Below are 144179 nucleotides of genomic sequence, written 5' to 3'. Positions count from 1 at the left end.
GGACCTACTTACTTTATACACATCTCCTCTTCTTGCAGAGGTTCGCTAAAAGCCTCTTTACCCGAGTGCGCGTCATTTTAGCACAAATTAACCAATACATTAACTTAGCAGCTCTGCTAACTTAAAACAAGTCAGTTAATACCATAAATTGACATAACCAAAGAGGCGAAATATGAAATGTAAGGTTACTTGAGATAGGAAAGTTTTTATATGTTTTAGCACAATTGCTAGGTAATACGTAGGGAAGCAATCAAATCAAGGAATGTATACAGGAGACTCCCCACTATTCATTTCAAAAATCCCCTTTTGTCCTTGTCTTATTTAGAATGCTGCGATCAATTTAAATATATATATAAAAAGATAAAGTGTTTAGCAGCTCTATATTTATAAGAGCCGTGGTGGCACAGCGATTAGAATGCAGTATTGCAGGCCAGTACTGTTGAGTGCCGATTGCCAGCAGTTCAACATTTTGATCCTGACCTGCTCAAGGTTGACTCATACTTCCATCCTTCCAAGGTTGCTAAAATGAGGACCCAAATTGTTGGGGGCAATAGGCTGACTCTGTAAATCATTTAGAGAGGGCTGTAAAACACTGTGAAATGGTATAAAAGTCTAGGTCAGTGGTATCTAACCTTTTTCTTGTTGCGTGCTGGCACCCATAATGCAATGGGCGGCCCCCCTGCCCGTGCACACACGAGCTCCCATGCTCACCCACCCCCCATGCATGCACACGCAACCCTCCCCATGCTTCCCATGCCCCACCGTGCATGCGCAGCTGACTCCCGCCCCCCGTTTCAGGCCTAGCAGGCATCTCTCCAGTCTCCTGGGCCCAAAAATTGGCTGTGGGGGAGGCACGCTGCATCCCCCCCATGCTCCACCCCACCCCTGCGCATGTGTGTGTGACCCCAACCCACTCTGCACATGCACATGACCCCCCTGCACATGCACATGCATCTCCCACATGTGCCCTGCCTCCCGCACATCTCAAAAATCAGCTGGCCGGCGAGAGGTGCGCGCGCGCATGTGCAGTAGAACTAAGCTGGGAAACGGCATGCTCGCATGCCCGCAAGTCTAGGTGCTATATTTTATTTTAGTTTTTGTTCTTCCTCTTCCAAGAGAAACTAATTTTTGTTTGATAGATTGAATATGTAATTGACTTCTGAATCCAAGCTCTAGGTGACCTTAAATATATCATTGCATTCCATATGATTCTTCCTCTGAAATAATAATTGGATGGAGCCCCTAATAAATTTGAACTATGATGTGAAAATGGAAGTATTCAATACTTAAAAAAAAAAATCAGGGTTTTCCTTGTTAAAAAATGATCCTCCCAATGAAGTAGAGATTTTATCTTTCAAAGTGCCATTGTAAAAAATTGAAAGAATTTTTGTTGATAAAATCTAATTGGAAGTCTGCTAATCTGATAGTTTTCTCCGATAATACAGCCATGTATATAGCTTCTATATAGATAGAATAATGTAAGTAGAACAGCGTTATTCATTGCATGAAAGAAGGCACCAAGTTCAAATCCAACACAGTCAATTTAAAATGATCCAAGCAGAGGGTTGAACAATCACATTTCATAAGTTGATGTCCTACAAGTTTTTTGAACTTCTATTTTTATCATGCTGTGACATATAGCCAAGGGCACAAATGTGGGTGTTTGTGATGAAAGGAATCCACTTTCAGTTTATTTTACATTATCTTATAATTCCCAAGTATCACAGCTGAAACATCTTTAGAATCTATCTAGCAGCATACCATTTTGACCTCTTTTGAAGCCAGATCATAATTAAAATTACAATAATACTTACCTAACAGTAATCTCTTAGTTCAATGGACTCTACATCTCATTAACCTGACATACATTAAAACAGAGCTAAAAAGCACTGAAAGAGATACTGCTCATCACTCAACTGCCAACTAGAAGCAATGCCAAATTGGATATTCAGTGAATTAGCAATGGTTTTTTCTAGCACAGCCGTTAGTTAAATTACATTTATTCAACTGGCGTATAAACTATTAAGGATAAAATTAACAGGGCACAATAGGGAAACAAAATGCAAACTGAGCTCAAGTTTCCAAAATACTTCTAGCTCAATAGTTAGCCAAATATTAGAATTTACACACAAATGTATGAAATCCAATGTGTGATCGTAGTGCTTCCATAATTATATTATTATTATTATTATTATTATTATTATTATTATTATTATTATTATTATTATTATTATTATTATTATTATTATTTGTGATTGTACCAACCACAGCCAATATACACAGAAGGATTTACAGACATATGCCTCTCCAACTCTCCCCCTGCCCATTATGGTCCAGAAGAAAATAAAGAACTCAGTAATGCTACTTAAATTTTCATACTTCCATGGTTTAATTTAAACCCCTGACATTTCTGTTTACTCAGCTTCAAGTCAGTTAAATACAATAATTAATTCTCAAGGATCCACATTTTAGAACTTGCTTGCTTAATCTGGTGTCAATTCCTCCATGCATTGTGGATATTATAAGTTGTATTGGTTTGCCCATCTATGTTTTTTAAGAAAATCTCCCAACTTGGTACCCTACAAATAATGTAATTTATAATTACATAACTTGCAGAATTCTCAATGTAGTCAAAACAAGCGTCAACTCACGAAGCATCCCTGGCCTGCTCTTGAGTTGCCATAGACCAGGGGGGATGGGAAACCGGCGAAATGGCATGGCAGCTAAAGACAGATGCACATTCCATGCTTATCTCTCTCAAGGCTGTATCCCAGGATTACCCACAGCAACCGGAGGGGAGTGACCTCTACAACCCCTGAAATTGCTTTATTGGCAAATTTGATTGATGACACACCCTGGGTGGGAGGGCGGAAAGAGGGTCATAACTGGGGCATATATTACATAAGGTCAGAGGTGGCTTCACTTGGGAATGTGCCTACATGAAATTCCTAATAATTATGCTTTCCTCACCTGGAAAGCATAAGAATAGGAAAGCTGTTTCTAAACTATTATTTTCTTGCAATAATGGTCCCACTGGCTTCCTTCTGGTCATAACAATCCCTCTAGTATCCACTGTCAACCACAGGGGAGCAAGAAGGGACAAGTGGTGAATGATGCAAGGAATGCCATGCTGTATGTTTAAAGAGTTCGGGATAATCATGGAAGCATGGAAGTCTGTACTGTTGTCTTTTCTGATCTTATTCTTCATTCTGCCCTTCATCACATCCTGCTATGAAAGGAAGGGAGATCAGAGGAGAAATAACTCTGTCACATGAAGCGGAGAACTATTACCAGCCTTAAAGCAGGAATGGAGTAGCTACAAATCTCCAGACGCTGCTGAACTACATCATCCACGTTGCTGAGGCTGCTGAGAAAACCACCATCTCGCCCATTCCTCCCCTTGACTACAATTCCTCATAGGAGGGTCTTCTTACTGAATGTCAAAACAGATTGACTCTAGTATTTCATAAGGGATAGTTTTGCATACCAGGTGTTTCACTGAGACCTGCTTTGTCATGGATTAGCATATTCAGTGAACCCAGCTATTGAGGTAAGTCACGATCTATGATGTAGCTCAATATGTGAACCCAGCCAAAATCCAGGCATTACATCCACTGAATATGCAGGGCTTTGGAAGTATTTGGAATGCCTTTCAAGTACAACCTGAGCTAAAGCGTTAGAGAATGTGGTCTCTTTCCATAAAGGAATAATTACTATTGCAATTTGTACATTACGTTTAGACAGTTGAGTTCTGCCAGATGCAAATGTATAATATGATTATATTTTAAAATATATTTAATACCTTTTAGTCTCACTTTTCTTCTAGGAGAGAGAGAGATGCCACGGACTGTACGCAGCCCCCCAGATCATTTAGGACAGACAACACATCATTCACTTGGCATGAGAGCAATGGTCAAAAGTAGGGCAGCAGCTTGCCTGTACTTCCATAGGTTGAGAAGAAAGGAGGACAGGCACCTTCAACTTCTAGCTCCAAGCAGGTCCAGCCATGAAGAGGTTGCATCTCCTCCAGTTGCAGCTCCTCCTTGTTACAGTTTTAGAGAATACAGGTAGTCCTCAATTTACAAGAGTTCTTTTAGTGATCGTTTCAAGTTACAACGGCGTTGAAAAAAGTGACACAACCGTTTTCACACTTACAACTACTCTAGCATCTCTATGGTCATGCGGTCAAAATTCAGATGCTTGGCAACTGACTCATATTCGTGACAGTGTCCTGGGGTCACGTGATCACCTTTTGTGACCTTCTGACAAGCAAAGCCGATGGGGAAGCCAGATTCACTTCATAACTGTGTTACTAACTTAACAACTGTAGTGATTCACTTAACAACGATGGCGAGAAAGGTCGTACAATGGGGCAAAATTCACTTAACAATTGTCTCACTCAGCAACAGAAAATTTGGGCCAAATTGTAGTCCCAGCAGCTGTCTCTCCAGGCAGGTTTAGTCAAGGTGTTTTTGCACTGCTAACCCTGCATCCAAGTGTCGGATCCTGACAACTCACTATCAAGACATGGATTGTGCTTCTCATTATACAACTATAAAACGGAGAAGCTGCAGTAATGATGGTGATAGGAGGAACAGTCCCTAGCCCTGGCCCCTGGCTATGTTTATTTTGATCCTTCATACTCTTAAGAAAACCCAGATGGAGGGAAGGCCACACAATAGAAGAGAAGCAGTAGAAAAATCCACAAGCTCTGGGCATGATGGTGGTCTAAACCAGGGGTGAAATGCTCCTGGTTGGGACCAGCCCCCCTCCCCCGCCCATGCCCAGCTTAGCCACGCGATCATCAGGTTTATTTTTACTTTTAAAAGCATTTTTTCTTCTGCCGAAAAAAAGCTTTTAAGAGTAAAAAAAAAAAAGCCTCTGATGATTGCGCGGCTCAGCTGGGATCGTCAGAACCCTTTAAAAGCATTTTTTTCTTCTGGCAATCCCAGCTGAGTTGCCTGATCATCACAGGCTTTTAAAAGCATTTTTTTACAACCTCTTCAGCGGAAGAGGTTGTAAAAAAAATGCTTTTAAAAGTTAAAAAAAAAAAGTTGGCCACGCCCACCCAGTCACATTACTCCCCCCACCAAGCCACGCCCACAGAACCAATAGTAACAAATTTTACATTTCATCCCTGGTCTAAACCCAAATCTGGTAGGAATGGCATAGAAGGCATTTTGATTGATTTGCTTGTGAGGTCCACATACCACCTGACTACTTCTAATGCTTACTGGAAACCCCAATGGTCACTGTCCCAAATGTGCTTTTTTTTTTCTCTAAGAGGCAACTGGACTTCCTGGTTTTTCTTTGCAGATGTTTCGCTTCTCATCCAAGAAGCTTCTTCAGTTCTGGATGAGAAGCGAAACGTCTTCAAAGAAAAACCAGAAAGTCCAGTTGCCTCTTGGGACAACCTTGGGACAGCCATGACCTGGATGACTGAGAATCTCCATAGACACCCAATGATCACTGCACATTCTCAATGCATACTGCACTGCACAGCCATTTGTGTGCATTACTACCACCCACTGCATTGTGCCACGCCCTTCCCATCTTGTTGGACACCATGTCTACCAAGAGAACAAAGATATTCTGTTGGCACTGCATCCTTTACAAGCCTCAACAGACAACGGCATTATTCTCCAGAAAATTGCAGAAACCGTTTTGATACACAATTTGCTACGGGTTAGTGATATTAACAGCACTGAGAAACTAAATAAACAGAGATGCACTGTTATCAAATCCCATGCAGTGTTCTTTTGATGTGTATCAGAAGAAGTCAAGCCAAAAATAATCTCTGGACATCACACAGACAATTGGCTAGGTATTAATGACATCCATGTTGGGGTTAGCAACTTTAACGGTTTCAGGATCCAAAAATGATTTGTGGAAGAAATAAAGCATTTTCCAAGACAAATGGGAGAATCTTATTTATAAAAGAAAAACCCAGTCCTTAGTTAGCAAATTATTATTGTTCCCAAGAGTATGTTTATGGGTCTTGAAAAAATTGGTAGGGGAATGAAAGGAAAAAGTTCTGCAACTAGGCAACATTTTCCAAGCATCTAAAAATTTGAATCAAGGTAACTAAGCTTATTTTTTGTTGGTGTGAGACACTGTGTTGCTCATCCAACTACTGTAGCTTTTTCAGTCTGAGCATGTCAGTTCAGTCATTCAAATGTACTAACACTTCCACACCAACCTCAGGGCTTCTTCCCCAGAGTGTGCAGCAATATGTCGATGACGATTCTCAATCATTCAGGCAAAGTCGTCTAGAAAATTGAATCATTGCAACAATGACTCAAACAAACAAAGAATAAGTCCAGTTGCCATGATTCAATTTTCCAGACAACTACTTGGATGATTGAGAATCTTCATCGACGTATTTGCCAAGCATGTTTTTTTCTTTTTCCCAGTCTAATGAAAATTCAACAGCAGCAACTATTGTAATAAGTGAAATGATAGCTAAAGCATCAAAACCTTTCAGAAAAAGACTTAGCTGTAAAAGAACATGAAAACAAGGAGATTTTTATGTCCCTGCAAAAGTTTGTTTTTTTAAAGTTTTTTATTTTTTCTTTTCTTATATACATATTGTAAATGTACATTCTCTTGTCCATAAATAATCATACATATTTTTTCTGAAAAAAGCACAAAGATAAAACATTTTAATTACATTTGGGGTTGCACTTCTATCTTTGTTTCTCTTCATTTCACAACAAACCTTCTTCTCCTCTTTTCCCTCCATCCCTCGTCGCCTCTCCTACTTTCTTCCTCCTCCTCCTCTCCTTCCTCCTTCCCCTTCCACTCCCCCACTCCTCTCCTCTTTTCCTTCTTTCTCACCTTCTCCCCTACTCTTCTCCCCTATCCTGTCTTCTTCTCCTTCCCCTTTCTTCCATTCCTCTCTCTCCTTCACCTCCTCTAACCCTCTATTCCTCTATTCTTTCTTTCTTTGTTGTATAATATTTCCCTTATTTGATAATTGAGCAACTTCGATTTTCTAATTTATATACTTTCTTTTCAGTTTCTTTTCCATTTTACCCAATCTATCATTTCCTAACTGTACATTTCCCTGCAAAAGTTTGGAAGGCATAAGCTTGCCTATTAATTCAAACGCTTGAATTAATATTAATAATTAATTGAATGGCCTTTTAGGCTTCCTCTGCCTGAGTAGGGATTCGCTTTTTGAATAGTAAGAATTATATGTATGTGTTCTGTTTCCCTTTTCCAATACTCCCAACAAAGAGTCAGTCAAAGGCCTCCTTTTCAAATTTATTTACATAAATGGCTAGATTAGGCTGGATTCCTCTGGCACAGAGATGTTCTGGCCACATCTACCCACGCGCCTGCCAAGTCTCTGGAGATAACTAGGAAATTATAGATAAGGCAAGAGTCACTCACGAATATATTCTTCCCTCCATTGAAACAGTTTGCCCACGCAAATTCACTGCTTTGTCCAAGACAAAAAGCCAGGAAGTTCCGCCTCCTGCTTTATAGCCCCTGTGGGTGTCACTCCTTGACTCATCATTCTTTGACTTTGTCCCAACGCCTCCTCTGCTGCGCGCGCCGGTCACGTCTGCTCAGTCTTGCATCAAGCCAAGATTGTTCTTGGGGCATTGCCAAATCAGAAGAAGGCCCGGGGGAATCAGGCCTTGCCAGCCCCTCCTTCTCCTCCTGGGTGGGTGCCAAGGAGGGAGAGGGCCCAGGGGAAGCAGGCCTTACCAGTTCCTCCTCACTTTATGAATCATCCTCCTCCAGGAGTCCAAGTCCAGGAACCTGGGTCACAACAGTATGTATACCACCGGGGGAGGGGGGAATCAGGATTTTAGAGATGCTTAGATGGGGCAAAAAAAAGGTTGGGAACCACTGGATTAAAGTACAGACTTTGAGCGATTTTCAGTTTGGTTGTCAAAAGTACCAATGTTTTCTGGGTCACATATTGGCAAAGTTCATTAAATTGGAAAGTACCAGAATGGGGCGTTGGACTTACCTGACATGCCCTTTCTCACGACAGTGAAAACGGCAGTCAGGATGATGGGTTGACCTGTCCGTCAAGCTTGCAAGGACCGAGTCTGCAACAGTTTAAGCCCTGCCTCTTCCTCTTGGGCTCCAGTTTTTGGCGAAGGGACTATTGCAGACTGGCATGTCTTTCTGAAAGTAAAAACAGTTAGCCCTCCCTGTGGCTAGAGGCCAGCCCATGTAGGGAGGGGCTGACTGCCGTTTTCACTGTCGTGAGAAAGGGCGTGTCAGGTAAGTCCAATGCCCTATTCTCCACTTCGGTGAGAAACGGCAGTCAGGATGATGGGACATACCAGTCGGGTGGGAAAATGCCGGCCGTCGTCCTACTAAGCCTGCAGGACACTTTGTAACACCCTCCTGCCGAATGCTGCGTCTGATGAGGCATATGCATCTAGTTTGTAATGACGAATGAAGGGCGTAGGAGTGGTCCACGTTGCAGCCCTGCAGACCTCGTGTAACAGGGCTTGAGTAGACCAGGCTGCCGAAGTTGCAGCACTTCAAGTTGAGTATACAGTAATGTTGGAAGGCCGAGGCAGGAGTTGAGTATCATAGGCTGACGCGATAGTCGATTTGATCCATCTACCTATTGTAGGGCTGGAGACCCTGAGATCCAAGGATGCAGGAAGGAAAGATACGAAGAGAGCTTCTGTCTTTCTAATAGTTGAAGTGTGTTGTAGGTAAATCTTGATAGCCCGGCGGACATCCAATGTGTGCCATAGAGCTTCAAGATGATGAGATGGATTTGGACAAAAATTAGGAAGGACAAGTTCCTGGGATCGGTGGAAAAGGGTATTAATTTTGGGCATGAAAGTAGGATATAAGCGTAAGACGACCCTGTCTGGATGGAAAATGCAGAGGTCCTGGCGCATAGACAGAGCCGCTATCTCTGAAATACAACAAGTCGACATGATGGCTACCAGGAAACAGACCTTCAGGGTTAGGAATCTGAGGGAAACATCCCGAAGAGCTCAAATGGAGGTTTTGTCAAGGCCGAGAGAACCTTATTGAGATCCCAAGAAGGATATCTGTGGACCGTAGGAGGGTGAAGATTGGAAGCTCCCCTAAGAAATCTGCGAATGACTGGGTGAGAGGCCAAAGAATCGGATTTGGTGCAGGTAAGAACAGAAGATATGGCTGCCACCTGCCTTTGGAGAGTGTTGGACGATAAACCTGAAGTTAAGCCCTCCTGTAGGAACCCGATGATGTGAGGAATTTCTGCTTGCGTGGGAGTAATCTCTCTCCTACGACACTATCGAACAAAACTCCTCCAAGTAGTCTGGTAGATATGAATGGTTGAGGAACGACGAGATGCCTGGATAGTAGGAATAGCCTCGGAAGGAATGTTAAATTGAGTTAATATGTCCCGCTCAGCCTCCAAACGGTTAATTGAAACCATTGAGGTTCCGGATGAGACAGCATCCCCTGCAGCAGTTGAATCTTGTTGTCCGGAATTCTCCAGTGTTTGGCAACTGATAGAGCTAGAAGGTCCACAAACCATGGTCTCCGAGGCCAATGAGGAGCGGCGAGTATTAACTCCGCTTTTTCCTCTATCAATTTGCGAATCACCCTGTGGATAAGTGGAAGTGGAGGGAACGCATAAAGGAGACCCGGGGGCCAAGGAGAACGTAGAGCATTCACCCCCTCTGCTCTGGGGGAATGGAATCTGGTGAAGAACCGTGGAAGCTGGTGATTGGTCTCTGAAGCGAACAGATCTACTTCCGGAGTACTGAACCGATGAACTATCTCCATGAAAAGATCCTGAGGAAGACTCCATTCTGTTTGGTCTATCCTCTGCCTGCTGAGGGCATCCGCTTGGACATTGGCCTCTCCTGAGATATGATCTGCTCAAATGGAGAGGAAGTGACGTTCTGCCCATTGGCCTAACCTGAAGGTGTCTCTCATGAGTGATTTTGAGTGAGTCCCTCCCCACTTGTTTAAGTGGGCCTTCGCTGATACATTGTCTGTGAGAATCAGAATATCTTGTTCTGCCACTTGGTTGCTGAAGTGTAGTAGAGCTAGATAAATGGCTCTCAATTTTAACAGATTGATGGGGAGGGTCTGCTCGTGAAGGGACCAAGTGCCCTGAGCCATCTGATGTCCTAGATGTGCTCCCCATCCCGTGAGACTCGCGTCTGTGGTGAGGATGAGTCTGGTTGGTTCCCTGAACCTGGTACCTTTGGAGATGGCCTCGATGGTCCACCAGTGAAGAGATGCATGTACCGAGTGAGGAAGATGAACCAGTTGCAGTGAAGTGGCTAAGTGTCGTTTCTGGTACGGAAGGAACATCCATTGAAGATCCCTGCTGTGGAGGCGAGACCAAGGAACAATGCCAAAGGTAGACACCATTTTCCCCAATAGTTGAAAAAGGGATTTAAGAGATACTGAATGAGCCTGAATGGTTCTTTCTGCCAATTGTTTCAGACTGTCCTGACGCTCTTGGGATAGATAAACCATGGAGAGATGCATGTCAATCTCCGCCCCCAAATGAAGAATTCTTGTGGAGGGTGAGAGATGGCTTTTTTCCCAATTTATGGAGAACCCATGTGCTTGGAGAACTTCTATGGTATACAACAGATCAGAACGAGCTGTCAAGGCTGAATTAGAGAGGATGAGAATGTCATCGAGATAAAATTGAATGCGAGTGGGTCTAGAGCATATGTGGCCAATTAGTGCTCCTAGAACCTTGGAAAACACCCTAGGGGCCGATGACAACCCAAAGGGCAAGGCGATGTATTGGTAATGTTCTCCTTTGTAGTAGAACCTAACGAATTTCCTATGTTCTAGAGCTATAGGAATATGGAGGTAAGCCTCCATGAGGTCAATGGAAGATAGGAAATCCCCCGGTCTGATGGACTCCAGAATTGAATGAAGGGACTGCTTTTTAAATTTTCGATATAAAATATAACGATTTAGTGATTTTAAATCTAAGACTGCTCTCCAACCCCCGAGGATTTGCGTACCACAAACAGGCGAGAATAGAATCCCTGACCCTGTTGGGGAAGGGGAACCCGCTGAATGGCGTTTATTTGCAACAGATGAAGGATGGCTTCCTCTGTAACTGTTCGGTCATCCCTGTTGCAAGAAACCGGACACGGTAGGAAAAACCTCGGAGGGGAGGGGAGGAATTCTATGAAAAGGCCAAATCGAATTGTATGTCTAACCCAAACATCAGAAATAGAAAGATCCCATTGATCGCCGAAATGGATAAGCCTGCTGCCAATGGGAAGGGAGGAAAAGGATTTATCTGGATCTGTGAAATCCCCTACCCCTACCACCCCTGAAAGGTTTCTTGGAGGGGTATTTGGGATTGGATCTGACCTGGCCTTCCTGGGAGAAGTTCCCTCTGGACTGAAATGGTCTTTGATTTCTGGACTGATAGAAGGAAAAGTCTGCTTGACGAATGGACTGTTGGCGTGAGTATGATGAAGCTCGAGCGTCTGAGCGTCTTGAAAGAGAGGGAAGGATCTTCCGCTTGTCGCGGGTTTTGATAAGAATAGGATCCAATGAAGCTCCAAATAATTTTTCTCCTGAGAAGGTAGAAGAAGCTAGTCTCTATTTATTTCTGTTATCCGCTTGCCAATTCCGAAGCCATAATAGTCTGCGGGAAGTAATGAAGGACCCCACTGCCTTGGAGGCAAATTTAGTAGCATTGAGAGTAGCATCAGAAGAATACTCCAGTGCAGCTATAATCTTGTTGAGGTCTTGATGAGACCTAGTATCAGCAGGTGGGGTTCTAGCTTGCAATTGTTTGAGCCAGATGATGGTGGCTCTGTTGAAGAAAGAAGCAGAAGCTGCTGTCTTGACCGACCATGCCGCTGCTTGATGTCCTTTGATTAATATCTTTTCCGCCCATTTGTCTTCAGGGCAGAGGGATTCCTTGGGCCGTCCCGTGAGATGAGTAAATGAAGCCAGAGCTACTATGGGAGTGTCAACTGTGGGAACCTATAACAGGTTAGACATCTCTGGTGCCATATTGTAAAGACATTTGTCAATAGAGTTTGGATAAGGACCAGATCCTGGGGCTACCCATTGACACTGCACCACTTCAGTGAAAAGCTTAGGTGCTGGAACCATATCACTAAAAGTAGATGGTTCTGAAAAAAGTGAACCTGAAGAGCCTTCCCCTGTTGGATTACGGTTCTTAGAGGAGGAGGTATCTCCTAAGCCGGTAGAAACCTGTGCCTTGTATAGGAGGGATTTAAATAATTGAGGCTTAAACAGACCTACAAAGGGTGGCTGGTCAGAATCTAAGCCCTCATCCTCAGAAAGAGCATTGTCTGGAAGAATTCATGGTCCGAATGTTTTGGGGAATGATGACCACCTAGTTCAGAAACAGAAAGATCTGCCCTGTGAAAGGTTTGGTGAGGCTGGACCCCCACAGAGGAGAGAGCTACCAGTTGGGGAATACATTGGACTAAGCTAGACTTGATAGCCTCTGCAATGAGAGCTCCAAAGGTAGGTGGTAATTGCATATTGGAAAAATCTCCTGTACCCTGAGGAATAGGTTGAGGATCTGGATTAATGTTAATGCCAGAGACTGGAATAGGAGATGAGATAGCAGGTTGCTGGCTAGTTTGTTGAGACAAGTCTTGAAATAGAGGAGCAGGGTCAATTAGAGGAGTTGAGACTGAGCGGTTTGGAGACCAGTTGGGAGGATTATCTCTGGGAGGAGCGACCTCTTGGTCCCTATGGGTGGAAGAAGCAGGACTGCCAGGAATATCCTGGGCTTGCTGCTGTGCTTTAGAAACCACCCTTTCTAGGGCTCTATGCCTTCTGGCTTCTTCTCTTGTGGGGGCCTGAGATGGAAATTTGTCTGCTCTGCCCTTTTTGCTGGTTGTGGCCCCTGATGACCCTTCTAAAGGGTCCTCAATATGGCAGCGTTTAGAAGTAGCCTTTCTGGTTGCGGCTGTGCAACCACACAGCGGTTGTGGTTGCGCCATCTTGTCCAGGTAAAGAGAGAGACTCCTTGATGCGATTAAAGGAGTAAAATGGCCAACACAATCACTATTGAGAGGCTTGTCCTCTATTTAAGAGTATATCAGCTGGAAATGAGGCAGAAGAGATATGGGAATCACTCCATTTAGGAGAGAACGTCCCCAAAATGGCGCCCAAACTTTCGCGCCAAAATTAACGCTCCTGTGCCAATACGCTGCTCAAAGGGCTATGAAGGAGAAAGCCCAGGTAGCTGCCTCGCCCCCCGCACCAACAGCAACTTACAGGCTTCGCAGCAATCCCACGCCAGCTCAGATCGCTCCTCCGATGCAAAGCAAGCCGCGTGAAATCAAGCAGCAGAGGGGAAAAAGAGATCAGAAAAATAAGCGCTGCTCAGCTGTCTGCGCGCGCCTCCGATCTCAATTAAAGCTGCTGGAGAGAAGAGTGGAAACTTCCAGCGGCTGAGCCCTCCTTGAAAGAGCCGTTAGTGAGAGACAATGAGGCGCCAAAATCAGCCTTTAGAAAGGTCGCAGATTGCCCCAAGGCAAAGATCGCTGCTTTGTACTGCAAATTTGCAGCTCAAGCCTGTCCACGGCCTTCAGCGGAATCAGGCATAAGAAGCCCTCCACGCTGGAATGAATCCTCTGAACTTGATATTAGCTTGTAGAAGAGAAAAAAAATTTTAAGAACACAGGAAGACACGTTCGTCCAGCTTGGGACTGAGTCAAAAACTGGAGCCCAAGGGGAAGAGGCGGGCTTAATCAGTTGCAGACTCGGTCCTTGCAAGCTTGAGGGACAGGTCAACCCATCATCCTGACTGCCGTTTCTCACCAAAGTGGAGAAGTACTAGATTTAATGCCAGTGAAAGGTATTATAATGAATCACAAGAACTGGGAAAGGGCACTGAAAAGGAATGCCAACAATTCGTATCTTTGGGTACAATGGGGCACTTTCAATGCGTTTTGAAAACATCAATAAGGGTGGATGGATGTAAAATAAATTTATATCTTTTAATATGTTAGGAATTGATTTCTTAGCATAAACTGAAGTTTGCATCAAGAAACTGTAGGAAGCACAAATGAAAGGTGTATGGAGATAGTTATTTAGGCAATTAAATATTTATGGGCAAAAAGGATGAATTGTAGGCAGTGTATTACTTTTTCTAGCAAGTACCTGAACTTTCATATCACATTTAAGTTAGATGGCCGAGTCCCGAAATTATATTATTTCTCTTAGAGAAGAGATTGATTTCTTCATGAAAATGACAATCAAAGTGGTTCCTCGGCTGGCTGATCCTGCTTTTCTCTGCATTCTTGCTTTTCTATAGATGTAATTAAGTACTGGATTATTTTGCTACCAATAGGTTGCTTGCCTTCAAATTGCACTTTGATTTCCCTATACTTTTTTTGGGGTGCCAATGTAGCAGTTAAATTATTTCTCACTTAGGTAAAGGTTCCCCTTGCACAGATGTGCTAGTCATTCCCGACTCTAGGGGGTGGTGCTCATCTCCGTTTCAAAGCCGAAGAGCCAGCGCTGTCCGAAGAAGTCTCTGTGGTCATGTGGCAGGCAGGACTAAACAGCAAAGGTGCACGGAATACTGTTACCTTCCCACCAAACGTGGTCCCTATTTTTCTACTTGCATTTTTATGTGTTTTCGAACTGCTAGGTTGGCAGAAGCGGGGACAAGTAACAGGAGCGCACCCCGTTACATGGCACTAGGGATTTGAACCGCTGAATGAATGAATGAATAAATAAATAAATAATCTTTGGGGATAAAAATTATTTGCCTCATAAGGAACTGGTTTGATACCTTGAAGAAGCCCTTGGACTAATGAGCTTGTCCTCACATGTGACACACTTGATTAGTCAAGTTTTAGACCTCTGCTCTAGGATGGGTGACAATTTTAACATCAAGACCCCGATTTGTTAGTGGTCACAAGTAATACAGAATGGAAGCAGATGTAGCCACAGCTTTTCTATTCTCTCTTGTTTCCTTTCATATCATTCACTCCAGCCAGTTGTGGTAAAAAGGTATCTCCTTACCCCATTTCTGAACTGATCTCTGGAACAGACGCTTTGCAATTAGAGGAAAAGCCTTGTGCGCAAGATGTGCAGGTTCTCATCTCCACTCTTACCTAGCAATGTAAACATACTTTATTCTCCCCTCAACCAATGATGATTGGATCTGAGTAGTCTTGATTGGCCCCAAACACTATGGAGGTAATTATGGGCAAGTGGGGACTGGAACCTGTATCTCTCCTCCATTCTGTTTCAACATAATTATTACCACATAGTGGCTCATATTCCAAAATATACAGAGTAATGTATTAAAATGTGTAAGATGCTTCAATCTCAGGGGACTATTTTATTTTCAAATATTCATTCATGTGTTCATTGAATGTCAACACAGATCCTTGGGAGCAAATGCAGTAAATGGATTCCAGTCCCACCTGACGCTTTCAATCTATTTAAATGTTTGTAGTTTCGGATCCATCTTATTCTTACCATATCCAACACATCCCTTGTTTCTTATTTCAGCAATTTAAATTTAGCTGTGAAATCTGAACTGAGACTGGTTTCTGCCACCTTTCGGTATAGTTCCTTATATATGACTATACTGGTTTCAAAAAGCTTCTTTATAAACACAATTAACATTTACTGATCGTGTTTTCCCCAAGCAGTAAGTGGATTGTTTGTTTTTTTATGACTTATTTTCTACTTCATTAGAATCTGCAATTACAGAAAGACAAACAAAGACAGATATTCTAAGTTCCTATTTTATCTTGTCAATATTTCAGCAATATAACTATGACAAAAATACATTCTATTTTATAAGTATATCTTCTCTTGCTACTAAACTACCGAACAGAACCAAGGATAAATCTTTTAATAGAAAATTATAAAAGCCTAATTAGTAAAGGAAGTGTTTGGGAATTACGAGTCTGACAATTGGTTACCTAGAAAGTATATGAACTAGTATTTATGATTTTATGAAATTAATTAGAATGTTTATAACTTATAATTTGTACTATTTTTATGTGCTGTATGATTCATTGTATCTGTAAGCTGTTTAGATTTACTCAAATGAAGTGGCACAAAATTACTTGTAATCAGTGAATGAATGAACAATGTATGTATGTATTTTATTTCGAATCACAGCCTAGGAATCTCAATCTCTTTCTCTCACACACACATATACACACACACACATACATACATACACATGGAGTCCTTTCACAAATTTATCTTCACTAACAGAAAGGCACAAAATTTCTAGCTGTGTTTTTTCTTCCTGTAACTGAATTGGTGGAAAAGACAGAAAAGCGAATTAGGAGAATACAATTTGTGATCCCTAAAGAAGTGGTACTTAAAGATTCTCCAAGCCTATTACCAATTGACAACATTTGTGTGATGGAAGAGCAAAACATGAACAGAGCATACACAGAGCATAAGGGTATTGCCTGTATTTAGTTTTAATTAAGTTTAAATACGTTAAAATTCACTTTTGTCTTCAGCCTGCTTATTTGTTTGCCTTAACCCCCTAAAACGTACTACTCGAAGTTTAAATATGACTCTCAGCCTCAGAAAAGTAACAGCATAACCCAAGTTTTCACTTGGTCCTTATCATTACATAACCCACAAAAACAGAGGCTGGGAAATTATCTTATCTGCATGTCTAGCTTGGCTTTAGGATTAGATTACATCTAATTACATGAGATCTTGCAACCATTCACCTTCTAGTTCCCAGGGTCATTTTAAACCCAAGCTAAATTTAGAGGTCAGGATTTGTTCTTTAACTATACAAAGACAAGCAACACTCCCAAAATTCAACATCAACATAGCTTCTGTGTTGCCTGATGTTATGCCAAGAAAATAGATTCAATGAGGTGAAGTAATTTCGGCATGGCGTTTTCAAAGAACCAAGTAGCCTATGACATGTTGTTGTAAATTGTGACTAAAGCAGCTGTCTGAAGAATTTTTGAAAGGAATTTCCATAGAAGGCTTGAGCTAAATATATTTAAGTTTGTAAACCTTGTAGCTTTAAACAATTTAATTGCTTAGATGATGCTATGCATATAGAATAACTAGGCAAATCTGCATACTCTGAAGTTTATGCAATTACAATTAAAGGCAAATTGCTTTAATAAATAATACTTTCATAGAGTCTGTTAATCTAGAAGGCTCCTGCTTTAACAATCTAGCATGTGGCTTCTATTTACTTGGCAAGAAAATATTTCACAGCTCTAATTCTCAAAAGAAGCCTGGATATTTATGAGAACTTTTAATCATTACATTTCCAATCCTTCCAATTCTTACATTAATAAATATGCTCTAGTTAATTGGTGGATTAAACTTCTTTAAACAATATGTTTTATTTAGAACCAGAGATCACCATAATGTGAAATAATGCGCAAAATAATTTTCTAGCATGTCTCTGAGCAAACTCTAAACTGAATCACAATCCGTTTGAGCACAATTCTATTCATGTTTTTTCCTTACCAAAAAATATTAAATATCCTGGTTTCCATAAATTCTCTTAATTTCAGCTGCCTAATTTAGGGATTGGGAGAAAGGTTTGCTGTTGTTGTTATTATGAAATCAGCTCCAGATGAGAAACGCATACCCAGCATTAGAAATCTATCTCCTGCCTACAGGAAAACTAAAAGGCATCTCTTTCTCACTACGACAAAGGCTAATTGTTTTTTTTACATTTTCTTCAAGAAAACATCTCTCCCAAACTTAGCAAACTGATTATGGTAAGTAACAGATATGCTCTTTTTACAGATCACCATTGACTTTATTCTGTACCCACAACTTGGGATATTTCTAATGAGATAAACTTCTCAAAACAATTTTGTTTTTTAAGCAAAAAATTATTATTAAAATGCAACTTTTTACACCATAATTTGCTGTACTTATGTATCAGGTTTTTTAAAAAGTGTCTAATCCTAACCCTTAAAGGAACACATCAGTGCTAAAAGACCCCAAAGGAAATTTTGTTTCTTAAGCTTCTTAAATGTTACTTATGTACCCAACTGCTGCTTTGTTTTATCTATCAACCACAGTAGAAGGAACAGCATATTTATGTCATTTTCTGCTAGAAGGAATGAGTTTACTTATGCTAGTATTAAAAGCAGAAAATTCCAATGATTGGCATGAAAATGAATACAGGTAAGACACCTGTTGCCTAAACATTTCAATTAGAAATTAACAATTTATTGCTATCTGTTCTCCCTGGCAATCACTATTTACAAATCCATATTCGAAAGACATAGTATTCAGAAAAAACTACCTTTGTGGCAAAGCTTTACACAGTGAATAATAACTGAATGTAACATGCAGAATCCATGAAAAAGCTGGTTTTACTAAGTAAACAGCCCAATAACTAGATCTGTTTTACACCCGATACATGATCAACACAAGAGACAGAAATTGGGGAAGAACAACAACAAAGGGCTAATTGCATCACTTGGGCTGGAGAAAGAATACAAAAATTGAACCATTAATTTCACCTATAAAACCATTTCATATTTAATAAACACTGGGATTCTTTTGCAATGGCTTGTTTTTTCTATTATTTCCTATAATAAAAATATTTATCTGCGGTTTTCTGTCTTTGGAAATCTTTTGTTGCCATCTCATTCTTAGCCAATGAAAAAAGTCTGATAGTTTGCTTTCTGCAGAACTACCAATACTGAACTTTTAAGGGCCAAATGAATTAAGCTTTTTAACAAGCGTGTTTTCTATGAGTAAGACAGTATACCTCTTTACTGTATATTGGAACATTCAGCTAGACTCCAACCAAAGTAATAAAACATAAGCCGAGTTTGACAGCTTTCATGAGAACGAAACTGCAGGTCTTACACCTGTTACAGAAGGATCACAAGTACTATATAAGGTGAGAAAGAAATTCACACACTTAATAAATCTTTAGGTCCCTGAAATCAAATGTGCCCTTTTACTCTTAAGCCTACCAGAAAGTTAGATGCAAAAAGCACTCCTAACTAAGGAGAATGAAAACTAACTTTTCATTCTCATCTTTGCTTTAATTGCCCTCAACAAGATAATGACAAAGAGACAAAAAGGAAATCTCACTTAATTTTTGAGTCTTTTTTTGTCTAACTTTAATCACTGATCTCTCTTCTCCTTACCCCATTATCCATTTATTTTTTTTCTATTGCCCTTTTCAGACTATAAGAGTGTCTGTTGGGACCAGTAATGTCTTATTTGCTTATGCAAAGAAATAACATTTCAAATGCATTAACAGCAGAGCATATATCTATTAATTGATCATTGTGCTGTAGGGAAAAAAAAGTGAATCCAGCAGATTCATCATATGAAGGAGGGTCTGTGAAATATCATCTAATTGATGGTTATTTCAAATATTTCAAGCCAAAGAATAAACACTATTGGTATATCTGCCACTTTGGTGAAGTCGTTTATTTTCCCAATTCCCAATTTCATTTATCCCTTTATGCTTTCCCCCCCCCCTCCAGTACACATGCACACAAGCACACATACTGTGCATGTTTTTCTTCAGCTGCTTGTCTAAATCCACATAAAGGCACCGAGTCGCTTGTTGCTATGGGTAACTTGCCAGGAACCAATGTGCTAGCTTTTCCAATGTTACAGTGCAGGAAAAAAAATTGGCAAGCTCCATCTTTCTGCTCCTTTCCCAACTTTAAAACCCTGGCAGCACCTACACTTCCCATTTTACCTCCTCTCTGCCCGCTTGTCAGAATGAAGGATCGCCCTAACTCAAAACCTCATGGCTCTCACCCACACAACAAGTGGGTATATTCTGACCCACAGGCTAGCGCTTCCCACCTGAATGGCCAGATTAAACTATTTGGAATTGAGGGGCACAAGATGTGGCCTTATAATGCTGGACTGGAGCCACCTTAAATGGTGTCGTCCAATCTCCTAAATGGACAACCTCAGCACACTCAGAATTGTTCAATATTCTGCGTGGCAAGCATATGCTCTCTGGCTGGGCTGTAGGCAGTGGACAATCTGGCTGCCCCAAAGCAGCTGAAACTTGGCCAGCTCCACGCCGCCTCTTCTTTGATGGTTAGCACACATCCCACACGCGGATGCCCTCGCCCCCTTCCCCGGGCAGCGCGCGCGCGCGCGCGCTGAGGAAACGCATCTCCCGAGCACATGGTGCAGTGCCAGCCCATCCATCCGCTCTGCCCGTCGCATCGCAGGGGTCTTGCGCCCCTCGCGCCCCTCCAACCGTGGAAAGGGAAAGTAAAGCCGGCAGGAGGAGTGGAGAGAGGAAGGCAGAGAAGGCGGTAGGTTAGGTGGCAGAGCTCCGCAAACTTACGTCGTCCCACTTGACGAAGGTGGAGCCCTTCTTGAGGCTGGCCGAGACCCGGACCGGCTGGAGCTGGAGAGCGTGGACTCCTGGCTGTGCCCCAGCCATTGGCGGCAGCACATCGAGGCTTCCCACCGGAGAAGGGGAGGAAAAGGCAGACGGTAGCAGCAGCGGCGGCGGCGGCCGGGAAAATCGCGAGCCTTGTCGCAGGAGCCGCCTGGATCGCTTACACGCCGAGCGGAGGGAAAGAGAAGCGAAGCAGCGGCAGCTGCTACTCGTGCCAAGCGCTTCTCGCAAGGCAGGGCGAGCCAGACGCGTGCCTACAGCAAAGAGCCAACCGCTCGGCGGTACATCCTATGGAGAGAGAGAAAGGGAACGCACGCCTGCACGCATGCATCCATGCATGCACCCCCTACATGCACACGCCGAGGCGCTCCTCGCTGCTCTGGCAAATGCAAACCGCGCTGCCGCCCTCTTCCTCCTTCCCCGGTTCTCTCTCTCTCTCTCTCTCTCTCTCCCCCAACTTTTCTCCGCGCTCAGGGCGCAGGCGAGCGACTCGAGCGGGCAGCACCACCTGCCGGCCGAGGGCGCCGCCTCTGCAGAGCATGCGCCCTCCCTTCAAGCCCGCCGCCTTCAGTGGACAAGCCTTCCCTGACAGGAAGCAAGATCGCAGTGCCGGATCACCCCGTGCGCTCTTGGGGTGGCTAAGCTCCAGAGAGCGGCGGGCTCGCCTCGCCGCCTTATGGAAAGCCTGGCTTTTAAGGACGGAGAGAGAGCCCCGAAAACTCGTATAGCGAACGATTTCTTTTCGTTCAAGGAGATCGGTCCAGGTTGACCGAGAGGGAGGCGTTCAGGAAACCGTGTCCTGACTTCTCCGCAGAGTTCCTGTTGGCCCTGCCGATCTCGTTTGCAAGAGCCGCGCGATGCCAAAAAATTACTGTTGTTTTTGTTTTTAAAATTAGGCGGATTATGTGATCATTTCAAGTCACGAGTTGCTTCCCCCACCCCCGATTCTTTGCACTCTCTTTTATCCTATAAAGAGGAACGGGAGCTGAAGAAATTAGCGGTAGGGAATGCATATGTAAAGCAGGGCTTATCGACTGCCATCACTACTCCTTTTAATAAGGCAAGCCTATGTGTCTGTGGGAGCCAGTGTGCTACCCATGTGGAAAGGGGGGAAAAAAAACTCAGAGGAACTTGTCCATCTTTCCATGCAAAGTTTCTGCTCAATCATTGCACTGAGTCAGGGCTCATGGGATCAACAACCACAGTCAATTGGGTTGCGTCCATCTTTTGATCTGAGGCTAAACAAACTACATTAGCTGCGCTCCTTGGTGTGCTCATCTTTGAAAAGTCAATTCTACATACATCCTGTAACCAGCCCCCTCACACCCACAGCCTTTTCCCTAACTTGTCAAAGTATCTATGAGTCTTGCCTGCCACCACAGGATTCAACTATAAACTATAGATTTAACGGAAGGGTGGGGGGAAGAAGAGCTCTAACCCAAAACCAAAAGGCACAATTTAAGAGCATTTTTAGATGGGGGGATTCTCTCTTTGATGAAATAATTATTTATTTCAGCATGCCTTCAACAACACCTGTAGTTTTCCTTATGTGACATTCAATTTTGCCCCAGTGTGATAACATTCCAAACAACTGTTTAATGTCATCTGACGGAGGCCACAAGGATTTTTTTAACTCCTCTACAATATAATTACTACTCTACAATAATATGCTATAGTTACTGCTAGAACAAAAATGCTGCACAGATTTGTCCTTGTCTGTTTTACATATCCGATACCCCTCGCCCTGCAATTTTCAGTGGGGAAAGTGAGGTATTCTTATTAAAACTAATGGCTCCTTTTCCTTCTGGTTTGCCAATTTCTCAAAGGGGTTTGTTTATACAGCCATTGAGTTATCATTGTCAAGGTGTTCAGTTTCACCCCTTCATTGCATCCATAGTTCTACCTAATATTTTAATAGTTCATATTCTATCAGGGCAATTAATTCTGACCATTTTTATTCATAACTAAATGTAATATTTCTTAAGTCACTTTTTCAGTGCCATTGTAACTTTAAATGATCACTATACCTGCAATATATTATTAATGCTCACAAATGCTCTGCAAACTGTTGCCTTGGGGAAAAAATACTAATGCAACAAAATGTATAAACATTTGGTTGAATGTTATTACTGGAGATTGTATTTTTTTTAAAAAAATATTGCAAATGCAACACAAAGCAATAATATTTTTTATGCTTTTACATTTCAAGTTTATCTCAAATTGTCCTACCCTCCCCCAAGCTAAAATTATTTTAGTTTGCTATACTGAAGATGCTCTTGGAAAATGATATACACTTAATTTGCAATCTTCCTTTTATATTGTTTGTGAAATCAGTGACAAAACACAATAGGAGAGAAAAGATCAGAACAGCCTTTTCAGAATTGCCAGCTAGTGTGACCACTATAGAATCTGTAAATTATGGTCCAATACATGGAAGGCAATAATATTGTATCAACAACATTCAGGTAATTGACTGCAAGATGATTATGGGCAATAATGATAAACACATATGTCATGTAATTTTATCATCTCAGTAGACTAATTATTCCATTTGCTTGCAAATTAGTTACAGATGTGTCCTAGACCAGATTTGAGCCACCAGTGCACTTAACACAGAAGGGCTATTACTGGTTTATTACCAGCCATAAGTTTCTTTGCATATTACTTCATGGACTGATGAAATCCACCTAGTTTATTCCGTTGCTCCAGCATTCACATCGTGATTTATTCCTAACTAGCAAAATCCCTGTCGAATTATAAGGGTAAACAGAGGAAAGAATGACAGGTAATCTTTGTGATTTACATTCAAGGACATTATGTCCCCAATATATTAAAGAAAATAATTCTAGTGGAAAACAGGATAGCCTTTTAACTCAACTGCAACAGTTCAGTGTTTTGTTTTGACTAAATGGATTATGATATATATTGATATATTGATCATCAATTGTGTTGTAAATGTTGTACCTTGATGAACGTATCTCTTCTTTTATGTACACTGAGAGCATATGCACCAAGACAAATTCCTTGTGTGTCCAATCACACTTGGCCAATAAATTCTATTCTATTCTATTCTATTCTATTCTATTCTATTCTATTATGGACTAGAAATATCAGTTATCAACTTTGAAAATAATGTCATAGCCTTAATGTGATCATATGTTAAGATAAGAAAACTATTGTCCATGATCAATATTGCTAAATGCAATTTGCCCCAAAAACTCAGTGTTTTGTGTGTTTTTTTGTATAAAACTCAATGGTTAATGCACAATGGCAAAACTCAATAAATGAAATGAAGGAAAAACCATGTCATTGCTTCAAGACAATGGATCAATTTGAAACCACAATTTAATGCACATTTACTATGATATGATTTACATGTTGAAAATAGTTCTTAATTAGCAAGGGTATAAATTTTCTTTGGAGTAGAAATATAGATAGGCTATCATAACTCCTTAACACAGTATTTCTCAACCTTGACAACTTTCAGAGATGTGGACTTCGACTCCCAGAATTCCCCAGCCAGCAGCTGGCTGGCTGCTGGCTGGGGAATTCTAGGAGTTGAAGTCCACATCTCTGAAAGTTGCCATGATTGAGAAATACTCCCTTAAAGGATTAACACAGCATTTGCTGGTTTATCCTTACCCTTTCTACTAATGCTAAAGGGGAGAGGAAGCCATACCAAGGCTATATTCCACCCATAGTTCTATATAAGAATCTATGGGGATTAGATATCACATGGTTCCCTCAGATTAATCTTAAAGGAGTAACAGGAGCTGTTTGAGAAGAAACAGTTGAGGATGCCAGTCCTAAGAAGCTAAGGCCTAATTCTAAGGTTTTAGCAAAACTTTCCCCCTCCCAGGCATGCAAAGCAAATATTCACTAAATCCATCATACCATTTTCTTCCCCAAGTCAGAGAGCAAGGAGATGCCAGACTTCTAGGAATAGTTCTTTGGATTGTTGGTCTATTCAGATGTAGTCCAGCAAATATAATTTAATCCATCCAGCCCAAATGTGGCTGGCTGGAGACCAGGCGGTCTGGAATAAAAGCTTTTGTCCGGACTCATTCAAATGCTGAAATAACATCCCTACAGCCTGGCTAGACTTTTGTTCCTCACAATTAATTCTTCAATTGACCACTTGATAATATAACCAATGCCAGAACTATTCTGAACTTTACTACATACACTGGAAACCTTTGCCTAAACTCTGAACTAGACCTTGATCATGCTTGTTATTGATGGTTTGTGTGCTGATTTTTGACCCAAGCTTTTCTAGCTGTCCTTTTTATTGTTTCAGTACGTGAGATCTAGAACAAACCCAAGCAGATGTTCTTAACTGTCTATCAGAGCTAAAGACATGAGGTAGAAGCAAAAGAGAAAGAATTAACTGATCCAGAGGTGCAGAAGAACTTTCTTTCCAAATAATTTGTGGGAAGTATCAATTTTGGAAGCTTTCTTGGTAGAAAACAGGGGTGAAATCCAGCAGGTTCTGACAGGTTCTGGAGAACCGGTAGCAGAAATTTTGAGTAGTTCAGAGAACTGGCAAATACCACCTCTGGCTTGCCCCAGAGTGGGGTGGGAATGGAGATTTTGCAGTATCCTTCCACTGCCATGCTCACCAAGCCATGCCCACCAAGCCACGCTACGCTCACCAAGCCACGCCCACAGAACTGGTAGTAAAAAAAATTGGATTTCACCATTGGTAGAAAAATATAGTGTGCAATAAGTCTCTCCAAGTAACAGGGTAATCAGTGGCTCACAAGACAATAAAGGATTCTAGCTCAGGAAATGAAAGGTTTGTATTAAAAAAATATGCTTGTACCACTCAAGAGTTAACATGACTAAAATAACAATTGCATTAGTTTCTTAACCCAGTGTTGAGAAATGGTGAACTTGAAGGCAATCTGTTTAGCCATGGAAATAAAATCAAGATATCTGAAGGGTCACTGGTGAGAGTTAATTAGACCATATTTTTGAGTAGGTTTCTCTTGCTTTCAAGTACAATTTGTGAGATCAGTCATTCCCAAGAAACATAGGAAGTAGATTGAGTTTCTGCCTACATTTATAGGAAAGTGTACTTTGAAGGACAAGCTTTGCTTAGAATAAACTATTGCTCAGTTTGAGGTTTAGCTGTTATGTTTAGACATCCATACTAAGGTAACTTTATTTCCCATATCTATTGTAGAGTTAAAAGGGACATGGTGGCTCAGTGGCTAGGATGCTGAGCTTGTCTATCAAAAGGTTGGCAGTTCAGCGGTTCGAATCCCTAGTGCTGCGTAATGGGGTAGGCTCCCGTTACTTGTCCCAGCTTCTGCCAACCTAGCAAATCGAAAGCACGTAAAAAATGCAAGTACAAAAATAGGGACCACCTTTGGTGGGAAGGTAACAGTATCTGTGTGTCCTTGGTGTTTAGTCATGCTGGCCACATGACCATGGAGATGTCTTCAGACAGCGCTGGCTCTTCAGCTTTGAAACAGAGATGAGCACCCCACCCCACCCCGAGTCAGGAACAACTAGCACATATGTGTGAGGGAAACCTTTACCTTTTATTTATTTTTATTTTTATTTATTTTATTTTGTCACAACAATATATGTAGGTATCATACAAAAAGATTATATAGTAAATAAACACATATATGGGTAAATATAAGGAGGTATAAGCATATATATAGGAAGAAGAAAAGAAAAACAATAGGACAGGAACGGCAGGCACGTTTGTGCGCTTATGCACGCCCCTTATGGTCCTCTTAGGAATGGGGTGAGGTCAATAGTAGAAAGTTTTTGGATAAAACTTATTGTAGAGTTACATCTTGGGAAGCATTCATTTATTTTTCAGATAGCCCAGATTACACAAGGAGTAATTTATCTGCTACTACATTAATAGCATCTCTTTTTTCTGCATTTGTGATCAGCTGAAAAGCAGCATTTTAAAGTTGAGATGTCATCATTGGCTTCTGGCATACTTTGTAACGATGTCATATGTCATTTCCATTGTGACATATATGTCATCATTTGCCCATACCATAAACACCAAGAGCTATCATCTGTCTGACCAATAATCAAAATAATATTTATTCAGCAGACATCAAAGTCTTATCAACATTTATACATTTTCATTACAATAAAACTGGCTTCAGCCGGGAAGTAAATTTGAACAAGGAAGGCTAGAATGACACTTTCCTCCTCATCTGGAAGTTGATCTTTAGTTTTATAGATTAACACATATTGATTTTACTTCCAGATAGCCAATCAGTTTCTATTAGTGACTATTTAAATACTTTAGCCAAAAGCAATGTTCTTTTCTGAGCACCACTGCTTCAGCTATTAAGAACAAGAGCCATTAATCAGTCAGTCCTAATCACAGATGTGTATTATTGAGCACAGATTAATTTGGGGGATTTCATTTGCATTCAGAAATTAGGATCAGCTGGGTAGCCTTCGCAGTTTATGAATGTCTACGCAGACAGCCAAGCCAGCATGACTTGATCCTGGACCCCAAATAAATAAATACTCAAACAGATGAATTCAGATGAACATATCAACACTTCCATGCAAATAGCACTTCAAATTCATTTCTAATAGAACTTCTACAATCAGCTAAATAATTTAAAGGTGAAATATTTAGCTGCCAAAAAAGAATGAGAGAAAGGCTAGAATAAATGAAAGGTTTGAATTATGCCATAAGACATGCAAAACCTGAAGGAGACACAGGTAAACTAGTAAGGTGGCTCCTTTATTAATATTCTGCCTTTTTTCTTTTTTAGTTTTGCTTTCATACTTTTTAATGCTTAATAATTTTATAATGTCAAATACTTTGGCCACCTAATGAGAAGGAAGGACTCACTAGAGAAGAGCTTAATGCTGGGAAAGATTGAGGGCAAAAGAAGAAAGGGACGGCAGAGAACGAGGTGGCTGGATGGAGTCACTGAAGCAGTAGGCATGAGTTTAAATGGACTCCAGAGGATGGTAGAGGACAGGAAGTCCTGGAGGAATGCTGTCCATGGAATCGTGATAGGTTGGACACGACTTCACAACTAATAACAAAAATTGTATAATGGTTTTAGATAACTTCTATATTTTTACTGGATTGTTGTACACCACCAAAATCACTTCCTTGAGATGGGTAGCTGTATAAATTTGATAAAAATATTTGCTTGGTTTAGTGTAACTCATCTAAATTTGTTCATAGAATATGATTGGCTTAGTTTTCCATTACTATTAACAGATAAAGAAATATGAAACACTGTTGTTTATATCAAGGGTAGTGATGTTGGTTCATATCTTAGCTTCCTCTGCTCCAGATAGTTTTCTTCTGTTTCATAATCTTTTGAAAGAATATTTAAAAATTGAAAGAATATTTAGAAATTTGTTCCAAGAGTAGTGACTCTGGGATTACGGTTTAACCATGCTAGGTTCTTTAATCGGAGGGGTGAATTTTTTTTTCTTTTTAAAGAGGTGAAGTAATTGGAGCAGGCCTATTCTTGTAAAAGTATCCTAAACTCACTTTCAATGTCTTGGTATTGGTAAGATAATTAACATCTGTTTTAGGACAATGTATCCTGAATGCTATAATATTCAGCCCACATTGTTTTTGAATGTAATACAGTAGAACCTCTGGTCACAAATGCTTCTGACCATGACCAAATCGGGTTCTGACCAAAAAATTCAGGTTTTTTTCCACGTCTGATTTCCCCTTCCATGCCATTTTTTTTTTTTTTGTAAGCACCAAATTTCAAAAATTAGATTCGGGTCATGACCAAATTGGTTTGCGACCAAAGTTATGGAATGAATTGTGGTTGTGACCAGAGGTTCTACTGTATTCTAATTTGCACAACCTCTGGACCCTTAAATGTCTCACCTCAGCTTTTTGTGCAAATAGATTCACAACAATGTAACCGATCCACAAATCAAACAAATTAATTCGGTGAAACAAACTGAATCCAAATATAGTCTGAGATAAAGTTCAGAGACACTCTATGAGGTTTGGTAACGGGAATTCAAAACTAGAATAAACAGATAACCCAGCACCAAAAAAGGACAGTTTACAATTGTTTGTTTATTACATTTCTAGGCTACCCAACTCCAGTTGATTATGAGCAGTTCCCCAGTATTTAAAAACAGCAGCAATATACTGTATTTAAAAAATCAGAAAATAGCAACCATTAAGAAAATAAAACTAAGCCGTCATATCCCCAGTAACTCACAGTGCCATCTCAAACCAAGGTCTGAAGGAAAAGGCAGGTTTTTAATAGAATAGAATAGAATAGAATTTTTATTGGCCAAGTGTGATTGGACACACAATCTTGGCGCATACGCTCTCAGTGTACATTAAAGAAAAGATACATTCATCAAGGTAAAACATTTACAACACAAATGATGGTCAATATATCAATATAAATCATAAGGATTGCCAGCAACAAGTTATAGTCATACAGTCATAAATGGAAAGAGATTGGTGATGGGAACTATGAGAAGATTAATAGTAGTGCAGATTCAGTAAATAGTTTGACAGTGTTGATGGAATTATTTGTTTAGCAGAGTGATGGCCTTCGGGAAAAAACTGTTCTTGTGTCTAGTTGTTCTGGTGTGCAGTGCTCTATAGCGTCGTTTTGAGGGTAGGAGTTGAAACAGTTTATGTCCAGGATGCAAGGGGTCTGTAAATATTTTCACGGCCCTCTTCTTGATTCGTGCAGTATACAGGTCCTCAATGGAAGGCAGGTTGGTAGCAATTATTTTTTCTGCAGTTCTAATTATCCTCTGAAGTCTGTGTTTTTCTTGTTGGGTTGCAGAACCGAACCAGACAGTTATAGAGGTGCAAATGACAGACTCAATAATTCCTCTGTAGAACTGATCAGCAGCTCCTTGGGCAGTTTGAGCTTACTGAGTTGGCGCAGAAAGAACATTCTTTGTTGTCCTTTTTAATGATGTTTTGATATTAGTTGTCCATTTGAGATCTTGCGATTTGATAGAACCTAGAAATTTGAAGGTTTCTACTGTTGATACTGTGTTGTCAAGTATTGTGAGAGGTGGAAGTATGGAAGGGTTTCTCCTAAAGTCTACCACCATTTCTACGGTTTTGAGTGTGTTCAGTTCCAGATTGTTTTGGTTGCACCACAAGGCTAGTCGTTCGACCTCTCGTCTATATGCGGATTGTCATTGTCTCGTATGAGACCAATCACTGTTGTGTCATCTGCGAACTTCAGTAGCTTAACAGATGGATCATTGGAGATGCAGTCATTGGTATACAGAGAGAAGAGAAGTGAGGAGAGCACACAGCCTTGGGGGGGCCCTGTGCTAATTGTACAGGTATTTGATGTGATCTTGCTTAGCTTCATCTGCTGCTTCCTGTTTGTTAGGAAGCTTGTGATCCACTTACAAGTCTGTTACGGTACTTGTAGCTGGTTTAGCTTAGTTAGCAGAATGTCTGGAATGATGGTATTGAATGCTGAACTAAAGTCTACAAAGAGGACCCTTGGATAGGGCTTTGGAGATCCAAGATGTTGTAGGATGTAGTGCAGAGCCATATTAACAGCATCATCTGTTGATCTATTTGCTCAGTATGCAAATTGCAAGGGGTCTAATAGCGGATCCGTGATGGTTTTCAGGTAGGAAAGCACTAGCCTTTCAAAGATTTTCATGACTACAGATGTTAAAGCAACTGGTCTGTAGTCATTCAGTTCCTTGATGGTGGGCTTCTTCGGCACTGGGATGATGGTAGAGCGTTTGAAGCAAGAAGGAACATAGCACATCTCTAGTGATTTATTGAAAATATGGGTGAAGATGGGGGCCAATTGGTCAGCAAAGACTTTTAAGCAAGAAGGAGTTATCTTGTCTGGGCCTGGAGCTTTTCCTGGCTTTTGTCTGTGAAATAGGTCCTGCACTGCCTTTTCTGTGATCACTAGGGGTTGTGAACCCAATGAAATGGGGTCAGTTGTAGGAGGCTTGGCTGATGTTGGTGTGTCTGAGATGGGTGTTGTGGAGATAGGTGGCTGTAGTTTCCTTTCAAACCTGCAGTAAAACTCATTCAGATCATCTGCCAGTTGTTGATTACCTTCAGCCTGGGAAGGAGGTTTGCCATAGCCGGTGATATTTTTAAGAGTTTTCCACATGTTTGCTGGTTCATTTGCTGAAAACTGATTCTTTAGCTTTTCAGAGTAGCTTCTTTTTGCTGCTCTGATCTCCCTTGTTAGTGCATTTCTGGCCTGATTGTACAGCATTTTATCACCTTTTCTGTAGGCCTCCTCTTTGGAATGTCGTAGCTGCTTAAGTTTAGGTGTGAACCAAGGTTTGTTGTTACTGTATATTCGCAAGTTCCTTGTAGGTACACATAGTTCTTCACAGAAGCTGACATATGATGTTACAGTATCTGTGAGTTCATCCAGGTCTGCAGAGGTATCTTTAAAAATATTCCAATCAGTGCAGTTAAAACATGCCTGTAGCTTTAATTTTGATTCCTCTGTTCAGGTCTTCATTGATTTAATTATTGGTTTTGTGGCTTTAAGTCTTTGCCTGTAAGCAGGTACAAGGTGAATCATGCATTAAAAATGCTTTAAAACAGGTGAGATGGGAACTGAACAGATTTCTGGGGGCTGTTCTTAAAGAACATCCTGAAAAAGGAAAGAATGAAGATTAAAATTGTCCACTATGGTAGAATTCAGTAATAGTTTCTTTAGTCATCACCATCTTTTTTTAAGTAGTGGAACCACTAGATGGTCCCAGCCACTCATCACCTGTTTCTCCGCAAAGAGAAAAGAGAGAGGAACCCTACAATAATTAAACTTAACTTGGTCAAAGTCCTGACCATTTATAATCACCAACCTAGCCAACACTAGTTCATTTTTAATTGTTAACAATATGTGGGCATTCATAACAAATAGCCAGACTGGCTTTCTTAATCGACTGAATGCTTTTAATTAGAACCTATTAGAAGCTGCAAACTAAGATACAGGCAGTGAATCAGTTTATTTTGTTCCTGAATAATTTAGTGTGCCATGATTGTAAGAACATTTGGTATACAAAAATATCAACAAGGACACGTAGGGTTCTTCTTCCCCTGGAATGACTGAGCAAGTTTATGGATCCCAGTTGGGATAAAGGGTGTAAAAAAGTTTGTTACATTCTTATTGAATTGTAGTCCTTGATTACAATAGTGCAAGAATGGAATATACTATTATTCTGGATGCATAATGATATACATGGAAAGGCCAAAAAAAAAAACATTTTGAGTTAGGAATAACAATCAGTAAAGTGCATTAAAACATCAGACAGGCATGTAATCCTCTAGACTACAACAGTGTTCCCAGCCTTGTTCAACCTCCAGATGTGTAGACTTCAACACCAAAAATTGCTCTATACTCATGTGTTATTAGCCGAAGGACTTTACCCAGAGTATAAAGTTAGAAAAACAAGGCATGGTTCAGCTGTTTCTTTAGGTAGTGGAGATGTTTCTTTATGTAGTGGAGCCCACTGTAACAACATTGCCAAAAAGGCACTAAAAGTTGTTAACCTAATCTTGCGTAGCTTCTTCTCTGGTAATATTGTACTACTAACTAGAGCATACAAAACATTTGCTAGACCAATTCTTGAATACAGCTCATCTATCTGGAACCTGCACTGCATATCGGACATTAATACAATTGAGAGAGTCCAGAAATATTTTATGAGAAAAGTCCTCCATTCCTCTACCTGCAATAAAATATCTTAGGCCACTAGACTCCAAATTTTGGGCTTAGACAACTTAAAACTACACCGACTTCAGTCTAACCTAAACATGGAATGTAAAATTATCTACCACAATGTCCTACCTGTCAATGACTACTTCCGCTTCAACCACAACAATATACGAGCAAATAATAGATACAAACTCAAGGTAAACTGCTCCAAACTCGATTGCAGAAAATAGGACTTAGGTAACAGAGTGGTCAATGCCTGGAATGTACTACTTGAGTTTCTTCCCCAAACTCCCAAAACTTTAAGCTTAAATTGTGTACTGTTGACCTCACCCCATTCCTAAGAGGTCTGTAAGGGGCATGCATAAGTGCACCTGCGTGCCTACCATCCCTGTCCTAATATTCCATTTTACTTACTCTTTTCATATATCCAAATTATGTTTATACTTTTACCTGTTATCTTATATATGATTGACAAAAACAAAAACAAAAAATTCCTTCTGCATGTCCCATTGAATTTTTTCAGCTACTATGGATTACCCATGTATTTCTCTTAATTCAGAATTGACTCCAGCCCCATTCTATATAGTAAAATTACCAGCAGGTTCCGCTTTCTCTTGGGAGCAAAGGATAATTTAAAAGGAAGCAAGATGCTCAACCTCCCCCCCAAAAGGATTTCCTCTTCAAAATATCCGAGTGAATATGGACCCCGTCCTTAAAATTACCTTCTTTCTTCAGCAATGAATGCTCAAATTTTTCATTCATCGTTATTTAGATAATATACAGAAACAGTGTGCCATTCACAATTTAGCTGCATACAGATTGAGAAATTTCTGTTCTGAAGAAAATCTCTGTTCACAGGCCCTCTTTGAAAAGGTTCCTCACCAATCTTTCAGAAGCTTGTCTTGTCTTCCTGAACAGTCATGTAAACATTTACTTTTAATTAGTTTTTCTATGAAGTCTAAATGAGTCTCTAACTTATTCTGTGCGGGTAAGGGTTAGTTCTAGCCCCTTGGGTACAACCTCTGTATGCTTTTCTTCTGTTAGGCAGTCAGAATTTCAAGTTTGATATTTCTAGTTCAATCAGGATTTTAGAATATCAAAAACAATATTTTCTCCATTTCTATGAGCCAGAAGATTACAATCCAGATCCAATCAAGGCTGTTTTAAGCATTTTCTCGGCTTTTTACACTTGATAAATTAGTAAGCTACACTAAAAATACTCTAGGCACTGTAACAGATGTGTTAACACCAAATTAGTCTCAATGTCTAATTAATATGAAAGAAGTCTAACACAAGTCTATCAATCACTAAACTTCTTATAAACTCCAGTGCCACCTCTGCTTCACCTGACAGATATAACCAAAGCATGTTCAGAACTAAGACACAGAGCAGGCATCAGGCTGTGTCTCTTTCTCTCATTAGTTCTTTAAATCAATAGCACAGATGCCAAAGAAACATTATGAGAATAGTGTGCTTTGTTCTGGAATAAAGCAAAATGTGAATATTAAGTTTGCATAAACTTGCAGAGTACAAGTGAAAAGATAAGATGAAAAGAAACTGCAAGCTTCGGAATCCATATCAGTTCAAGAAACAGAGGTCAGCAATAGACCTTTTATGATATAACGTTGATGGGTAAAATATGTTACTATGTCAATTTAAGGTTAGCTAAGGAATATTTTTAGAAGCTAACTATAACTTTCATTATTATCTCCCTGTCACATACGGTTATATTTCTGGTCAAAGCTCTGGATATGTCCCCTGATTTTTGTGATAATAAATGTTTTGGTCCCTGAACCTAGCAAGTTTTACACTTGGGGTAATCAATCATGTTATTCCCATAAGACATTAATCTTGAGTGTTCAGCAAGTCCAAACAAAGAAATACTAGCTATCACTAAACCCCAAAATATAATTCTCTCATAGCAGTCCTTTGCCTTACAACAGTCTACTCTTCCATCGAATGTAATCTAATGGTCAATACTAAGGCAACTGTGTTTTTAGTGTTCTTTTTGGTATGAGTCATGCACACTCAAGAGCTGTTTACTTCTTTTATCGGTATATTAATAAGCTGAATTAGTTCAGAGAGAGGTTAGGTCCAGCTAGTGAAAAATCAGTTGTTTTGAGCATCCAGAAAGAGATCAAGGCTTTTAGCATTTCAAGCCTCCCTACTTAAGATCACTTTGTCCTTCCGAAATAGCAATTGCTGATATCATAAAATACTTTTGGTTTTTACATTCTAGATAAAATCAGCGTAACAATTTAGAGACTGAGTAATGCCTGTCTATTCTGGTTAAACATCTGAACAGCACATAAAAACCATAACAAATGAATGCCTGTTTTGACTTGCTTGTACTGAGTATATAGCAGCCTGTTATTTATTTATTTTATTTTTTAAAAAGCAAGTGGTTATGGAAGGGTGAAACCGATGAGCTCACACATATCTTAGCAAGCACTAGTTTAATCTCCCCTCTCTCAATATTTTCCATTATTCTATTTGAACCATTCTGAGTACAAAATGTATTGGTTTACCCTGATCTCTGGTTTTAATAGGCTAAAAATATAAAAAATATGTTTGGTCTGCCAGCAGCCTGCGGAGCTGGCAACGGAGTTGGACAGCGATCAGACTGAGGAAGAACATGGGCCAGTCCTGGAGCTGGGGAAGGCCCGGATGATGGCTCTGTGTCGGAGGCAGAAGTGGGGCCAGGGCCATCTGGGAGTGATGTGCGGACTCCGGAGCCTCCAGAGGCTGACAGTAGCGAGGCAGAGGAACAGCAAGAGCCTGTTCCTAATGCATGCATGAGAAGAGCTGCCAGAAGGCAAGATCAGCTAAAGACTTGGGAGTAGGGCTAAGAGATGATTGGCTTCTCCCATAAGGCTTAAAAAACCAGCAATGGCGTTTGGGCTCTTTGTCGGAAAACAACGTTTATAGACATGCTCCTTGTCTTGCTGCACTTATTTTTTGTTGGCGTCTTCTGCTTTTGAACTTTTCCCAAGAAAAGCCTTTGGCAGTTTGCCTAATTAGACCAAGGTTGGTGATAAGACTGAAGATATGAGTTATGAAGAATTCGTTTTGATTTAATTTGGACGATGCTGAAAATGAGTTAATTCTCAATTGTTCTAATAAAGTCTGTTTGTTTTTGAATTGATTGCGTTTACTACTACCTACTTGGGCCTGGGTTACAACAAAATATTTCAGAAAGACCAAATGTAGATTAAAGAACAATCAAAAGGTAGAACTAATGTTCCCAAGTTTATAACTCCTTAAGTTTACACTAGGAAAGATGACCCAAAATGCTACTACATTTGGAGCTGCAGGCTAAGCAGTACTTTTAAATATATCGGCATTATAATTCTAAAGAATTACAAAGTAAACTAGTGGATACTCCCAGTGGAGAGGGAAAAAAAATATCATCTGATGAGGGTGGTTTCTTTTCTCATAAGTCGAAGTTACATGTGCTGCTGGTTAGATCAACTGACTGGGTAATGTTATTGGGCTTTAATTGCATGTAAGGCTCCGTCATTTCAAATTAATATCACGTATCACTTATATAAGGGTCACAAGCTGTTTTCCTCTTCTTTTCTCTGTCTGTGATATACTTATCTTATGCCTTGTGCTGGAAATAGATTTGAATAGGTCTTCTTGATGGCTGCAGCCTTCACTATGTAACAGCAGCTCAAAATTTTTGTAAACTGACCAGACAAATGGACAAAACACACATGGAAAACTCAAGAGGGTCCCTAACAATTTATTGTTTTCTCTTTCATTCTGGAATGCTTTGTATTACTCCAATAACTAACATTACTCAGGGGGCAATAACAATTGGTGTCCTCAACTTATGACCACAACTGGGATTGAAAAATTCATTGCTAAGTGGTATAGCTGTGTAGGAAGTTAAAACCCACCTCTCTCCTAGAAAAATGAAATATTTTAGGAAATATTAAAAGGACAGAATATTTCTCCTTAAAGGGAGGCAGAAACTCAGCCCCCCACCTTTGTTAATGGGCCATTAAGGCCTGAGCCAGTCCATTCTACATAACAAAGATAGTATTAGCCCTCTACCCATCTCACCACATGGCATCTGGGAAGATTACATCAGCCAGCAAGGCTCATCCCCCTGGGACAACCAATGTGATAAATTTCTTGTACAGGAACAGGAAACTCTAAGGCAGGGCCCAAAAGTGGGCATAAAACCAAGGCACTCTCAGCATCTCAGCCCTTTTCTGCTCAGGAACTCAGGAGCTCAGGAATCCATGTGATCCTGTCTACCATTAAATCCATCTTTCCAAACAGTCTCCATGTTTCCAGTGTATTTTTCCCCACTTGGAACTGAACCCAGAAGGATATTTCTTCCAACAGTTAAGTAAGGCATCATGTGGGAGCACACGATTTTACAATCTTTTTTGGCCATAGTTATTAAGTGAATCACCAGAGTTGTTAAACTATGATTTCGATCTTTCCTGCCAGCTCCCCCATTGACTTTGCTTGGGGGAAGCCAATCGAGAAGGTTGCGAATGGTGATCACATGATTGCAGGGATGGTGTGACTGTCATGAGTGCAAGGACCAATCATAAATCATTTGTTTTCAATGCCCTTGTAACTTTGGCCATGAAATAATGGTCATAAGTTGAGGACTGATTGACTCATGGCATTTGTTTTTCTTCTAGGTTGGCAGGAGTACAATAAAGATAATTTCACAGCCAGCTTTAAAATGCTTTTGTGATGGTCTTCACAGATTCTTCTTCAGAGGATGAGGAGTTATTACTGACTATTAGGGCCAGGATCCAGGAGCAAAAACAAAGGAAGAACCAGCGGACCTGCCATCCAAAATTCCAGTCAGGATTTCCCTGAGTTCTCAAGGTTTATGAGGGTGCTAGAAGACTGACAATGAAACGAATGAAAGCATGAGAAGCATGAGAATGCAGGGCAAAATTTCTTGGAAGTAACTGTCTACTCAGGAGTTGTTATTGTCCAAACTAAGCTTTGGAGAACTGGAGAGGACTCAGTGTTGGAAACAACACCTTTACTTTTTGTGTACCTGTGATTACCTGCACAAATCTTTGTCTTATCCTCTAGAAATGTCTACTTTGACTATGGCCCAATTTGTACCCTGAGCTTACTATACTCTTCAATCCTCTGGTGTGGAAAGGGAACTCCTTTGCTACCTCAGCTGACTTCTGGATCATTGCTAGACTCTGTCTCTGATTCATTCTCTGGCTGGTGGTTATTTGGTTAACAGAAAAGTTTAGCAAGTTCTATCTGCAAGCACAGTGTCTCCTCAGCAGGAACAGGAAGAGCTTTTAAGGCTATACAACTTTCCATAAATAAACAAGCAAACAGAAATATTAAAAGAGTAAAGATAGGGATGGTTCATTGCACGGGGGAGGAGGAACCAAGGTTATACAGAATGGTTGATAAACTGTGGATATTTTAAGAAAATTAGAATTGCACATTGCTGAATGTACAATGGATGAGTCATGTGGGGCACAATGAAAGCAGCTATACAGAGCTCTCGAGAGCCGTTACATTAGTGGAGAAGCTGTGGTAGGCAGTAATTTGGCAAAAAACTAAATTGAACACCCCAGAATGTATTCCAGGGCAGCCCACATTACTTGGGCTGAAATTGGAAACAAACATTCTTAAATTCTAATTGCATTGTTTTCTTTTTATTAAAACGAAAACCTTCAGGAATGAACATAAACAGAATTGAGACGATTGCTTGAGGCTAAAAATAAAAATCGCTGAAGACAGTCGGCTGTACAAAGCTTTCCGAAGACTGGAATGTTTGTGGACAGTGAGGAAGGCCTGATTCAAGCAACAGATATTTAGGGCAACTTTTTGTACCTTTGCAGACTTTTCTTTTTGAGTTGAGCAGCACATCTTGGGCGTCCTCCTGGATGGACGGCTGTCCTTTGATGAACATCTGGCGGCCGTCTCCAGGAGGGCCTTTTACCAAGTTCGCTTGGTCCGCCAGTTGCGTCCCTTCCTTGACCGGGATGCCCTATGCACGGTCACTCATGCTCTGGTTACGTCTCGGCTGGATTACTGCAATGCTCTCTACATGGGGCTGCCCTTGAGGTGCACCCGGAGGCTGCAGTTAGTCCAGAATGCAGCTGCGCGAGTAGTAATGGGAGCCGCTCGAGGCTCCCACGTAACACCACTGCTCCGTAGTCTGCACTGGCTTCCTGTGGTCTTTCGGGTGCGCTTCAAGATTCTGGTTACCACCTTTAAAGCGCTCCATGGCTTAGGACCCGGGTACTTATGAGACCGCCTGTTGTTACCGTATGCCTCCCACCGACCCGTACGCTCTCACAGAGAGGGTCTCCTCAGGGTGCCGTCCGCCAAACAATGTCGGCTGGCGGCCCCCAGGAGTAGGGCCTTCTCTGTGGGAGCATCGACGCTCTGGAATGAACTCCCCCCTGGCCTACGTCAAGTGCCTGATCTTCGGACCTTCCATCGTGAGCTAAAAACATATTTATTTACTCAAGCGGGACTGGCATAATAGTTTGATTTTATATTGGGGTTTTATTAATATTTTAAATTTTAAATTCATTTTTAACTATCAGCCATTTAGTAATTGCTATATTTTAATTCCTTTTAATTGTATATATCTTGTATTTTATTTCTGGCTGTACACCGCCCTGAGTCCTTCGGGAGAAGGGCGGTATAAAAATTTAATAAAATAAAATAAATAAAAATAAATAATCTATGAAGAAAATGCCAGCTTCCTCTTAAACTAATCCTGTTTCACAAGGGACAACATTCTAGATCTGGTGCTTCCTTGTTGTCTAGAGAAGAAAGAAGAGGTTTGCTCTGCAGTGGATGTTGACAACACATCAGAGAGAGAAGGCCTCTTTCTAAATCAGGGGTCTCCAACCTTGGTTACTTTAAGCCTGGCGGACTTCAACTCCCAGAATTCCCCAGCTGGCTGGGGAATTCTGGGAGTTGAAGTCCGCCAGGCTTAAAGTTGCCAAGGTTGGAGACCCCTGTTCTAAATGTCTTTCCCTAAGCTGCCCAGAGAAGACTTCTTCTTTCACTAAACTACAAATCAACAATGTCTTAGCCTGGTGTGTTGTGTGGGCCTAGCCTATGTGTTTACTGAACTCAAAACATTGATATTAATTACATAAATCCTAGTTGGGTTAATCCTGGCTACCCTTGTATGAACACAGCAGTAGCCTTTCAGACATAAACCCTAGTAATTAATTAAAAAACAGTATATTCATAAATATTCTTCTTTCAGTAAATCAGAAGAAAATAGAAGAAACCTCAGAGATTTTGCACCTGTATGTGTATGAGGAAGGTGGTTCTCCCAAGTAGTAGCTGTTAAATTCATTTCATCTATTTTGCTTTAAAAAAATAATCCTGGCAGCTTGAATAGAACAGACAAGACAAAATCAATAAGCTGGTGAATTGGCACAGAGCAAGAAGACAAGACATAGCATCTACTGATCATTATATATTAATGCCTCCATACTCTGATTCCTTGTTTTGTTTAGTAAATCCTGATATAATAAGCTAGCCTGCATATGTTGTAGATGCGGGGATGTGAGGGGAATCAATAAAGATTTGAATGCCTGTGGGAAAGGCCTCACTCTGTAGCCATCTTACAACAGCAGATGGCTTAATGTTATTAAAAGCTAGCAGAAGTGATAAATGTCATTACAAAGAACTGACAGAAGGACAGAGAAAAGAAGACACAATTTCCATACAGTGGAAATTCCCATGCTTTCTAAAGTACTTTTAAAGGCTGGCTTATTTTACTGTTGAAAAAAAACCAATGCAATACAATTTTGATTCAGAGGGCAGCCACAGTTGTAGTTTTCAGGTAATTAGCAGGCTTAAGATGTATTTCCAGAGTTGCCAGAACCTGTTAAACCTTGCTACTTTTCTTTTTTATAATCTTACTCAAAAAGGAACTTTTATGGCAAGAGTGATCCTTGATTGCATAATAAGCCCCATAGTGTGGTTTCTCATGACACAAAATATATTTTATTACCGTATTTTTTGGTGTATAAGATGCTTCAGAGTATAAGACGCACCTTATTTTGGGGGGAGGAAAATAAGAAAAAAAAATATACTACTTGAGAGGCTCTCTGTTTGAGAGGCTGCATCTGCAGCCTCCAAAAGCTCCATTTGCAAAAGAGCTTCTCTTTGCAAAGGCAGCCTCTCAAATGGACCTTTTGGAGGTTGTTTGAGAGGCTCTCTGTTACAGCTCCATTTGAGAGGATATACGGAGGCTGAAGAGTGGGGGCCGGTGAGTGGGTGGGGCTACATTCAATGTATAAGACACACTCAAATTTTCACCCTCTTTTAGGGGGGAAATAGTGCATCTTATACTCTAAAAAATACATTAGTAAATTCAAGGAAATAGCAATAGCACTTAGACGTATATACCGCTTCATAGAATAGAATAAAATAGAATTTTTTATTGGCCAAGTGTGATTGGACACACAAGGAATTTGTCTTGGTGCATATGCTCTCAGTGTACATAAAAGAAAAGATGCGTTCATCAAGGTACAACATTTACAACACAATTGATGGTCCGTATATCAATATAAATCATAAGGATTGCCAGCAACAAGCCCTCTCTAAGCGGGTTTGCAGAGTCAGCCTATTTCCCCCCAAAATCTGGGTCCTCATTTTACCAACCTCACAAGGATGGAAGACTGAGTCAACTTTGAGGCAGTCAGGATTGAACCCCTGGTGTATATTCCTTGTTGAAAAAAATTGGACAATGGTATTGTATGGAAGGCTGTGAATAGATTCCAGATATTTCAATGATTGCTGAAATTACTTCGTACATCCTCCATACAATTACACAGCAAAGAGCAAATGTTTTCCTTTAGGTCAGGGGTCTCCAACCTTGGAAACTTTAAGACATGCAGACTTCAACTCCCAGAATCCCTCAGCCAGCAAAGCTGGCTGAGGAATTCTGGGAGTTGAAGTCCACAAGTCTTAAAATTACTAAGGTTGGAGACCCCTGCTTTAGGTAGATACTAACCTTCCTGAATAAAACATAATATACTAATTTCAATTTTTATAACATACCGTGCACTCTGACTCATGGTGGGAAAACAACCCAAATCCTGGCAGGCATGAAGGAAAAACTTATTCCTTTTGGCTAGTGGAGTGATGTTTCATCACATTAGTATTAAGCGGTCATGTAATATTAGCATACAGTATTTAGGTTTTTGTATGAAAAGATCAGTTCTAATAATCATAATGGGCTGTCGGAATAACCCTGGGAGACAAGAAGAGGAGCCGCAGCCTAAACCTTCTTGTTTAAGAAAGAATGGGGGTGGAGAAAGCAGCTCAGAAGGGACCCTCCCTAGTTCTCTGGGAAGTAAAGCTAGAAGAGGGGAAAAGTACTTTCAGGCTAGCCAGATTCTGTTACTAAAATTTTACAATAAGAACGCATGGCTCCGTTTCCTGCCTGAACTACCTTGAAGGGCTGACAGTAACCAATACAGTAAATATAATTGTTACCTTACATAACTGGCAATATAAACTGAAGACTCTGTATATGCAAAACATGTTCAGCCAATGAGCTATGACCATTCATACTAAAAACTTTTAAGTGATGCTACATAGGTAAAGGGTTAACTACAGATATTGTGTGGCAAAGGTTTACTCTGGGGTAGGAGACAGCATTAGCCCCCAGTATCTGAGGAATGCTGAATTCACTGAAACATTTGCACAGCAAAAAGTTTGTTGAAATATTTTGGGTTTTACCTTACAAAAAAATTAAATATCAACCCAATAGCATTACAGGAAACAAAGCAAGACTATTTCAGAGGGAGTCACTGTAAGAACATGATGGATTCATACATTACATTCAGCCATTATTTTTGAAAACATATTGAGTAAACGATAATTGGTTAGTTTTGCCCAGCGTTGCCATAAACTGTGATCATAAATCTCGAAGTCTGCTTTCATACAATGCACTAAGCTGAAATTAAACAAGCCATATTATAGCCAAGGATAGTGTACGCATCCAGTAAACAACTCAGTAGCATAAAAATTAACATTGTAACTCATCTACAAGTAGAAGGTAAGAGATTTTTAGACTTATACTAGGTAGTCTTGTCACCGCATAGATGCAATTTAAGTTCTCCAGAGCTGAAATAATTTTGAGAGCCCTACAAAAATCTGAGGTCACTAATGTAAAGACTGAACTCTTTGGTTAAACTTTGGGACGCAAATGAGCAAATTATGATGTCGAACCAAATGCTGTTCAGCTCTTAGGCTCACCAGTCTTAGCAAGCATGGCTGATAGTTATAGGAGTGAGAGTGAAAAATTCAGGACTTTATCCCATTTGAATTATTGCTTATGCAATAAAGATAATAAAGATAAATAGATGCATACACACACAAACACATATAAAGATATGCTGGAATCTGATTCATATACATAGCCTTTCCAGAGTTATTTATGAGTTCAACTTAAATGAGGCTCGTTAGTGCATAAGCCATTGTAAGAGCTGATGCATGATATAAGAAGATCTACAGTAGGATTCCATCTCTACAGAGTGATGACAAGGATATGGCTTCTGCTGTGTGACCATGCTCAAATTGCTTTCTGTCTCATTTTCAGGAAATATGTACCATTAGGGTGATTTAGATTCTGTATGTGACTTGGATGTATGTCTCCTATTTTTAAATGAGCAAAAAAAAACCACACACACACACACAAAAAACAACAACCCCTGAGCATCTTGCTCTAATAATATGGCGAGGATTAATGACATTGCCAAGAAAATGACAACGTGAAAATAGGATTGGAGCTGGATGGTGCTGTTGCTGGGAGAGTTTTAAATCAGTCAAAAAACCACCGCTTAGCGAAATCTGGGGGAGCCAGAGCTTTGAACAGCCCAACAAAAACATCCTTATATTTAGCATGTTGTGATAGGCGTGTGCATGTTTGCATTTAGAAGTGATGGAGAGAGTCCGCTGGTTGTCAGTGCTTTTCTTGAGAATCCTTTTACTGGGAACGTCTTTCCCACCAAAACCAACAAGAATTTGATAAATATAATATGGTATATGGCTAAATGTTATAATTCCAAATTATATTTGACGAATGGCTTCGTTTTGGAGTATCTTTAGAAGATCAAAACAAGCAGTGCTGAAATACAATCTATTTACATTACTTGAATTTAAAATATTTGAATCTTATTTAAAATGCCATTTTTAAAAAAATTGTAAAGAGACTTGCTGGCTCCTTGGTTGACATTATACAATGTCATTCTGCATTGTGACTTTTCTCTGTTCAGATGGGAAGCTGTTAAGAAGCCTGCATAAAGCTTATAAGGGCTTAGAGCAAATTGTAGCTGATAGATCAATCCTGGAGAACATATTTATTTATTTATTTATTTATTCATATTTTTATACCACCCTTCTCCGAAGACTCAGGGATAGGAGGGATGTAAGTTGTGCCATAGTTGCCTACTCCTTTTCTTGCACAACTTTAATTTAATTAAAAAATAAATAAATTTAAAGTTAGAACATTGCTAGAAAATTATCATGTTATAAACACCCACCTCTTGCATCATGTTTATTTTTAAGATTGGTAGCTTCAATCAACACCCACTTGCCTTCCTCTCCTCCCAGACCTTAAAAGTAATGGTAAAGGTTTCCCGTCCAGCCGTGTCCAGCTTTAGAGGCAGTGCTCATCTCTGTTTCTTAGCTGAGGGAGCCAGCGTTGTCCAAAAACAATTCTGTCGTCATGTGGCTAGCATGACTATATGCCGAGACCAGTGGTGGGTTTCAAAATTTTTTACTACCGGTTTCGTGGGTGTGGCTTAGTGGGTGTGGCTTAGTGGGCATGGCAGGGGAAAGATACTGTAAAATCTCCATTCCCACCCCACTCCAGGGGAAGGTTACTGCAAAATCCACATTTCCTCCCAATCAGCTGGGACTTGGGAGGCAGAGAATAGATGGGGGTGAGGCCAGTCAGAATTTTTATTACCGGTTCTCCAAACTACTCAAAATTTCCACTACCGGTTCTTCAGAACTGGTCAGAACCTGCTGAAACCCACCTCTGGCCGAGACGCACATTACCTTCCCACTGAAGTTGTACCTATTTATCTACTCACATTTGCATGCTTTCAAACTGCTAGGTGGGCAGGAGCTAGAGCAAGCAACAGGAGCTCACACCATCACGTGGCACTTGGGTCTTAAACCCAGGCTGTCAGCTGGAAAGTTGACAAGCTCAGGGTCTTTAACCGCTGAGTCATCATGCCTCTTCTCCCAAAACCTTAGGATGCTAGAATATGGGAAACAGAGGGGATGGCACAAAGGTACTTCATGAACTGGGGAGGTTAACAGAGGTTTATGACCAGTCACACATAAACACGATATGCATTTAAGTAATAAAATAAGCAAACCTCCCCAAAGCAGTATTTTTGTGAAGATAAGGCTGTGTATACCATCAGCCCTGCCCCATTCAACTGGGTCAGCTCAGGATGATGCAGCAGTGATTTCTTTCAGCCAGTATTTCCTGTTACGGTCTTCTTCTCTGCCCTTTATGGGCTCAAGGGCAAAAAAAAGGCAACAGCTTCTCCTTTTTTAGCTAGCTGAGAAATGCAAAGGCAGCTTTAGCCCAATACAGTAGGTCAGCCTGGGGAAGTCTAGGCCTACTGAAGCATGTGATCAGGTTATAAATCCACCTCCAACACAATGTGGCAGTGACACAGTCTATTTGGAACACACAAAACACTATAGGAAAAAAAAAAACCATAATCAGAGGTAGGTTTCAGCAGGTTCTGACCAGTTCTGAAGAACCGGTAGCGGACATTTTGAGTAGTTTGGAGAACCGGTAGTAAAAATTCTGACTGGCCCCACCCCCATCTATTTTCTGCCTCCCAAGTCCCAGCTGATTGGGAAGAAATGGGGATTTTGCAGTATCCTTTCCCTGCCACACCCACCAAGCCGCGCCCACCAAGCCATGCTACACCCACCAAGCCAAACCCACAGAACCGGTAGTAAAAAAATTTTGAAATTGGATATCAGGCACATAGAAATAATGGATAGGCCCATCTTAAGACGGCAATTAGGCCTCAAAGAAAATTGGAACTTGGAAAGAAGCCAGGTGTTTGCAGGTGTTATATAGTACATACTGTATATATAAAGTACACCAATCCTTGCTTAGTGACACTTTGCTCAGTGACCATTCAAAGTTACGATGATGATGAACAAGATGACTTATGACTGGCCTTTACAGTTGGGGACATCACAGTGTACTGCAGTCATGTGATTGCCATTTGCAACCTTCACATCCTGCGTCTGACAAAGTCAAAGAGAAAGCCATTTGGAAGTTGCAAGTCATGGTCACATGATGAAACGCTTAACAACTGGGAATGGTAAGTCAGCATGGTCATGTGATGTCACCCTTTACGACTGCATCACTGAGCGACAAAATTGCCGATCCCAATTACGGTCGCTAACTGAGGACTAGCTCTAAAGCCAAACCTTAGTCTCCCGCTGTCTGTTATTCACTAGAGTTCCCAGTGAGTTAGGTCCTTTCCTGCGTTCTTAAAAGATCATGTCTGACAACTTGGGAATGAGGTTATGATCCCTTTCTTTCGTTCTCTACAACCAGCTGCTGCTTTTGGAGAAATTCAAAAGAGCATAGGTCTCTAGCAATTTCCTCCCCTGCTGCTTAACTACAAGAGGAGAGGAAATGAATTTAATCATGAATTTAGCCAACTAGTCCCCGGAGGCTCACTTGCCTAGAAGCATTCATCTGCAGGTGAATTGGAAGTACTTTCTTATCTAATGGAAATCTCTAGACTTTTTGTTCACCGAGGTGCCTCTTACAGTGGGAATACTTACTGAAAAATGGGCGAGGTGGGTTCTTTTTGTGCTAAGGTCTGCTTTTACTCCATCCAACAGTTAATGAGAGAATACGGAGGGACCAAAATAATACACATTCTACTGAAATGTGAATCCAGCCAGTTCAACCAGTTCTGGCTCCTACCTCTTTCATTCATCACAGAAATAAACGACAGAGCTATTCCTTTTCAGCTTAGCCATCCTGTGTGATTAACCCTTTAGAGATACAAGGGAACATCTTTTAAACAGCAGTGTGGGACTAATATCTGTCTCTGGCAGCAGAGGCTTGCTGGTTTCGAGGAGGGGCACTGAAAACAGCCCTCTGGTTGGTGGAAAATGGGGCAACTTGTTCCAGGCTGCCTGCCCTGGGCCTCTTCAGCCAACCTGCTCCCCGGCTGATCTGTTGAAAGAAGCTAGCCGATCACCTGATTCCAAGTGAAGGGTACCTACCAACCAATCTAAGGGTACCTATTCACTAAGGCTGCATTACTATTACTATTAGTCTTCTCACCATTCCTATCACCCATCTCCTCCCACTATGATTGCATGACTGTAACTTTGTTGCTTGTATCCTTACCATTTATATTGATATTGTTTCCTGATTGCTTATTTGTACTCTATGACCAGTGGTGAAATCCAATTTTTTTTTACTACTGATTCTGTGTGTGTGACTTAGTGGGCGTGGCTTGATGAGCATGGCAGGGGAAGGATACTGTAAAATCTCCATTCCCACCCCACTCCAGAGGAAGGATACTGCAAAATCCCCATTCCATCCCCACTGTAGGGCCAGCCAGAGGTGGTACTTGCTGGTTTTCCGAACTACTCAAAATTTCTGCTACCGGTTCTCCAGAGCCTGTCAGAACCTGCTGGATTTCACCCCTGTCTATGGCTATCATTAAGTGTTGTACCTTATGATTCTTGACGAATGTATCTTTTCCTTTTATGTACACTGAGAGCATATGCACCAAAGACAAATTCCTTGTGTGTCCAATCACACTTGGCCAATAAAAGAATTCTATTCTATTCTATTCTATTCTATTCTATTCTATTCTATTCTATTCTATTCTATTCTATTCTATTCTATTCTATTCTATTCTATTCTATTCATCCTATCCTATCCTATTCTATCCTATTCTATCCCATCCCATCCCATCCCATCCTATCCTATTCAAACCGGAAGCGGGGAGATGTGACGTCACTGTGTCCTTCCTTTTCCCCTGAAAGAAAACGAAGCATGGCTGGCCTCTGTCTGCCATCTTTCTTTTTTAAAAACATTCTCTTTTTCTCTGGAAGGAGGAATCTGTGATGAGGGTCCAAAGGAATTTGAAGTTTGACCTGAACTTTTGACTTCCACAAGGCATACACTTGAGTCCTGTTAGTTATGAGTCTATCTTTGCATACTTTTGTTGACAAAAATGCAGCAGTGTTTCATTGCTACCTTCTCCTGGATGAGATATGGATTCACACCATTGGAGTGAATTGATCAGCTGGAGAATTAATCTCTTTTGGTCTCAGTGCAGTCTGAATCCAACACTTGTCACTGCTTGAACAACAGTCTAGATTCCTAGTCTAGCGCACAACTGTGTTTTTTCCCCCTTTAAGGTCTCCTATCCAAGTATTGACCCAAATTTGAATTTAAACCTTACTGTTATGAATGGCTTCCTAGTCTCCAGAATCATTTTAGCCACCACTGCTATTCTTTGCAGCCAACTGGGTTGCAACCTTTATTTTTCTGTCCTTTCCAGATGTAGTATTGGGCTAACATGCAAGCCGAACACTAAGTAAATGCTGAAATCATTCAGCAGAACTTTGACTCTATGGGGGATGACTGCAGGGTATAAAAACATTTTTCTGTGGTTAGACATTATTCCATAATTGCTTCTTGGATGCTCTAACTGTATATTTTACGTCTGGCTTCAAAGCAGCAAAAGTTCACCCACTACCTTTCTTCTTAATGTTACTAGTTTCAACAGAACCCGAGATGAAGTCTGGAATGCATTTGCAATTGATGTAACATCCAGTCCAGCAGTGATTGTCAATACAAAATTCAATGCATATGTATTCAAAGGCTCCTTTTTCTTTCAAGGGCTTTCCAAATCCCCTGGGCCTTTTACCCTGGCTGCCCTTTGGAGATTTCCCCCCCCCCAACATGCTAGACCCAAATAGAGTGGGTTAGTTGAACCTAAGCTGAGAAAGACGGGCTTTTGTTCGTACTTGCATGCACAAATCCCACGGAAAATTGATAGATCAGAAAAATCAAACATAAATCTTGAAAGAAGGGGGTGGAAAATCAAGGAAAAGGTGTGGACATATCCATGAAAACATCAGAGACTTCAGCAGTGGTGAATCTAAATTTCTTTCCTACTGGTTCTGTGGGCATGGCTTGGTGGGGGGGGGTGTCATGTGACTGGGTGGGCGTGGCTATGTGACTGGGGATCAAAAGACAGAAGCTCACTAATACTGTTTTTCCAACTGGTCCAGAATGTGGCCGCGCGGGTTATAGAGGGAGCACCTCGTCGCTCCCATATAACACCTATTCTGCGCGGGCAGCACTGGCTCCCGGTGGTCTTTCGGGTGCAATTCAAGGTGTTGATTACCATCTTTAAAGTGCTCCATGGCTTAGGACCGGGCTATTTACGGGACCGCCTACTGCCACAAACAGCCTCCCACCGACCTGTGCGCTCCCACAGGGAGGGCCTCCTTGGGGTACCATCGGTGAAACAATGTCATCTGGCGACCCCCAGGGGTAGGGCCTTCTCTGTGGGAGCTCCTGCCCTCTGGAACGAGCTGCCTCTGGGGCTTCGCCAACTCCCCGACCTTCGGACTTTCCGCCGTGAATTGAAGACTCTTTTATTCCGCCGAGCTGGGCTAGCCTGATTAAGTAATTTTAAATGGGGTTTTAGTTTTTATATTACTTAGTTTTTAATTTTGGCCACTATTTATATAAATTTTAGGGTTTTTTTTATTGTATATTTATTGTATCTTTTAAATTGGCTGTTAACCGCCCTGAGTCCTTCGGGAGAAGGGCGGTATACAAATGCAATAAATAAATAAATAAATAAATAAATAAATAAATAAATAAATAAATAAATAAATAAATAAATAAATAAATAAATAAATAAATAAATAAATAATGTCCTGCTGGAGTAGGGTTGGACTAGAGCAGGGGTCTCCATCCTGGCAACTTTAAGACTTTGCTGGCTAAGGAATTCTGGGAGTTGAAGTCCACAAGTCTTAAAGTTGCCAAGGTTGGAGACCCCTGGACTAGATGACCTCCAGGTCCCTTCCAGCCCTGGATTATCTTCTGAAGCTGCATCTATTGCCAGGTTTGTATTCCTTCCTTCCTCTCCTTTTTCCTCCCCCCTCCCTCCCCCCCTCTCTCAAACAAACCCCCCACCCCCTATTTTTTGCCTACACCCCCCCATTTTTTGCCTAGCAGGCTTCAGCTTTTTTACCTTTTAAAAAATGCTTTTAAAAGTAAAAAAAAAAAAGGCTCTGATGATCACGTGGCTCAGCTGGGCATGGGGGGGGGCAGGGATTTTTGCTACTGGTTTTCCAAACCACCCACCGCCATTGCTACCGGATTGGCCGATCCGGTCCAAACCGGGAGCATTTCACCCCTGGATTCCAGTTTAGGCCAATCTGGTTGAAAGAATACAGGCCAACCTCCCCTCACCCCAAAAAAGCCCCAGTGTGGCTGTGCTTTCAAAAATATGTGACAAACAGAAATCCAAATATGCTTCCTGTCAACTGAATTTCTATCTGATGGACTGTTGTAAGGGCCCTAAGAGGATTCTCTAATTGAAACCCAGTCTCAATACCAAAGTAACTTGACAGATTCATGCATCATGCAGAATTGAAACACCGCTTGCTTCCTTTTAGTTTAATATGGTGCTTAAACCTAGCCATTGTTGCATCACACTTGTGCCAGAAGCACAGAGGCACTCCCAGGTTGAAAGGATTAGCCAGTGACATCACCGTTGCCCAGGGGATGCCCAGTTGGGGGCTCCTTTCATGTCCCCAGCATGAAAGCCGGAACAATGGACGAGAGCTCACCCGCCTTACGGCAGCACTCAATATGTCAAATGTGGGCTTGCTTAACCTCCAACCCTATGTCCTAAGTACGCAGGCCACCACCCTCCTCTCCAGTCATTGTGGCTTGTAAGCTATGGTTTATAATTCAGAATATGCAACCACAGCAAACTGATTCTTTCAGCAAACCAAGACAGAGCAAGCCATGGGTTAACATGCTATGTGAATGCAAAGTTGGAATTAACCTTGCAGTTCTGAGTTATCCTAGATATGTGGGGCTCATTCCCATTAAAAGGTTTGTAAGGGAAGGCTGCAGTTTTACTAAGCAACCCCCTTACTTTACTAGCATGAAGGTAAGAAGCTGGTAACTGCATCTTGATCTCTGTTACTTGTAGGGGTTGAACTTTTTCAAATTCAGTAAACTTCATGTGTGAGCAGACATGCTCAGATTACGTTGATTATTGCTAAGGTTACCAGATAGCTAAGGAGGATACAGAAATTGAAAAGAAGGCCAAATGAAGGCAAAGGGGAAGGAAGACACACTAGCTCTTTCTTGGCTTCTACAACAAAAATTACAATGAAAAGCTACCAAAAAAACAAAACAAAAAAAAACCCTAAGGTCCACATATATAAAATTATCTTTTCCAGCATCAGAAAGACTGGTTTTTAATCACAATATTTTTTCCAAAATATAAGTATAAGACACATCTTTTTGGGGGCATCTTATACTCCGAATGTAGCTTTTTCAAAGTTTTTTTTCAGCCCTCACAAGGCGCTAACGAGGCACTAGCAAGTGAAGTGATCTTCCCAGCTTTGCCTGCTCCCTTGACTCTCAGCTGTGCTTTAACAAGGCGCTAGTGAGTGAAGCGATCTCCATGCTTTGCTCGACTCTCAGCTGTTCTTTAGAAGCTTTTTTTTTAGCCCTAACTAGGTGCTAGCCGAGTGAAGTGATCTCCTGTACTTTGCCTGCTTTTCTCATTGCTGCTTCCTCTCAGCTGTGCCTTAGAAGCTGTTTTTTATCTCAGAGTAGGGGATAAAAAACCAGCTAACTAATGTGCTGAAGCTGACCGACTAAGGATGCTAGCCAGATGAATACCTGGTAGGCAGATTTTCCCCCCCCTATTTTCCTCCCCATAAACTAAGCTGTATCTTATGCTCTGAAAAATACTGTATCTTTATTTTCAAGAACATATGCTAGTGATAATACAGAATTGACAGCACACTCTCCCAATTTCACTGAAGAAATGACAAATCATTGATCTACAGATTACAGGAATCATAGATTTGAAGGCGTGGATTGAGATTAATTACTGGGATCAAGAAATAAATATAGATAGTCCTCACTGACTGACCGCAATTTGGGACCAGCAACTCTGTTTTTATACAATGAAATTATAAAGTGAAATGTCACATGGCTGTGTGCTTGAATTTGGTAGTTCAAACCCAGCAGTGAATCTTGCAAATGGCAATCTTGTGACTGTGGGACACTGTGACCATGTTAAATACACACTGATTGCCAAGCATCTGCATCACAATTATGTGACCACAGGGATACTACAAGGATAGTAAAGTGCAAGCACCAGTCTCCTTTCTCAGTGCCATCATAACTTTAAATGGTCACTGAATGAATGGTCTGTAAGCAAGGACTACCTGGAATATAAATTTAGGCAGTCAAGTCAGTTGACAGGCAAGGAAAAGAAAGAAGCAGACAATTTACAAGGTTGGTTCATGTACAAGGTACATGAAAGTTGGAATGACTATTGTGAAAACAATCCATATTTTTAAAGAAAACCATTTAAAAAGCTGGACAATATTTGATTTTAAGATTATGCCTGCTAGACAGAGGACAAAAATGAGGACACACCACTCTTTTGGTGGTCATGTAACGTTATGTCGTGTAACATAATATAATCATAACAATTGCTCTTCTTTCATTCTCAGCGCATTCTGGCTTCTTCTCATTAGTCATCTCTAATGTTTGGTTTCCATAACATTTCCATAAATGTTCCATAATTTCCATTATGCTTTGTTTGCAGGAGGTTTCCTAAAAAAAACCCAACTTTTTTTGAATTTGGCTGGCTAACTGCATGAGTCCAGCTGCTGTGGTTTAATATATGACTCAGTTCAGAGTGTGAACCCAAACGTCAAGCCTTGATTAAGCAACCCATGACTTAGCAAGACATCCAACCAAGGTCTTTCATTATAACTCATCAAAATAGTTGTGTGCTTATCCCAAAGATGTTTTTTCGGGAGGCAACTGGACTTTCTTGCTTTTTGTTTTGAAGACATTTTGCTTCTCATCCAAGAAGCTTCTTCAGCGCTGACAGACAGTGGGGAATGGAAGAATTTATATTCCTTGCAGACAGCTGGTCATTTGCATCCTTTTAGAGGGTTATTGAAGCACTTGGGAGGTTTTATCTGTGTTCTCAGGGTCACCAGAATAGTGCTCCTGGCTCCTGAAGTCTCAACTTTTCCTCTGGAAAAATGTTACGTGCCTATGTTTCATCTCTTTGATAGGTCTCGATTCAGAAGGATTCACTTCCAGGAACCCAGATTATTGGGGGCAATAAGCTGACTTTGTATATAATATATAAATGGATGAAGACTATTGCTTGACATAGTGTAAGCCGCCCTGAGTCTTCGGAGAAGGGCGGGATATAAATGCAAATAAAAAAAAAATCCAAGCAGATCTTCCCACTCATCTTTTTCTCATTTCACTCTCAACATTTACCCAGCTACTACTTAACCAATTCAGGTGTATAAATTAATCCATGGGGTTGGGCCCAGAAGCAAATCAATCCGATTTTAATCGAGGGTCTTCCCGTTTGCATCAGGTTATCAGTCATAATTATTTTTTGCTTTATATTACTTTAAAAAAATATATATTTCAGAAGTTTTTTAAAAAATTATTGGTCCCAAGAAAAGTGTTTTGTATTTTAAAGTAGGCATAGTACTAACATATAGCCAGAACCAAAGGCGATTACACCACCCTCCCGAAACCTCCCCCCAAATTAATATAGTTATTGCATACTTTTGCTCATATATATGCTTATATGATATGTAGTTATTTTATGTTGATGCTTGTGTATATTGTTGTGACAAAATAAATAAATAAAAATAAATAAACTCTAGTTTGAAAAAAAAATTGCGCTGAGACGGGATCGTCTTGCGATGCGTTCCTGATCCTCACTCCCATCGCGCTTCTTCTACCCCGCACATGGTGGAAAGGCGTCGCATCGAACCGGAAGCAAAGGTGCCCGTCAGGCCGTCCCGTCCCTCTCGGTTCCTTAACTCGGCTTGGCGGCGGTAGTTTAATTTCCTAGTTGCTCAAGATGGCGGCGGCCGTCGTTTCAAGGCGCTGCTGCAGCCGCTGGAGAAAAGAGAGGATAACTCCGCTGCCGGTGATGCTGTTGGGAGCTGCCGGGCTGGCATCCCTCCTTATGGTTGCAGCTTCCATGGAGCAGAAACCGGAGGCGGTGGGGAGCCACGTGGTAGAGCTGAGCGGGTCCAACTGGAGCCTCCTGCTGCAGGGCCAGTGGATGGTGGAATTGTGAGTAAGCCAAGGCGTGTCGGGAAGGGCGCGGGCAAACTTGGAAAGGGAATGCAGGCAGAAGAGCCCTGCCAGCCTTCTCTCTCTCTCTCTTAGAGCGCCAGTGGGAGGGTGGACTACAGCCACCATCATCCTCAGCCAGTTTCCCTAACACATTGCAACGCAAGGCAGTGTACAGGGCTTCGGCTGCAAGTCCGGATTATCTGGCTTGACACTTATTTGCGGGGCATTGACTTCGGTCCACAAACGCGGGGAACTCTTTCTAGCGCGATTGGCGTTCCCTGCGCTTAAGACAGATGCAGTTCATAAACCTCGTTCACCCGTCTTAATTTTGGAGACTTAGCTTTTTATTAATGCAAGTAAATAATTAAGGTGATATGGGGTTTGTTTGTTTGTTTGTTTTACAGAGCTTTTATGGTTTAAGTCTTTTCCGACGGGCTTTAATTAAATCCAATTTTCCCCAAACCAGTGCCTGCTCAATATATTAGTGTTACTAATAATATATACTCAATAAGTCAGGTTAAACAATTCCCCTCTTCTGGCCATAATGTTTGGTTGTTCAGTTGTAGTTTATTGAAAGAACTTGAGTTACGCTACATTGCAAGGTGTTATTTGGTATTTGATGCTAAACAACACCTGCTGCAACATGCTAAACGTTGCTAATGAATTGCTACATATATGTAAAGTGCTGTGGCCAAACAAGCAATATTATGGCATAATGCAATGGCCTAGTTCTCAAAATGCTTGAAGGCAATAGCTGAATTTGCACAACGAACTGAACTCACAAACCAATTAAGTGATTGTCTAGTAGTGTATTGCATGAATGTATCTATCATAGATATGCTTGGGAAGGACATAGTGCAAAAAACAATAACATGCAGTTCAGGATAAGGAATTAGCTCTACAATCCATGAATAGCTGTTAGTCACTTCTGATAAGGATGACCAAATTTTGCACATGAAGTAGGTTAAACATGCTGTTGTGGCAGCCCACAAATTGCATTAAGTATGTGATACAGGTATTCTGATACAGAATTATGTGATACATAATTCTGAAACAGCAAAATATAGTATCCTAGTACTTCGGTTGCTTTTTTTGTAACTGTTTTTCTGTGGGTTTCTTGAAAAGTGGCAGTATGCATGAAACATTTCCTTTTTAATCATTCAAGTAGACATGTATTATTTCCAGGCTTACAAGTCTGCTTCAAAGGGCATACATAGCTATCTACAGGCATGTACATGATCCACAGCCATTCTACTTCCTTGGAAAATACAGAATGGCTGCCCATGCATGAACATGAAATGACAGCCAAGGGCATTTTCCATATTAGATCCATGAATTTGGACAAGAAATAGCTTCTTTTACATGTTGGAAAACAAATTGATTCCTACCCACTCACTCATATATTGAACACTCATTTTGAAAATTGTACAGACTGTTAAGTAGCAATTGTCAGCCTTTTTTATATTTGGTACAGTTATTTTTATTTGTGTACACAAATTATATGCTTTGTCAGATGTGCATATAAAATAATAGCTCTTATTTTAGATTTGTAATGTAAAAGACACACCCTGATCAAACAACAATCAGATTCTGCTCAGGCTAATTCACCGGTGATCCATTGCCAAACAAATGAAGAAACCAAGAGATGCTTTGGTTCACAATTTGAATACCATGGATATAAAGCAAAAGAGAAATACCATTGAAAGTGAAAGTATGTTCACCTCAGTTTAGCCCTCTCTTGGACATGAATGAAATCTTAGGTTGTCACACAATGTAGTTTTTTTCCCTTAACACAAATGTATAGACTACTGCAAGGTTTCATTGATCTGGTCCAGGGTATTATATGGATGAGAAATAGATCTGTGAAGTAAAATTTACTGTTTCCCCAAAAATAAGACCCTGTCTTATATTTTTTTGAACCATGAAATAAGTGCTTGGCCTTATTGCCATGCGCTCAAAAGCCCGATTGGGCTTATTATCAGGGAATGTCTTATTTTGTGGGAAACAGGTTAGAACTAACAAATGCAGTACAATGTATCATGAATAGGTGATCTTTTGATGGTTTCTGGCGTTAACATTTTTGTGTAACTGCAGCATGCTGGAAATCAAGTAAGTTGGGGACTTGAAGATACTGCTAAAATATTATAAAACTAGCTGTCAGAATTACATTATAATTTAGGAAGCCCTATGTATTTTAGCAGAAAACTAACAGTTAAACATCTCCAGAAGGGGTTTGCAAAATGTTCTGTCACAGGATGTTCTGTGAAACCTTAAATACACTAAAAGGCTTGTTTTGGGACTGGAACATTGCATGATGTCCTTGCTTGATAGGCAATAGTATAAACTCCTTACATACGAAACACTGTATCGATTGTGAAGGTGGTTATCTTTCCTTCAGATATATTTCTTGCAGAATAACTGTAAGTGTGCATCTTCTGTGGCATACTTTCCCCTTTGATTGGGCCCTTCTTGGTGAGAATAAATTTTTTATGAAGTAATATATTAAAAATGTTTGCTGCCTAGAAAGTTTGTCTTTATTCCTGAAAAATTACATTATGGAAGGTGACTGCAGCAGATTGGCTGGTGTTAGATACTGATTTCTTTGGTAAGAATTTTAAGAGTATTTGCTATACTAATTATTTGGATGTTATGTTGTGATGCTGTTGAGTTGTTCAGTTTTTTTAATTGTATTTCAACTTTGCAGTTAAAGAGCATAGCTGTGCTCTCAGGGCTATCATGTACACTAAGTTTTTCAGTCAGCATGCCTGCAAACGTATCCTGCAGAAAGTGTATCTCCTTCAAATGGCTATATAAAATCACCGTTGAATACTGTGATCATATATACTGGATAAATGAAATATACGGTCCAGAATGTAGCTCTACATCAAAATGTTTAGAACTTCAAACATCCTATTAGGCCGCAATTCAAAGCAGCAGTACTGGTTTTGTTAGAGGTTCCAAGAAGCAAACTCAGTAGGGGATACCAGATTCATTTAATGGCCATGATGAGCTTAGCAATGAAAGTTTTGGTCCCAATAGTGATTGTAAATCAAGAACTGCCTGTATATAATTTGGCCTATAGCAGTGCATGCCCTGGATTAACCTGTTGTAGCGGTTGGACAAAATTTACATTAGTTTTACATCTGCCACTGCTGTGTCATTGATCTGTGAAATTGAGTCAATTGAATTTTTGGCATTGACTGAATGTTGAAAAAAATAATATTGTTTGGCATGTCTATTAGGTGAATTTGGAGAATAGAATGATTGTGGAAGTGTAACATTGGCGTTCCCACTGCTTTTTGGTGCAGTATTATGGTAGAAAAAGATCAAATCCAGGTTGCATTGCAGAATTCTTGCAATGAAAAATACTAAGGGTTGAAAATATCTTGTAAATTCAAAACTATTGTTTCAACTTTCTCTGAACTTGAAAGTGTTCCAAGATAATAAAAGGTATGTTTTGTGCTCAGATTCCTTAGAAATACGTAGAAAAGTTATGGTGCAGTCAGTACAGCCTGTTTGGAATTCAAAGCAAAATACTGGATGATTTTGAATTCAAAATGTTTTGCCCTTGTCTTTTTTCTGTTAACTGTTCTCAAAAGCCTATAGATTTTGATAAATTGGAAACCACCTAAGCAGATAATGAAGTAAGCTCATGCTTATATCGTACTGTCACTTTCTTTAGCTATGCTCCTTGGTGTCCTGTCTGTCAGCAAATGGAATTGGCATGGGAAGCTTTTGCAAGAAATAGTAAGGAACTCGAACTCAGTGTGGGCAAGGTTGATGTCACTCAAGAACCAGGTAAGTAATAAATAATCACTAAGAACAAAAATCAATGTAAGTAATTTAATTGCTTTTTTATGTAAGTAATTTAATTGCTTTTTTAAAAAATGGAAACAGGATATTAAGTCTTAATGTTATTAGCCCAAATTTAGATTATTTCCCCCAAACTCTGGTAGACATCTGATATGATCCCAGATCAGTGTGATCAACACCCTTGCTCAATGGGGATAATCTGCATTGTAGACATATAGTCCAGTGAATCTAGATGGTGACATAGTGGCTAAAGCTGCTTTGGAAATTAGCACTATTGTGTAAGATAGTCCTCAACTCACTGTAATGAGCCCAATCATTATGGTTGCAAGTCATGATGTCATTAAGTTATGTGTTCACAACATTGCTTCACTTAACAACCCTTACCCCTCCTCTCCCATTAAATGGAGCATGGGATGCTTCAGGTGAGCGAGGCCTAGTGCAGGCCTTCAGGCTTCCCAAGGTCTCCTCCTCTCCCTGAGGCACCTTGTGCTCTGCTCAACAGAGAGCAGGGCTTTGGGTCATTAAGTGAGGGTTAACCTTGGGTTCCCGTAGGCTTTTGGTCTGCTTCTCACCCCACTTTTTGTCGATATGCAGAGTTTGAGCTCACATTGGGAAAGGGATGGCCAGGCCTCTCTGGCCCTCAGCATTCCTAAGCTGTGTGGCTCCATCCCGGAAGCAAACACCATTTTCAGAAAGACCTCAATGTTTTTTTAAAAAAATATCTAAACATGTACTTAGAACTTCTTTTGTAATAAATAGAAGCAGCTCACAAGTCCTTAAAAACTTGCTGTTCCAGAGGGTTGTAATGTACAAAAAGAATTTAAAAATCAATTCCAAGGTGATTAAGAAACAAGGAATGGTTGAATTTTGAGTCCTTAAAGGCTATATTACAATTATGAGTGTAGTTGTAATCGGTCAACTTCTAGTCACTCAGCTCACAAGCAAACCTCAAAAATATTGGTTCCTGCCATCTACTCAGAGGGACATAGTATAGAGTCCATGTGGATTATCTCGAGACTCTCCTTTCTCTAGAGTGATTTTTTCCAGCTTGGGTCCTGCATCTGGCCAAGGATATCGGCTATAATGTCCTGTTTCTTCAGGAACATCTTCAGTTTGATATGGCCTTGCTATGGCCTTGGAACCTTTTTAAAATGGTATTAACCCTATTGTAGGGTTTATGCTAATTTATGCATTACCTGTTTCAAAACAATTTTTGAGAGGAAGGAATTGCCGGTTAAAAAATAGGTTTCTATTTGACGTGACTTAAGTCAGAAAATATATTCTTTTTCCAAGATACTTCTGGACTGTCTGTGAACTAACAGCTTGTGTGCTTGGAAAATGTTTTCTCATGGATATTTTAAAATTGCCCTTGAATATTTCTGAAATGTGCTAAGACAAATTCTTTTCTGCTAGTACTTGGAATTCCTCTCTCTTTCCCTTGTTTTCTTTCAGTGTCTGACCTCTTTAATTATAATTCACATTTTTACCAGTGGTGGTTAAGGGGATCCAAAGGAGACCAAATGGGTTCTTGTTATTTATGTGAAGCCATGGGAGTGTAGGTTGCCAATTCCCACAAAATGTGTAGAATATGAAAATGAGCTCTTAATTGTAAAGTGTTTTTCAGATGATGATTATATATGTAAGAAGCAAGATAAGTGCTATTTAAAACAAGTATCTATTCTCCTCAGGTGTAAGTGGCCGTTTCTTAATCACTACTCTTCCGACTATTTACCAGTAAGTATGTATTTTAATTACTCTGAAAATGGTTGCTATTTACAATTGTAATTGAAAATGTTTCCTTTTGTGTATGTGTGTGTGTGTGTGTGTGTGTGTGTGTGTGTGTGTCAGAATAAAATATGTGATGAAGCTAAGGAAAAATCACCCATATATGTCAATTACTGTGGAAAACAATGCAAACTTAAAAAAAAAATCATTGCAGAGAGCCCCAGTCTTTTTAGTTTGATGAGTGAAGTGTTTGGAATGTAAGATTTGGGGGGGGGAGGGGAAATAGTTGAATAGAATAGTTCTTTTGGCAGATCTAAGCAATTATAAAATATATTGTGCTTGGATAACAAACTTCATACAGGCCGTACAGTTCAAACAGGCCATTTAATACCCAACTGCATTCTAAGAAGTGAAGATGATGCTAGAGACTAATGCTTTGGAGTATGCTAGCTTCCCATTTTTTAAAAAAATTGAGATACCTTTATATTTTGCAATTTAAAAACTCAAATGGATAGCGACACTAATAGGCGATGAGGAAGTTTTCCATAGGTGGCAATTTGGACACCTGATTTTATGGAAAAATAGGTAGGATTAGCTTCAGTAGAAAGCAAGATTTTTCAGAAGAAAATTATGATCTAAACAGGGAGCTTCCTGCTGTCCTCCTTAACATGGATAATGCGAGCCTGCTGTGACTGGAAAATGATGTGAGGCACTAGCACCGTGATGGCGAACCTATGGCATGCATGCCACAGGTGGCACACGGAGCCATATCTGTGGGCACACAAGTGTTGCCCCTAGCTTAGCTCCAGCGTGCATGTGCATGCTGGCCAGCTGATTTTCGGGCCTTCCAAGCCCATTGGAAGTTGGGAAAGGGCTGTTTCCAGTCTCCGGAGGGTCTCAGGGGGATGGAAAAGGCTGTTTTTGCCCTCCTCAGACTCCTAGAAAGCCTCTGGAACCTGAGAAGAGTGAAAAATGGGCCTACTGGGCTCACCGTGCCATCGTGCCAAAAGCGGTGGAAGCGCGGGGTGTGTTTGTGTCACACGGATAGGCGCGGGGGGCAGAGTGCATTGAATTACGGGTGTGGGCACACACGTGACCCCCCTCCCCCATGCTCCCCCCCGCTTTTGGCACTTGACGGCAAAAAGATTAGTCATTGCTGCACTAGCAATTTGTCATAAATTAAATTGTCATGAATTAAATTCACTGTGCATTGCTTCAATATCTCTCCCTGCAATCAGATCCAGTGGGTTTTATTAATCAGATTACTTTGATTAATTATAAAAATAATGGCATCACTCTGCTAAACAAATATTTCCTTCAACACTGTCAAACTGTCTACTAAGCCTGCACTACTGTTAATCTTCTCATCGTTCCTATCACCCACCTCCTCCCGCTTATGATTGTATGACTGTAACCTTGTTGCTTGTATCCTTACGATTTATATTGACTGTTTCCTGATACGATTTGATTGCTAATTTGTACCCTGTGACTATCACTAAGTGTTGTACCTTGTGATTCTTGATAAATGTATCTTTTCTTTTATATACACTGATAGCGTATGCACCGAGACAAATTCCTTGTATGTCCAATCACACTTGGACAATAAAAATTCTATTCTATTCTATTCTATTCTATTCTATTCTATTCTATTCTATTCTATTCTATTCTATTCTATTCTATTCGTAAATTAAGGTTGTTCCTGGGTTTATATACTCCATTATCCTTTGGAAAACACAAGCTAGTTTTTTGGCCCAGAGGAAACATGCTATATGATAAGTACCCAAAACAAGTAATTAGGTGATTGACTTGTAATAAGAATAAAAGGAACTACTTTTCATTTTTCCCTGAATACATCTCCTTATTCCTTTCTTCTCTGGCTTATTTTCATCTCCTTTTCCCCCCTGCTTTCCAATTCCCCAAGTGGAATAATACTTTTAAGGATGTGGAGAAAAATAGTACAAAAAGAATCTGGTTCTCTGTAAAACTTGTTAATTTGCATGCTTGCTGCTGTTCTCTCCTGGAGAGTAACAAGGTTTTAGATTCAGTAGGGTAACTATACTTTAATCTGTTTTCAGTGCAAAGGATGGAGTTTTTCGCAGATATCGTGGCTCGAAGACATTGGAGGATCTAGAGAGTTATATCCTGGAGAGGAAATGGGAAAGTATAGAACCTGTGGCAGGATGGAAGTCTCCCTCATCTCTAATGTAATTATAATGCTATAGCGTGTCCCAGTTTGGAATTTCATCCTAGGTTAAATGCAGCCTTGGCTGAAAATAGCAATTCCCAATTGAATATTGTTTGCACTTTTTAACAGGGTGACTTATTGTGGTAGTCTATGTTTCATTTTGCTCTACCATCTACTGGTAGAGACTGTCCAGTGCTTTCAGGATTATAGGAAGGTATTTACTTTGCATTTAATTTGAGCTGTAAGTCCATGTTTTTAAGGAATAAAAATCACAGCAGGTAGTAATTGGTTGTGGTGATGTCATATGAAATATATGTAATTAGAGGGTTACCTGTATAATACAGCTTTGTGAAGATCGCTATTATATCTTGTGTGAAGTGTATTTATTATGAAGATTTTCTGTATAAATGTAGATGAAGCAGTATGATAAAATCTGATCATTTGGTTTTACTAATACATTCTGTAAGTATTGTAAAGGTTGGTTAGAGAAACACCACCACTTTTCTTTAATTTCCATAGTTAAATTATTGTGTCTCTCTTGATCAAGTAACATGAGAAATAATAGCATAGTAGTCCCAGAACAAATGGGAACACACTTTTTCAATCTTTAATTATTTTTAGTGATCATGTTTATATTGATTCTTATTAGGATGTATGGAATGGCAGGACTCTTCCATTTATCTGGATGGATCAGAGTAAGTAAGCAATATGTGTCTTATTGTAATCTCTACTGTAATGCAGAAAAACATTATACCTGATCTATGGTTTTAAAAGGTCTGTCATGTTCCCCAATGATCATACAGCTTGTGCTCCTTTATACAGCATGGAAAGACTATAGATCAATATTAATGCTGATCAAACCTTCTAAAACTTTGGTTCAAATTGTGACAAATAATTGAATTTTGTAAATTTTATGATGGGATGCAAGATTTCAACATGGTTGCATATCAAACTGTATTCTGCCATATAGTACAAGCTCCAACAGATTTATAAACTCTTCAGAACAGTGTTTTAAATTAAGCATATAATTCATAAATGTCCATTTAGAAAGTGCTAAATAACAATAGCATTTAGACTTATATACTGCTTCACAGTGCTCTCTTAAGAGGGTTACAGAGTCACAGCATATTGCCCCCAACAATCTGGGTCCCTCATTTTTCTGACTTTGGAAGGATGGAAGGCTGAGCCAACCTTGAGCCTGTGAGAATCGAACTGCCAAACTGCTGGCAGCAGTTATTAGGATTATTAGGAGTCTGAAACAGTGGCCCCCAACCTTTTGGGCACCAGAGAAAAGTTTTTCCGCAGACTGGAGTGGGCACGGATTTGCATGCTACCTACATCCTACGGATGGGACTTCGCTTGTTGCATGGCCCTGTTGCTGGCATGCTGTGGACCGGTGCTGATCCACAATCTAGGGATTGGGGACCCCTGGTCTAAAACATGCAGAAGAAAATACACAGTTGCCGTTTACCTGTACTTATTTAGACAATGGTATCAGTTGTTTTCAGAAATAAAAGTTCTAATATTAATGCTACTTATAAGCCTGGAAACCTACAGTTGGAATGTTAATCAGAACAACAAACAAGCACAGCAAGGCTCTCAGTTTCTCTGAGTAGGCTCCCAATATCCACTGGCTTTATGTATGCACAGCTCCTGTGTTTTTCCTGTAGGGTACCTAAGCTTTAAAATGAGGATAATCTCGTTCTGTATTAATGAGTGTGAATTGTGAGAATTAGAGTAGACATGAAAATGCATTGTTCAATAAATTGAATTGCTTCCGTCAACAGTTGTTGGTAACTTAAAACCTGTGGGATGTACCTCGTCTGAAAATTAATGTTAAAAAAATTGAAAAACATAGTAATCTGTAGTAAAAAAAACACAACTCAAATGCTGAGCGTAGGTACATATCCCACTATCTAATACCCACAGGAGATACAGCCAATGATAGTTTTATAAAGGATGTTGTAAATGATTTATGTGAAATTGATTCAAACCTCTTAAAGTCAAAACAAAACACAACTGTATTCTTCTGTAATTACATTTTCAGAATGCGTGAAGATTTGAAGATATATTGTACAAATGTCATTCCAAACAATAACTGATAGATAATGGAACAGCAGTTTCAATTCAGGTTATGTTTCTGTTGCAGCAAATCCACAACTATTTTACTGGCACTCTTGGGATTCATACTTGGGTTTCTTATGCCATCTTCATATTAGCCACCCTTTTGATTGGTCTTATCGTGGCTTTGGTAAGAAAACAGTTTTATACTCTTAAACCAAGGAGTAGAAAAATGGGAATAATAATGTTAATAATAAGCACAGCAAATGATATCATCAGAAGACTTCACAATAGATCAAGAAGACATTGGTATTCTGACTGTATTGGGCAATTGTGAAAAAAATTAATGGTAGATCAAATCTTTCTCTGACAAATCTGCCAGAGAAAATAGCAATCAAGAACCTGTATTTTTTCTGGTGCTCTTGATCTCAAGAGAATGGTAGACAATTATCTCTCAAACTCTTGGTCTATATTCTTTTGAGCTTTATTTTTTATCAACTAAGTGATCCTGGTCTATGAATTATAAAACTCAAGAAAAATTAGTATTTCATATGTTAATAAATATTTAAAAGAAACGTTACTGCCAAAGATGTAATGTTTAATCTTTAATTTTAATTTTATGATGAATTTTGGCTCATTAAACTTATATCAAAGGGGATAATCTTATCTTTATCTTCCTGATATCAAGGAATAGATTTATTATAAATTATTTAATCTATTTTTGAAATGTCCTTATGTTCCCAAAGCGAAAAGATGGCGCAGCATATTTTTGTGGCCTTAACTATAAGCAGACATTGAGGCTTAGATTAACCTATATTGATATCATATATGTTTTTGGATTAGTTTTATCTTTTAAGTTTGTTTTATTTTAATTGGTACAGTATATGTAGCTTCTTTTGTATTATATAATCACTGGTGTATTTTGCTGTAGTTATACACCACTTAATTAAAACACAAAACAAAAATATCACTAGAGAAATTATAGTCTAGAACTTCTATATTGTTAGAGCAGGATCTCATTAAGGATTTTGAAAAGTCCTGGTTTATCTGGTTTAGAAATAGCTGTATGAAGATTTGAAAAAGAAAAAGCATTTAGAGTGGGTTTTGATCTATGGCTTTCTTTAGCACAGCTCATGACTTTTATTGGCATAAAAATATGGGTATTTGGCATTGAAGTGCAACATAATTACAAACCACTCAGATATAATAGTGTTGGGCTATTTGAACAGATTCCCTAGGTTAGTTTTATAGTACTTTTTTCTTTCTTTCAGATATTTGTTTTGCTTATAGACTGCATGTGTCCAGCTAAGTCCAAAGAAGAAAGTTTTGGTATGTAAACATAATGAAGAGTAATGCTAGTGCTTATAATGTTTGTATATAGTTTCCCAGAAAGAACTCGACAGCAAACAGAATAAAAATATAGTACACTGGAAGAGTCCCTTTAAAACAAACAATAAACTACACTGTTGTTGTTGTTAGTTGTGAAGTCGTGTCCGACCCATCGCGACACCATGGACAACATTCCTCCAGGCCTTCCTGTCCTCTACTATCTTCTGGAGTCCATTTAAACTCATGCCTACTGCTTCAGTGACTCCATCGAGCCACTTTGTTCTCTGTCGTCCCCTTCTTCTTTTGCCCTCAATCTTTCCCAGCATTAGGCTCTTCTCCAGTGAGTCCTTCTTTCCCATTAGGTGGCCAAAGTATTTCAGTTTCATCTTCAGGATCTGGCCTTCTAAAGAGCAGTCAGGGTTGATCTCCTCTAGAACTGACTTGTTTGTTCGCCTTGCAGTCCAAGGGACTCGCAGGAGTCTTCTCCAACACCAGAGTTCAAAGGCCTCAATTCTTTGGCGCTCAGCCTTTCTTATGGTCCAACCTTCACAGCCATACATTGCAACTGGGAAAACCATAGCCTTGACTATACGCACTTTTGTTGGCAGGGTGATGTCTCTGCTTTTTAGTACGCTGTCTAGATTTGCCATAGCTTTCCTCCCCAGGAAACTACCTGATAAAATGTGCATGCATCTACTCACCACACAGTGCCAGGTTCGTCAACATCTTGGCCACGGTGCCCTGGGGGTAAAGCCAAGTCTTCACTGTTTTCCTGCAAGCCAACAGGGCCAGGCCTATCTATGTCTCCATGGATAGATACCATGACAGAGAAGACATGCTTCCAAGTTCCCACCAGGTAACACTGCTTCACTGAGAGGACATGGAGCATGCCCACCTTGTCAATTTAGTAGGAGGGTGGAAATGATTAGGAATAGACGGTACCACAATTAATCTGGCCCCATGCAACATAGGACTTTAAGATGACAACCAGTATCTTGAATTGCACCTGGAAGCCTACTAGGAGCCGAGGGCCAAGGCAGCTCATGCAGCAGTGGTATTGCATGGGCATACCAGGATGCACCAACTAGTGCTCATGCTACTAAGGTCTGGACCCACCTGCAGCTTACCAACAAGGGCAGCCACATACAGAGTGCTTTGCAATCGTCCAGTGAGTTCTACATGGAAGTAGAACACATTTTCAAATAGTATGGAAATTTGCCACTGTGAATAATAACCTATTTTGAGTATTCCCTTAATTTCACCTTTGATAAATAACCTTATCACTGGATTCAAACATCATGCTGAATCATAATGATATTGTTTTGGCCTGACTTGTATATATCCAGACATTTTATATATATATATATATATATATATATACGTCTGGTAAACTTGCAAGATTTGTTTGTCTTGCCATGTACATGTATGCATCCAAACTAGATTGTTGTTTCTCTGTGTCATATAATATGTGGATATATGCATAAGTATGTATGTATGCATGCATGTATGCATGTATGTATGTATGTATGTTGTGGCTCCAGCCCCCCCACCCCCCCGGGCCTGGCCCCCTGCCAGAGAGTGACTCAGAGAGTGAGAGGGAAGGCCATCAGGGCTTCCTTCTGCAGGGCCAGCTTCCCTGGCTCAGCTCCAGGAGCCAGAGGCAGGCCAGGTGGAAGAGGTGACGAGGCCTGTCTCCTGTATCTCCCCTGGCCCAGGAAATGCTTCCAGACCCAGCTGAGGACAATCAGTCCTGGTTAGATCCCAGGTTTCGTAGACAAGACAGGCAGGAACAACAGAAGCAGGGGTGGGGCAGGCCTAGAAAGTGCTGAGTCACGGAGCTACACCCCACAGGGTATAAAAGCAGGAGGGGCTGCTATACTGCTTCGTGACGAACAAATCAAACTGCCTAGAGAGAACTTGAGCTGAAGTGCTGTTTATTCCTGACTTCCTGGTTGACACGCCAGCATCAAGAAAGATAACAGAAAGACCTTGGCAGACGCTGGCTGGGTTGCTGCCAGAGCTGATAGCTGCCATGGACTCAATTGCCGGCTAATTGAGTCATTTCTCATGCCTCCCGGACTGAGGTGGGGGGAAAGAACAATGTATGTGTGGATGCATTTATTTATCTTGTCATGTTTATGTTCATATTAGAGGTGGAGACCCTTTGAGAGCTGTAAACAATGTAATTTCATTTTAATGTATGCCGATTAGTGTACATTCAAAGTGACAATAAAATTATTCTATCCTATTCCTATTCCTATTCCTATTCCTATTCCTATCCTATCCTATCCTATCCTATCCTATCCTATCCTATCCTATCCTATCCTATCCTATCCTATATAATCTGTAAATAGTTCAACACAGAGGTAAAGAAGTTTGGGGAAATGAATCACAAGAGCTAGATCTGAAAGCTGGCACTTTGCAGCTTAACAAAATATTCCATTTGTACAAAAATGCTAGCTCTTGTTTCCTCAATTCTTTTATCTCAGATTCCGTAGATCCTGATGAGAATGAGATAGAAGATCAACAGCAAACGTCGGAGGTTTCAGCAGGGGACGAAATTCCTGAAAAGGGTTTGTCTGTTGGAGAAAACGAAGAAGACGGAGAAGATGAGTCTCAGCCCAATTCCTCAGATGACTCAGCAGTTGAAGGATGTGAGGGAGAAAATGATTTAGAGCCTTTTGAATCTGACAAGTTAGAGGATACCTCATTAAGACAACGTAAAAATCAGATGGAGCCTGAACTATAGTGAAAGTAATTGAGTGTATACTTTTAAATGGACCAAAGAAGATTGGGACCTTTGTTTTGCAGCTGAAGCCAAATATTTGATTTATAAGCTGTTGCAGCTAAATATAGGCTGACTGCCAGGAAGCATCTGTTTTTATATTTAAGGTTAATATTTTGAATGTAAAATATGACTGATAATGTTGAAATCAGAGACACGACAATCAAAAAACCACACTGAGTTCAGGGATAGGTAAGAGGTTTTATTGTATCAGCTGTACCAGAAACTGTATGAAGTGGTCATTCTGTACAACTGCAAATTGTCTGTGTTGCAGAATTAAGCATAAAACAAGAAAAGTATTTTTGGGGGGGCTTGCTGGTACAAGTTAATTCCAAAATGTACAGTTGAAGACAAAAATCTAGAGGACCGAAGGCATCTTAAGGCAGTAATAAGGTTTTACTGTTTGATAGGCTTGAACAGATAATTGTTTATTACTCTCCAAGTTTTTGACTCCAGATACCTAAGGCACTTCCTACAGGCTTCAGAGCTGTGATGTGTATTTCAGGGGAGATCATAGTATAACAAGAACTATGTTTACAATATAGTTTACAAGCTGCAAGGTTTTGCTTTCAGCATGCTTTCTTGAAAGCCTGGAAGAGATTTTTAAATATGGACGTGGCTTTCTTACAACAATCAGTTTCATATCTATTGTCCCAATATTATAATCTGTCAAGTCAATATCTCAGTATCTGATTTGTTGGCCATATTTAGGTTCCTTTGGATTTATTCAATACTGCTTTGATATAACATTGATTCCTTTATGTATTCCAATTCAACCCACAATACAGGAGAAGCCTGAACAAGTATCACTGCAAATTTCTTAATGCAAACAGAATGTCTGGATGCATACATTAATTTTTAGTTTGTCCTCAATATTATCAAAGTATTTATTCCGTCCCATAGTTGTCAAAAGTTCTGTATAGTGTAAATCTGTGAAGTAATCATATAAGTATCAGCATTTCCTTGTAAGGTTATGCAAGTGTTGAATGTGTTATGATGAATTAAGTTTATCAAAGAAGCAATTCAGAACAATATTATTTCCCTTTGTTTTAGAGACAATTATTTTCAGTGGTATCCAGCGAATTAAAATAAATGTCCGGATCATTGTTAAACATGCTATTCCAGGTTGAGAGATTTTTTAAGCCTAAGAAATTATAGGCTCAGATGAAAGTAGTAAAAATAAAGCACTATATTTGTTTTATGTGCATGCTGTCATAATATTTGTCAGTTGCATTCTCTGTTGATTAGAACCATTTTCAAATTTTTGTTAACCTTTTGTTGCACTAAAATGAGTCTTAACATCTATACCAATTGCTTAGTAAAAGACCTTTTTAAACAAGTTTTAGTAAAACTCCATTGCACTTTGTTAATATTACAGAATATAGAGCAAATAGATTTAAGTGCTGGGGATGAGGGAAGCATTTAACGGAAATAAATGTTTAAATGTATATACTTAACCTGCTGTGACAATACTTACTTAAAAATATAATTTTGAGAATCTTAACACAAAGAAACTACCGTATATACTCGAGTATAAGCCGAGTTTTTCAGCACGTTTTTTGTGCTGAAAAACGTCCCCTCGGCTTATACTCGAGTATATACGGCTTATACTCGAGTTTTTTTTTTTTTCTTTTTTTCACATTTTACCGGACGGCGCGGGGAAGCCCTGCCGATGCAGTGAGAGGGCGGGGCGGGGGAGCCGCCAGCCTTCTCAGCTGAGGGAGGGAGGGTTTCCCCAACCGGTAGGTGCCTCATTTCCCACCCTCGGCTTATACTCGAGTCCCCAGTTTACCCCAGTTTTTGGGGTAAAATTGGGGACCTCGGCTTATACTCGGATCGGCTTATATTCGAGTATATACGGTAATAGTTCAGCATCTGCATTTACTAGCATTTTTTTATTGCTGTTAAAAGCATGAAAAAGATAAGTTATTTGATTTGATTCTTAAACCTCTGACCTTTAGTAATATGACCAAGCATGTTTTTTTGATAACATAAAAGATTCAGGTTGAGTATTGGTTTGAGAAGCTGGTTCATGGTAGTTGTATCCTAAACATGTGTCCATGGAATTAAATCCAAAGTTTACTTTTAAGTAAAAAGAATTTAAGAGTTAAAGGCTCTGGGCTCAGTATGACAGTACTTGGTATATGTTTTACAGTCTTCCTTATTTGTCTTCCAATTTTTTACAAGGTAAAGTATTAGAACTTAGTTCATAAGATTCTTGCTTAGAGAGTTGATGTCTTTATGTCTATGTGGATATATAAACCACTGCTTTAAGTTGGCTTATAATAAAGATGACTGCAAAACATTCCAAAGGAATTATTACATTTGGGGTGTTTTTTAACAGAAAAAAAATGAAATGATTTTGAAACGGTGATCACTGACCTCTGTTCATAAGTTTGAATGTATAGGTGCTTTTAAAAGCAGCAAATAGAGTGAACTAATTCATTTGAAGATTCTTAAGAGTTAATATTTGGCAAGTGAACTTCTTTGGCCAGAGGTCGCTATTTTGCATCCAATTTTAAAAAGCAACATTACCATTTGTGTTTCTAATTGTTACTTTAAATGAACACTTGCTCAGTTTTTAGTTTAGTTTGACATGATTTCTATGTAAAACATTTATATTAAAATGCTGCTGCTTTATTAACTATAAACTTTATTATATATCTCTGTGTTCACTTAATGTTTGTTTATTTAAGGTGTTTATAGTTTATAATCACATTCACTCCTCATCTTCCTCTCCTGGTACTCTGTCTCAACTGTTGCTTCAGTTTCCAGAAATCCTCTGAAAGCCGGGGGGCTTTCTGGGCATTGAACGGAGACCTTAGTCATCATGTACCAGAGCCTCAGGATTAACCCTGAATTTCCTTTGAAACCAAATAGGGTCCATTCAGCCCTCATGGCTGACTGATTTAATAGGGACACTCAACCTGGTTATACATGCCAAGTCATCCCCCTTGCACACATGAACCCATAAACAAGAGAAGCTTAATTATTAGTCAACGTGGCATTTAATAGCAGTATTTGGAAGCCAAGGTCTGGTAACGAGACATAAGGAAATACCCTTGGGATCAACCGGAGACATTGAAATATCTTCCCCAGGACCAGCCAGCCCTGCCCTATCTCCTGTCCAAGATTCTGTTTTCTGCTCCCTCCAGTCCCAAAAGGCCAAATCTCCCTGACCTGACCTCCCATTGATCATAAAGGCCTCCATCCAGTTCTAAACTAACAATCTTTCTCCCTCTCTGGTTAACTAGTTCCTGTGAATTGCTTCTGATCCAGCATGCAGTGATCTGCCAGTCAGTTGCATTCTTATCACACATCCACACCACATTCCTAAATCCCCTCCCCCACTCTCATAGGGGGGTTATGAGGGGCAAAATAGGTGCTCACCACTAACTGGACCAACCCAGAAAATTATAGCCCCTCCACATAACATTCAGAGGAAATCTAGGCAATCTCATCAGCTGGCTCCAAATACTGATTGAAAGTTCTTTCACTTCTCATTCCAAGTCCGTTATAGCTGTGCAGAAGAATCCTTGGGCGCACACTGCTGAAAGATGGCACAAGGAGATACATTTCTCTCGTCTGCAATCTCTGCCATTTTTAAAAGAGAAAATGGCCACTGCCCAGAATGACAGGCTGTATGGCAGATGGAGGACAAAAGCCGAATCCAGCTCTGCTACTGGACCAGTTTTGCTCCTTGGTACTCACCCATAACAACCGGAAGTTCTGAATCTCTGAATTCAAGTTTCTCTGGGTTGTCACCATTGCTATCCACCAGCTGATTGACAGTATCTCCAACACTAATTGGCAGCACCTCTAGATCATCTGATTGAATATATTAGCTGTAAGGGGAAGTGGATGCATACAGAAAGGTAGAAGCTTATGTAATGATGTGTCATGTTTTTACATTGGAGTACACTAGAAGAAATGTTAGTGGTAGTTCAGCTATACAGTAGAACCATTGTGTCTATATTAATTTATATATTAGAGAATCTGGAATATAATTTCCTATGTTACTATTTTTTTTTCTTTTTAAAAATGAAGCTCTAGATAGAATCATAGATAAATTACATGAGTAAAGAGATGGCATGAGATTGGAATGAGATATTGTAATTTGCCTTTCTAAATGTAGAGAGTGGACTATGACACTATTTTTTTTATTATTTATTTATTTATTTTATTCAAAAAGTTTTTCAGAAAATTTCCCCCCCTTTCCCCCCACCTCCCCTCCCCCCTCCCTTCACAACCCCCCTCCCCCCCGACTTCCCGGAACGAGCACAAGGTATAGTTAAAAATAAGACAAACATGCTAAAAAATTTTCATCCCAACTTAATTATACTCCTACAATTCTCATCAGTTCCTAACTTCCCCCGAAAACAATCAAGAATAATACATCATAATCATTCAAAAGCAGTCTGACTATGACACTATTGAATATTCACTAGACACTGTAGATATATTATTTTGTTCCGTATTTCCTTCTCTGATACACAGAGGAGACATCTTAATTTAGTGAATGTCAAAGTCCAAAAGAATAGTCCAGAAATGTCAATTTATTATTTGGGTTACTTAAAAAAATGTTTTCTGAACTTTACTTTAGTTTAATTATTAACAAGTTGAAAACTACCAGAACTAAATGATTTAAAAGACAAAACAAAGTAATCTACACCATGTCTGAAAGACCAGTTTGCATTGCTGATTTTGAAGAATATGCTAAGAAATTTCTTCAAAAATCTGTGTACGATTACTATAAGTCTGGGGCTGATGATCAACAAACATTAGCTGAAAATGTAGCTGCATTTTCAAGGTAATTAATTCAAATATTGTATTTAATAGCTTTTAATTTAAAGTAGAATTGAAAAACAGTACATTATTTGAAGTGCATTCATATTTGGAATAGGTTGTACTAAAAGTAAATTGGTCATGTCCAATTTGAATGAGCATTCATTTGCTTCTTTCAACTCTGGATATCAGGGGATACCATGAAACAGAATTCAATTTTCATATGAAATATTATAGTTTCGCAAGGCATTACCCTGAAATTGAATGAGCCTTTGATCTTGGAGCAAAAAATTGTGTTGTGATCAAAAAGCGGCCCTGTGACTAATAAATTGCCGTTCTATCTACCAAAATAACTTAATGCCTGTTCAAATGCTTGCCTAGTATATCACATTTGGCAATATGAAAGTCTGCTAATCATAAATCTCTGATAATTATCCAATGCATAAATCAAATGTCCAATTATTATTTTAGGAAAAATATCTTAAGATTTGTGCTTGGAAAGTGCCTTTTTTTTTCAATGGAGGGGGAACTGAGAAATTATAGAATATTTTTTGACTTGTGCTGTTGATAAAATAGGTAAGGGTAATGGAAATTATTGGTAAAACAAGGATGAGAATTTGAAGGTGAGTAAAGTTGTGCAATATGTGAATGATCCTGGGTTAGTTGGAAATGTTTTACTTATTGCAATGCCTAATTTAGTCAAATGGGGTCTCCGAAGAGGTCTATTCTGACTGATGGTAACAATTCCTGTCAACAATTGTTAGTGCTCCATTAGAAAATTCAGTTTGTATCTCAGTTCAATATTCAGAAAATTACTGGTAATTAAGTAGTTCTGTGCAAATCCTTAGATAAAGACACAGCATTCCAGCTTATTATTTTCATTCTCATTTCAGTGATTAGGTTGAAACTGGGAGAGTTACAGTGCACATATAATCTTAACTGATAATACCCTCTTCAAACATTGCCCAAAATTTCTATCAGACATGCACTAGGATGGCCTTTCTTGACTATTTAGTTGAAAGCTCTAAAATGAATAAGTGGGCCAAAATAATAGCACCTACCCTATATCCAACTTCTATTTCATAAACAAATATGAATGAGATATTATGTGAGCTACCACAAATAAAATAGGTTACTGGCATAATTAATGCATGTTGTTTTATATCCCTTTCACATATAGAGATCAATATTTATGCTTAATTAATAGAAATAATGATGCTGAGCACAGATTATGTATGTAGTTAAACTGTTTCATAACGATTTTGTCTTGAATGAAATAAGCTGAATACAGAATATGAGAGCTTTCCTTTATTCTCTGTTGAAGTTGTATATATCAATCATTAGTTTTGCTTCTTGAAAAGTCTAAAAAAGGTCAAAGACAAAACTTGCAGTTTGTCTGTAACTAGGCAAAAACAATTTTTTCGTTTGAATCTTTTTTATGATAACTTTATTACATTTTAAGCATGAAAGATAAAACTGATACTAATAAGATGAGAAAAAGAGAAAAAATAATGAAGCCAAAGGTGTAGAAAAAAGGGAAAGAAATATAAAGAAATGAATTCTGATTTTCTTTTACATCAATTATAAATTTAAAATGAACTTTATGGTTGCAACATAACTTTATTTTTCTATCTATTATTTTTTCGGATCATCAAACCCATATAGCATAATTTCATTTTTCCCTCAGTTTCACACCAAAAGTCCAAAAGGGTTTCCAATCAGAATTAATCAGTATCATTTTATCTAATCAAGGCTTTCAACTTAGCCATCTGAGCAAGTTCATCATTTTCATCATTTCTTTTCCATTTGGACAAATGTCAGATCTTTTCACTGTTGTGTATGTAAAAGTCTTGCTTCTGTTTTCATATATAACAATAAGTTCCACATGTTTTTTACAACTTTTCTGTTAATATAAAAAGAAGCATCTCTGGCTTCAGATGTATATTAATATTTAAAATTTTCTGAGTTAATGTACACATTTGAGTGTAATTTTTAATTTTTTTATGTCACTAAGCATAAAAAATCCTCCCTTGTTCAACATACATTTGTCTTGAATTGTCTTTATCATTTTTTCAAAGTGGAATAACCTTGATGAATGTGAGGTAGACCAGTGAACCAATACTAGTCAAAGCAAAATTTTAGGGAGAGATGCTCTCATGTTTTAAATTCAAGAACCGTACACTAGACTGGCAAATCAAATTCCAGAAAAAAACGAGGACAAACCACTTTGTATTGTTCCCGAAGAAGTGAAATATACAATGGATTGACCCTCCTAGATTGGTTTCTAATTAATAAAGCATTGAGTAGTGGGAACTTTAGGACGAAGTAACCCCATTATCTTGAAGTTCAGGATTCTACTGAAAAATAAATTAGGATAGTTCTACTATCTACTCTATCTATTCTACATTAGATTTCCAAACAGCCAACTTGAACTAGAGAAATGTTAGGCAGGATCTCAGAAGAAATCCTCAGGTCAAAGAGAGCTCAGTGGGATTGGGGATTTCTGAAAAATAAGACCCTAGAAGTACAATCACAATCTATACCAGTGAGAAAGAAACAACTCTTTATACCCCAGGAGCTTTTGACTAATCTAAGAATTAAAAGAAATATATATAGGAAATTGGAAGATGAATGTAATAACTAAGGAGATTTATTCCACAAGAGAAGACAAGGTAGAAAGTAAGCAAATTTCAATTGGACAGGAGGAAAAAAATCTTAACAGTAAGTTATTCCACAAAGGAGCAAAATTACCTTGGGAAGTTTTGGTCTCACTTGGTTGACAATACTGGACAGCCATTTTAAGGAGAGATTGGACAGCCATTTGCCTGGAATGGCATAGGGTTCTTGCTTGAGCAGGGGTTTAGACTAGAAGTTCTCCAAGGTCCCTTCCAACTGTCTTATTCTTTTATTTAAACAGAAACTGAATTTCCTTCTGATAGGGATTAGATTTCTGAACTGCGCAATGAGTCAGATTTAATGATCTCCAAGTCCCTCAAACTTTCCATTCTGTAATTCTGCTTCCAGGAAGTTATCAGAAATTGGGTTCGATCTTTAAGGAGAATTCATCTTTACTTTTTTAAAGATACTGGTCAAAAAGAAGAAAAGGATAATGAACACTTTTCTATACTGATTGAGAGAAAGAGTACAAACCAAGAAGGTTCTTTAGTACAGAAATATCATACAACTTAAATTTAGTCACTGAGACACAAAATTTCTTAGTGATTTCCATATATCAAGATTTTACTGTGATGGGCAGATTTGGGGACATCGACAGGTTGATCTTGAATTTTGGAATGATGGGTCATTCCGTTGTTTATAGTATATTTTATATTTTTCTATCTATTATTTTTTCGGATCATCAAACCCATATAGCATAATTTCATTTTTCCCTCAGTTTCACACCAAAAGTCCAAAAGGGTTTCCAATCAGAATTAATCAGTATCATTTTATCTAATCAAGGCTTTCAACTTAGCCATCTGAGCAAGTTCATCATTTTCATCATTTCTTTTCCATTTGGACAAATGTCAGATCTTTTCACTGTTGTGTATGTAAAAGTCTTGCTTCTGTTTTCATATATAACAATAAGTTCCACATGTTTTTTACAACTTTTCTGTTAATATAAAAAGAAGCATCTCTGGCTTCAGATGTATATTAATATTTAAAATTTTCTGAGTTAATGTACACATTTGAGTGTAATTTTTAATTTTTTTATGTCACTAAGCATAAAAAATCCTCCCTTGTTCAACATACATTTGTCTTGAATTGTCTCTATCATTTTTTCAAAGTGGAATAACCTTGATGAATGTGAGGTAGACCAGTGAACCAATACTAGTCAAAGCAAAATTTTAGGGAGAGATGCTCTCATGCTTTAAATTCAAGAACCGTACACTAGACTGGCAAATCAAATTCCAGAAAAAAACGAGGACAAACCACTTTGTATTGTTCCCGAAGAAGTGAAATATACAATGGATTGACCCTCCTAGATTGGTTTCTAATTAATAAAGCATTGAGTAGTGGGAACTTTAGGACGAAGTAACCCCATTATCTTGAAGTTCAGGATTCTTCTGAAAAATAAATTAGGATAGTTCTACTATCTACTCTATCTATTCTACATTAGATTTCCAAACAGCCAACTTGAACTAGAGAAATGTTAGGCAGGATCTCAGAAGAAATCCTCAGGTCAAAGAAAGCTCAGTGGGATTGGGGATTTCTGAAAAATAAGACCCTAGAAGTACAATCACAATCTATACCAGTGAGAAAGAAACAACTCTTTATACCCCAGGAGCTTTTGACTAATCTAAGAATTAAAAGAAATATATATAGGAAATTGGAAGATGAATGTAATAACTAAGGAGATTTATTCAACAAGAGAAGACAAGGTAGAAAGTAAGCAAATTTCAATTGGACAGGAGGAAAAAAATCTTAACAGTAAGTTATTCCACAAAGGAGCAAAATTACCTTGGGAAGTTTTGGTCTCACTTGGTTGACAATACTGGACAGCCATTTTAAGGAGAGATTGGACAGCCATTTGCCTGGAATGGCATAGGGTTCTTGCTTGAGCAGGGGTTTAGACTAGAAGTTCTCCAAGGTCCCTTCCAACTGTCTTATTCTTTTATTTAAACAGAAACTGAATTTCCTTCTGATAGGGATTAGATTTCTGAACTGCGCAATGAGTCAGATTTAATGATCTCCAAATCCCTCAAACTTTCCATTCTGTAATTCTGCTTCCAGGAAGTTATCAGAAATTGGGTTCGATCTTTAAGGAGAATTCATCTTTACTTTTTTAAAGATACTGGTCAAAAAGAAGAAAAGGATAATGAACACTTTTCTATACTGATTGAGAGAAAGAGTACAAACCAAGAAGGTTCTTTAGTACAGAAATATCATACAACTTAAATTTAGTCACTGAGACACAAAATTTCTTAGTGATTTCTATATACCAAGATTTTACTGTGATGGACAGATTTGGGGACATCGACAGGTTGATCTTGAATTTTGGAATGGTGGGTCATTCCGTTGTTTATAGTATATTTTATATTTTTCTATTCAAGTTCAAGAAAAAAAATTATAGAAGTTGCAGCTGGGTGCATATTATGGAGATAAAATTGACTTACAGTTATATTTATCTTTCAGTTCAGACATAAAGATTAAAAGGATTATTATGTCTGTGGTTTTTACAATCAAGCAATGTCTACAATTTTAAAAGGTGTTAATAGAGAGGGAGGAAGTATTAGAATAAAATAAATGAACTCTTTAATAATGCAAGGAAAAGCTTGTGTACTAAATTTTGAAAAGCAAGTGTTTATTGCCGAATTGCAATAAACCTCTTCTTACAATTGCATATTATCTCTAACAACAAAAACAAAATACATGGGAGTTTGCTCAATGTGAGTATTTACCGTAATTATGCAGTGTTTTGAAGTCTCCTAAACAAGTGATTTGAGAATTTCAGGATCTTTAAAAGTCTAAAGTAGTTTGGGGGAACTGAAAGAAGATGTCATCTTCTATTTTTGATAGGTTCCAAGTTTCTTTCAGCCAGCTCACTTATTAGAACATTGATTTTTTTTTAACAAGGTCATGGTGCTGATGGCATTTTGACATACAAGGAAATCAATTTAAAATATCTTATTTCAGCATATTAAATTGGGATTGAGAGAAAATGATCAGATTGCAGATAATGAATTCTGACAGATTGTATCTTTGACTTTCTAAAGGTCTTTAGAAAATAAGATGCTCTTTGCTGACAAAAAGGAAGCCCAAAAGCAGCTTGTTTAACAAAGTTAATCATGCTAAACATGTTATTGCTTCCTGGAGCTGAGTCCTACTGAGATTTGTTAAAATGTGGGAGAGGATGATGATAGATGCTGAAAACATATCATAACGAATTATTAGGTTTAAAAGATACTTTCCCCCCCTGTTGATTAGAATGATTGGGAAACAAATATTAGTGATGGCTCATGGTGCTAGAGATAAATTAGTTAAATCCTGGTGCTTTGATGTACCGTATTGTGGTTCCAATATTACTTTGTATATGTGGGTTCAAGTAAGTGTTGACTTCTGGTGACCTCTTGGATTAGTCTCTGCAGTTTTCATGGCAAATTTTAAAAGTGGCTTGCCGTGATCTTCCTTCTAGGACTGAGACTGGCCTGACTAGGTGGCTCAATGGCTAAGACACTGAGCTTGTTGATCAGAAAGGTTTGACAGTTCAAATCCCTAGTACATGTCTCCTGCGTGAGCAGGGGGTTGGACTAGATGACCTCCAAGGTCGCTTCCAACTCTGTTACTTAGATCTCTCTGTGGGCATCATGCCTAAGGAGGCTTAGGTCTCCCAGTTTATAGCTTGGTGTCTTAACCACTACCCCTTTAAGGTTTGGGTGCAGAGAGAAGCCAGCATTGGGGGGGGGGAGCAGCAGAATATAATGCTTTTAAAGCAAGCTAAAAGAAACACAAATAATTTTATAGATGCTATGGTAGTATTGGGATTAGACCAGGTGGCTAAATACTTATATTTTTCAATATGATTGTCTTTATCCTGGGATTTGCCAATGATATCTTGGATCTGAAAGGGTTTTCGCATAACCCAAGTCAGTTCCTGGAACTCATATGGCTGTCCAGATAGCATCTCTTGGTCACATTTGGTTTTCATATGTTTTCATGGTGATGAAAAAAGGGATACACAATTATTTGGACTGTAATTGGTACATGGCACTGGTGGGTTTCAAATTTTTTTACTGTCGGTTCTGTGGGTGTGGCTTGGTGAGCATGGCTTGGTGGGCGTGGCAGGGGAGGATACTGTAAAATCTCCATTTCCTCCCAATCAGCTGGGACTCAGGAGGCAGAGAATAGATGGGGGAGGGGCCACTCAGAAGTTTTACTACCGGTTCTCCAAATCAGGGGTGAAATACTCCCGGTTCGGACCGGCTCGTCCGATCCGATAGCTATGGCGGCGGGTGGTTTGGAGGACCGGTAGCAAAAATCCCTGGCCTCGCCACCTGCCTCTGCTGAGCCGCACCATCAGCAGAGGTTTTTTTTTTTTTTGCTTTTAAAAGCAGTTTTTCTTCAGCCAAAAACATGCCTTTAAAAGTAAAAAAAAAAAAGGCTTTGAGGATCCCGTGGCTCAGCTGAGATCGGCAGAGCCTTTAAACTCTTTTTTTAACAACCTCTTCGGCCAAAGAGTTTGAAAAAAAAAAGGCTTTAAAAGGCTCCTCTGGCGATCACCAAAACCTTTAAAAACATGTTTTCTACAAGCTCTTCGGCTTATTTTAAGAGGTTCTGGGCTGCTATGAGGGAACTTCAGCTGAGATCGTCACAGGAGCTTTTAAAATCTTTTTTTCCTTTGGCGATCCCAGGTGAGTTTCTTGATCCTCACAGGCTTTTAAAATCATTTTTTAACAGCCCCCATTTACAAGAGCCCCCACCCATATCCATCCAATGCCCCCTCCTCACTTACCTATAATTACTGCTCCTTTCGGGTTGTTTTACTTTACATGCTTTACTTCAGCTACTGTAATCAGTTGCATCAGCTAGCAATTGACTCTGCCTGCTTTGCTGGCTGAGGAACTCTGGGAGTTGACGTCCACAAAACTTAACGTTACTAAGGTTGGAGACCCCCGATCTAAAAATATAAATAAAATAAAATATTTGTGCAGCTTTCTGAGATTTTGTGTGTTTCTGTAGTGTTTCACTCTAACTACACAAACACACAAAATCTCACAAAGCTGTATGTGGCATTTTGTATGTGTGTATGTCATTTGTGGTGTGTGTGTGTAAAGTGTGAAAGTGTGAGGTTTCTGCTTGTTGCAGAAGCCATTTTGGGTGAAGTGCAGCTGCTTTTACATTGTGTGTGAGTCAGTTGTGTTGTGTTGTGTGTGTGTAAAGTGTGAAAGTTGGCTTTTGGTACCTCTTATTGTTTTGTATACTTTGTTTATTATTTTTATTATTTATTGTTATTGGCCATGCCCACCCAGTCATCTGACCACCAAGCCACACCCACAAATTAAGCCACGCCCACATAATCGGTAGGGAAAATTTTTAGATTTCACCCCTACTCCAAACTAATCAAAATTTCCACTAGTGGTTTTCCAGAACTGGTCAGATCCTGCTGAAACCCACCTCTGGTACATGGGCTGTATCCTGGAGAGGCATGGTTCCTCCTCTTCCTTTTCTTCTTCTTTGTCATTTTCATATCATTTATAAAATTTATATCATAAATTGTATTAAGGCTTTTGGTTACAATAGTAAAAAACTAATGAAAACTAAACTTGAAGAAAGAAAAGGAGACAAACAATTACAGTGAAGAAAAGAAATATGTAAAAAAGTTATTTCAACCTTCATTTACAACAAATGTAAACAAATTTATTTATTTTATTTATTTATTTTGTCATAACAATATACATAAGCATCACACAAAAAGATTATATAATATATAAACATATATATGAGGAAATATAAGGAAGTATAAGCATATATATATATAAGAAAAAAACAATAGGACAGGAACGGTAGGCACGTTTGTGCTCTTATTAGTAACTCTTCACCCCTGTAAACTTACAAACAGATATCTCTTCATCCCATGGTCTCCTTTAAAGGGTTCTGCTGTGGTTGTGAGCAAGATGGTTAATCCTAATCTCCTAGTGCTCAAACCATGGAGGACCCCTATCTTGTAGTCTCCTCACAAGGAGCAGCCACTCAGAGGACATGTGGGCAATCTCCCCTCCTCTCCTTGTCCAGGGAGTTTCCAAAGAACCAGTTTAATCATCAGTTATTTGTTTTTTGTTGTGGTTTCCACTTTCACAGAGACTTCTTCAGTTCACCATGCTTCCCCTGAAAGTCCCTGGAAAACCATGCTTCAAAAAGAAGGAAAACTAGACTTGATTTCATTGCCATCCAATATTATGCAATTACTTTCCAGTTCTGTAACTTGTGACACGAAAACTACAATTGGATAACTAGTCTTTCACAGGCTGTACATCTTGGCATGAGACCTTGGGTATTGAAATTCTAGCTCAAACTCGTTGACATTTGACAATTTATCATGCTGCTTTTTATTTACTTGCTCTTCATTCCCGGCCATCTATAACTAACAAAAGCTGACGTCAGTGCCTTGGTCATTTCCAGATTTCAGCATCTGATGAGTCATTTTAAAAACCAAACTTGCTGTCAGCTAATATCGGAGGCAGCAATTGATTGTGTCGGCATCACACATCTTGTTTTCTAAATAAACCCTTGCTGTGAATTATTTACTATCAGACCTTTTCCATCCATGCAGATTAAGACTATACCCCCGGATGTTGAAAAATGTGTCAACCCTGGAACTGTCAACTTGTGTCTTGGGAGAGAAAATCAGTATGCCAATATGCATTGCAGCCACTGCTATGCAATGCATGGCTCATGCAGATGGGGAAATTGCAACTGCTAGAGGTATGTTCCGGGTATGGAAATTCCTTGTAAAGAAATTCAGCAGGGAAGATGGTTCAGTTAAGGGAAGAATGCAGAAATGTCTTCTTTCAGATTAAATAAATCTTATTGTCTCCAGTCTGTTTTGCCTATTTAATTATCGTATTTTGCTTAGGGAACAACAAATTAATGCTTTATCCTGTGTTTTAACTTCCAAGCAAAATATTGTGCAACAAGGCAAGTAAAGTTATAGGGATGCAATATTTAGAGTCGACTAATCAGGAAATGCTTTTACAAACTACCACTGCTATCAGGGGGTGAAATGCTCCCAGTTTAGGCCGGATTGGCCAATCCAGTAGTGATGGTGGCGGCCGGTTCAGAGAACCGGTAGCAAAAATCCCTGCCCCCGTCCATACTCCCCCAGTTGCCTGGTTGCCTGTTTGCCCACTTGCCTGCTTGCTGCTTCTTTTAAAAAATGCTTTTAAAAGTTAGAAAAAAGAAGCTCTGACGATCGCACAGCTCAACTGTGATCGTCAGAGCCTTTTTTTTTTTACTTTTTTACTAAAAGCATTTTTTACAACTTATTCGGCTGAATAGGTTCTAAAAAAATGCTTTTAAAAGTAAAAAAAAAAAGATCGCGCACCACAGCTGATCATCTCCTCCATGCACTGTTCTACTTACCCCATGCCTCCTTTTGGCCGAAAGGAGGCATGGGGTAAGCAGAACAGTGCCATCATTTTTTTTCTTTTAATGACTCTGTAATCCAGGGATCCTCAAACTTTTTAAATAGGGGGTCAATTCACCTTCCCTCAGACTGTTGGGGCCCCCAGACCAGCTGGGGGGTGTGGCTAGATGGGCATGTGACTGGGTGGGCATGGCCAATTTAGCAATCCATTAAACAATACACACAGATTAAACATTAATTTGTTTATTACATCCTGGGGGTGTTTTAGTTGCTTTTGTTTCCATGTTGCTCTTTTGGTTGACTTTTCTTTTTACTAGATCATTTTTTAAGTTGTTTTGGAGTCTAGTGGTCCACTTCAGGAAACTCAGTTTTGCAGCAATTCTTCACGGGCAAGTGGGCAGGATGATGTGGGCGGGGCAGCCTCTTGGTCCCACATCGGCCAGATTAATGGCTTCGGCGGGCCATATCTGACCTATGGGCCATAGTTTGAGGACCCCTGCTGTAATCCCTTACATCAGGGTGGAGTCGGGGTTACTGAATGGAGCTGAGCATTTACTGGCCAGATACCCTTCCTGACACCTACACAGAGCTCACAGCAGATATTTTTTCTTCGCACCCAGAGATAGAAATATCTGCTGCTACCTAGGATCAAACTCATTGCCTCCTGATTGTGAGGTGAAAGTGCCACCTCTAGGCCCACCACGCCACTCACCCTGCCATCAATTGATCTCTGAATATTTGCCATTATGTCCTAATTTAATAGCCAGGATTCTCTCTGAGATGACATTAAAGGCTGAATCCCTTATCTTCCTACTGCCACCGTGTAATAAAATCTTTTGAACTGAATTCTTCAGGCAAGAAAGAGACACCAATTTCTAATGCAGTTTTAATTATTTTCACTAAGCGCCTCCATGGCTTGCAGATTCCTAATCACCAACAGATTGAAAAGCCCTGGGCAGAATCTCGTGTATGGTAGAAACTCTCTTTCTGGACTGCGGACAGCTGTTTGCTTCTTGGAGGCTGCAGCTGTTTCTTTGGTGACCTTTATTGTTATTATTTTACAATATTGTTTCAGTTTTGTTATGCTGCTGTTGTATCCTTCAGCCTTTTATTGAAAGTAAGGAATGGAGGTCTCACAGAGTCTTCTTGGATTGGAGCAATATGTAACCCCCACATATAAAATAATATTTAGTTTGAAAGATTAATGTATGAATAGGCATTTCAGACTGTTTTTTTTACTAGCAATCACACTCTCCAGTACCTCATTGAGATTTCTGTAACAGGAATCCCCTGTTTATACGCTCTAAAAGCTTCATTGCTTTAATAAGCCATGGCAATGTATTTGCTTTGTTCTCCTAGTGAGAGTTTTATCTCCTGGTGAAGCATTTACTAACTTTTCCTAGGTCAAAACCTGCTAGGTGGTTTGCAAGATGTTATGTATCAGTATCACAAAACCTGATCACTGTTTTCAGACATATTTGCATGTTTTGGGCACACCTTTGCCCTGCTGTTTCTTCAGTTCATCTGCCAAACATTAATTGACCTGTTGCATATGCGATGGGTATTGCTGTTAGTTGAGAAGTCGTGACCGACCCATCGCGACCCCATGGACAACATTCTGCCAGGCCTTCCTGTCCTCTATCATCCTCTGGAGTCCATTTAAGCTCATGCCTACTGCTTCAGGGATTCCATCCAGCCACCTCGTTCTCTGTCGTCCCCTTCTTCTTTTGACCTCAATCTTTCCCAGCATTAAGCTCTTCTCCAGTGAGTCTTTCCTTCTCACTAAGTGGCCAAAGTAGTTGAGTTTCATCTTCAGGATCTGGCCTTCTAAAGAGCAGTCAGGGTTGATCTCCTCTAGGACTGACCGGTTTTATCGCCTTGCAGTCCAAGGGACTTGCAGGCGTCTTCTCCAGCACCATAGTTCAAAGGCTTCAGTTCTTTGGCGCTCAGCCTTTCTTATGGTCCAACTTTCACAGCCATACATTGCAACTGGGAAAACTATGGCCTTGACTATACGCACTTTTGTTGGCAGGATGATGTCTCTGCTTTTTAGTGAGCTATCTAGATTTGCCATAGCTTTCCTCCCCAGGAGCAAGCATCTTCTAATTTCTTGGCTGCAGTCCCCATCTGCGGTGATCTTGGAGCTCAGGAAAATAAAATCTGTCACTACCTCCGTTTCTTCCCCATCTATTTGCCAGGAATTGAGAGGGCTGATCTTAGTTTTCTTAATGTTGAGTTTCAAGCCAACTTTTGCACTCTCCTTCTTCACTTAAAGGAATAATGACATATAATTAGGCAGTCCATGTCAAGACTATGAGAGGAAGACAGAGGTATACGCTATAGTATAATAAGGACCAAACCTGGACAGTGGGGGAAATAACAATATTCAAATCTTGATGCCAAGAATCTCACACATCACTAGTGATGACCAAGCCCACAAATTAAGGGCTTCATGCAAGAGACACTGAAAACACAACAGAACTAGCTTTCCATATTTTGAAATGAAGTAATTGTCAGAGTTCCAAGTAACATACCCATAGCAAACAAAACTCTGAAGCAGGCAATTTCCTCCAAGAATAGGTTTACTGGATATGTCATATTGGCACAGGCAGGTGAAAACCGACTCTGACTATTCCCATGGTTTTCATCTGATTAAAAGTAAAAGTTTGTCACTTTCTCAAAACAATCAGTCACATGGTTCAATCAGGATACTGTCCACTTGGTAGGTGACTCCAGTCTCCTCCTTCCAAGCATCTGCAGGAATGTCCTTGGCTCCCATGAAAAAGAATTTTGTTTTGGCTACAACACCCTAACTATCTCTACTCCCCTCCTCCCTGTCCCTCTTCTCCAGTGTATCAGCCCTGAAGTCTCAAAATGGTCTCAGCCAACCCAGCTTAAGGTTTGATAGTAATATCAAATTGCAGTCCTAAATATAGCCATTTTATTTCTCAACAAAATCTCACGAAAGTGTTCTGTTTTATGTATACAGATGTCCCTCAAAATGCAGTTGCAAATTGCATCATTCATACCGACCAGGATATCCTTGGTATAAATTCTTAGAGCATTTGATTGATGGATTATGTGCCATTGCGTCATTCTCAACTCTAGACAGATTTTTTCCATGATAACCAGTCCTTAATTTGATCCTTCAACTCTTCCAGTGGCAACCACGTTGTCATTGTAGCTGAATCTTTCCACCTTGGTGTTGGCCCCTCTCTTCTTCTCTTTCCTTCCACTTTCCCCAGCATTAGAACTTTCTCCAGAGAGCTAGGTCTTTGCATAATGAGTCTGACATAAAATATTTTACAGATTATGAGAACAAGTCACATGTAACTTAACTTGTTAGGCTGGTAGGGAGGATTGCATTTGGTGGGTCTAAAATATAAACCTTGGAGGATAAGTGGAAAGCAAAGTAAGTATTTTACATATCTAGAAATCAAGTTACTAAATACCACCAACAAAAGTATGGGGAGAGATCCCCCCCCCCGATATAGTTGTTGGTTTCCAAGCCAGATTTTTTTGTTCCTGCTTCCAAACTGAAAAACAGAAATAAGGTTAGTGTAGTCTTCTGTATTATTTATATACATACATACATACATACATACATACATACATACATACATATATATGTCAATCAATCATATGTAATACAACATTTTAAAAAATAAAACTTTTTTCACATATGCTCCCTCTGAATAGCTTAGCTTTGCATATTCTTGCTTTTCAGGCCCAAAGGCCATAATAAAGGTTTATTTGATTTGTCTATTTTTCCTGAGAGAATAAGAATAAAGGGGTTCTTTAAAAGGGTTAATAAAATAATTCAATTCAGTTATCCAGTGAAGGACTATAGCAATTAAAATATTTTAAGCTAAAGTATTTCTATTCAATGTACATTTTATTTAATCCATAAAATGGCCTATGAACTTCATGGCTGAACTACAAAAATTGGCTAGTTGTGAAGAATGGGTGTGGGTCTTAAAACTTTGTGTGTCTTAAAAAAACACATAAAGTTGGCAAAGAAAGAAAAGGGCCTTAGGTACCCCAGTTAGACTCTGGGGTCTGGCAAAACTTCACACAGTATTGACTGATTCTTGTATATGGGGAGATGAAAAAAAGGGGCCCGGGGAGGGGGGGGGTTCACCACAGGAGATGGTGGATGAGGAAGATCTGATCCCCTTGCCATCCCTCTCCTTGTTTCTAGGTGTGTTTTTTTAGTAGCGTTTTAAAATTGTGATTGTTTTTATATTTATCTTTTTAATCTTTGTAAGCTGAGGAGATGGGAAGCATATAAATTTAGATAGGATAGACAGACAGACAGACAGACAGATAGACAGATAGATAGATAGATAGATAGATAGATAGATAGATAGAGAGATGGTAGAGAGACAGATAATACAGTAATATTTGCACTGTTCCTTGCCTCTACAGCATTCATCACAGGAATCTCAAAATTTCCATCTCCTCTTATACTTTCTGATAACAGGAGAAAAGTGTCAAATGTCTAATAAGCTAGCTCCCTCTAGTGAATCATTGAAGGTGCAGAATCAGAGTTTAACACTTTGCTCCAAAGTTGCTCCTGTAACAAATTACAAGGATTTTTGGATTTTTTTTCTTTTAAAAACAACTCCTTAAATTTGTAGGGGTAAACACAAAGAATTCAGCCAGTGGTAATGTTAAATTAAGAATACAAGAATTGGGATTTGATGTAATCTAGTATGTTTGAGGTGGGACGCGGTGGCTCAGGGGTTAGGACGTTGAGTTTGTCGATCAAAAGGTCGGCAGCTCTGCAGTTCAAATCCCTAGTGCTGCCGTGTAACGGGGTGAGCTCCAGTTACTTGTCCCAGCTTCTGTCAACCTAGCAGTTTTGAAAGCACATAAAAATGCAAGTAGAAAAAATAGGAACCACCTTTGGTGGGAAGGTAACAGCGTTCCATGCGCCTTTGGTGTTGAGTCATGCCGGCCACATGATCATGGAGACGTCTTCGGAAAAGTGCTGGCTCTTCGGTTTTGAAACGGAGATGAGCACTGCCCCCTAGAGTCGGCAACGACTAGCACATATGTGTGAGGGGAACCTTTACCTTTAGTATGTTTTGATTAGCTATTGGAGAATGGAAAACATTCCCTTCTTAATAGAAGGATAGAGATGTCAGACTCTTTCACACAGTAAAAGAATTAATGAGGGGCAGAAGTAAGGTGCAAGCTATTTTCCACACACTTCAAGTTACATGTCTATTGTTCATCCTGAAGTACATTCTAGTTCACTTATTGAGCATGTTTCTGCAGTCATTTTTTTCTGAGGTAATCAACTTTAGATGAACTAGTGCCAAACAAGTCAGAGCAAACTGGCATCTTCAAAGCAAGTTGGTAACCACTTAGGTAAAGATTTTTAATTAGAAAAAAAGTATGTTAATTTGCACAAGTGAAATTAAAGCTTCCCATGCATCTTTACAAAGAACAGCTCACCTGCATACCCATAGAATACTGAAACATGTCCTCTCCCCCCACCCCCAATACTTCCCCTAAGTGCAGGGTTCCCCAACTTTGGCAACTTTAAGACATGTGGATTTCAAGTTCCAAAATTTTCCAGCCAACATGACTGGCTGAGGAATTATGGGAGTTGAAGTCCACATGTCTTAAAGTTGCTAAGGTTGGGAAACCCTACCTTAATGGCTTCTCTGTTCACATGTCTTTCGTGGTATCTGCTTCCCACTAATAAACCCTCCACTGTTGTTATCCTTCTGAGACACAGAAGAAGAGTGGCTCTAAATAAAGTCATATTGCCAAATATTCATCATTTACAACTTGATGAGTTGCAGGTTGTCCTAATCAGGTTTCATCCTTCTCTCTATGGTCTCCTAAGCAACTTCACTTCCTAAACTAGCAGCTTATAATATCCAATAATGTAGCTTTCAGACAACAGAAGACTGACTATTCATGCCTACTATTTATCAGAGCCAGAAGCTGTACTCTGTATCTGTTTCTAGGTTTCCAGTAATATAATTCATGAACAGGAATTACAAAACTCTAAGCTACTTTAGGAATGATAATTAATTGAAGAGTAAATGTTAGTAGATGCTCCTACAAAAAATAGTAGGCTATTACATGTAAATCAAAGACATAATTAAACAGTATAGTATGCACATCAAAATATTTAGTTATTGTTTAGAAAGAAAGCAGTTCACTTAAAAGGTTTAGAAATGACATTCTTCTGATTATTGCCATAGATTACCTTCCCCATGTCCACCAGCCCTTTTTTAAACTGATTCCTCCACATTGTCTTTCTCTAACTTGATGCCTCTGGATTTTTTCAGATAGAACCCCCTTAATCCTTAGTCAGTATGGGTAAATCTATTGTTTAACCTCTTTCTGGTCCACATTTTGGCCCAGCAGAGGAGAGAAAACCATTTAAAACCACAGGGCCATTATGAGAGGCAACAAAGCTTTAAAGAAAGAGGGTTAGAGGTTTGTGGATTGCATCCATTTCATGCTAAATAAAATATGCTCTCTGCCCCTGGCCACAAAGCTAGAGATTGCTGTATTTCAATCTTGGGTGAAGGAGGAGAGAAATAGTTCTAACTGAGAGCCCAGCAACACTGCAGATCAATACTTGATTCTTATAGTAAATGCAAGAATGCTGATAGGTAATGAGTAATACTCCCCATACATTCATGTAACATGGATATAGAAACAACTCCTTTCACTGCATCAGGAACATACATGAAGGCTTTTCTTCCATACTTTTTTAGAGTACACCCACAAACTTTCTGCCTTATGGAGATATTAAGACATGCAGGCTGAAGGCTAGAAACCAGGAAACTGAGTTCTAGTCTCACCTCAGACGTGAATGCTGGCTGGGTGACTTTGGGCCAGTGCCTCCCTCTTAACCCAATCTACCTCATACTATTGTTGTGGAGAAAATAGGAGGAGAAATGAGCATTAGTCCTGAGTTATTTATAAAAACAATAAAGACAAGTTTGAAACAAAAATCTAAATCTAAATTAGCCAAGAAACAGCTGATGACATTTAAGTCTATGACCACTGGATGGTGCACTAATACTTCTAAAAGCAAATACTGTACTCCTTAACTCCAAGGTTGTTAATATTGTGACAATTTCTTCAGATAGATTGATAAATATTAATCAATGTAGCTCTTAATAGGAAGTAATATATACAAAAAGAGTATTTCAGAAGGATAATTGAATTTGAGATAAAAAAGCTGGAACTAAATGTGTTTTTTAATTGTCCCTTTTCTAATTCAAATCTTGTTTTTTGATATAGATTGTTTATACACCCCCCCTCTCTCTTCTCTCTCTCTCTCTCTCTCTCTCACACACACACACTTACATACACACAGTTACACAGACACAGTCAGATGCATGAAACCAAGTGGACATTAAGGTTGAATTTGAATGTAGATATGTAATATGGAGATGCTTCTACCTTCTATTTTTTTAAAAAAGCTTACTGAAGTATTGTTTTGGAATTACTTGCAATATAGCGCCAGTGACACGAATGGTTCAAATATACCAAATACACTGTCCCAGATTTAGCCATTAATTTGCTAATAGGAATGTACAAACCCTAATCTTCTGTTTTCATATTTTGATTGTATGGTTAGTAGGACGTGAGTTCATGATTCATGACAGACAACTAAATCTTTAAAAAGTATTTCTTAATTAGCGAGCATTCAGAAGAAATTATGGTCACAAAAAGTAGGGCCCTTGGAATTGCTGTGGCCTCTTCTTTTCCTGCTAAATGGCTAATCGTCTCACCATTAAAATCATGGTTTTCTGCTGTTAGGAAGAGTTGGGAATCTTTTCCACTGGCTACTTAGTCACTTGGATTAACTGGACTGTGACTGACAACGAGGCTGACAAGGCTCCTTTGAAAACCAGTGGGAAATGACTCGCTGGCTTGGGCTGGGAAGCAATGATCTGCAAGCAATCACTAGGAAGCAGAGGTCGGTTTCAGCAGGTTCTGACCAGTTCTGGAGAACCAGCAGCGGCAATTTTGAGTAGTTTTGAGAACTGGTAGAAAAAATTCTGACTGGCTCTGCCTGCATCTATTCTCTGTCTCCCAAATCCCTGCTGATTGAGAGGAAATGGGGATTTTGCAGTATCCTTCCCCTGGAGTGGGGTGGGAATGGAGATTTTACAGCATCCTTCCTCTGGAGTGGGGTGGGAATGGAGATTTTACAGTATCCTTCCTTTGCTATGCCCACCAAGCTACACCCACCAAACCAAGCCACGCTTACCAAGCCACGCCCACAGAACTGGTGGTAAAAATTTTTTTGAAATCCACCATTGCTAGGGAGGAAGGTACATCAACTGCTTCACTTTCCTCTTAGCATCCTTGCTCAGGATTGGTGGGAGAGAAATGCTCTCAGCTGCAGGCAAGAGATCCTATACATGTGTGTTCATCTCACAGAAGTATTTGGAGATCAGGGAAATGCCAGGCTAGCTTAACATCCAGACAAACTGGCCTGGATGTTATACAATATACTCATTCTATCAAGAAAGTGAGGAATGAAGTTTATAAGTCCCTTGGTATTTGATGCTGCACAAAATAGTCGGTTTGAAACGAAGGAGCATAAATATTTTTAAAAAGGCTTTTCCACAGAATGTCTATTATTACAATAATAATAAAAAAAAACAGGCTTCCTTTATTCCTCCATAGAAGCTGTATGTTAGTAGTAGCAGCTAATCCGATCTATTTACAAGGAAATGATAAATGCTGTAATCAAGTCAGAGATAACAAACAGGCCACCATCCAACTGTGAAATCATCTGGCATCCATCGTGCCATAAAACAAACTGAATTCCATGCTGCCAATACAGATATTTTTGTCTTTGCGTGAAAGTGATGAGGCAATTAAAATGTGGCATAATTTTTTTCCCCAAAAATTTGAAAAAAGGAATTTTAATTTCTGTGCTATGGTCCTCCTGTGACTAACATTCCTGCTTTTCAGCTTGTAGATCAGCAGGAACAGGAATGATGCTGAGTTCCTGGTCCACAACATCTATAGAAGAAGTTGCTCAGGCAGCTCCAAAGACAATTCTCTGGTTGCAGCTCTATATTTATAAGGACCGTGAGGTGACCAGGTCTTTAGTGCATCGGGCCGAACAAGCTGGCTACAAAGGCATTTTTGTGACTGTGGACACCCCATATCTCGGAAAGCGCTTAGATGATGTACGCAACAGGTTTCGCCTGTCTCCGCATCTCAGGTACTTAGGGTAGGAAGTATCAACTTTCCATCTTTTTCTCTAGGTTCAAATCCTACATCCAAATACCATGCTATTATTGTAACAATAAGCTACTAAACATGCCTTCCACATCTAGTATGGCAAATATGGAAAGAAAAATATTTCATGCAGGTTGATAATTTTACATCGAACCATGTCCATACATTTATAAAAACAGTTTTATTGGTGTTTTACTGAAACCCTAAAAGCCATCCTTAATTAAAAGAAAAATGTGCTGAAAAGCAAATGTTGGTCTTGCAGTTGAGATGGAAAATGCCTTGTTCTTTCAGATATATGCATTTTAGTCATGGCACTTTGAAGGATTATTTTCCCCTAGACTAACAGAATGAAATTGAAAGAGGCGGTGGTGAGGCCCCTCCTCAAGAAGCCTTCCCTGGACCCAGCTGTTTTGGGTAATTACCGTCCAGTCTCCAACCTTCGCTTTGTTGCGAAGGTTGTTGAGAGTGTGGTGGCGCGTCAACTACCCCAATACCTGGATGAAGCTGTCTATCTAGACCCGTTCCAGTCCAGCTTCCGACCCGGATATAGCATGGAGACGGCTTTGGTCGCGTTGGTGGATGATCTCTGGAGGGCCAGGGACAGGGGTTGTTCCTCTGCCCTGGTCCTATTAGACCTCTCACCGGCTTTTGATACCATCGACCATGGTATCTTGCTGCACCGGTTGGAGGGTTTGGGAGTGGGAGGCACCGTTTATCGGTGGTTCTCCTCCTATCTCTCTGACCAGTCGCAGACGGTGTTGACAGGGGGGCGGAGATCGACCGCGAGGCGCCTCACTTGTGGGGTGCCGCAGGGGTCGATTCTCTCGCCTCTCCTGTTCAACATCTACATGAAGCCGCTGGGTGAGATCATCAGTGGTTTCGGTGTGAGGTACCAACTGTACGCTGACGACACGCAGCTGTACTTTTCCATCCCAGGCCAACCCAATGAAGCTATCGAAGTGCTGTCCCGGTGCCTGGAAGCCGTACGGGTCTGGATGGGGAGAAACAGGCTCAAGCTCAATCCCTCCAAGACAGAGTGGCTGTGGATGCTGGCACCCCGGAACAGGCAGCTGCAGTTGCAGCCGACTGTTGGGGGCGAAACATTGGCCCCAGCGGAAAGGGTGCGCAACTTGGGCGTTCTCCTGGATGAACGGCTGTCGTTTGAAGATCACTTGATGGCCGTCTCCAGGAGAGCTTTTCATCAGGTTCACCTGATTCGCCAGTTGCGCCCCTTCCTTGACCGGGATGCCCTATGCACGATCACTCACGCTCTTGTTACCTCCCGCCTGGATTATTGCAATGCTCTCTACCTGGGGCTCCCCTTGAAGAGCACCTGGAGGCTGCAGTTAGTTCAGAATGTGGCTGCGCGGGTGATAGAAGGAGCCACACGTGGCTCCCATGTAACACCACTCCTGCGCAGACTGCACTGGCTACCTGTGGTCTTCCGGGTGCACTTCAAGGTGTTGGTCACTACCTTTAAAGCGCTCCATGGCTTAGGGCCAGGGTACTTATGGGACTGCCTTCTGCTACCGAATACCTTCTACCGACCCGTACGCTCACACAGAGGGGCTTTTCAGGGTGCCGTCCGTCAGGCAATGTCGGCTGGCGGCCCCCAGGGGAAGGTCCTTCTCTGAGGGGGCTCCTACCCTCTGGAACGAACTTCCCCCTGGATTACGCCAACTGCCTGACCTTCGGACCTTCAGCCGCGAGCTGAAGACCTATTTATTCATCCGTGCGGGACTGGCTTCGTGATTTTAAATTTTATAATTTTATAATTTTTAGAGAGTTTAATTTTAATAGGATGTTGTTTTATATCTCAGCCTCTTTATAATAAGTTTTTTAATCTTTGTTTTATTTTATTTATTTATTTATTTATTTATTATTTAAATTTGTATACCGCCCTTCTCCCGAAGGACTCAGGGCGGTTCACAGCCAAGTAAAAAATGCACAATACATTATAAATACAATTAAAATACTAGTAAAAAACTTATTTAAATTGGCCACAATTAAAATTTGGAGATAAAACCCATTAAAAAATCCATAACTTAAAAAACTAATCCAGTCCAGCGCAGATAAATAAGTAAGTTTTGAGCTCGCGGCGAAAGGTTCGGAGGTCCGGAAGTTGACGAAGTCCTGGGGGGAGTTCGTTCCAGAGGCGGAGCCCCACAGAGAAGCCCCTTCCCCTGGGTGTCGCCAGACGACACTGTCGCCCCGACGGCACCCTGAGGAGTCCCTCTCTGTGAGAGCGCACGGGTCGGTGAGAGGTATTCGGTAGCAGCAGGCGGCCCCGTAAGTAACCCGGCCCTATGCCATGGAGCGCTTTAAAGACGCTCACCAACACCTTGAAGCGCACCCGAAGGCCACAGGTAGCCAGTGCAGCCTGCGCAGGATAGGTGTCACTCGGGAGCCACGAGGGCTCCTCTATCACCAGCGCAGCTGCATTCTGGACCAACTGCAGCCTCCGGATGCCCTTCAAGGGAGCCCCATGTAGAGAGCATTGCAGTAGTCCAGACGAGACGTCACAAGGGCGTGAGTGACTGTGCACAAGGCATCCCGGTCTAGAAAGGCGCAACTGGCGCACCAGGCGAACCTGGTGGAAAGCTCTCCTGGAGACGGCCGTCAAATGATCTTCAAAAGACAGCCGCATCCAGGAGAACGCCCAAATTGCGCACCCTCTCCATCGGGGCCAATGACTCGCTCCCGACAGTCAGCCGCGGACTCAGCTGACTGTACCGGGATGCCGCATCCACAGCCACTCCGCCTTGGAGGGATTGAGCTTGAGCCTGTTTCTCCCCATCCAGACCCGTCGGCTTCCAAACACCGGGACAGCACTTCGATAGCTTCATTGGGGTGGCCCGTGTGAAAAGTACAGCTGGGTGTCATCAGCGACAGCTGGTACCTCACACCGAAGCCACTGATGATCTCACCCAGCGGCTTCATATAGATGTTGAACAGAAGGGCGAGAGAATCGACCCCGCGGCACCCCACAAGTGAGGCGCCGCGGGTCGACCTCTGCCCCCGTCAACACCGTCTGCGACGGTCGGAGAGATAGGAGGAGAACCACCGATAAACGGTGCCTCCCACTCCCAATCCTCCAACCGGCGCAGCAGGATACCATGGTCGATGGTATCAAAAGCCGCTGAGAGGTCTAATAGGACCAGGGCAGAGGAATAACCCCTATCCCTGGCCCTCCAGAGATCATCCACCAACGCGACCAAAGCCGCCTCAGTGCTGTAACCGGTCGGAAGCCGGACTGAACGGGTCCAGATAGACAGTTTCCTCCAGGTGCAGGGGAAACTGATATGCCACCATATTTCTACAACCTTCGCCGCTGGGCGAAGGTTGAGACCGGACGATAATTACCTAAAACAGCCGGGTCCAGGAAGGCTTCTTGAGGAGGGCCTCACCACCGCCTCTTTCAAGGCGGCCGGAAAGACTCCTCCAACAAGGAAGCACTCGTAATCCCTGGAGCCAGCCTCGTGTCACCTCCTGAGTGGCCAGCACCAGCCAGGAGGGGCACGGGTCCAGTAAACACGTGGTGGCATTCAATCTACCCAGCAACCTGTCCATGTCCTCGGAGTCACAGGGTCAAACTCATCCCAAACAACATCACCAAGACCGCCTCAGATACCCCGTCTGAATCGCCACAATTTTGGTCCAGACCGTCCCTAAGCTGAACGATTTTATCGTATAGATAACCGTTAAACTCCTCAGCACGTCCCGCAGCGGGTCATCCCGCTCCCCTGGTGAAGGAGGGAGCGGGTCACCAAACAGGGCAGCTGGGCGGTTATCTGCCGGCGCAATGCCATGGAGCGCTTTAAAGACGCTCACCAACACCTTGAAGCGCACCCGAAGGCCACAGGTAGCCAGTGCAGCCTGCGCAGGATAGGTGTCACTCGGGAGCCACGAGGGCTCCTCTATCACCCGCAGCTGCATTCTGACCAACTGCAGCCTCCGGATGCCCTTCAAGGGGAGCCCCATGTAGAGAGCATTGCAGTAGTCCAGACGAGACGTCACAAGGGCGTGAGTGACTGTGCACAAGGCATCCCGGTTCAGAAAGGGCGAACTGGCGCACCAGGCGAACCTGGTGGAAAGCTCTCCTGGAGACGGCCGTCAAATGATCTTCAAAAGACAGCCGTGCATCCAGGAGAACGCCCAAATTGCGCACCCTCTCCATCGGGGCCAATGACTCGCTCCCGACAGTCAGCCGCGGACTCAGCTGACTGTACCGGGATGCCGGCATCCACAGCCACTCCGTCTTGGAGGGATTGGGCTTGGGCCTGTTTCTCCCCATCCAGACCCGTACCGCTTCCAAACACCGGGACAGCACTTCGATAGCTTCATTGGGGTGGCCGGGTGTGGAAAAGTACAGCTGGGTGTCATCAGCGTACAGCTGGTACCTCACACCGAAGCCACTGATGATCTCACCCAGCGGCTTCATATAGATGTTGAACAGAAGGGGCGAGAGAATCGACCCCTGCGGCACCCCACAAGTGAGGCGCCGCGGGGTCGACCTCTGCCCCCCCGTCAACACCGTCTGCGACCGGTCGGAGAGATAGGAGGAGAACCACCGATAAACGGTGCCTCCCACTCCCAATCCCTCCAACCGGCGCAGCAGGATACCATGGTCGATGGTATCAAAAGCCGCTGAGAGGTCTAATAGGACCAGGGCAGAGGAATAACCCCTATCCCTGGCCCTCCAGAGATCATCCACCAACACGACCAAAGCCGCCTCAGTGCTGTAACCGGTCGGAAGCCGGACTGAACGGGTCCAGATAGACAGTTTCCTCCAGGTGCAGGGGAAACTGATATGCCACCATATTTCTACAACCTTCGCCGCTGGGCGAAGGTTGAGACCGGACGATAATTACCTAAAACAGCCGGGTCCAGGGAAGGCTTCTTGAGGAGGGGTTCACCACCGCCTCTTTCAAGGCGGCCGGAAAGACTCCTCCAACAAGGAAGCACTCGTAATCCCTGGAGCCAGCCTCGTGTCACCTCCTGAGTGGCCAGCACCAGCCAGGAGGGGCACGGGTCCAGTAAACACGTGGTGGCATTCAATCTACCCAGCAACCTGTCCATGTCCTCGGGAGTCACAGGGTCAAACTCATCCCAAACAACATCACCAAGACCGCCCTCAGATACCCCGTCTGAATCGCCACAATTTTGGTCCAGACCATCCCTAAGCTGAACGATTTTATCGTATAGATAACCGTTAAACTCCTCAGCACGTCCCCGCAACGGGTCATCCCGCTCCTCCTGGTGAAGGAGGGAGCGGGTCACCCGAAACAGGGCAGCTGGGCGGTTATCTGCCGACGCAATGAGGGAGGAGGCGTAGGAACGCCTCGCTTCCCTCAGTGCCACTAGGTAGGTCCTAGTATAGGATCTAACTAGTGTCCGATCAGCCTCTGAACGGCTGGACCTCCAGGAACTCTCTAGGCGTCTTCTCCGGCGTTTCATCCCCCTCAGCTCCTCGGAGAACCAAGGAGCCAGTTGGGATCTGCGCCGGGTCAGAGGCCGCAAAGGCACGACACGGTCTAAAGCCCCAGCCGCAGCCCATTCCCAGGCTGCAGCTAGTTCCTCTGCCGTGCCGTGAGCCAGACCCTCAGGAAGTGGCCCAAGCTCCGTCCGAAACCTCTCTGGGTCCATCAGGCGCCTGGGACGGTACCACCGTAATGGTTCCGCCTCCCGCGGTGTTGGGTAGCGGTCAGAAAGTCCAGGCGAAGGAGAGAGTGATCTGACCATGACAAAGGTTCAATGACTATTTCCTTTAAGTCCAGATCTCTCAACCACTGACCAGAGACAAAAATCAGGTCCAGTGTGCTTCCCCCGATGTGAGTGGGGCCATCCACTACTTGAGTCAGGTCCAAGGCCGTCATGGAGGCCAAGAACTCCCGAGCTACCGTCGATGACGAGCCGGCAGATGGCAAGTTAAAGTCCCCCATGACTAAAAGTCTGGGGGTCTCCACTGCCACCCGGCAAGCACCTCCAGGAGCTCGGGCAGGGCAGCTGTCACGCAGCAAGGAGCCAGGTACGCCACCAGCAAGCCCATCTGACATCTATGACCCCACCTCACAAAGAGGATTCACACCCGCAATCTGAGGTACAGTGGTCTCCTCGGCTCTAGACTCTTTAATAGCAACCGCCACCCCTCCACCCCTACCCTGGGCCCTCGGCTGATGGAATGCACGGAAACCCGGTGGGCACATCTCGACCAGGGGCACACCCCCTTCAGTGCCCAACCAGGTCTCCGTAACGCCTATAATATCCGCGGCACCCCCCTGAATCAGATCATGTATTAGGGGGGCCTTATTGGCCACGGACCGTGCATTGCATAACATCAGACGAAGGCCCAGGCTCTGAGGGTCTTGACCATCCGGGGAACGGGAGAAGTCAGGGGGATCGGGGCACGCGATCGCCTGTATACATCGAACGCGTGACCCCCTATGTCGGTACGATCCCCCCCTTCCGCCATATCTGCCCCTCCCACTTACCGTGCAAATAGACTCACCTCACACAAAGGAACACACTTCATAACCTCCGAACCCATTTGATAGTCGCCACGAGCATGCGCTTGAACTGGTTTCCTCCCGACGGGCTACCCCTCACCCGCCCTAACCCTCCACCCCACCCGACACTACCCTCCCCCCCTCCAACCCAGACCCGTCAGTTCCCACCCTCCCCTTAAAATTCCCATTAAAATTCCCCTTAAAAATCCTATTAAAATAATTAATTAAAAATCCCCTGAGTCTCCTATTTTTGGCATGCCATCTCTCGGGGTTCCAAAACCCGTCCTCAAGATGGGCCCTCGATAATGTGGGGGGCCAGACCCGCGAGAGAGGGGAATCTCGCAGGGCAAGAAGGTCAGCCGCTGTAAATGTCCGCATGATAAAAGTCCGGCAAACAGAAAATTTGTATATTGTTCTATTTTTATTATGGCTGTGAACTGCCTTGAGTCCTTCGGGAGAAGGGCGGTATAAAAATCTAATAAATAAAAATAAATAAAAAATAAAATTAATTATTTTTTGGTTCAAAAAGTTTTTATTGGTCAAAAAAGGTTTATACAAATACATATCAGGTATGGTAAATTTTCATTTTTCTTATGCAAGATAAGAATTTTGCTCAAATTTTAAACACATACAACAGCCATATGGCAAGCAGGTGACACGAAGTAGCTAAGTTTACAAATCTTACATACGCAATAAAGAAGGGTCAAGAATAAACAGAATATCATACAAAAGAGAATAAGGAAAACCAACACAATACCAAATATCTTTATCACTTCCTAGTTTTGGATCTCAGAACTCTGGGTTCAGCCTGACCCAACTCCAGGGCCGCAACAGCGGCAGCCGCCTCCGCCCCATGGTCTATAACCTCCCCTTCTTCAATTCCTGGGTCATCTAATTCCAGGAGGGCTTTGTGTTCCTCCACGTAGGCCGCAGCCTCCGCAATTGTACTAATTTTTTCGTAATGCCCTCCCGGAAAATCATCAATCCCTCTGGCATCAGCCATCTGAAGCCTACTCCCTTCTGGTACAATTTGCTTGACAAAAAGTAATATTTCTTTCTCATTTCACGTACCTGTCTGGGAATCTGCCTCAGAATGGCTATCTCCCTGCCCCTATAAGTCAGTGCCCCACTCCTATGTTTTCTAAGAATTTCATCTCTCGCCTCTCTTCTCACAAATTTGACATGAACCTCTCTGGGAACTGCATGCGTGCGTGCATATTGTGAATTAACTCTATAAACTCGATCCACATCCCAATTCATAAAATCAACACCTCTCCCAAGAAATTCTCCCAACAATTTAGTCACAACATCTCTCAAATCTTCTTGGTCCACTTCTTCCAAATTTTGAAACCTAAGGAAATAAGACATTTTATCCATCTGTAGTCCAAGCACAGCATTGCCTGTCGTCTCCTCTCTTTTCTGCACTGCCCGCATCTCACCCTCCAGACCTTCCACTTTCTGCTTGTTTTCTGCTGAGACTTGTTGAGTATCCTTTAAATCCTTTTGGATAGTCACAATTTCTGCTCTTATTTCCGTTTGGCCTCTTTGCAAATCATCCAGTTTCTTGTCCATATTGGATAACTTTTCCAGAATTCTCTCCATCTCTCCAGCAGTTGGTCTCTGACCTTTTGCCGTTTAAAAAAAAAAATTTTAAAATCCTCAGGCAAGCACAGTATCCTTGTAATTTCCTCCGGATCCACCAGGGGGCACTCACAGGAGCAACGAGTCCAGAGTACAGTTAGTCAACCAGGAAGCCGAAGGGAAGTGATGTCATCAAAATTCTCATAGTGAAGGCGGAAGCTGGACGCCACCACTGTTCCCCAGAGGGAGGGGGGGCCTCAAACCCTCCCTCCTAAATTTCTCCATCACCTCTTCTCTCCAGAGCTCCACAAAACCGGTAATCTTCTTATTTTAAGTTCTCCTCTCTCCAGAATGACTCGTGCTCCTTCCAGCCGCAGGGGAGAAAAACCCCCCCGCACTCCGGAGCACTCCACTCGCATTTACCGATATCCCCTTCCCTTCTCCATTCCTCAATTCTTCTCCGTTCCCTGTTCACCACCAGGCTGCTGCAGTTATAAATCCAAAGCCCCGGTGTCACCGGGCACAGCGGCCCAGGCGACGACCAAAATAATGGCCGTGGCCTGTGGCCTCCGAACCCCGCCGAGCCTAGGACGCGCCAGCATCGGTCCCCCCAGTCCTGTATGTCGGCTGGGAGACCCCTGGCGAGCCGTCCGTGCGGCAGGTGTCCTTTTCGGAACACCTGGCCCCTAGGGGCCTCGGCGGCGGCCGGATTCGGGCACTGGAGGCAGGAGAAGCCTCCAGACGACCGTTGCCACTGGACACCGGAAGTCGTCTCCTAAAAAATAAAATTAATTATTGAGTTCATCCCTCTTCATATAGTTTTATATCATTCAATTTGCTGCCGATGTTGGGAAAGTTGAATATTGATTTGATATGTTGTTTCATATTCACTGTTTCTAGCTGTTAATGGAGGAAACAGGAAATGGTGTCCTTTTGGATACTGCTGAATTGCAGCTTCAAGTTCTAATATTCTAAACTTGTTCTAATATTCTGAACAAGCATGTACAAAATAGGATGCTAAGGTGGCCAGCAGCTGCTTTGAAGCTCCAAGCAAGACGTTAGCTTTAATTAATTCTTCTCCTTCCCTTCCCTTCCTGTTGGATTTTGGGACATTGCGGGAAGATGGGAAGCGGATTGTTTCCTCTTTTTCTTTCTTTCTTACAGATGCTGTACATTAAAACAATACAATGGTCATTCTTAACATTTGTTGTGATATTTTTGCTTAACACAAGCTGAATGGATGTGTCATATACACACCACAGTTCAAAGGATACACCCAGCGATAGACTTCACCTGAGCCACACTATAATACAAACTGTGATGAATCAGACATACTAAGAGTTTTTGTCCAGCATTTTGTAGTCAAGAGTAGTTAACCAAACAGTTTCAGGAAGCCACTGGGAGGGTCTGAGTCATAAGTCCTTCTAGTGTGAATCAATTTTCCATTCCAAATGAATGGTATGTAGCTATACAGCACCCTTCAGTACAGAAGCTTGCCTATTTTGTTTCTATGTATGGATAATTGTTACTAACAGTTCTATTGGCTTCCATAGAATTTTCAAATTATCTTTAAAGCTATTTAGTTGTCACAGTTAAGACATCTTGAGTAATTAATTCTATATGTGAACAGAATATACTATATGTATATTGTACCAAGAAAACAAAAAATCTTTTCTTTTTCGAAGAAAAGAAAAATGCACCAATGACATAAAGTATATTGTTGCACATGATGACATTCAGTAAATGTTAACCCAAAAAGGTTCCCCAACCATTATTTATACACACACATATACACATGCAAGCTTTTAAGGCAATGGCGAGCGTTGATATTTTCCAGTTAACTTTTCTTAGTCCCCCCCCCCCCGCCTTTCTTTTTCCAATTTCAGAATGAAAAATTTTGAAACCAATGAACTGGCATTTTCATCTGAGAAGGGTTATGGTGAAAACAGTGGCCTCTCTGTTTATGTCGCAGAGGCAATAGATCCATCAATCAGCTGGGATGATTTGAAATGGCTCAGAGGACTGACTTCATTGCCCATTGTTGCTAAAGGAATCCTCCGAGGTTGGTTTGCTTGTCTAAAATTCTTTAATATTTGAGGGGCTGTAGAACTTCCTTCCCCAGTCGGCTGCCTTCTAGTGAAAATCAATTATAATGCTTAGTTTTCCAACTTCATTGTCTGTACCTTTATCCTGCTAGCTATTGGTCCAGTGGTATTTTACATGTAGTACTATCAATGATGAACATTTTGTCTGGATTGTTGGCCAATATCTCAGCAGAAGGGCGTATGAACTACACAAAACCTTTGTTGAAAAGGCTTGTCTTCACTTTGTATATGTATATATATAGTAAATGTACATCTCAGAGAAACAGACAGCATATGTAAATACAATCTATAGGAGCAATTTGTACTATCCATTCTACTTCATAAATAACTGATCCCTAAAGCCATCAAACATACAAGGCAGCTGCTTGCATAGTTGAAAAAAAAAGTGCAGGATCTAGATGAAGTAGGGAACCAAATATTGGTCCAAATAACAGTAGGTTCTTCCTTGGTTTGAAGATACAAATAGAGTGCAGCTTGAAATCTTTGAATGACTTTCAACTTTGGACAGAAGAGTAAACAAAAGCTTCCATAATATATTCAATAAATTTCATTGTCACGAAGATGAATGTTTGACATACGGTAAATATCTTAAAAGGAGTGAGCTTCTTAAATGTGTTTGTGGATTGGAGATTTCTCTTACATTCTTACACAAAGATGAGCGCAGACATCCTTGTTGAAAATCATCCTTTGAAGATTAACTTGGGAGGGCCTGGTTTCCTGCTGAATATGAATCTTTTATAATTCCTGGACAATGCTTTCCTCCCCTCCCCTCCCCTCCCCTCCCCTCCCCTCTTCTCTTCTCTTTTCTATTCTTTGTTTTCTCATCTTCCCTTCCCTCTTCTCTCTTTCTGTTCCTCCTTTGACTGTAAGAGAGAATAGGCCTTACAGATGGGGATCTATTTGTTTTTTAAATGAACTTTCTCTTGCAGATAATTAATTTTAATCAGTAGGTAATCTGATTCAGTAATCATAATAGGTCCCATTTCTCTCTCTCTATGAGCATGGGTGGAAAAGTATCTCCAGTTCAAATAATAATAATGATATACTTGCAGGCAAAATGCAAAAGTTTTTTCTGATGCTCTTTTCCTGAGGTATAAATTGTACTGTTTTGGCACTATAATTTCATACACAGCAAATAATATTTGATAGTTTATAATTTGTTTTCTAAAAGGTGCTTGTTTGCTTTAGGGTTGGGTGGGCTAGATTATACATGAAATAAAACATAAAAATGTATGAATATGAAGAGAAAAGCTATAACACAATATTATATGGAGCTCAGCTTAGGTCATATCCCTATTTACACTTTCTGGAATTAATTCAATCAATTTTTTTAAGGGCAATCTTTCAACTTGCTACTCTATTCCCAATGTCATTTTGTGACTTGAGGCTCTACTTTTGAAGAATCATAATTTTTAGGCATTTGTTAAAACTGAATTTAACCTGCTTGGGTTTGGCTGCCTTTGTACTGATAGATCTATTAAACTTCTTGGAGTTGCTGTTTGAAGGCAGGACTCCAGTAGTATGATTTTCCTACAGGGACCCTCCTTGCAATAGAACTGGGGAGTTTCTCAACTGATATTAATTTCAAAAAAGTTTTTTTTAATTGGGATATAATCATTTTTCCCCCAGAAGATAGCTGATTACAGATTTTTATTAAATACTACTAAATAAAAGAGCCTTCACATTGTCAAGGTGCTAGGCCTTACTATTTAGGACACCTAGGAAAATCCATGACGGAAAGCATCTTGCCTTTGTATCTCTCTAGGGAGTTTAAAGCAATAGAACAGGGGTCTGCAAACTTGGCAGCTTTAAGACTTGTGGACTTCAACTCCCAGAATTCTCCAGCCAGTTTGAAGACCTCTGCAATAGAATGTCTTCTAAATCTTAGGCCTTTTGTTTAAACTAGAGGTTCTATGTAGGGAAGTATGGTTTTGTGTATGATTTCAGTAAGGTAAACCTATCAGTCACACAGACTGCTATGTCTCAACAAGTTAATGTAACTGTAAGGGCTCTTTTGATACTAAGCATGTCAATATGTCAATTTGTACATCAGTGTAATTGTGTGCTGTTCTCTGGTACAATAAACTCCTTGGGAAAAATTATCTTTTCTAAGGCCTGCTTCGATGGACAAGATCAAGGAAGCAACATGTTAGTAAGATGTTTGGAATAAATTCAGAATCTTGGAGAGTATAAGAATTTCCCACTCTGATTTAATTAAGACATAATCTCTTTAAATGATTTGAAATGTTTCTTCACAGTCTTTTTTCCACCTGAGCTAAATTTGAGATAGTTGTGAGAAATTGCAGGAAGACCAGGAAATGAATTAGAAAGTTATCGTCAGCCATCAAGACACAAAGAATGAGAAGTTTTCCTTTCCTTTCCTTGCCTTTCCTTGCCTTGCCTTGCCTTGCCTTGCCTTTCTGCAGTTTCTCACAACATTACTAGGAATATGTCATGTCCCAATCCCCCCCCCCACTTTTTTGGTTGCCAATTCAAATCCACAAATAAACTTACATTTTGTATACTGGCTAATAGGATTAGAGAATAAAACTGTATCCTTGTACTTTTCTAATAGCTTTTAACTGTATTTGCTTGTGATTTTGGTTTGGAGTTGTTTTATGGAGTTTTCTACCATTTTCTGCATGTATGTATGTATATGAACATTTCCCAAAATAAAATTTTACTGGTATAAGTTTCTTACAGCTCTCTAGGATCTGGTCTATATAGATATAATAAAATAAATATAAAAATAATATATTTAATTCTGTATAGGTACATGTCCTTTTGTGCTGGCTAGCCTATAATATATAGAATGATTAAGTCTACTTTGTTCTCTTTGGGATAACAAAGTCATCTAAGCAACATGAAGTAATCATTTGTATAGATCAGGGGTCTGCAAACTTAGCTCTTTTAAGACTTGTGGACTTCAACTCCCAGAGCTCCTCAGCCAGCTTTGCTGGCTGAGGAACTCTGGGACTTGAAGTCCACAAGTCTTAAAAGATCCAAGTTTGCAGGCCCCTGGTATAGATAATTACTGAAATAATTAAATGTGGTCTGTAATAAATCTCTCAACTAGAGGGATGGTTTTGAGGTGATTAGGAGGATAACTATCAAAAGAAATGTGCACAACATGGAAGCTAAGTTTTGTTTTGAAGCGGAAACGTTCCAGAAATTCTGCCAAACTGTTTAGATTGGTTGAATTCAGCAGAAACAAAGCCGAAACAAAAACTGGAGGGATCTCAGAGTGATTTTGCAAGGTGGGGAAAACAAAACTGGTGTACATCAGTCCCTCTTCTCTTTCTTCTGAATGGTCTTGTACTGGACCACCAATTCACCCCATCTACTCAGCCCTTTCCCTCCCCTCCCCTCCCCCACTGCTGATGTCTCAGTGTGGCATGTCTCCCTGAACTGCAAATCCCACATTTTTCCTGGCATCTTAATTTCCCTCTGTTACCATTACTGTCCGTTCTATTGCTTGTATGTTTCAGTTTATAACTAAAACTAAAACTAAAAGACTGTTCAGTCCCATATATGGACCCAACCACCAAAACCAGGCATGGCACAGATCAACCCATGGCCTGTTTACAACAGGCTTTGTATATCTCTGCTTATCAGTCCGCTAAAAGAGGTGCTGTTGATAGTTCTTTCAAAGGAATGAACAATGCCTTGTACTTAGAAACAAGGCTATTTTTTAGCTTCAGCATTGGTTCTGGGGATTATTTAAATCAGGGGTCTCCAACCTTGGTCCCTTTAAGACTTGTGGACTTCAACTCCCAGAGTTCCTCAGCCGGCTTTGCCGGCTGAGGGACTCTGGGAGTTGAAGTCCACAAGTCTTAAAGGGACCAAGGTTGGAGACCCCTGATTTAAATTGCTGAATTGCATTTTTCAGGCCGCCTTCTGTTTTTGAAAAGCTGACATTAATGGATGTTGCAGTTTCCAGAATGACAGCTGCAACTTTAAAAATTCAGCTTTTTCTTTCCCAGCTGACGACGCTAGAGAAGCAGTAAAGCTTGGCGTTAATGGGATTCTGGTATCAAATCATGGCGCACGTCAACTGGATGGTGTTCCAGCTACTGTGAGTATTAAAAGGGAGAAAAAAAATGAAGACTTGGTCTTAGGGATTGGCAAATCATTTGAATAAAGCCAGAGCTATCAAGCAGCTGGTATTTCTCTAAAATCAGAAAACAGTTTGGCTTTTAGAGTTTCTGCAATGCTAATATTCGATACTAGCCAACTGCTATTGACTCGCTTGGTTTTTGGAAAAGCATATAATATGAAATGGACATTTGCTTGTCTAATGTTAGCTTTTGTTCTTTAGTGCCGAATGCAAGCTTATTTTTTTTTCAAGCTTAAAAAGATTACGTCCTTATTTTTGTTTGCCAGAGCATCATAAAGCAAAATGGTACAAGCCTATGCATATTTATACTAGTATTAATCTGCTAATTATTTTTTCATCATAAAATAATCTACCCTGTCTTGATAGCGTGATTATCAAAGGATATAAAAGAATCTTGGAAGTGTCTGTGTGGCTGGAACTGATTCAGCTTGGCTCAACATAGAACTACTTCAAATAAGGTTTAGCGTGTTTAGCAGTTATTTTTGCAGTCTATCAATAATTTGTGACTCCCTTTCCTGTTGATGCTTTAATGTTTATAGTGCTGTATTTCAGAAAAACTGTAAACTAATTACTTGCTGTAAAGTATTCCCAAGAAACATTTTAAATAGAAGTAATTAACATGGCAAACTTAAATCTTAAAGTATTAAAAGAAATGCAGGCCCAATAAATGCTTGATTAAAACAAACAACAAAATTACTCTAGTTAATGTACCCGTTGATTTATCTTAGACGCTGAAGGTAATTACGTGAAAAGCAAGAGAGTGAGTCTAAAGAGAAAAAAACAGTAAATTTAATATGCTAATAAAATATGCAAGGTCCTAGTAATTTGTCCAATCCTGCTAACTGATACACACACAAAAGAACTTTGGCTTTATTCTCAATTTCCTAGGCTAGAATAGCAATAGCACTTAGACTCTGCTTCACAATGCTTTATAGCCCTCCCTATGCAGTTTACAGAGTCAACCTATTACCCTCAACAATAAGCGGAAAAAAGTGTATTCTAATCTTTTTCAGTTCCACAGATTCAGGAGGAGCCCTCAAAGTTTATTCTTGTCATGTCAATGGCATAAGTTGGTTGTCAATGGATGAAGGATGGCAATGTGTGATCCAGAAAATTAGATAAATCCAGCAATTGACATAGCATGTTGTCTGATGATTGCTTGATTTATCTGCCATCAAATTGTTCTTGATTCCTAGCAACCTCAAAGATTTTCTCCATGATGATCTGTCCCTAAGCTGTTCTTTCAAGTTTCCCAATGGGACACTCATCACCACTGTAACCACGTCCATCCACCTTGCTGCTGGTCATTCTCTTCAGAGGTGGGATTCACTTACCTTCCCTACCGGTTCACAAATGTGAGCGCGTGGCCTTCTGCGCATGCTCTTTGCTCGCGCATTACATCTGGACAGGTGGGCGGAGCCTCCATTAGTCACCACTACCGGTTCGCCTGAACCGGACAGAACCAGCTGAATCCCACCTCTGATTCTCTTCCTCTCTTTCCTTCCACCTTTCCTAACATTAGAATCTTTTCCAGAGAGCTAGATTTTCACAGAATGATCTGAGGTCATTTAAGCCTGATCATCTGTGGCTCAACTGAGTACTCTGGGTTGATCAATGATCCATTTATTTGGGTTCTTTTTGGTTGTCCATGGTACCCTCAGAAGTCTTATCCAACACAACAAGTTCAAAAGCATCAATACTACTTCTTTACAATCCAACTCTTGCTTCCGTAGAGTGTCACAGGTAATATCATGGCTTGCATATTTCTGATACTTTATATGTAATATACACCACAGTCAGTGGTGGTTCTAATCGGTTTTACCACCGGTTCGCTTCATGCACGCGCTTTGCATGCAATTGTGATTCACGCAAGCACATTTAATAAAAATACAGCTGAGGCATGGCAATCCACTCTGCCGCGCCTTACAGCTGGGCTAAAAACAAAGGAATAAAGGTATGTATAGTGTGAGGAGGTGGGGGGGGAGATCCCAGTTGATGGGAGGAGCGAACCGGTTTGCTCACACATCAAGATTTTGGCTACCGGCTCTCCCAAACCGGGGAGAACTGGTAGCAACCCACCACTGACCACTGTACATTAAAGCCCTAATATAGTCTGTTTGTTTGGAAGTAGATATAATGGAGACCCAAAAGATGTTTGTTTAATCTGGGTTCAGCATGTTGTATGAACTTAGTTATCTAATTATATAAGGTAGTTTGATGGAAGGGGAGGGATAATCAAGTTTGGCATGCTTAAGATAGGCATGGATTCAAGGCTTTTATTTTCAGAAAAATTGACTATTTTTTTCACATCTATACCAAAAAAAAAAAAAACCTTTACTGCAGCTGGCATGCCAGTTTTACAGGCTCAAAACAGATTAATCATCCTGGAAGAGGGAAAGAGAAAAAATATATAAGCATTTTTTTTTGAAGTGGTACAATGTTGTATTTTAAAATGGGAATTACAGTAAGCGGGTACATTATTTAAACTAAAAACACAATGTGAAACTGTGCCAAGTAAGGCATACCATCTCTGAATGAACAAAAGTAGGATAATTTGAATGCTGTTTCCAAAGGTGCTACAAATGTAAATGTCTAATACTAACACTTGCTTATTAGTAACTCCTTATTGTATATTTAAAAAGAAACTGTGAGTTATTCAGCATGAGGGAATATGTGAGGAAAACATGAAAAATTGGGCTAGTGTATAAAAATATCTTCATTTGACTTCCAGGCTATAGGCTATTACTACTTTTTTTTTTATTTACATTTATATCCCGCCCTTCTCCGAAGACTCAGGGCAGTTTACAGTGTGTAAGGCAATAGTCTCATTCTATTTGTATATTTACAAAGTCAACTTATTGTCCCCCCAACAATCTGGGTCCTCTTTTTACCTACCTTATAAAGGATGGAAGGCTGAGTCAACCTTGGACCTGGTGGGACTAGAACCTGCAGTAATTGCAGGCAGCTGTGTTTTAATAACAGGCTTCTTACAGCCTGAGCCACACCGCGGCCCTTTTCTCAACATTAATCAAATTGAGTTGCTATTGTTACTAAGTGGAGGCAGAATATTATTGTACAATTAGTTTTTATAGGTAGCAAATTACAGCAACATTAATGCAGTAAACTGTAATAATGTGTAAGGAAAATCTTACTTCTTTGTACCAGAAGACTTGTGTTAGGTGTGCCAGTTGTGATGATCAGAAATGCTATGCTCAGAATAAGAGAATGTTCATTTACAAGATGAGTATAAGAAACAAAATTAAAAAAAAAATCTAAAGAAAAAATGCTATGCTCTCACTTGAGTCATCCTGTTGCTAATAAAATATCCCAAGTTACTAAAAATGTCATAAATATTCAGCTGTCAATGGAGCATGTTCCTCCTCCTTCCATAAGTTTAATACAGATAGTCCTCAACTTATGAGCACAACGGAGCCCCAAATTTATGTTAAGTGAGAAATTTGTTAAGTTTTGCCCCCGTTTTATGACTTTCCTCGTCACTTTTGTTAAGTGAATCACTGCAGTTTTTAAATTAATAACATGGTTGTTGTGAATCAATGGTTTCCCCCATTGACTTGGCTTGTCAGAAGGTTGCAAAAAAGGGATCACATGACTCTGGGACACTGCAACTGTCATACAGTAAATGTGAGTCAGTTGCCATGCATCCAAATTTTGATTGCCTGGCCATGGGGATACTGCAATAGTTATAAGTGTGAAAAATGGTCATAAGTCCTTTTTTTCAGTGCCGTTGTAACTTGGAACAGTCACTAAAGTGAACTGTTGTAAGTTGAGGACTACCTGTATTCCCATGTCTAAATAAAAAAAAGAAATGAGAATAGGCTATGCCAGTAGGGTGTCCAATCCCTCTGACAGCCACAGCAAATGTGGACTTGAATGTCCCAAGCACAATGGCCAGATGGGAGGGGCAATTCTGCTGTGGGCCAAGTGGAGTCCAGCTCAAAACCTCTTACGAAGACTCACAACAAGAAAGCAAGATTCTTACAGATAAAAAATGGGCAGGTTTATTGTGTGGGTGGGTGGGGGAAGGGGCAAGGTTCCAGAATCTCTGTAAATTGAATATGTATATTTTGGCCATCAATTATCAGCAAGTACGTTAAGGCAGAGCTTGGCTAATGCCTTTGAACTTCTTTATAACCAAGTCTTGATTTAATGGGGAGGATGCTAATTACTGATTTGAGACCACAAAAATGTCCATCTGTTCTTGTTCTGCAATATTTTGGAAACGTCTATTCCCCCACCCACCCCAACCCGGGGCGAAGAAAATTCTATCATAGCAGCAAATCTCTGACCTCCAAATATGTTTTTTTTTCTTGATCAGATCTAAAATGTCCACATGGGAGGTCTGGTGGCATAGATTAAAAATCTTATTATATGGGTCGACTGAGAACAAGTCTCACACTCACCATTTGCCAGGTCATTTAGGTCAGGGGTGTCAAACTTGCAGCCCAACGGCCGGATGTGTCAAGCGCAGAACCATGCCACCCCAATTTTAGTAAAGGTGAAAAAAGTTGCGATACATCACATGATGACAACGTGTCATCACGAGTTTGACACCCCTGATCTAGATGGTCAGTGCCCCACTGCCCTATTCAGCAGTTAACTGGAAGGAATATCTTCTTTTTTGTGAAAAAGCAAAAGAAACACAAGGAAAACAAAGTTTGCTTCTGACCTTATAACTTAAGTCATTTATAATGGTTTACGGTGCATATAAACTCAAATAATAACTTATCAATAGAAGGACTTCCCTAAGAAATGTAAAAATCAGGGTTATCAGTAATTATGGGAACAAGAATGAATTATTTCTGAAAGTTACTAACTTGGCTGAGATGGCTAAAATCTCAGCCTTTTTGAAAGACAATACGCAGTAAAGATATTTAATTGAATGGAAAAAATGGATTGATTATTTACAAAACAGATATCAGATTAAGAGATATCAGACTGCCTTTGAATAATTAGGATGTATTATTTTAGAATGTAATGGGGGAGGTTAGGAAATGAAAAGACTCGGATGAGGTTAATTGGGTTCATGTATAACAATACCTTGTGATTGACCCGGGAAGCCGGGGGTGGGGTGAAGGGAGGGGGGGAGGGGGTTTTGAGGGGGGGAAAAGGGGGGAAATAGTTTTGTTTGTCAAAAATTTTTCAATTAAAAAAAAAAAAGAATGAATTATTTCTGTCAGCTTTGGAAGCCATATTAGGCTGGAAGCTTCCGTGTTGCGACGGTTTTCCAAGATGTGCCAGTTTACCTATTCTAGTAAATAGAACTTTGAAAAAATGCTTGCTTCAGAGTTTTTACTTGGAGTTGGGTTTTTTTCTGGAACGCTGACATCTCCATCTTATCTGACACACTGATGCCAGGTATAATTCCATCAATCTGTGCTGCTTCTTTTCTATAGGCGTGTTCACCATATTATATTTTAGTGATAGCCAATGGGTCTCATGCACTGGGTGGACTGGGTCTAAGTACTGCTGCTTTCCTGTCCCTCTTCAGGCACTGCAAATTCTATTATTCCAAACATCTTTTTTTGGCAACAATGACCTGACATTGATAGATTTCAAAAAGCTAGGAAATTCCATGGTTGCAATAAAAAGAAAAATCCCAGAAGGCAGCAATGGAAAACTACTTCTGCACTATTGTGAAGAAAACAAATGGATGCTCATGAAGTTACCAAGAACTGACTCAGAAATGTTATGTTACAAAGGGAAGTGTGAACTACAGTGTAGGAAAAGTGTAGCTATTCCACTAGCTTCGAAAGACATGGTTTGTGCCTCTACTCAAGAAGCTATTGATCAGCTTGGCTATAAGGAGGATTATAGAGAAGATAGTAGTGTTGCAGATGCAGTAGATGAACGGATTTCTTTTCAGATGGGACAGGATCATCAGACTCAAATTATCTGACTCTTATAATTGGACTAGAATGGGAAAAGCAAATGTCATGTATTTACTGGATTCTTTAGCCATTTTCATATCACTGGACTGGTATGGTGGAGTCTCCTTGGATGGGTATCTTCTGCTTGTACAGCAAGTTTACATGCCCAAGAATGTTTTGGCACTTAATGTTTTGTGCCAGTTACATCCATGTCCACACTGACAGTCACTCTTGCTGTTTCAGTCTCCTTCTGGGTCACTGGATTAATGTACTCTGCATGCAGCTTCCTTTGAAGGCCATTTGGAAGCTGCAGCTGTTTCAGCATGTAGCATCCCAAATATTTATGGGCACGTGGACGTTTCCCCGTGTTTCCACTTCTATTGTGGAAGCCACATTTAAGAGCTCTCAAGGCCTGTCTTTTTTTGCTAGGTAAAATTGTTAAAATTCACAGCAAGATAAAAAAATATAGAGAGTGACTTGTAAATATAGTTTCTCCATATTCTGTTTAACCAACTAAGTGGTTGTTGAATTGCATTGTAGCATAGACAGCGGAATGTGCTATCCATCCACCCTTGAAAACAGCAAGGCAGTTTAGGATGGGTAGGTAAATTGTTATTACCACCATAACACTTTCTATTTTTGCCCCAGGATAAACCCCCTGAAATGCCAGTCTGCCTCAAATGGAGATTACCTTACTTACTTACCTTACTTTTAAGGAAAAGTCACTGGTCTACTCTAAGTAATAACAATTCCCCAAAGCTCTGGATTTATTCTACTGCTTTACTGGATTACGGGATTTGCCCTGCTCAGGTGCCTCTTTAAATCGTAGATGCTAGGACCAGCTTTGTGATCCGACTCATGCAAAGGATATCACTAAATGATAATGAATTCCCAAATTCATAATAAAATAATTACTTCAAGATTCTGATAGTTGCCTTTAGGTTCTTGAAACCTGTCTATAAAGTTTGGCTTACTCTTCAGAGCAAATCTGTTCCAAAGTGGTGGTTGTTTCCTAAGTCTGGTTATAAATGGATAAAATGATTGCTTTAATTATGACTTGTGTCATAGTACTAAAGGAACAGCACTTGGGGCAATATGCTTGGATATGACAGTGAGTATACATACACGGAAGTGGGACCAAAATTATTTCTGGCTCCAAAGCAAAACCTAAAGAGGGTAAACAATCTCTTTTATTATGTGCCAGATGATTAGAAAACCTCAACTGGAATATAGCAAATTGAACTTGCAAGTTTTGATTCCCTTCAGGCCACTGATTTTGTCTTCAAAGAAATCACTCTTGCTGCTGCTTGTTTCTTGTAGCATCGTTTTCAGAATATGAAAAAAAAAGTTTATACATACAAATATTCCTTTGCTCTTTCACATATCAACATATTAGACTCGGGAGGAATTGTTGACATGCAATTTAAGACCTGGAACTCGTCTGTCATGATTTTGTGTCATGTCCAATCATAACTATGAGCGAGAAGCTGAATTGTTAGACTTGTGGCTTTTCGTGTGCAGAAAAGCCATTTTTTATCCTTATGAAGCAGTTCAATAATAACCTTTTTTGTTAGTTGATTATATTGCCCTGTTCAAAGGAGAGGATTTGGAAATGTCTAGCACAGAGGATGCTTCAGCTTGTACAATTGATAAATGGCACAGCTTTTTACGCACTACTTTTATATGAGTCAAAGTAAACTATTGAAGAATTCATCCTAACCAATTACATCACCTTTGGAGTGGGGTTAAGGAGGATTTTCCCCAGAAAATGTCACAATGTAAGGAGCCAGAATTTGTTTACTTAGCAAAAGTTTTTAAAAAAAAAAATACTGGAAAAGATAAGTCGTACTCAAATTCTGCTTTTATTAACATCCCCTGTCCCCTTAATAACTTCCCCAACTATTATTTAGTAGGAATAATCATTGCATGTACTTATTTTACTTATTACATTAACTGATTCTCTCTAAATTGGGTTCAAAATATGTGCAATTTTCATATTCTGTTTGAGCTAAAAGCAAGGAAAACACTTTTAACTGTGAAGTTGCCAGTTCCCATTGGTGTGTTGTTGTGGGAAGTGGTTTAACCTTTGCATTGTTTGATGCTTATTGCTTGGATCTCTCACCATTCCTCTTTAAGATCTACATGAACCTGCTGGGTGAGGTCATTCAAGCATGGGATGTGGTATCATCATCATCATGATATGATAGCAGTATTCCAGTATTTGAGGAGCTGCCACAAAGAAGAGGGGGTCAAATTATTCTCCAAAGCACCAGAGGGCAGGACAAGAAATAATGGTTGGAAACTGATCAAAGAGAGAAGCAACCTGGAATTAAGGAGAAACCTCGTAACAGTAAGGACAATTAACCAGTGGAACAGCTTGCCTCCAGAAATCGTGGGTGTTCTATCACTGGAGGTTTTTAAGAAGAAACTGGACAGTTGCTTGTCTGAGATGGTATAGGTCCCCCTGCTTGAGTAGGGGGCTGGACTAGAAGACCTCCAAGGTCCCTTCCAGCTCTATTCTATTCTAAATTTTAAATCAGTCTTCTGGAAATACCCAGTTACACATCTCCAATTCTGGCTGGAAAGATGATTCTGGTGCTTTCTTAGTATCTGGAGGCTGTGAAGCTCTTGATAGGGAAGAACGGACTCAGGCTCACCCCCAACAAGATAGAGTGCTTTGGAGGGTTTGGTCTGATAATATATTGTCTCTGTTTCCTGGACACAATTTGGAGGGGTCCTCAATTTGTGGCTTCTGCTCAAGGAGGGGGTGGAAGCCACAAATAGAGTATACATCTTATGTGCCAGTTGAGCCCATTGTGGGCTCACCATCAGTCATACCTTTGTCACTTCTCAGTTGGACTATTGCAATGTGTAGTATTCATGGGGCACCCCACCCCCCAGAATTGGGATAGAATAAATTTGGAGCCCAAAGGACTATATTATTTGATAGAAGGAAGCCTTGTTGTTCTGGATGTTTTGGCCTTTTATTATTGGGGAGCCGCCCGGAATTATGTTTCTTAAGATGGGTGGCTGCAAAAATACAACAAATACACAAACAAATAGGGGTTCGCAAGCCTATCTGGCTGACTGATAGATTTTCCAGGTCTGCAAGACAAGTGGGCTTCCTTCATACCAACGTGTGCAAACACCCCCTCTGTGCCTCTCCATTTGCACTGCTAATTAGTGGCTCCAGTTAAAACAATGACAGATTTAGCAGGAACGTATTTGCATTTGAGATATCTGGGAATTCCCTTTGAGATTCAGGGAAATAGGCAAATATCAACACTTGGCAATCTCTACTCTGTCAGCAGGAAAGCCATTAATGCTGCTGCTGCAGACTGTATCCTCAAGGATGTGACCCTCTAGCTTATACTTCTCTTCATTAATCACTATTTTCATAATTTTAGTTTTATACAAAGACATACATTTTTCTAAATACCAGTTAGTCGATATAACATAGCTAGAACACATTTTTACTATCTCTTTGGTTCTCTCTACCTTAATCTCTTGGGTTTGGATTTTCTCTGACTTTAAACATGTCTTTTCCTTCCTTAGGCAACAGTTACTTAACCTAAAAAAAAGAAAAAAGAGAAAGAGAAAGAGAGAAAAAAAGGAAAAGAACCGAGGCACTTGATAATGCTGGTTAAATAACTGATTAATCATCTTGAGTCAAATAGAAACAGCTCTTGATTCCCTTTGAAGCAAGAGATTTTTTAGCTGGAGTCTGCCAGCCCATGAATTTTCGCATTTGCATTTCACTTAAACTCTAATGTTATTATAGAAAGAAGTGAAGTAGCCTGACTTGGTGGCTCAGTGGCTAAGACGTTGAGCTTGTTGATCAAAAAGGTCGGCAGTTCGGCGGTTCGAATCCCTAGTACAGGTCTCCTGCATGAACAGGGGATTGGACTAGACCTCCAAGGTCCGTTGTTACTTACTAGCTTTGGGCTGGTGGATGTAAGAAAGCTCATAAAACTGGGCAAAATTCACTTCACAATTGTCTCACTTAGCAACAGAAATGCTGGGTTCAGCTGTGATTGTAAGTCAAGGACTGCCTCTATATGCAAACCATATAGACCAGGGGTCTCCAACCTTGGTCCTTTTAAGATTTATGGACTTCAACTCCCAGAGTCCCTCAGCCAGCAAAGTTGGCTGAGGAACTCTGGGAGTTGAAGTCCACAAGTCCTAAAGGGACCAAGGTTGGAGACCACTGATATAGACTCAAATATTCACACCTCACCAAGAATTTGGATCTGTAATAATGCTTCAAGAAATTAATGCTTGAGGAACAGGAGAATGTAAACGTAATTGATATATGTAGAATTGTTCTGAAATGGATAAAAAAAAATCTTAAAATTATATGTTTGTTATACTAAAACATTGTGTATATGTACACTTACATATCTGTGGTTCTTTGTATAGATAGAGAGAGGGGGAAAGAAGAAAAGACAGTAATGGAAAACAAAAATGTAAATATCTTGTCAGCTCTGGAAAAGTCTAACCAGGCCTGTAGAAAAAACAGAGAGACAATCTTGAGGATCTACGTAGAGCAGGAGTGCCCAAGATTGCCCACTTGAAGACTTGTGGACTTCAGCTTCAAGAATTCATCAGTCAGGGGATTTTGGGGGCTGAAGTCCACAAGTTTTAAAGTGGGCAGGCTTGGACACTCCCTGCTTTAGAATTTAAATGTTGGAACACCATTTGGGATTCTGGAACCAGTCACAAGCTATGTCAATATAAACAATATTCTGAATTTTTAGTTATCTAGTTCCCGTATTTAAAGGGCCTAATACTTATCTACTACAGAGAGTCCTCCATTTATGACTAGTTGCTTAGCAACCATTCAAAATTCCAACAGACCTAAAAAAAAAAAAAGAGTATTTATGACTCAGATATGTGATTCTGACAACTGTCAGAACATTTTGGGTACTTGGTAACTGACTCACATTTGCAGCTATTTGCAGCATCCTGTGGTCATATGACTGTGATTTATAGCAATAGCAATAGCACTTAGACTTATATACCACTTCACGGTGCTTTACAGCCCTCTATAAGCAGTTTACAGAGTCCGGCTATTGCCCGGACAATCTGGATCTTCATTTTACCCACCTCAGAAGGACAGAAGGCTGAGTCAACCTTGAGCTGCTCAGAATCAACTTGTGGAGTGAGCAGTGAGTTAGACTGCAGTATTGCATTCTAATCACTGTGCCACCATGGCTCTTATTTATGACATTTTTGTGCCAGAAACCGGCATTTACTTCCAGTTTCTGTGGGGGGAAAAAAAGCTCATTGCAGACAATGGGTTCACTTAATGACCACCACAAAATTTGTCATAAAATTGGGTTTGTCATGTGCTGATTTCCTTAATGACCAGCATAATTCTGGGCTCAATTATGTCTGTAAATCAAGGATTACCTATATATTGAAAAGTCTGTTCCATCAGTCCGGATTGACTGAATTACAACTTCCTATGATTTATGCAAATGTCGTCCAACAAATTTGAAGAGGCTGCTCTAGGATCTCTATTCTGTTTGTAGTTGTCTGTGACAAAAACTTTCAAGCATTAATTATACATCTCAGAGTTTCTGCCAGTTGACACTCCCTAATCCCTGGAAGGCAGATTCAGTAGAACCTAGCAACTGATTTCTGGAGAATGAGAGTCAGCAAGGCTATAATAATGAAGGATTTTAATATGATGAGGTGTCACTGAGAGTCTAGGTTGCAGTTAGTAATTATACGGTGCAGAACATGGCCTGTGGTTTCCCAGAGAATGTGCAGAAGCTCTGGAGATTTCAGTAATAGACGCTTGGATATATAGTTCTTACTTTAGCATTTGAAAGCAGGCTAGCTGGAATATTTATCAAACAGGATAGTAAAATGCCATGGCATTTACAGCTTCTAAATATTTAAATGATGGACCTCAAAGATTCTTCTGCAAGTATGTCAAATATGGAATTCTCCTCACTTCTCATTTTCATTTACAGATTGAGGTCCTGCCTGAAATAATAGATGCGGTGGAAGGGAAGACTGACGTATTTCTAGATGGTGGAATAAGAAAAGGCACAGATGTCCTCAAGGCCCTGGCTCTTGGGGCCAAAGCGGTCTTTGTAGGAAGGCCTGCAATCTGGGGTCTTGCCTACCAGGTAAAGTAAATCGTTCTTGTTCTTCAGTGTTTGTTCAAAAACATCTCCATCCCCATTTTAGGAGTCATTGGAGTGCTTCTGGACAAAAAAGAACGAAGTGACAATTATAATGTCACAGGGACAACCCAAGGATCTGACTGGTTAAACTGCATAGCTGAATCCTGAGGCCACTACAATATTGGTATTAATAACTTGAATGAAGACATGAAGAAAAATAGAAGAAAGACATGAAGAAGATATGCATGAATGAAGATATGAAGAAATTGGATTTGTGAATGTTCTACATAGCTAAGAATGAACAATAAATTTGAGAAATGGGCTAAAAATAATGGATTTCCAATTTGTTTCAGATTTAATTTTACATTATTATTTGTTCAGCAATGATTTTTTAAGACACAATCCACTGGCCTCATAAATTCCATGGAACACAAACCAAAGTGCCAAAATTCATCACATGCTAAGCCCAAACCAACCAAACCATATTATGGATAACTTTAAGTCAGCCTATATATAGTGCACCACGAATATTAACTGATGTCTTCAGAAAAATAAGCTCATGAGGTCAATTTAAATGACTTGGTATGCTCTGCCATTTTCCTAAATGATTATTTATTTATTTATTTAGATTTTTATACCGCCCTTCTCCCGAAGGACTCAGGGCGGTTCACAGCCATAATAAAAATAGAACAATATACAATTAAAACAACAATTAAAAAACTTATTATATATGGGCTGAGATATAAAACAATATCCTATTAAAATTAAACTCTCTAAAAATATAAAATTATAAAATTTAAAAATCACGAAGGCAGTCCCGCACGGATAAATAAATGGGTCTTGAGCTCACGGCGGAAGGTCCGAAGGTCAGGCAGTTGGTGTAATCCAGGGGGAAGTTCATTCCAGAGAGTAGGAGCCCCCACAGAGAAGGACCTTCCCCTGGGGGCCGCCAGCCGACATTGCTTGGCGGACGGCACCCTGAGAAGCCCCTCTCTGTGTGAGCGTACGGGACGATGGGAGGTATTTGGTAGCAGAAGGTGGTCCCGTAAGTACCCTGGCCCTAAGCCATGGAGCGCTTTAAAGGTAGTGACCAACACCTTGAAGTGCACCCGGAAGACCACAGGTAGCCAGTGCAGTCTGCGCAGGAGTGGTGTTACGTGGGAGCCACGTGTGGCTCCCTCTATCACCCGCGCAGCAAGAGGAAACATAGGAAGGTTTCAGCTTTTTTTTTAAAGCAATGTAGAAATGGACCTGAAATTGTCAGTGGGCTAAGCTGGAGTTGTGGAGAGTAAAGAAAGATTAATCTACAGGACAAATACGGTGTGTGTCAGTTAGGACAAAGCTAGGACCACTACATTTATATTCATACAGTGCTTTAATTTAATTAGGGCGAAGATGGTGTGAAGGAAGTTCTTCAGATACTGAAAGAAGAATTCAAATTAGCAATGGCGCTCTCTGGTAAGATGCAAAGCATACAGGTAGTCCTCAATTTACAACAATTTGTTTAATGTTTAATTTGAAGTTACAAAGGCACTGAAAAATGTGATTTATGACCAGTCCTTATGCTTACAGTTATTGCAACATTTCCATGGTCATGTGATCAAAATTTGGATATTTGGCAACCGGCATGTGTATTTATGATGGTTGTAGCAGCCCAGAGTCATGTGACTTCCACTTGCGACCTTTCCAGCAAGCAAAGTCAATGGGGGAAGTCAGATTTGCTTAATGAGGATCAATTCACTTAGCTTTGGTGATTTGCTTAACAACCATGGCAAAAAAGGTTGCAAAATTGAGTGCGATTCACTTAATGCCTTGTTTAGCAACAGAAATCTGGCTCCCAATTATGGTCATAAATCCAGTTGGGATTATTGTATTTACCCTTTGTATGTTGATTATATTTGATAGGAAAATAGGATTTGTACAACGGAATGTTACACATAGCTCATACGGGCATCTCATGGTGGCTTGCGTATCAGAAAGCTTTCTCAGCATCTTTTACTTGATCTTTTTAAGTGCACTTATTTGAATCTTTTATACATAAATTATGAAAGCTACTACTTAGTTGTAGCCTTCCCCTTTCTAAAAAATCCATAATATAAGTTAACAACTATTTTTAATGAAATTCTTTAAGGCCATACTAAGCCTGACTATTAATGTAGGGTTAAACATGAATTAATTGAGATAATGGTAACAGAGCTTATAAGTACAGGGCTAAGAGAAGAGGACCTGCTGTACTGTGTTTCCAAGGAAAATTCTTTCGGGTGTAGTATTTGTTTTATGGAAAATTCCACATCATCCCAACATCTTTGGAATAATAGCAGTCAGAAATAAAATTAATCTTATGTGGCATCTAAAAGATAAACATTATGATACCAAATGGACCTCTTTATAAGGTAGATTATTCCAAAGAGATACCAATTGAGAAAAAGGCATAGTTTATTAGCCACTTATCCTTACAAAATAGAGCAGGAGACCCAATGATGTGTGTAAATGCATACAAAAAAACAATTTCAAGACTATTATTGGAAATACTTGTTGGAGGCTATTATTTTGAATATAATTATTCATCTTTTCCTTGTCTAGGTTGTCCAAGTGTAGAAGCAATAGACAGAACATTGGTCCGGAGAGTTCAGTGGGAAGCTTCCAAGATGTAGCTGCATCTGTTGTTGGAACCCCAGCTTGTTGCATATTTCTTGTTATTTATCAAGAATTTGGAATTAAAAATAAACGAAAGCTTCCAGGACAAATTTTAGTTGGAAGTACCAAAAGCTGTTTCTTCTGAAAATATACCAGATATATCGATCTCTTTTTAATTACTGGTGTAGTCTGTACTGATATGTGTCACAAGAATGACTTTAGATATTTACAGTATATCCTCTTAAAGTCAGTACTGAATGGATTTCATTACTTTTGAAGAATGTTGTGCAGCCTCCAGTGGTCTTAGATAGAATTTTATAACTTTCATTAATGATGAAAGTTGTAGGTTTTCTGATGGACTGAGAGTGACAAAACTGCACTTATAAATATTAAACTATTAGTAATTATTCTTCGAAATGGTTTAGCTCACATGATTAGGAGCAGTTGTTCCAGGGGTGAAATCCAGCAGGTTCTGACAGATTCTGGAGAACCGGTAGCGGAAATTTTGAGTAGTTTGGAGAACCGGCAAATACCACCTCTGGCTGGCCCCAGAGTGGGGTGGGAATGGCGATTTTGCAATATCCTTCCCCCTGGAGTGGGGTGGGAATGGAGATTTTGCAATATCCTTCCCCCAGGAGTGGGGAGGGAATGGGGATTTTGCAGTATCCTTCCCCTGGAGTGGGGTGGGAATGGAGATTTTGCAGTATCCGTCCCCTGCCACGCCCACCAAGCCACGCCCACAGAACTGGTAGTAAAAAAAAATGGATTTCACCACTCACTGAATTGATCTCTAAATTAACAGTAAGCAGCTGTTTATATATCACATAATATTAAAATAATATTTATAGTCTGAAATTCACAGAATGCGTCTTTGTAATTCAATTACTGAATCAAACCCAAACTGTAGTTGCTAAATTTAGTGCCGAGCATTATCTTTTCTCTTGTCAACTACGATGCAGGAAAGCAAAGCAATTTTTTAGCCATGGGACTGCTGAGGTTATGGAGAAAGAGAGCCATACCAAATGCCTTTTTACCTGTGCACACACAATTGCAGGGGGAAATGTTTGGGGAGACCATTGGAATTATCTTTCACTTCAAATCTCCTCTAGCATCAATAGCAAACATTAGATTAGTGATTCAGCTCTCCAGGTTTTCAAATAAGTACCTGAAGTGTGCAGGTAGTGAGACAAACAGACCTAGTTTGACCTCCTTTGCTGACATTTACATGGCAGCCAGAACCTGTTGGGACCGATGCTGCTTCCCACAGCATCCTTAACTTAGAGAAGTCAGACATTCACGTACATGGTTACTGAGGCTAACCTTTATTATTTTTCCTTGAAGGATATTTACTTTTCTCAAGAAAAATCGTGCTTTTTCCCCCCAAGTAGGTGTGTTGAGTCATCAAACTAGCAAAAGCACACTCAATTTATTCCACTAATTATAATAGTGGTATGACCTACAAAGCATAACATTAAGTTTAAATGCAAAATTAGTAAGACTGATCAACCTTCTTTGGTTTGTATGGAAGTGGGAATGAAGCAAGGAATGATGGGAGAAAAACAGTGCTTGATCAATTTTAGCGCATACAGTTTTAGGAAAGAAAATATTTGGGGAAGTAACCACTATGATTTTCTACTATCTTTTTTCTTGAAGATGCATTAATAATATATTTATTGTAAACATATCGTGGATCTGGTTTTCAGAAATGGTATTAATTAAATTCTCAAAATGTGTCCTATCTAAAGGCTAGATCAGTTCAGGAGTAAGTAGATTGAGCGAAAATTGATTTCCATCAACAGCTCAGCTGCATGCTTCTTGATGATACTTGATTCTTGATGATACTTGATTCTTGATGTGTTGTAGCAAAACTGAAATTCAACTTGATAATGGAGCCTAGAGCAAGTAAAGCTTGGAAGTAATTCTAGAGGTCATCTAGTCAAAATGGGGAATTCTGGGAGTTGAAATCCATACATCTAATAGTGGCCAAGTTTAAAAAACACTGATCTTTTCCAATCCTGTGCACAGAGTGCAGACATTCTGTGCCAGTTTTGGACTGTCTACCCAGCTGATCTCACAGGATGATGGGTGGAGATAAAAAATGAGGAAAAAAACACCTGTACATCATATTCATCTCTCCTCCCAAAACAATGATATAAACGTAATGTTGGGAAGTCTGACTTGGTTGCAAAGAAACGCAAGAAGCTATTGGATGAATAATTAGATTTATTGATTGATTGATTAGGCCTTGGACTATATCAAAGTGCAGAGTTCCAGAAACAAATTAATACTAAAATTTGATGAAAGCAATTTAAAATGGAATTGGAATAAAATATGATTTAAAATGAAATTGGAATAAAATACAGGCTAAAATGAAGTTGGAATAAAATACGATAATTTAAGATATAGATAAAATATGATAAAATTATATTTCAGTGTCACCCCTACAATCTACCCCAATCAATCCCACATATGCAGAACTCATCCAAACCATTTTGCTTAAGTCGTGAAGGATGAATAATTAATAAATTTAGGGCAAGGGCATCACGTAACATAACTTAAAAGAGCAGAAGATGATTTCAGGTGATTTGTAAATCTCTTTGTTAAGATGTATTAAGATTCCTGAAGCCACTTCAGTATAGCCAAACTTAGTTTCAGAGCATCAATCACAATTCTTAAGCTTCATACTTGTAATCGTAGATATGCAGCCAGATTCCTAAACACCCTCTCCTCTTAAATCTGCTATATTATAGCCAGAGGTAGGTGTCACATAATGTAACAACCTGTTCGCCAAGAACCAAAAATATGAGCGCGCGAATGTTGGGATGAGGGGTGGATGGGAGATGAAAAAATATCAGAAAAACCAAGACAAAGGTGTGTAGAGATTCCCAGAAAGAATAGTGAAAGCTTAAACCATCATAAACCATATTAATATAATACCTTTTCCTAGCTTTGTAATGAAGAAAGGGGACAATCATAACCACAGCATTGGGTCCACATGGTTGAAGCCTGATATAGCCTTATAAAATGGAACTGGAGGAATACGGTACTTTTCTAAACAACGCATTTTTTCCTACCACATATTGCATATGGAATTTGCTTGCCTAGCTTAGATGGCTTTAAAACACGATTCATCTAATTGACAGGAAAGTAAACTTTATCAAATGAGCGGTTAGAAAAATGAAACTTCTTTGTTCAGTGGCAGGGCACTTGAGGGCCAGCCACATAAGGGGTATACTGGCTGCAATTGTATTCCCTTCATGTATTGGCTGTGGGGTTGTTGTTTTTTTAAAGAAACTTGGAATTCCCCTTTCTGAACAGCAGAAAGTTAAACAGGAAAGCAGTTAGGGGTTATGTTTTCAGAGTGCTCTGCCAGTTACCAGGACAGTGGTTGAAGGAATTGGTTCCTACTTTGCGGAGGGTGGAGTTTACAGGTAGAGCTAATCTGATGGTTGGAACATTTGAGCAACTTTGCTCTGCTCATCATGTAAATTGTAAAAAAAAAAATTTAAAAAAGTGCAAATATTGCCTTGGTGTCATCCTTCTAAAGAAAATAAAATCTAGTTGATAAATAATGTATCCCTGAGTCTCTTGTTGCTCAGGAGGAGTTGAAATTGGAACAAGGCAAAATGATAATTTCCAAAAGAGTAACCAAGATCCTCATTTGTTGTAGCTGAAGCCTAGTCTCATGACTCCTTAAAGTAGGGGTGTCAAACTTGATTTCATTGAGGGCCGCACCAGGGTTGTGTTTGACCCCGGGGGGGGGGGGAAGGAGGGCATGGCCAGCTCGATATCACTCATGTCGGGGGGTGCCTGTGGTGGCCCGAGCGTTCTGTTAGTGAAAACGGGCTCCCAAGCTCAGTTTCCGGTTGCAATGGCCTCCTGCAACCCCCTGCCAGTGAAAACAGAGCTCGGGAGGGCAGCCCCTGGCCTTCCCAAGCTCTGTTTTCACTGGCAGAGGCCCCTTGAGCCGATCTTTTGCTGTTTCCAGGGCTGCCCCGTGGGGCAGATCTAAGCATCCTGCGGGCTGGATTCATCCCGCAGGTCTTGAGTTTGATACCCCTGCCTTAAAGGCTGAATATATTTACTATGACAGACATTTGAAAGGTACAGTTTTCTTCATCAGATCTACTTGTATAATATTGTATAAAAGTTTATATCTTATTGTACGAAAGTCATTAGTTTTATAGCTTTAAGAACACATATTGCTCCTAATAGAACTCCCTTTACATATTGGTATAATGTATATGTATTGAGCCTATTCAGCTTATTCTTTACATTTTAGAATATTTCTCAGTGTAAAAAAGCTCACCTTTCTTTCCTATGGAACACTATGGTCAAAGGAAGATTCCTAAGTTAGAGTTATTCTGCTCATTATTTCTTCCTGAAAATAATTTTCGGGGGATGATTGAAAATTTTTTAGAATCATGTGGTGACACAAACTAGATATGGTGATCACAAGCAAAGCTTTTGAATGCTTCAGCAAGCATACAAGGAATGGTATTAATAACTAGCTCATATCCTTGGACATTTAGTTCTCACTTTGTAAATATCCTTTTCAGAAGAATTCATGAGTTGAGTATTTTCCCACCAGGGCTTTTGGAATAATGAAATATCTTTTGGTAACAATTTTGAAAGCCCCTTAACGCTAAGTGATGAAACACAAAATGAAGTTGTAATCTGAAGATGGACAAATTTTTTTTCATCCTGGTTTTCAAAATTCTACCCTTTATTTATTGTGATTTGCAATGTTCATAGCAACCAAACAGTGTATATGAAAGTTAAGCAAATGTTTCTTGGTGTGTAATGAAGTGTAATTTCTGTTGTTTACCAGGCTTATCATATTGGTTGCAATGTGGGTTTCATTGCATGTCAGTTACAGAAAACATCAGACAGTGTTTATTTTAGATAATATAAATTTAGAGATTGGGTAGCTGTGTCATGTGTTTATATGCTTAGGATCTTTTTCCAAGATTTAATCACGAAGAAACTTAGCAGTTAGCCAAATCCAGCTTTGGAAAGGTTTCCTATGAACAATAATGAAGTGTCCAATTAGTGCCTAATTAAACATTTGAGAGCTAATGACAGGGACATTTCTTTAAGGCCACATCTGATGCCTTTCTACTACAATATGGAATCTCTCCACAGAAAGAATGACTTCTGTGATTGATATTAAGACAAAGGTCAGTGAAGATGAAATATGTTTACTTATTTCAGTCCATTAAAGACTCTAGGATTTAAATAGACAATTACAGAGTTTTGAAACAACTTAGAGGTTATCTTTATGGGCAGAAATATCCCAGAGATACTTTGGAACAATATCCCTCTGACTTTTACCCTGATGGACTGGCAGGCTAATTTGGAGGGAAAAAGTTCCGGGGAGGGATTGTTAACACTTCTACCCTAAGAAACTGAACTTGGGAACAGAATTCCTTCAAAAAGGAATTATGAATACTGAAGGGCTGCCATTTTTATATCTTTTTCCAGAAAAAAACACACTCAGTATTTATGTTAAAACATACAACAGATAATTTCATATGTTGACTGGTGAGATTCAGACAGTTCGCACCAATTTGGGAGAACCGGTTGTTAACTTTCCAAGCAGTTCGGAGAACTGGTTGTTGGAAGAAATCTTATTTTTTTTTCACTTTACAGGACTAATCCTGTAAGGAAGGCAGGAAGGAAACATTCTGGTATTGTTTCTAGCTTAACCTTTATTGCCCTGCTTACAGAAACTGCCTCTCTGATTAACCCTTATTACATTGTAACAGCTATGGTGTTACAATGTAATAAGTGTTACAATGTAATAATCACGCCCATCGACGTGAGTGATGTTGAGTTGGCCATGCTTTGCTGGCTGAGGAATTCTGGGAGTTGAAGTCCACAAGTCTTAAAGTTGCCAAGGTTGGAGACCCCTACTCTAGATCATGGGGCTAGATAATTTGCAACTGTATTTACAGGAACACCGTATCACAACTATATGATTTAATTAGTAGAAGAAAGCAAAGTTAAGGCTACACAACCAGAGGTGGTGTTCAGCAGGTTCTGACCAGTTGTGGAAAACTGGTACCGGAAATTTTGAGTAGTTGGGAGAACCAGTAAATACCACTTCTGACTGGCCCCGCCCCCATCTATTCTCTTCCTCCCGAATCCCAGCTGATCGGGAGGAAATGGGGATTTTGCAGTAACCTTCCCCTGCCACGCCCATCAAACCATGCCATACCCACGAAGCCACGCCCACAGAACCGGTAGCAAAAAATTTTGAATCTCACCACTGTACACGACTGACCACATTTAAGCTGAGGCAGAAAAGGAAATTCAAAGGATTGTTAGCCTTACCACCACCAAAGAACTCAGAAAGACTGAGAACTTCATCATTTTATTAAATTAATTGATCAGTTGTCAATGTTCCAGAAAACCGCTCCTGCAGAAAAGACTCTGAAGCCATCATCTTTCAAAGTTCTTTTATTAGCATAGGTAAACTGGCACAGTTGGATGAAAACCAAAACTGGGGATTCAGGTTCCTCCTCAATAATACAAACTCCAAAATCTCCACCCTCATGACCCCTCTGCTGGACACATGTTCCAATCTTCAACCATCCCATGTCGAAGCATCACTCCGGCCACTCCTCCTCCAGATGTGAGCCCAGCCTGACCTTGACCAGCAGGAAAAATGTTGTTATGTCTAATAGTCCCTTGTACCCTCACCCCCCTCTCCTACTTTCCCACACCAGAGAAAGTGGCAGCGTGTGGAAACCTTTGCCCTAGTATGGCTTCCAAAGCTGACACCAGTGATATTTCATACTATCTGTAACAGCATCCAAAGCCACAACAATTTCATTGAATTTGCATTACCTTTGCAAGGTAGTCCAGACAAGAATCATGTCCAGTAGGTACTAGCTCTATCTTTATCGTAAGGTTACATTAACAAAATCTTCCTCGTCTGAAAGTACATCTGTCCCAGCACCTTTACCACCAAGAGACTCAGAAGAGAGTCTCTTCTGAGAAGTTTACCATTCTTTCTGCAGATTCATCTGCTTCTTATTTGACCATTGCCTAGTCTGTGGTTCTTCCTCCTGTCTCCCAAGGTCATTGCCACTTACCGTTACCTCTTATGATTCAAACCCCTGCTTCAGAACATGTTCCCACTTGGATTTGGAAGTCTGATTGAAAAGAGTAGCATCCTGGAGGTGTTGTGAACTAAAGCACCCTTTCAATGTTTTCTTCAGCCCTGTTAAACGAAAGAATGACACCCATAAGGAGACATCTGTTCTGTATTGCCTTTCCTATTGTACTATATTTGAAAGTGCAAAAACATATACTTTGGTAGGTTCAATCTTGTTCTTCACTCTAACCCTTATGCACCCTGAGGAATATATTGTTCTGACCTAGGCTTCCCCAAATCACAAAGCAGAATCCTTGTCCCTTTTATTTAATTTACAGTGAATTCATCTCCTGCAAAGTCTTTCATGATAGTTCACAATTACCGACCTTGGAGAATGGCCAGGGCAATATCTTTCAGATGCTGCAATACTTGGCAAGAATGCAGTAATGAACTAATTGTCTCCTGCAAACTCCATTCCCCTTTCACTCCTCCTTTATTCCCTCTGGAAGGGGCCATTCATCATCCACCTGTGGCCTTACTCCCAAGTTGACCCTTGTTCTTTAGCTGTTCCCTTCATCTGGCACCTCTGCACATATGCACACTGGGAACAGACTCCAGCTGTTTGTCTGCCTCCCTGATGTCTGACTCCAAAGGCAGCTGATAACTGGCATATGGCCCTGGCCCCCTCTCTGCCTCCGATGCAGAGCCCTCATCAGAGCCTTCCCCAGACTCCAGGACTGGCCCATGTTCCTCCCCAACTCCTCACTGTCCGAATCTGCTGCCAGATCTGCTGGTGGGCCACAACATATGTGAAGAAAGTGTTAGTTCACTCTTTTTTACTGAGTTTATACCTGCCTTCCCAAACCTGATATCCTTAATTTGTGTTGAATGATAATTCACAACTGAGTCTTTGGCCATGGGATGTTTTTGGCAGATGCCGACTTCAGGAAGCCTAGTCTAGATTTCCCTTACATTACTAGTGCTAAATGGAAATGGTAGTAACTCCTAGAGAAAAGCTAAGCCATGTTCTTTTAATCCTAAGGACAATTTTAATTAATTAATTAAGGACAATGTTTTAATTTGGCATGAATATCTTCAGTCTTTGGCTTACATGCCAGTTTTTGGGTAAGAGACAAGAGCACCTCCATTAGAAGACCCGTGTTGAAGAGTGTTCCTTCTTCAATACAACGAACGCACAATTCATCAGTTTTGTGCTGACCTTCATGTTACCCCTTAGCGGTGAACTCATTTTTTTTTTTGGTCTACTCAAGCCAATCTAAATATAAGCGCCGTTGCGAAGTATTGCTTAATGTTACCTTTTCCACAATACCAGAAAGGCATAAATAAATAAATAAAAATGAAAATGCCACTTATGTGGTGCAACTTGTCTGTCGAGCGGAGGGCTTCTAAACATTAATAAATTGGGCCTTGAGTCACATACCCTTTTGATAAATGAAGCAGTGTGGTTTTTCTGAGTCCGGCTGGAGATGCAAGAGACTCCATGAAACAAACCTGTGGAAGTCGGCAGGAATGGCTCTGCTTGTTTTGGCTCCCTCGAATGGCTTTCGGCCTCAAATCAAATACAGGGACCATGAGAAATGCTGGCCTCTGAAGTCATGATTGTACTCTGAACCTCATGCTAAGGCTCCCCCACTGCTTAATAAAGCTTCTTTTCATGTGAAAACCTGGCTTCAGGCAACATGGAAGTCCATTTGTCAGCTTTCTCTTTATGATAGGGCACCTACAAGCTGCCTTCCGAAAGCTCTTGCAGCAGTCAGAGGGAACTTCCTCTGCCTGTGCAGCTCACTTAGAGCTCTGGGCAGGCTTGTTTGTCAGCTGAGAAGGTCCCATGCAGAGCTGTCCAGCTTCTCTTTCTAGATTGATTTTCTGTTGCTTCAAAGGGGCAAATCCTTTCGTCCATTTGTAGCTACAAATCCTTCGACTGCCGCTACAGGTAGTCCTCGACTTACGACCACAAGACAGCCCAACATTTTCTGCTGTTGTGAAACATTGGTTAAGTGAATTTTGCCTCACTTTATGACTTGTCTTGACACAGTTCAGGGGTGAAATGCTCCGAATTCTGCTACCAGTTCGCTTCGTTACTGGTTCGTTTCGTGCGCGCATGCGTGGTGCGCACCAAAGGTGTGCTTTGTGTGCATGCACACAATGCTAATGCACAGCACTAAAAAGGAGGATTAAGAAGCCTTTTCTGAATCTTCAAAGGTAAGTAGAACAGTGAGGGGGGGGGAACAGCTGTGCCGCGTGATTTAGATTCCCTAGAAAGCAGGATTTCCTGCTTTCTAGCGAATATAAATGGCGTGGCACAGCTGATCATCAGAAATACCAGTTCGCCTGAATCAGTATCATTTTTTTTACTACCATTTCGCCTGAACCGGTAGCATTTATTACTAGCGGTTCGCTTGAACCGGTCCAAACCAAACCAAACCATTTCACCCCTGCCACAGTTGTTAAGCGAATCACTGAAATTGTTAAGTTTGTAACACGGTTGTTAAGTGACTCAGGCTTTCTTGTTAACTTTACTAGTCAGAAGGTCACAGAAGGGGATTGCATGACCCCAGGGACACTGCAGCCGTCATAGATATGAACCAGTTGTCGTCTAAATTTTGATCACATGACCACCGGGATGTTGCAATGGTCATAAGTGTAAAAAACAATCATAAATCTCTTTTTCCAATCCCGTTATAACTTCAAACAGTCACAAAATGAACTGTTGTAAGTCGAGGACCACCTCTACACTACTGTACTGATAGTTACAGTGATTATTTCCCTCCTAGTTATGATAATCTGAGGGTGACTTGAACAATTAGGGATCATTTTTTATTCTTTTGACAACATCATATACTTTCTGTTCTGCTCATGTGTGTTTTTCTAGCTAATTGGATCTTCTTCTTAAGAGCAGGTCCTTAGCAATATCAACATATTTGGTTAAAAACAATGCAAAAAAAATATTGAAAGGCCCCCAATTCAGTTCTCAATTCAACTTCCCTTCTCTCCCTTGCTACAAACAAATTTTCAAAAAAGGAACATTGACACGACCAAATGTAATTGATCAAAATTATGTCTGAAACTTGTGTATTGCTTTGTCATCTCTCCTTCCCCATTCCCCACATTTCCTGGCAAACAAAGAATTATTTTGCCCTGATAATCCTCTTTCCCCCCCTTTTTTTTGCCAGAGGCAAGTTGCAGATGTTTGCTTTCTTTCCAGCATGTAATTTATTTAAGATGCAGAGTTGCAGTCTGGTATTTTCATTCAGTCATTAGGGCCACAGCGGCAGGTGGTTAATAAATAAACTTCCTATCCATCGAACTTAAAATGAGATTTTTGACATCCAATTAACTTTGTTTCAGATTGTCCTTGTGATGTATGACAGGGCTTCATAACAGAGGAGTCAAAATGAAAAGTGAAGTAAAGCAGACTCTTCTAAATATCTATTAAGTTTGTTCATCGCACTCAACCTAATTTGTACATGCAAGTTGCATTACATACTATATTAGCCCTTTTGGATGATGGCCAACGGGCATGTATTATTATTATAATAATAATAATAATTATTATTATTACTTATTTTTCTGCTCCATCCCTCTAAAGGCTTCTTGTTGTGCACTTTTTGGACAGATCCGAGGCTGGGACTTCTGAATTGTGTTTTGTTTTTAGATGGCTGTATCTTGGCTTACGCACAGACAAGACAAGGCTGAGCATCCCTGCAAATATGCCATGGAAGCAAGATAGGCCATCTTATTAGTGACCTTCATCTTAATTCTTCTCACCAATGAAGAATTAAGCAAAGAAGCAAGCTGCCCACCGGATTTTCTCTGCTTAGATAAGCAACTCTTACAGTACCTTTGAACCAGACTTTAATGTTTCTAGATGGTTTCAAGACCTTTGTAAAAAAAAAAACATTGCTCCATTTGCTTTACTTTACAGTGAAGTCACTGAATTCTTATCTGTAGAGATTCTCAGTCATCCAGGTCATGGTTGTCCTAAAGGTGCTTTTTCAGGAGGCAACTGGACTTTCTTGTTTTTTCTTTTGAAGATGTTTTGCTTCTCATGCAAGAAGCTTCTTCAGCTCTGACAGGATAGTGGGGAATGGAACGATTTATATTCCTTGCAGACAGCTGGTAATCGGCATCCTTTTAGTGGGTTGTTGAAGCACTTGGAGGTTTATCTGTGTCCTCAGGGTCACCTGAGTAGTACTCCTGGTTCCTGTAGTCTGCAATTTTTTCCTCTGGAAATCCATTCTTATTCCCATACCATTCAAAGGGTGTTCATCCCATATAACTAAAAGTCTGTAGAGATTCGCAGTCATTTATCCTTCCATTCCCCACCAGGAGCCGTGGTGGCACAGTGCAGTACTGCAGGCTACTTCTGCTGATCACCAGCTACCAGCAGTTTGGCAGATCGAATCTCACCAGGCTCAAGATTGACTCAGCCTTCCATCCTTCTGAGATCAGTAAAAGGAGGACCCAGATTGTTGGGGGCAATAGGCTGACACTGTAAATCACTTAGAGAGGGCTGTAAAAGCACTCTGAAGCGGTATATAAATCAAAGTGCTATTGCTATTGCTATCCTGTCAGAGCTAAAGAAGCTTCTTGGATGAGAAGCGAAATGTCTTCAAAAGGAAAAAACAAGAAAGCCCAGTTGCGTCCCAAAAAAAACACCTTTGGGACACTGAATTCTTGCTTCACCTTGCCTTCCAGCCTCTTGGACCCCTTAATGTTTGCCCACCCAGATGCCCATGAAAGGGCCTCTGTGGCTCAGACTGGTAAGACAGTCTGTTATTAACAGCAGCTGCTTGCAATTACTGCAAGTTCAAGCCCCACCAGGCCCAAGGTTGACTCAGCCTTCCATCCTTTATAAGGTAGGTAAAATGAGGACCCAGATTGTTGGGGGGGCAATAAGTTGACTTTGTATATAAATATACAAATAGAATGAGACTATTGCCTTACACAATGTAAGCTGCCCTGAGTCTTCGGAGAAGGGCGGGATATAAATGCAAATAAAAAAAAAAAGCAAGTAAAAACCCAACAAATTAGCATCAAGATTAGATCTATTATAGAAAAAGGACTTTACTGCACAAAGTACTTTCCGACTGCCTGTCTAATATCACAGCTAAGGGAGATTTTGTAACAGAAATAATGGATGGTGCCTTGGCAGGTCACTTTTTAGTACTTATTTAATTTTTCACATTTTGAATCAACCCTCCCTCCCTCAGAAAGAGAGTTATCCTATTACAGAACTGACAGGATTAGTTGCCAGCCGTGAATATAGGGGGAAGACCTCAAGAACCAATATAGCAGTAACAGGCATCATAATTGAAATTTTACTCTTTTGTGCCTGGGTGTAATGTCAAGGGATAGATAAAAGCAACAGTATTTAGACCAAAATGCCGCAACCACCATTCTGGATGTTTTATCTTGCTACCTGTTCTTTTCCTCCACATTATTAGTGTCCACGGTTGGCAGATGTGAAGGCAATCAAAGATCAGTTTCAGATTGCACTGTAAGGAATTGGAAAACAGAAACGAAATAAAAAACTCTGCAGTGTCGAAGCGTCCCAAAATGTTGAGCAAAAGAGTCACCTTTATTTCTTCCAGAACAGGATAAAACAATTTTCCTGGGCGGGTACAAGGATTCCTGCTACTAATATTTCCAACCTATGAAATTGACTAGCAATGAACGGAGTTCGGTATTCTGATAAAGTAACAGATAATCCTCGATGTACAACGGTTGGTTTTGTGACCGTTCAAAGTTACCATGGCATGGAAAAAAGTGACATGGGCTTTTTTCATCCTTATCTATCTCTGCAGCATCCCCAGGGTCACGTGATCAAAATTCAGATGCTGGGCAACTGACCCTTATTTATGACGGTTGCAGTATCCTGGGATTACATGACATGATCCCCTTTTGTGACCTTCTGACAAGCAAAGTCGATGGGAAAGCCAGATTCACTTAACAACCGTGTTATAATTTAACAACTGCAGTGATTCACTTAACGACTCTGGCAAGAAAGGCCATAGAACGGGGCAAAATCTGCTGTTTTGCTTAGCAGCAGAAATGTCGGGCTCAGTTGTGGTTGAGGGCTACCTGTACCCCAGAATTCCAGGTTGGGCAGGTTTTCCTTTTTCTTTTCTGACTTGGATTACAGTCAGAGAGGCAAAAGAGTTCTCACAAATTCCCTCATTTAGCTGCAGCGGTGAGGTTGGAAAAACAGAAGGCACCATGGGGAAGTTGGCACCGCGTGCTATGCCATGATATTTGTATAAAAAACAGACTGGGTTCAAAAAAAAAAAAAGGATAGAAATCAATGGTCTTTCTTGTCAATATCAGTGTTTGGACAGAAGCAGCTGTGGCTGCTATTACAGTAGCATGTCAGTAGGGTTCAAACCCCATTTCTAAGACATCCCCCCATTTTGGGAGGGAGACATGAAATACAGCTCATTTGTGTTCAGCTCTGAATGTATCCCTTTTCTTCCCCCAGTTGTTAATTCATACTTATGTTAAAACCAAGTAAGTTTGCTGCCTAAATAATCCTTTGGTTTATGCAGGAAACAGATATGAAAATGCTGGGTTCCTTTAAAAGGGCAATTGCCAGCTTACATGGATAGTACAGTCCCTCCCTCTCTTGGCCCAAAGATCCACCAGAAAAGTGAACAGGATCGGGGTGGGGTTCAAAATTTTTAGCAACCGGTTCTCTGCCCAGTTGCTCGGTGGATGTGGCCATGGTAGACGTGGTCCACTCAGCCTCCTGCATCACGGTGAGGAGTGTGTGTGTTTCATCCTCCCCAGGCCCTGAAGGCTTTCCCTGAGCCTGCAGGAGGGCAAAAACAGCCTCCCCCAGGCTCCGGAGGGCCTCCGGAGGCTGGAAATGGGCCCATTTCCAACTTCCGGAATTTCCAGGAGGCCCATTTTTTGCCCTCCCAGAGCCTCTGTGCGGGTGCTGCACTTACTTGGCATCCAAAATGGGCCACGTGGAGACTCCTAGGAGGGGCAGGGTGGGCGGGGTCAGTTCGCCGAACTACCAGTTCGGCGAACCAGATTAAAATTAACATCCAGTTCTCCTGAATTGGTCCAATCCGGCTGAATCCCACCCCTGAACACGATTAAATAAATCATTATACATTTTTGAAATGCTGGTGTCTGTGAGTCATCTCTAGATATCAAACACCAGCCAGAAGAGTTCTTAAACTATTCATCATGTTTTGGAAGTGAGATGTTTCTGAAATGCATCTGCTTAGGCTGCCATAAAAACAGTGAAGCATTCCGTTTGTTTGGATACCTGTTGAATTTTTGTAATGGAAGTATGTCACCTTAGAGGTATTTAACCGCTACTGTAACTGCGATCTTCATAGAGTGGGAAATATTTTCTTTTCTATCCTGAAGATGCCATAAGGAAGAAGAAGATAATTGGGGTGTGATAAGGTAAGAATCAAAAGCTTCAGTCTTTCCTAAGTTCTCAAACTCTCCGTTAAATTTCCTCTTCTTTGTCTTTCTGTTATCAAGGTTTGACTCTAAACTTGCATGCACTGAAAAGTGTAGTTTATTTGGGGAGGATTCGTTTTTAACAGACTATGATTTTGATACTGATACTGAACTGATTTTTATTTTAACTTCATGTGTTAACTGCTTTAAACTCCATTTATAGCAGAAAGCTATAAAATTAACATGGGGGGATGGGGGAAAATTTGTTAGTACTGATCTTTGTAGTATATAGTTGGACCCACTCAGTTAATAAGCACCTGCTTCTATGTTCATTTAACATTTGAGCAAAGATTATAGATAGTCCTCAACTTACAAGAGTCTGTTTCGTGACTGTTCGAAGTAACAACGGCATGAAAAAACTTACCATTGTAGTATCCCCATGGTCTAGGTGATTAAAATTCAGACCCTTGGCAACTGACTCATATTTATGACGGTTGCAGTGTCCTGGGGTCATGCAATCACCTTTTGTGACCTGACAAACAAAGTCAATGGGGAAGCCACTTAACAATTGTGTTACTAACGTAACAACTGCGGTGGCTCACTTAACAACTGTGGCAAGAAAGGTCATAAAATGGAGCAGAACTCACTTAAAAATGTCTGACCTAGCAGCATGAATTTTGGGCTCAACTGTGGTTCTGGGACTATCTGTACAACATCATAATTGGATAAAATCATAATTGGTTTGTTTCCTTAGCTGCAATCAGGGATGTTGCTTTGACTGTGTATACATATGTCAGATGAAAATATGGCCTCAACAAAGTTTACGGCTTGATTATAAAGACTTCAAGAAATTACATTTCATGTGTTTTCCCAATGCACCGCGGCTTCGTTTGATAACACCAGGTGGTTCAGCTTGAAGAGATGCTTTTTCTTCCTTGTTCAACTTTGTTGTGTCTGGATTTTGATTCAGCCAGGAGAAATCTTGAAGTTTCCATATCCGCAGAAGGAAAGGAAGATTGTAAACGGCCAACATTTCTTATTATTACGTCAATGCATCACAGAGTTTAATCTCTATTTCCACCTCCCTCCAAATCTTGCTTTAATCCCCAGGTAAATTTTAAGCAGACGGCATCTCTGCTTTGTCCATTAAAAACCTGACTGAATTTGAAAAGCTTGCAAAGTGCACAGGAGGGAAGAGTTGGGGAGGGGGGCTTCAAAGTGCTGTTCAACTGTTGAGAATCTACCCATATTGCCCAGGGGGTATGAGGGAAGCCTGGTTGGCTTCATTACTAAGCAGCTACTCCAGACATTTCACTGGTGACTATTTTGTTATCTCTGGCCAAGGCCTGGAAAGCAAACATGAGGAGGAGGAGGGCCGTGTAAATTAGGCACGGAGGTTTGAACTCTGTGGGATTTCCTCTTTACCAAAACTTTGCATGCATGAACGGGAGTTGCTGAATGAAGTCATTGTGCTGAGATCCCATGTAGGAAGGCAAGCTTTCTTTCCTTCCAAAACGCTGATAATTAACACCTAGGTCTTCATTTGAAGATCAAACTCTTGTATTGCTGCGAAAGGGATCAGTCAAACTGTATCTGAGGTCACATTATATGAAGAGATGAAGGGCATTATGGGTTCCTTGTTTCCCGAGCAGTAAGACATTCTAGAGGCAATAAATGGCCCTGTCTTTTGAAAGGGAGCAAATCAGACTTGATCTAAAAAGATGAAGAAGTCAGACCTGGTTATTTGTTGGATGGGAGACCGTCAGAAAACTCCAGCATTATAATTTAGACTAGGAAGTCAAAAAGTCATCCTGGAAAAAGGCGGGAAAGAACTTCCACACGGTTGCCAAGAAATCCATTATGGACCTGTCCATAAAGTCACTACTGGTCAGGCGCAGCACAAAGATGACTTGATTAGTTTTGCAGAAGATACTTTGTACTTACTGCCAAATACTGATGTGGCTGCCTCTCTGGAAACTGTGTGTAAGGCAGGTAACTATATTTTTTCTCTCTTTACTACCAGCATGCTTCCGAACATCAAATTTGACTGAATTGAATAAAATCAAGCTGATTGGGAGACAGACAGAATAGAAATGCAGTATGACAATATAGATACAAAGAACATGATGAAATGGAGAAGGAGAGAAGAAGCAGATGTTTCTGACTGCAGCTTCAGCTTCAAGTCTGTTCACAGTCAATGAGTTTAGAAAAAACTGTCCAATCATATAGCTAATGTATGGTGAAGTAACGTATCAGAAGACTATTCTCATATTTAGTGAGGCATTATGTTCTCTGTATATGTCAATCAATCCGAATAGAGCTAGAAGGGACCTTGGAGGTCTTCTAGTCTAACCCCCTGCTCAAGCAGGAGACCCTATACCATTTCAGACAAGTGGCTGTCCAGTCTCTTAAAGACTTCCAGTGATGAAGCATCCACAATTTCTGAAGGCAAACTGTTCCACTGGTTAATTGTTGTAAAGCTAGCCTTTCTTTATGATATTCCAGACTGTCAATTGCATGTTATATTGATTGGAGACATTCAAATCAACAACTTCTGTACCTCAAGCAAAATCTTTCTGACTGAGGCATGGATATAAGTATGTAGAGTAGAACCATAGAATCATATGGATGGACGGGACGTTGGAGGTCTTCTAGTCCAACCTCCAATATAATTCAGCTCAAGGTACAATAGATTTAAGGCTCCTGATTGAACTCTGAAATATATCACACAAGTGAGAGTTAGCATTCAAATACCTTGTTATTTTTATCAATGAAGTCCTGCAGACTTTCTTTAGCTAGCTGAATTGACTGTCTGTGGCCAGGCAGAATGCAAAATAAATTAAAAAATCTCTTAATTAGGTAGCTGTACTACTTATTTTAGAACTATAAACAATGCTATTTACAAATCTAAGATCACTAGTCAGGCTGTGTTTTTCTGTAGTTGAGATAGAGTGCAGAGGCCCTGAATTATGGTTTCTCTTTCAGAATAACATTAACCATGGCTTGATTATATCATGCTAGGCATTATTTTCTCATTGGGTCTTCTTTTCGGGGAAACGGGCACACACAGACACATACACACAAATGTATATCCCTGTTTCCCCCAAAAATAAGACTCAATCAGAAAATAAGCCCTAGCATGATTTTTCAGGATGCTTGTAATATAAGTCCTACCCCAAAAATAAGCCCCAGTTAAGATCATCAGCCAGATGGACACATTTAGTACCACATTTCCCCAAATATAAGACCTAACCAGAAAATAAACACTAATGTATCTTTTGGAGCAAAAATTAAAATAAGATTCAATTTTATTTTCAGGGAAACACATGCACATAGATATTCAGTTTGGATCAGGGGTGAAATGCTCCCGGTTTGGACCGGATCACCCAATCCGGTAGTGATGGCAGTGGGTGGTTTGGAGCACCGGTAGCAAAAATCCCTGCCCCACCCATGCCCAGTTCAGCCGCGCAATCATCAGAGGTTTTTTTTTTTACTTTTAAAAGCATTTTTTCTTTGGCCGAAAAAATGCTTTAAAAGTAAAAAAAAAAGCCTCTGATGATCGCGCGGCTCAGCTGGGATCATCAGAGGCTTTTAAAAAACATTTTTTTACAACCTCTTCGGCCGAAGAGGTTGCAGAAAAAATGCTTTTAAAAGGCTCCTCTGACGATCCTAGCTGAGTTGCCTGATCATCAGAGGCTTTTTTTTTCTTTTAAAGGCAAGAAAGAAAAGAAAAGCCTCTGACGATCAGTAAGTCAGCTAGGATTGTCAGAGGAGCCTTTTAAAAGCATTTTTTCTACAACCTCTTCGGCCGAAAAGGTTGTAGAAAAAATGCTTTTAAAAGTTAAAAAAAAAAGTTGGCCGCGCCCACCCAGTCACATTAACCCTCCCAAGCCACGCCCACAGAACCAGTAGTAACAAATTTTACATTTTACCCCTAGCTTGGATTCTAATTCATTTTAAAATACATCCTACTTGGAGAGGTTAACAAGGAAAGGATTTTGAAAGTCCATATAACAAAGTTATACTTTACTTTATATTGCATTTTAGCAGAACACTTATAATTAGTCCATTATTAAAATAGCCATGGGAAGCACTGGTATAAGGGAATAAAAGATACTTTCTACTCTGAGCATATCTTTATTTTCTTTCCCCCTTTAACTTGGTGTGAGTTCAGGCGATATATCTATTTTTGACTTCTATTGAAGATAAGAAATTGCAACTCAGTTTTCCTACTGATTCAGATGATTTGAGCAAAAGTTGCTCATCAGAGGCTAATTGAGGGAGCTTAATAGATAGTGTAGCATGAATAACAAAACCAGTCCCTGGTTTAATGAAAAGGCCTTGGTTGTGTATGTGAGTGTGTTTTGTTGGCTTATGGTGACCGTGAAGATGATGATCATGCCGTTACTTAAAATTCATTTACTACCCCTGGGTGTGCTAGAAATGTAAGTTGTGTGTGCAGTGTGATGGCTGTGTCATATTCCTTTCTTAGTATCTGACTCATTTTCTCAGTTTACTTCAGTCAGTCCCTCTTTCGGGCCCCTCACCTCTCTAGGGCAGAACCACAGAGGGTTGGAACTGTAGTTCTCCCCTTTATAGCCCTGGAGGCCATAAATCAGCCACAAAAAGAAACTTTCACTGAAGTGCATGAATGTGGCTTTAAAAATAGTTCTAGCAAAACTAACCCAGTAAAATAAAAACTCGGGGAGGGGAGGGCGAAATATCAGAAGTAGCTTTTCAAAGTGTGTATATGTGTGTATATAAATATCTCCACAGCCTACACATACACAAACACACATAGACACACAGACACAGGCACCCATAAGTGCCTTGTGGTATATAGGCATCTATACCATTAATTTCTAAGATTTTTTTAAAAAAAATATGAATGCAAAAAGAAAAAAATAAATAAACCCAGCAATGTTATATGTGGTGGTATAAATCAAAATGTCTGCAGGCTATAAGAGCCATACAGCATAACACAAGGACACTATTTATCCCACTGTTGTATCCCCCAGTCTACAAAAATTAAGGATGGGTTTAGCACTCAGTTCGAAGAGAAAGTGGCTGCCTTAGAAAAGGCTCAGCCTTGGGGTTCCTGATAGCAACGTTCCTAGAGATTGTGGACCTATAGCAAGTCTTCCCTACTGGGATACATCAACAGGGGTGTCAAACCCACGGCCCGCGGGCTGCATGCGTCACACGCTGGCCACGCCCAGTTTAGCAAAGAGGGGAAAAGTCCCTATATGTCACATGACACTGCCGTGCCGAGGCGAGTTTGACACCCCTGCACCAGATGGTTAGATTTTCCCTGGAGTAAAAAGCCTCACAGATACTATTTTATGCTGTTTCAAAGGTAATAAGTGTCTCCTTGCATGACACCTAGAAGCCAATTGGCAATCAATGCAGCTGTCCAAGTAGAGATGTAAGATGGATGAAATGCAGTGTGTTTATTCCTTCTCAAACCTGTATATTCTGGGTCAGCTCTAGCTTCTGAATGGTCCTGAGCACTAGTTCCCTGTAGCAGCTGTTCTAGTTGAAACACAACGTGACAGTTGCTTAAGTGACTGCCAACAGAGTGGGTTTCTGTAAAGGTGCTGCTTATATGGTCTCTCGCTGCTCTTACAGTGGATGCTGTGAGTCCAGGAGGATCCCAATTTGCAGACATCTTCTGCACAGAGGAAAGGTACCCTTGGCCAAGGCCAAAGATTCTACTGGAATCCATTGGTTGCTATACTCACAGTCTCTCCAGTTTGCTGTGATGGAGACTAAGCTTCTTTTTACTTATCTAGACTTTTACAGTCATCAGCCACGGACATAGAGCCTTGATACACTTTCAGTTATACTTAAAGTACGGGTGTATAGCTGTGTGTTACCACACATGAATAATGCTCTGTCTTACACATTGGCAAAAAAAATGCACTACTATTAATCTTCTCATCGTTCCTATCAACCATCTCCTCCCACTTATGACTGTAACTTTGTTGCTTGTATTCTTACGATTTATATTGATTGTTTCCTAGTATGATTTGATTGCTTATTTGTACCCTATGACTATCATTAAGTGTTGTACCTTATGATTCCTGATGAATGTTTCTTCTCTTTTTAGGTACACTGAGAGCATATGCACCAAAGACAAATTCCTTGTGGGTCCAATCACACTTGGCCAATACAGAATTCTATTCTATTCTAAAATACAAAATACAAAAGTAAATAGGAAAGCAGTAAGGAGGAAGAGGGGGGAAGAGAAGTGAGGAAGGATTAGGAAAAAGAAAATGAAACATTGACTTCAAACTGTCTCTGTTGCAGTAAAATAAGGCATTAAAATCAAATCACAGCTTTTTTTTCATAATAATATAAACTAGCCATTTCTATAAGGATCTATCAGTCTAATTGGTAAAACCCAAAATGAAAGTTTCATTCTTTTCTACTTCAAGCACAAAGTTCAGAAGCGATCTCCATGTGGAAACAAAGTACTTATATTCTTTTCTTTAATCAAAATAGTCAATTTTGCCATTTCAGCCAACTCCATCAACTTCTGCAACCATTCATCCATGGCAGGAATCGAAATGTCTTTCCATCTGTACACATACAATAGTCCTGCTACTGTCAACATATGTAGTAACAAAGTTGTGATTTTTTTTCTCCAGGTCTTTTTCCATTAAATGCAAAGGGAAAAATTCTGGTTTCATCTTTATCTTCATTTTCAAAATTTTCTGTATTAAAATATGAAGCATACTCCAATTTTTTTTCTTTATCACATGTCCGCCATAGACGATAAAAAGTCCCTTCTTTACTTTTTACACTTCCAACATTCATTTGACATACCTTTATATATCTTAGATCAGGGGTCTCCAACAACCTTGGCAATTTTAAGTCTCGTGGACTTCAACTCCCAGAGTTCTTCAGGCAGCTTTGCTGGCTGAGGAGTTCTGGGAGTTGAAGTCCATAAGTCTTAAAGTTGCCAAGGTTGGAGACCCCTGTCTTAGATAACTTATCTGTTGTTAAATACCAGCAATACATCATATTATAGAAATTTTCTTTTAGATAATAATTTAATGTACTGATAAGGATGCGGTGGCTTGGTGGCTAAGATGCTGAGCTTGACGATCAAAAGGTCGGCAGTTCAGTGGTTCGAATCCCTAGTGCCGTGTAATGGGGTGAGCTCCTGTTACTTGTCCCAGCTTCTGCCAACCTAGCAGTTCGAAAGCACGTAAAAATGCAAGTAGAAAAATAGGGACCACTTTTGGTAGGAAGGTAACAGCGTTCCATGCACCTTTGGTGTTTAGTCATGCCGGCCACATGACCACAGAGACGTCTTCGGACAGCGCTGGCTCTTCGGCTTTGAAACAGAGATGAGCATCGCCCCCTAGCGTCAGGAATGACTAGCACATATGTATGAGTTTAATGTACTGATAACCATATCTGATAAGCTACAGGTTCCATTTTGCTGCACTATATCTCTTTTTGGGGAGGAGACTATAAATACTTCAACTTCAACCTCTAGCGGTTATTCATCATCCAGGGAAAGGACAGGAAAAGGAAGGTGGTCTGACGTCCTACATCATCTTCTGTCCACAGTCTAGATAAGAACAAAGTATCTTGTGCAACATATAATTTAGTTGCTTGGCCCTTGTTTACTTGCATTTCCCACTTGGTTGAAGCTTCCAAGTATTTATAAATTATCTAGGAAAGCAGAGGAAATCAGGATTGTTTGCTTCTCAGTCTGACTCAGCTATAACCTATGTTGGCACAGCACACAAAAATACAATCCAGCTGAAGCAGCAATTTTCTAAGTTACATTGCATCTTGTTCTATCGTTCAAAGGCCACTTTGAACATTGACCATGGGAAATGATTTAAATGAGGAGATATTTAATCATACAATTTTATTGAAATAGGATAGGGCTAGTTTAGAGAAAAGAAGGACTAGTGACTATGATAGCAGTATTCCAGTATTTGAGGAGCTGCCACAAAGAAGAGGAGGTCAACTTATTTTCCATAGCACCAAAAGGAAAGACAAGAAACAATGCATAGAAACTAATGAAGGAGAGAAACAACCTGGAATTAAGGAGAAACTTTGTAACAGTAAGAATAATTAACCAGTGGAACAGCTTTGCCTTCAGAAGTTGTGGATGCTTCATCACTGGAGGTTTTTAAGAAGAGACTGGACAGCCACTTGACTGAAATGGTATAGGGTTTCCTGCTTGAGCAGGGGACAGGACTGGAAGACCTCCAAGGTCCCTTCCAACTCTATTTTGTAACAATTCAAATATTTGATAATTTAAAAGCTGGGTGCTAAGAACTAACAAGGTTAGTTTACCATTATGTATGTGTGACACAGTGTTAGACTGCGTCATTTTTTGCATTTTTATTTGGAGTATAAAGTCCAAGCAAGATCTTAAAGCTCAAGTTATTGGATTTGTTTGAGGAATTAAAACTGTTCCAATGTTCATGAACTGTGGGATAGAGAAGGAGAGAGAGAGAGAGAGAGAGAGAGAGAGAGAGAGATGCATAGCTATTAATGCAAAACAAATGGAGGTAGTTCAAGGAAATGCTGGGAGTGATTCAAAGAGCAGTTTGATGCCTCCTTCTGAGTCTACCCTGTTTTCCCTAAAAAAAAACATCCCCTGATAATAAGCCCAATCGGGATTTTGAGTGCATGCACTAAAATACCCCGCCCCGAAAATAAGCCCTCTCCGAAAATATTTAAACACATGCGTAGTCAGTCCCTGCCATTTCCTCTGGTTTCCTCCATGCACCCCAAAATAATTAGACCTTCCCGAAAATAAGGCCAAGCACTTATTCCAGGGTTCAAAAAAATATAAGACAGGATCTTATGTTCGGGGAAACACGGTAGTAATGAAGGTAGTTTGATCATATATCACTTTCTCGGTATTAGCTACAATGAACAATGCTAGAGGCATGCTTTTTATAGGAAACGATCATTGATCTTTTAAAAATATATGCTGTGCCCTATAATTTTAATCCAGAAAAGTACAAAGAAGGTCAAAAATTATCTAGACATTTTTAGTAAATGGGGACTCCTAAATCAAGTAAGGGTAGCAACAGTAGTCATTGATGTGCATTGAGACAGTTGGGGTCAAGGATAGGAGCAGCTATTGTAAGTATCCATAGGTAGAACCAATTTTATCAAAACAATAAAAGAATCTGTAGCAGACCAGGCAAATACTTAGTCTACTATGGATGAACCCAATTAATCAGATACAACACAGAAAACTGAAGA

The 144179-nt window shown here is 40.4% G+C and overlaps 3 protein-coding genes across 3 annotated transcripts in view; 2 read left to right on the top strand and 1 right to left on the bottom strand.

Moving 5' to 3' along the window:
• Positions 1–23429, bottom strand: part of PLCB1 (phospholipase C beta 1) — a 593106-nt gene extending 569677 nt beyond the window's left edge. Inside the window, exon 1 of the mRNA XM_058181309.1 lies at positions 20273–23429. Within this exon, the coding sequence (XP_058037292.1) occupies positions 20273–20371 (99 nt within the window). The 5' untranslated portion in view covers positions 20372–23429. The remainder of the gene's footprint in view (positions 1–20272) is intronic.
• Positions 23430–53163: 29734 nt separating this feature from the next.
• On the top strand, positions 53164–69977 carry TMX4 (thioredoxin related transmembrane protein 4). The gene is made up of 8 exons (XM_058181294.1): positions 53164–53413; positions 57099–57214; positions 58918–58963; positions 61030–61158; positions 61789–61834; positions 63289–63390; positions 64472–64529; positions 67019–69977. The coding sequence occupies exons 1-8, from the start codon at positions 53196–53198 to the stop codon at positions 67276–67278; spliced, it is 975 nt and encodes a 324-aa protein (XP_058037277.1). The 5' UTR covers positions 53164–53195; the 3' UTR covers positions 67279–69977.
• Positions 69978–71612: 1635 nt separating this feature from the next.
• On the top strand, positions 71613–120532 carry HAO1 (hydroxyacid oxidase 1). The gene is made up of 8 exons (XM_058181281.1): positions 71613–72124; positions 81368–81519; positions 91148–91403; positions 101394–101569; positions 105596–105687; positions 117599–117757; positions 119143–119212; positions 120338–120532. The coding sequence occupies exons 1-8, from the start codon at positions 71988–71990 to the stop codon at positions 120406–120408; spliced, it is 1113 nt and encodes a 370-aa protein (XP_058037264.1). The 5' UTR covers positions 71613–71987; the 3' UTR covers positions 120409–120532.
• Positions 120533–144179: the final 23647 nt, after the last annotated feature.

Source organism: Ahaetulla prasina, chromosome 1 (assembly GCF_028640845.1).
Source record: "Ahaetulla prasina isolate Xishuangbanna chromosome 1, ASM2864084v1, whole genome shotgun sequence".
Classification (NCBI taxonomy): domain Eukaryota; kingdom Metazoa; phylum Chordata; class Lepidosauria; order Squamata; family Colubridae; genus Ahaetulla; species Ahaetulla prasina.
The sequence above is the reverse complement of the archived record's forward strand: the minus strand, read 5'-3'. Positions and strand labels throughout refer to the sequence as shown.

What these genes read in the sequence shown, in the direction of transcription:
- TMX4 (XM_058181294.1), top strand. Translation starts at nt 53,196, where the DNA reads ATGGCGGCGGCCGTCGTTTCAAGGCGCTGCTGCAGCCGCTGGAGAAAA. An exon ending in TGATGTCACTCAAGAACCAG is followed by an intron (nt 57,215 to 58,917) that starts GTAAGTAATAAA and finishes TATTCTCCTCAG; the next exon opens with GTGTAAGTGGCCGTTTCTTA. An exon ending in AAGTCTCCCTCATCTCTAAT is followed by an intron (nt 61,159 to 61,788) that starts GTAATTATAATG and finishes GATTCTTATTAG; the next exon opens with GATGTATGGAATGGCAGGAC.
- HAO1 (XM_058181281.1), top strand. Translation starts at nt 71,988, where the DNA reads ATGTCTGAAAGACCAGTTTGCATTGCTGATTTTGAAGAATATGCTAAG. An exon ending in AATGTAGCTGCATTTTCAAG is followed by an intron (nt 72,125 to 81,367) that starts GTAATTAATTCA and finishes CCATCCATGCAG; the next exon opens with ATTAAGACTATACCCCCGGA. An exon ending in CGCCTGTCTCCGCATCTCAG is followed by an intron (nt 91,404 to 101,393) that starts GTACTTAGGGTA and finishes TTCCAATTTCAG; the next exon opens with AATGAAAAATTTTGAAACCA.